The sequence below is a fragment of the Melospiza melodia genome, chromosome 2, assembly GCF_035770615.1.
Source record: "Melospiza melodia melodia isolate bMelMel2 chromosome 2, bMelMel2.pri, whole genome shotgun sequence".
In the NCBI taxonomy this organism is placed as follows: domain Eukaryota; kingdom Metazoa; phylum Chordata; class Aves; order Passeriformes; family Passerellidae; genus Melospiza; species Melospiza melodia.
The window spans coordinates 27,635,583-27,779,761 of NC_086195.1; the positions used below are offsets into that span (position 1 = coordinate 27,635,583).

The following is a 144,179-nucleotide window of genomic DNA, read 5'->3' on the forward strand; positions in this document are numbered from 1 at the left end:
TACAGTGAGAATCAAAGCTTATCAGCAAATAAAAAGAATAGAGATCACACTGTTGTGACAAATATCGTCAAATATAAACCTATTAAACAGTATAAAATTTTATTGAACAATGAACTCTGGAAAATTTTAACATTGACATTGCATAGCAGACTCAAGTCATAGTATATAGCAATGATTTTTGGGTCTGTACTTATGCATTCAAAAAGAATGGATAGGCAGCCATTTAGGTTATGCCTTATTGTTAATACAGTGAGAATCAAAGCTTATCAGCAATTAAAAAGAATAGAGGTCACACTGTTGTGACAAATATTGTCAAATATAAACCTACTAAACAGTATAAAATTTTACTGAACAATCAACTCTGGAAAATTTTAACATTGACATTGCATAGCAGACTCAAGTCCTAGTATATAGCAATGATTTTTGGGTCTGTACTTATGCATTCAAAAAGAATGGATAGGCAGCCATTTAGGTTATGCCTTTTTGTTAATACAGTGAGAATCAAAGCTTATCAGCAAATAAAAAGAATAGAGATCACACTGTTGTGACAAATATCGTCAAATATAAACCTATTAAACAGTATAAAATTTTACTGAACAATGAACTCTGGAAAATTTTAACATTGACATTGCATAGCAGACTCAAGTCCTAGTATATAGCAATGACTTTTGGGTCTGTACTTATGCATTCAAAAAGAATGGATAGGCAGCCATTTAGGTTATGCCTTATTGTTAATACAGTGAGAATCAAAGCTTATCAGCAATTAAAAAGAATAGAGATCACACTGTTGTGACAAATATCGTCAAATATAAACCTATTAAACAGTATAAAATTTTATTGAACAATGAACTCTGGAAAATTTTAACATTGACATTGCATAGCAGACTCAAGTCCTAGTATATAGCAATGATTTTTGGGTCTGTACTTATGCATTCAAAAAGAATGGATAGGCAGCCATTTAGGTTATGCCTTATTGTTAATACAGTGAGAATCAAAGCTTATCAGCAATTAAAAAGAATAGAGGTCACACTGTTGTGACAAATATCGTCAAATATAAAACTATTAAACAGTATAAAATTTTACTGAACAATGAACTCTGGAAAATTTTAACATTGACATTGCATAGCAGACTCAAGTCCTAGTATATAGCAATGATTTTTGGGTCTGTACTTATGCATTCAAAAAGAATGGATAGGCAGCCATTTAGGTTATGCCTTATTGTTAATACAGTGAGAATCAAAGCTTATCAGCAAATAAAAAGAATAGAGATCACACTGTTGTGACAAATATCGTCAAATATAAACCTATTAAACAGTATAAAATTTTATTGAACAATGAACTCTGGAAAATTTTAACATTGACATTGCATAGCAGACTCAAGTCCTAGTATATAGCAATGATTTTTGGGTCTGTACTTATGCATTCAAAAAGAATGGATAGGCAGCCATTTAGGTTATGCCTTATTGTTAATACAGTGAGAATCAAAGCTTATCAGCAATTAAAAAGAATAGAGGTCACACTGTTGTGACAAATATCGTCAAATATAAACCTATTAAACAGTATAAAATTTTACTGAACAATGAACTCTGGAAAATTTTAACATTGACATTGCATAGCAGACTCAAGTCCTAGTATATAGCAATGATTTTTGGGTCTGTACTTATGCATTCAAAAAGAATGGATAGGCAGCCATTTAGGTTATGCCTTTTTGTTAATACAGTGAGAATCAAAGCTTATCAGCAAATAAAAAGAATAGAGATCACACTGTTGTGACAAATATCGTCAAATATAAACCTATTAAACAGTATAAAATTTTATTGAACAATGAACTCTGGAAAATTTTAACACTGACATTGCATAGCCGACTCAAGTCCTAGTATATAGCAATGATTTTTGGGTCTGTACTTATGCATTCAAAAAGAATGGATAGGCAGCCATTTAGGTTATGCCTTATTGTTAATACAGTGAGAATCAAAGCTTATCAGCAAATAAAAAGAATACAAACCACACTGTTATTACAAATACCGTCAAATATAAAAATCCAACTTAGCCATCAATTGAGTACGAAGTGCCCTGTTAAAAGGGACGAACCTTTTCCCAAAGATTTGAACTACAATGAAGTATAAATCAGAACTATTTGTGTATTGCTTACATATAATTATACATCCTTGATTCTTGGAAGAAACAACATTGAATAAAACCCAACCTATATAAAACTTTTTTAACTGTAACAGTGCATTAATGCTTCTTGGTGAGCTTTAACCAGAGAGTCATCCAAGGCATTCCTACAACTGGTCTTTCCCATCAGTGTAGCTTAGTTTTCTGTATACTCTAAGGAAAAAAAACCCAAAACCTTTGTTTAGATGACAGAGTAAATTACACAAAAATACTGTATATTTGCTGAAACTCCAGTGAACAGGATGAAATTGAAACAAATTGTCAAAGCAAGGTATCTGAACATCTTGACTGTCAAGAGCAGCAGGGCTCCTTGTCTGCTTTCCTATGTGCTTTCACGTGGAGAGAAAGCTTTTCATGCTATGTCATTTTAATCCCTCAGTAGTGCTACTAGATCAATCTAAGTTACGTATATCTATTAAACTTTGAGATGTAATCTTGCAATGTATTCAGAACTAGATAAAAGGTAAAGATATAAGTGAGAACACCTTGCATATTACTTAAGAAATTGCATAGATTTTCTCTCCTATTTTGAACTAATTTTGTTTATATCTGACAATTAAGTATAGCAGTAAAGCTGTAGGACAGCGTTCACACAGAGCTGTTATGAACATTTATGTTATGTTATTAGTTATGAACATTTCCTTTTCAGAAATCTCTTTCATAATCATCTTCTAGATAAAGGCAATCTGGGTCCAGATAGAAAAACATTATTCTTTTTCTTTTCACAACCATTCATTAGAAAATAGAGCATTTTTCCACATGGCTTAGGCATTGAATGTCTGAGGGATCTGAAGCCATTAAAAAGCTTCACTGCTGGGAACCATAGCAAGCTAAAAATATCACACTACAGGCCTCAGGAAGCTTTCCAGCTCACAGTCTGTTTTGGCTACAAATCAGCAAACATGTCTTTGTGTAATTAAAGAAGAAAGAAATAGATTTTATTCCAGATGACTTGGAAAAAAACTCTGAAATCTTGATTCCTCTACTTACAGGCATTAAATAAAGAAAACCCATTTCATTTAAAACAGTAACTAATCTAACAGGAATGGCTGTTTTGTATGGGGAGACAGGATAATGTAGTGAGGAAAAACAAAAGGGAATCAAAGAACTGAGAAGATCTTTGCTCAGTTAAGTGGGCATACTTAACATCACAGAAACATCCTTGCATACTCATCAGCTTGTCTCCAATCTTTCATTATATACTAAATAATCAAAATATAATCTTTATCAATATTGTATGTATTTGTAAGCCTCTAAATTTCAATTCCATCTTTGCTTAAACTGAAACTTGATTTCTTTACATCACTGAACTTCTTTTCTGGGTAAATTCTCCATACAAGTAGTTTAAAAAATGCTTTCAGCCTTCCTTTGACCTTCCAATTCAAACATGGTCAGTTAATGCTGATACCAGCCATATGATGATCTCAAGCATAGTGAAAATATTTCTTGACTGAGCTTGGGAAGCCAGCATAATGTTTGGTGAAAAATTACACTTATGGCAAAAAAGCATGTTAAAAATGTTTTGGTAAATAAAATCAGGAATTTTTTAGAAAGCTTTTAATGATTTAAAAATTTTTGGAATATAAAATGTTTGTAATTAAAAATTGAAGAGATCTGAAGCTTGATACTCCTTTAAAAGTTACTTATTTTCTATGAAAACCAGACATTTTAGGCCACTATTCAGGGAACTGGAAAGAGGGTCCTGCTTCCAGAGATCTAAGTACACTGCCAGTAGCGATAATAGCAGGAGGAGAGGATCTCTGATATGTTCCAAACAGAGCCACCGCTTGTTCACACAGAGCCAAAACGCAGCTAATGATGCCCATCTGCACAGAGGCCAGCTTTGGCAAGTTATTTTAAATAATAATATGCTGGACTTCTCTCTGAGAGGACTTGTCAGCTTAAACACAGAGCCACAATCAAAACAATTCTGCAGCATATCTAAAACAATAAATGCCTCTATAATGAACACCAGATAGGAATTACAGTAGGTATTCAGTCAGGTCATCTTACTGTCTTGTGCTCAGCAGCTCTCCTTGCTGGAGTCTGGCTAGTTTTGACCACAGACACTTGCCTCTCAGTGTTCAAGTCTGCAGCTGTGATTAGCTTGGGCTCTCCCACACTCATTTTCATTCTACAAAATTATGCATGTCACCTCCATATCTTTAATGCAGGCGTAGAGGAGTAAGAATTCATTTTGAAATCTCTTTTAAAAAGAGGCTATTATTACCTTGAGTGACGCTCGCTCCCACTTCTGAGAGAGCTGCGATTCTCCATTGCCCCAGGCCAACCAGAGTGTGCACCTGCAGTCCCAGATTCTGGTATGAAAAGGGTGGGAACAATGCTGAGTAGCATGAACATTACAGAATGTTGTTTAAGTATTAGCCTATTTAAACGTTGGAAGTACTTCAATGGGCAAATTTCCTTAAGAAAATACTCTTGCATGAATTAATAAAGGGTCTGAAACTAACCTTGCAGGGAAGTGCCAGAGATACCAAGAGAACTTTGTTGTGAAGAATCATGAGATCCAAAGCCCTGAAAATAAAGCAGCAACATATAACATTCATTAAAAGATATACTGTTTCACAGCTTGCCTCAGAAGAAATTACTGTGAATTGAAAAGAAGTGTCTGATTTAAATCAAAAAGTTTAATGATTCCTGTGAAACCCTATAAAGATTGTTTTACCTTGTCCATCTATAAAATTAATGTCATTATTTCAAAAGGATAACTCCATAACTAAGTCAATATTTGGGACTATTTTTTCCAGTGACATTGTCTATTAAAATGGAGTAAAAACTTTCATTTATACCATTTCAAATTTATTAAATATGGAGAGCTTCATCACATGGATCCAGAAGATCTGACATCCCCAAGCCCCCAGAGCTGTAAACGATCCCTACTGACCAAAAAGCACCGTAAGTATGCTACCCGTAGTTAAAACAGCTTGCAGCTCTCATCCATTCTTAAGCCCTTCTCCAAGTACCTAAAGGTGCAGTTTTTTTTCCCCCAAGCTCCTTAAATACCTGACAATGAAAGTTGCGATCAGCAAAAACGCTGGGCTGGCTACAGTTGTATGTGCTCAAAAAATCCATGCCACTTGTCTGAAGATTACCCTCTTTACTGTGGGAAATCTCCTGACATTTGCTTGAAGAAGAACAATATTCCGGTTTAAATTTCAGTCGCTTTACTGGTGAACAAAGAGGATGGTTTTGAAAATTTCCTGCTCTTTTAGCACTGGAAATTGCAGAATAAGTTCTAACAGGAGAATTAACAAGAGCATTTACAGTTTCAGGCATCTGTATTTCTTCATATTTCCTGAAATTTGAAGCTCTCTGAAGCCCAGGAAATTTTGGAACAGACTTCCCACACAGTTTCTCCAATTCCGTATCACGCTGTTTAAGGGACCTCTCAGAATCACTTAGATTACTCCTCACTAATGTTCCTTTCTCTTCATGGCTCTGTGAGTTTAAAAGAGGTCTTGTCGATGTCGAAGGCTTAAAGTATTCCCCAGAAATCACTCTGTAGCAGAGTTTGTCAAATGCAGCATCTATTTCTTCGTCCCTCTTTGAAGAATTCTGCTTCCAGGAGGAAAATGACTCTTTGTGCTGGGAAGAAGTTATTTTTTGAGGCCATATGAACGAAGTATTTGTTGATCTTGCAGGAGAAAAATTTATGGTAGATACAGAATTGTCTCTATTGCCATGGGAACTGCAAGCACATGAACACAACTCCGAGGTACCAACACAAAAGTCTGCTTTCTGAGTCTTACTCTCTTTTACAAGATGAAACGCTCTTGAATCTGAACTGGCAGCAGATGTTCTAAAACTGGGTTCTGAGAAAAGTTTGTAAGTAAATTTTTCACCTTCTATGTATTCTGAATTCTTTGGTGAGGCAATAGTCTGTAATTTATCTTCAACTAGAAATGTCTCTTCCATTCTATCCATAACATCAGGAAAAGCAGTATGTTTGCAGACTTCTTGACTTTTTCCAGATGCCAAATGTTGTTCTAAACTTGAGTCAGAGTAGTGCATTTTGGTTTCATTTGTATCAGCACAAGCATAAGACCCCAGAGCAGATGAATTACTAATGGGACAACTGTCAGAAGAGAATTCTCTTCTCTCATTTCCGAAAGTTGGATTTTGGTTGTCTTCACTTCTACGGCTACACATGCTGTGGGATGCCTTCTTTGGTTTCCGTTTACAAGACCCGGACTCTCTCATTTTGTCTACAGTAACATTGAGCTTTGGTCTTCTAGAATGCCGTCTCTTGGACCTTAAGTGTCCAAACATGTACTTCAACACTTTTCTCTGAGAATGCTTTGTCATAAGCTCTGCAAGTATCGCTACCATTGCTGGATATAAGGCTGAAAGATCTGTACTGCTGAAGGAGCATCCCTCATCTGCAGACTGGTATCCTCCAAGGATACTATCACATGAAGTCATGTTCACTTCCGGACAAGGTCGATGCCTGGGTGAGGCTACTGTTTTTGATGGAAGGGGAACAGCAGAATGTTGTAACTGTGGATATTTGGATGAAGAACATTCATTTGAAAACTCTAGCTTCTTTCTGCAAACACCAGCTCGATTGCCTATTTCATAAAAACCAAAAGCCAAACAAAAAAACTACAGTGAGTCAAAAAAAAACAAAACCAAAAAATCCAAACCTATTAAAGCACTTACAATAATATATTGTATAACTTCAAATAAACTGCATATGATTCAGATAAAGTTACTGATTATTAAAAAAAAAACCTAATACACTTCTAATTATATGGACTTCACATACTAAAGAGGAAAGAAGTTAAATGTTGGAAAACAGCATTATTCAAATAGCATAATATGCAGATATTCACTGCAGAAGAAAACTTCTTTGCAATTTTGTGAAACCTGGTCAGAAGTAAAAGTCTTATCCCAAAGGTTTTGTTACTTATTTGCTGTGCTCCTTGAAAGCTTTGTACTTGGCTGGTAAAAGGGCAGCTTTTGTTTTCTTAAATCATGATGAAAATATTGCTTTCAGTAGTTGTTAAGCCAAAATATTTATACCAAAACTCATAGGATTGCAATGAGACTGAGAAGCTTCTGACCAAAGTTCGCTGACAAAGTACCACTTTGACTACCAGCTGTCAGCAGACTCCAAGCACCAGTATTACATTCCTTGAGTTTAAAATAATCACAAGTAAAAACCACTGCCTACAGTGAGCTAAATGTACCTGAATTTTAAACTATGCATATTAGTTCCTGAGGCTGCATGGGAAAAGTTGGATTTATACAGAAAATTTATTTGCTTTCTGTTTTCAAAAAAGATTTTGCCATAAGAAAAATCATGACTGACTTTCCTTTAAAATCCAGCCTATTAAAATTTCAAACTGGATAATTAATGACTTTGTTTACAAGAAATTAAATATTTCTCTTAATGAATTTCAATAAAACCAATTTTAAACAAATACATTTGAACAACAGACAAAAGACTTAATTATACCGCGCAGTTCTTGCTCTGGCAAAGTTGAATGGTGACTGTTTGACGAACTTGGAGTTGGTATCTGAAAAACATAAAAAGAAAAAAACAATCTAACATTCTGAGCTTTTTGCATGCTAAACATATCATCAAAACCTTACTTGTGACTTCCTTGCCTCTTGCTGTTCTGGGTCATGTACAGTTATGGCCTTTTAAGGGCTCAGCCAAGTTCAGACAAAATGGAAAACATCTAGTCTAAGGCTTCAGTAGGAAGTTTTAGGAGTTACTAGTTTATTCTTGGAAAGCTATTCATCATTTTTTCAACTTTTAAATTGCATGTCATGTACTAATCCCTACCCCAAATATAAGAATTTATCCATGGATATATATCTACACACACACACACACACACACACACTTGAGTAATCTACACATCTCTGGCAGCTCCAGCAGAAAAGAGAAGTTGTATCCTGACACTTCACCTCTGACCTTCCTTGCTCCCCAAATCAAAACAAAGCTAATTCTTTTTCTTTGAGCCTCTACAAAGCTCAGATTTACACTTTTAAGAAAACTGACAGCTCAAAGATCAACCTGCACATCAGGGCTCCAAGAATAACATATAAAAGTAAAAAAAAAAAACGGAAAATACATTTCAAAAACATTTGCTCTGTTTCTTACATTTCATAGCTCTCAAAACCCCCAGATCCTACAAAATCTACACAGACATCAAGCAGAAGAACAATGGGAGAAGCACAGAGAAGTTGTGTCAGAATGCATTTAACTGCTGCCCAGGTCAAGAGCTTTGATTTTATTCTAACTAGCTAATGACTTAGAAGAGGAGAAATATCTTACCGTTATCCATTTGGGAATATTTCTCTCATCACCTTGTAATATCACATCCACTGGAACTCTTTTTTTCTTCAGGTTTTGTCCATCATCTACATTCAGATTCTTAGAGGAAAACAAAATTATTAAAACACATAAAACTTATTGGCACAGGCAACTCCAAACTGACTATTCTGATTTACTGCAAACTAGTGTTCTTCAGATCAGAATATATGCAACCTGCATAAAGTTATTTTTAATGTACACATTTTAAGCAAAAATCTGCCTCCACACGTGCCCCCCAGCAAAAAAAAAAACCCCTATAATTCCATAGAAGGAACAATCTGTGAAGATATATAAAAAGGGATAATAAACAAGAATATTCAGGGAACAGCAAACACTGCCTTAAAGATCCTCTGATAAAAACCAACAAAAATCCCAAACAAATAAAGAAAGGAGAAAGAAAGAAAAATGGCTACAAAACTCTGACAATGACACCTGCAAATCTCTACTTGTATTCCCAACATCCTGTGGGAAGCCATATACAAATTAAGGCCTATTCTGCAACGACCCTCAATGTAGAACCTCAGAGAATTTTGTAATAAAAGGCAATTCATTAGTCAAACTGTCACTTTCTGAAGCAGATTCAATTAGCTGTTGTCAGAGAGTGGACACCAGCACAGTGCTAGACAAGTGAGGAAAGCAAATCCCATTTTTGGCAACGCTATTGAAGCTAGCAAACACCAGGTTTAAAATGGCTTCACAAACACAAAGTGCATGTTGTATTTTTCCTCAACACTGTAAATAGTCTGGCTAGTCCTGACCATGGTCTAGTTTGGGAAGCAACAGCAGAAGATTCCAGCCTGCTTTTGTTATGGCAGCCATTACTGCTCATTTACCATTTCCTTCAAACCATGTAACCCACTTACGCTAGACCCCCAGGTGAACAACCATTCTTTTTGTAAGCGTTTTCACCTTAAGATCCATCTGGTTTCTCTTTTTCCTTAGCTAGAAAAGCCTTTCTCAGGGCTGCCTGCTGATGCAGTACACTGTAGGCCTTTCTCTGGCCCACTGCTATTAGCAAGACAATAACATCACTTGTCATTGGTCTCTGTGACACTAATTATTGAACCCCTCACTTGCCAAAAATGTGCATTAAAATGCAGACAATATCAAGTCCTCCGCTGACTGCATCAGCTCATCAGGAAGGTATAAACAACTCAAATAGTTAACAGCTTCTATTGAATCACTACATTCTATTGGACACCCAAAAGTTTTACCTTGAGATGAATTCCTTCAAATTTTCTTCCTACGGAGGCTACATCACCACCTTCTTCACCTGCAATTTGAAGGTAAATATTAAATCAAATATAGCTGAACTCAAAACAGAAATATTTTTAAGCACACACTCAGGGTTAAGAAACTTTGTTTGCCATCAGTTCTTTACGATTTATATTAAATACTTCAGGGAGTGAAACATTTTTAAAGCTCTTTCTTTTGAGGCTCTCCAAGATTCATTAATCATTAATGAACCATCCCCACTACATTCCTAAATATGCCAACAGGATTTTCTCTCACGCTTCCCCTTAGTAGCTTCCTGTTGCCAAGACCACCTCAGGACTCACAAAGTGAGAAATAAGACTTGAGAATATGAAAAAGCAAGACAGACTCTGGTCACTCAGTTTTAGGTATTCTATTCTGTGGGTGGTTTGGTGAATGGAATGCAACAAAATATTGTTTTCCTCGATGTAGGCAGACCTTCCAATTCATCATTAGCTAAAATCAGTCGTCCATGAGCATCAAATATATGACTGCATTTTCAGCCCTGCTTTCTGAACTGCCCTGCACTCACCAGAGGGAAGGAAAAAGGAGAGGGGAATAACCCTGGGAACCGTGAGTGAAAGAAATCTTGGTTACGGTACTACCACATCACTGCCTCGTCATACTACTCTTAAATTGCTATTTCTCTTTCTGCCATACAATCTTCTTCCTCCAGCACTACTGGGCACAAACCTGTCAGATTGCTTCCTAAATGTTCATCCACGTGAACAGACTGGACTGCTACAGAAATGGGCGCTTCTTGAGATAAAGGGAACAACTCCTGTCTCACAGAATGGCTGACCCCATCACATCAATTTTAAATTATTAACAAATAGCTTGCATCAGAGCATGAGTTGATTTGTATACAAGTGGAAAATTCTCCTACGCGTGAGTCCTCCAAAATCTAGTTTTAGCATATCCTCAATGTGCTGGCAATCATACTTTCAAGTCACAGGATCTTCAGTAATTAGCAGTGGGCCATGGCACAGAATGGAAAACTAAAAGTATTCTCTCCAGGGAATCCAAAAGTGGTCTTCAAGGCCAAAAGGGAAATTCACTAACACCTTTGCACCTCAAAGGGAAAACAGAGAGGAAGAAAGACAACTTCCACCTTCCTCTCGCAAAACTATGACCTTTACTACAGAAAGCTATTTCACAGGAGGTGCATCCAAAACACTATCATTCTCTATCCCTTTCTCCAAATTAATTCAGTCCTCTGTGATAGCATCCTGCTGGATACAAGACATTGTTAGATTTACTCTGCCATGCTACTTCCTGAGAAAGCAAGAAATGGTAATCCTAATAACTTTCCCTATTAAGGACAGACTTGCTGGCCCAGGTGAGAGCTGCTCCACTTGACTTTTACCTGCTGTAGACAAGCTTTGCACACTTTCAACACAAAAATAGTGTTTAGTACCTGGAAGAATCTCTGCCTTCCCTGACTAGTGTGAAGTATTCTATATGAATACTAAAAATGGAGAACACCTGCCAAAACTAAAACTTTCGTTAAAACAGCTAAGGACTGATTTCTTCCCTTAAGTTAGTGAGCCCTATTGGTAAGCTTTTATGTATCAAAAAGCCACCAAAACCCAACCAAGAAAAAAGCGCCCTGAAAACACCCAACCAACTACCAACAGCCAGAACACCACAGTGCACTCAGTTTTTCATGGGAAGAATCTAGAGTCTACATCTTACAGGATTTGGAGACAGCTGGAACTCACAGAGGTTTCTACAAATCCTCACCAGACGCTTCGCAGACCATTCGTAAGAGGAGGAGAAGCTCATAATCATTTTATTGGATGCTGCTATGAAAATACCAGAGTCTGAAGCACTTCACTCATTTATCCCACGAGTGCAAAAGTCAAAGGAACTTACAGAAGCCAAGCTACAGGTGTCTCTGAAGTCTTTTTCCCACTTTTCATTGAGGAGGCCGAAAAAATGGCCTGCTTTCTAAATTGGCAGAAATTACTTCATCATTCAAATGCTTATTTGAAGCTATCCTCACAAATGACAGTAGGAAACATTTCCCTCAACAGGGAAGAAATGGCCAGCCTTAGAGGCAGCTATGTGGATGAGCAAGCTAACTGAATAGCAGCATAGGGAAACCCCAAGCTAACCATACTCTAGTACAACTTCCCTTTCAGCCATTAACTGCTGGCTACTGCCCAGCCATAGCTGAATCTATGAAAAACACTGCAAGTTTTCATTTGCTCTAGAATCAAACTGTTGAATAATACCAGGTATAAATACTTTTAAAAAGTCAAAGGCAGCTCCCACTAAGTAATGCAATCCAATAATTATTTGGGAATACAAGGTCAAAACCTCACTATCTTCCATTTTCTCAACAAAGTTCAAGAAAGGGTAGACAAACAGTACATGAAAGAACCCACCTGTATCAGATGTATCTGCACCAGAGTTCTCAGAAGATTCCTTAAAAGCACACAAAAGGAATTTTAATACCTGGTAGCTTAAACTATATTCATTAGCCCATAGCATTTTCTGCTTTCACTACTTGCTCAGTTCTTGGGGGATGGTGGGAGTAAAACAAATGCAGGTGTATTCCACAAATTGTGACCAAATCACACCATCTTTATTAACAAGTCTATACACAAACTTACTTTGAGTCCAAAGAAGCTATTCTAGACCACCCAGATTGTACAAATAGTCATTTAAAAAGTTAGACCCACATATTGCCTAACTAAAAAGGCGCTTGATGGTGAAGAGCCCAGATCCAACTGCTCTCTCTCCTCCTTCAAAAAAACCCTAATAAAACAGCTGAAAACCAGTACAGATATCGTGGCACAGGACCACCTGCTCATAAATGATTTCTTAGCTTTTGACTCCACAAATACATTTTCCCAAAGAGGCCAACACAGGACAGTTGGGGTTGGAAGGGACCTTAAAAATCATCTAGAACCAACCCCCTCTGTGATGGCCACATTGCTCAAAGGCTCACCCAGCCTGGCCTGCAACACTCCATCAAAACAGATGCAATGCAGCACCCATACCTGGCGTGCCGGTGAGTTCCCATCTCCAAGATCATGGCTCTGCTTCTCTGATATTTTGTAGCATGAATGGGAGAGGAAAATAAAAACTGCATTACTTTCATAATACTCACCCTCTCTTCCTATTTCTGTTTTCAATTTCTTTTATTTTTCCCTCTATTTACATCCTATCACCAGTGGCTCTAGTAATTGGTTTCTTTTTCTCATTCCCTCTGGCCAATCACACTACAATGAAACACAAACCAAAGTACTCCAGCACACTTTTGGTCACTATTGAACAGTGCAGGAAACCTGTTTTGTGTGCTTCATGTTCAAGGCACTTGTGCATATCTTCTAGCATGGTGTGTGCTACTTTTACAGCAGAGTGCAATATCCTTGGTTGGCTCAAGCAGCTTTCAAAATTGTCTCTTCAGCATTTGATTATTGCAAAGGAAGTCTATTACTCTGAACTTCTTTGCATGAAATTGAAGAAATTTCACTTCTAGCCCTAATTTGTCAGACACTTTTCTCAGTGGTCAACCCTACCTGCTATCATCTGAGAGTTAATTAATTCCTTCTTCTGTTAATTAATTAAATAAAGTATACAGCCAATAAAGTGCACAGGACAAGTCCTGTATACAAACTGCCATCTTTCTCCCAAGTCTGGATGCAGACCACTGATAATTATTCAAAGCACAATTTTCCAACCAGTGGCTATAAAACCACTCTCTCAGCAAATCCAACAAGCACGTAACTAGAAGGCTCTGGCTTAAGCTTGTAACCTTCTCTGGAAATTAATCTTCATGATTTTTGCAAAACACTACTGTAACACCTCCTTAACAACATATTCTTTTAGAAGCCAGAGTGCCTCTTCCAAACATATCTGGATTGGGAACAGATGGCATTAGAAGAATAAAGTGGTGTCCAGTTGAAATCCCTTACTGAGCAAGGTCTAAGAAGCACCACAAAGCCCATTTTGTTCCCAAAAAACTCTCAAGGAAAAAAAGGCAATTTATGTAGCTGATATATGACCAAAATATCACTTCTCTGGGAGGCTGAAATTTATTCTACCTGCTCTTCCTTCACTGAGAGCTGCCATAGATGAAAAAACAAAAAAGTCCACCTCTCAAAGGACTGTCACATTTGAATCAGTAAAGCTTGATGAAGGTGTTGGACATGCCACCCAAACAGGAAAACTTAAACCTAGCAAAATGCAGAATTGTGAGTTGGAAAAAAACAACACGAGGTATATTCTAAGGGGAGGCGTCCATTGATCGGTATTTGCTTAATGTTCAGACTTCCTAGCACAAACCTTTATGTATCCTAATTTAAAACACTTAGGTCCACTTAAGAGTAAGTGAGTAAATCAAATCTGTACATTAGCATTACATCCATAGTCAGACATATATCTGTTTTGGGCTGAGGGTTTAAGGTCTATGGGCTGCTTTGATTTTTGGGTTTTTTTAAGGCTAACAGCAACCCAAACCAGACAGTTCATATGTTGTCATGTGTCTTTGTGTTTCAATTCAACAAAGCCAGAGCAATGTATGGTTTTCTTAAGCTGGAAAAAATCTGCAATATTCTATTTTTATGGAATATATAAATATACAACGGAAAATACAAATCTACTCAAGCTTACGTTGTTCATAAGAAAGTTGTTCATCCAACTTTATTATTTAGTCAGAAATTTCTTTCCTAGGATGACTTGAAAAACACATATTACCCATTTTTCTGCCTTTCTAGGGCATCTGAAATGGAGTACACTACATTTAAAATTACAAAGATCAAGACTTTCTAGCATTTAAGACAACCATGCAAACTCCTTTCTGTAAGAGCTTCCAGGACATTCAGACCATGAAGTAGATTTGCAAAGATTAGCAAAATATTTATTCGAAGTAACTTTAAATACAGTATCTTTGAAAAAAAATCTAACTTTCTTTCCATGTTTTATCAGAGACTATAGCCACATTTTTGAATGACTTTGCCTCATTAGCCAAATGGAACAAGAAGTAAAGGTCAGGACCATCTGAAACTTTTTGTACCAGACCCTTATTTTACATCTCTACTTTGGGATTTCTTAGGCTGATTCAAAGCCTGTATCTGACCACTGTATGGACAAGGTTTTTGGCAGTGCTGTGGAGGAAGACTGGTGCTAGGCAGTGCTTTGTCCTCTTGTGCTCCAAATAAAAGTTTTTTTCATGAATGACATAAAATATTTAGACATTTTGCAATTGATTTTTTTAAAAGAAACACTACCTCTTCTCCTTTGCTGTCGTCTAGTACGCTGCAAGAGAAAAAAAGTCAGAATAATCAAAGAATAGCAAAATAATTTTATCCATTGTATTCATTTACTTTGCTATAGCCCACAACTACAAATCCCTTCCATTTTCTCAGGTTTCCCTGGCCTAACCAGAAAAGCCACAAGTATCTTGTAAAACTTACCTGATCATTCACTTTTTCCCTTCCTGTTGCCGCTAAAGTCACTGCAAGAACATACCTGCGCCCACAGAAGAGGCTGAGACACAGAATTTCCCTCACAGTCTTTTATGGATTTGGTTGGGAAACCTGGGCGCCAAGGCTTAGTGGACTGTGCACAAGGCATTACCAGGAGTGGAAAGGGAACCCTAAATACAGCCTCTTCTTGGTCTCCATTAATCCACTCATGCTGCCTCAGACTGAACTGCATTCCTCATCATGCCCTCACTGTGTGGGGCTCAGAACAGCTCCTGTGTTACTGCCAAGGCACGCCATACAGGCCATGGGTTTACCTGACACACTGACCGGTGAGACTGCAAAGATTCTTTAAATATTTGGCATTATTTCACAGGGGAAAAAATACAGAAACCAAAGATGAAACCAGAAACCCCTGCTGAATCAAAGAACAAAGATAAATTGATTCAATGCATTAACTGCACGGAATGCATTCTGAGGAGTTCCAAAAACACACATTCCCAACAGATAGCAATTGAAAGAAAAAATTTCTCCAGGTTTACAAGTGGTGCTAACCACTGATAAATAGTCATCTCTTTAGCCAGATGCATCGGAAACACCTAAACTATCCTAAAACTCTATTGTAAAGCAGGTGATGACCTTCTCAATACCTCTGAAAATATTCTATAGCATGGCAAGATTAGAATATAATCCTATCTATCTATCTATCCATCCACAAAGAAATACTGCTGCATTTTGGCTGCATGGTAGGACTGTACTATTAAATACCGTAAATCCTTTCTTGCAGGTTTTAGCATCTTTCCTTGACGTACGGTCCTGTCGTTTAGGTCCTAGAAAAAAACAAAAAGTAAAAATATTACCTCTTATCATAATACCATCTATACTGAATATCACTCTAACAAACATTTAGGAACAACATATTACAGAATAACAAAACATTAGCAAATCTGAACTGTCTGCCACCACATTTGCTGAAATAAAAATTTAAAGGAAAACAAACCAGGAGAATACGGCAATTCAAGCTGAGAAGTCACGCAAGAGAAAAAAGAGCATCACATGCTGAGTCCAGCAAGACTGAGCTAAAATCCCAAGAGCATTACAGCCCCTTATTCAAGCAAGAGGAGAAAAGAGGCAAAAGATTTTAGGTTCTAGATTTTAGTCAATGAATGCAGACTCCATGGTATCTGAGGTTAGTTAAAGCCATAACTAAGGCTCTACGGGACCGAGATCCATACTCCTTCCATTTTGAACAGAGATCACTAACCAAAAGAACAACCAATCCTTTACCAATGCAAAGCTGTCTATTACAGTACTCTTGAATGCTTCCTTCCTCTCCCATTGGATAATGTGTATGAAATGCAAGCCTGCCAGTCTGTAAAAACCTTTGTTGCACAAGTGGTAGTTCTCCGATCTCTCCAGGAAGTTATAAAAACTGAGACGGCAATTCATGAACGTGGTAGTTCTTATAGGGCTCCATTTTAGGTGAAGAGGAAGAAGGCCACTCATGGAAGTGATTTTCTGGGAAGAGCTGCTGCAAGCTTCTCCTGGGCCTGGCAAAACTAATTGCCGGCTGGCTCTGAGAAGAGGCATGCCGCTAAGCCAGTTAGAGAAGCTGGTAACGCCTCTATGCCAACGTATTTAAGCAGCAGAAACACCGCGAGAAGCTCTCGATCTCTGTGCTCTCCGAGGAGTGGCGCCGCTCCCTTTCCTTTCCTGGTGGAGCCTGCAGGGCCGCGCTGCGGGCCCGTCCGGCACGGCGAGGAACCACGCGGCCGACACCAGTGCCGGGAGCGGCCGCGTGGCCGGGAACGCGCGGCTGGAATTGGCGACCAGGGCGCTGCTGTCTTGGCAGGGCTCGCAAGGAACTCGGTTCCCTTGGCCGCTCCTGGGCAGCCGTGCTGCAGACAGACGGGCCAGGGCGGCGGCGGCTTTTCCTTCGCGCCGCCCACGTGAAGAGAAGGCGCAAAATGGAGCCGGCGGGGACCTCGCCCTCACAGCGGGCAATTCTCTCGCGCAGAGCCCGGACGGGATCCGCCTTTCAACACTGCAGAACTCTGCAAAATCTTCTCGACTGATAGCACGTGAGAACAGACGAACCTACAAACACCAACTCTCTCCCAGATCCAAAAACAAGGAAGGGTGAAGACATCTGGGGAACACAAGAGTGACACTAAAGCCGGTGCAAAGAAGGGATGGGGACAAGAAGAGCCCCAGGCCTCAGAGCTGAAATTCTTCTACAAGCTGTGGTGAAGATTAGAATACTACAAATTATTTCCCTGTAATTAATGAAGTAGCTAGAAGGATGGAGAATGCTCCCGAATCCCATGACAAAGAAGCGCTCAGGCTAGAATGTGGACATGCTGAGAAGCTGTGATCTGTGAGAGGCCTGAGCAGAGAGAGAGAGAGGTAGAACAACCCTTGCTTTCAGAGACAGAGGAAGAGGACACTTGCTTTTATACTACAACAGCTCATCCTTAAAAATTGCAGCCCATGAACTAATGGCCCAGGGGCACAAGGCAGTTGTGAGAAGACCACTCTGCCCGTTGACACACGTCAAAGCAGGTTTCAGGTGTGACTGCAACCTGTAAAAATTCAAACCACAATAAAAAGATCACAGAAAATTCCCTCCCATCTCCCATAGAAAGGACCCCATGGCATAGCAAGAGACTCCTCTCCCTAAGTGAACTGAAACAGAAGTTTTACAAGCCACACACTCACCAAAACCCCCATACTTTTCCTATGCTCTCAGTGAGAAATAAAAAAAGGCAGGGGATGGTTGGGGGGGGGGGCGGTAGGTAAAAGTACTCTAAAGGTTTTAATTCTCATTATCATCTTTTTGATTGTGTAAATAAAATTTCCTTCATACCTTTTAAAGTGTTTTTCTCCAATTCCTTATCTCACCCCACAAGCTTTTTAATTCTTCTCTCCTCCTCCTATGCTCAACCACAGCAGAGCAGAAAGAATGGTTTTCTTTGGTAGATGCACTGGCTTTTAGCCAGCACCAAGCCCTGACGTATCATAATCTTCATTTCAGTGATAATAAAATCTGCCAGAAACATTTAATTTCCCAGAAAAGCCACCAAGATACTAAGTCACAAGTCCCACTCAAACCCATATTTATATAGAATCTATTTTAAAACAATAGCATGCTTCCCCTCAATAAGCTTTCCATAAGCATTATTGCCCTATAACGCATCAACCATCACAATGAAAAACTGGATAAATATTGTCATGGGTCCACATGGTTTGGATTCATGTTAGCCACATGGGAACATGCAATGACAAGTTAAGTAAACTGTCTACCTACTACGCCCTGGTGCTTGTAATTAATCAGAGCAGTATTCAGAATACTAAGTGGACACGAAAAGACACAATCCATTCAAGCCCACCAATCCCTTTGCTTCCTCTCAGTCTTCTCCATTTTGATTCTACCTACAAGTCACCCATACATTATCCATTTGTTTACCCTGAACCTTGCTAATAACCATTGTCTTGTCTAAAACTGGGCATGCAATAAACTAAAAGTGCACAAGGAGTAAACAATTGGTATTATACTGTACATATGAAACAACACACCTTTGTGAAGCTTAGTAAAATACAGTATCCGTGGCACTTAAATATTCTGCAGCTGCCAACACTTGCATGGCTTAGTAAGTCTGCACATACAGTATGCAAACATTGTAGCTTTAAGGAGTTCTTACTGTCAGGTCTATGGTAGGAGGAGGAGGAGGAGGAGAAGAAGCTCATAATCGTTTTATTGGATGCTGCTATGAAAATACCAGAGTCTGAAGCACTTCACTCATTTATCCCACGAGTGCAAAAGGCAAAGGAACTTACAGAAGCCAAGCTACAGGTGCGTCTGAAATATTTTTCTAGCTATCATTGAGCAGGCCGAGAAAAATGGCATGCTTTTTAAATTGGCAGACATTATTTCATCATTCAAATGCTTATTTGCAGCCATCCTCACAAATCAAAGTAGGAAACATTTCCATCGACAGGGAAGAAATTGCCAGCCTTAGAGGCAGCTAAGTAGATGAGCAAGCTAATTGAATACCACAATATATAAACCCAAAGCTAATCATATACTTTACTGCAACTCCTCTTTCAGCCATTAATGCTGGGTACTTCCAAGCTATAGCTTAGACCAAGAAAAACACTGGAAGTTTTCATTTGCTCAAGAATCAAAAATGTTGAATGTTGAATACCAGCAGAAAATATTACAAAAAGCCAGTCAAAATCTTTGGCCAGTAATTAAAGCAACCAAGTAATTCTATGGAAATACAAAGGCAAAACCTCCCCAGAAATGAAACACTTTTCCTAAACAATATTGATGAATCCAAATTTTTTAAAGAAATACATTTGAACAACAGACAAAAGACTTAATTGTACCAAGTAGTTCTTGCCCCGGCAAAGTTGAACGACGACTTTTTGACGAACTTGTTGGTATCTGAAAAACATAAAAAGAAAAAAACAATCTAACATTCTGAGCTTTTTGCATGCTAAACATATCATCAAAACCTTACTTGTGACTTCCTTGCCTCTTGCTGTTCTGGGTCATGTACAGTTATGGCCTTTTAAGGGCTCAGCCAAGTTCAGACAAAATGGAAAACACATAGTCTAAGGCTTCAGTAGGAAGTTTTAGGAGTTACTAGTTTATTCTTGGAAAGCTATTCATCATTTTTTCAACTTATACATTACATGTCATGTACTAATCCCTACCCCAAATATAAGAATTTATCCATGGATATATATCTACACACACACACACACACACACACACTTGAGTAATCTACACATCTCTGGCAGCTCCAGCAGAAAAGAGAAGCTGTATCCTGACACTTCACCTCTGACCTTCCTTGCTCCCCAAATCAAAACAAAGCTAATTCTTTTTCTTTGAGCCTCTACAAAGCTCAGATTTACACTTTTAAGAAAACTGACAGCTCAAAGATCAACCTGCACATCAGGGCTCCAAGAATAACATATAAAAGTAAAAAAAAAAAAAAAAACGGAAAATACATTTCAAAAACATTTGCTCTGTTTCTTACATTTCATAGCTCTCAAAACCCCCAGATCCTACAATATCTACACAGACATCAAGCAGAAGAACAATGGGAGAAGCACAGAGAAGTTGTGTCAGAATGCATTTAACTGCTGCCCAGGTCAAGAGCTTTGATTTTATTCTAACTAGCTAATGACTTAGAAGAGGAGAAATATCTTAACGTTATCCATTTGGGAATATTTCTCTCATCACTTTGTAATATCACATCCACTGGAACTCTTTTTTTCTTCAGGTTTTGTCCATCATCTACATTCAGATTCTTAGAGGAAAACAAAATTATTAAAACACATAAAACTTATTGGCACAGGCAACTCCAAACTGACTATTCTGATTTACTGCAAACTAGTGTTCTTCAGATCAGAATATATGCAACCTGCATAAAGTTATTTTTAATGTACACATTTTAAGCAAAAATCTGCCTCCACACATGCCCCCCAGCAAAAAAAAAACCCCTATAATTCCATAGAAGGAACAATCTGTGAAGATATATAAAAAGGGATAATAAACAAGAATATTCAGGGAACAGCAAACACTGCCTTAAAGATCCTCTGATAAAAACCAACAAAAATCCCAAACAAATAAAGAAAGGAGAAAGAAAGAAAAATGGCTACAAAACTCTGACAATGACACCTGCAAATCTCTACTTGTATTCCCAACATCCTGTGGGAAGCCATATACAAATTAAGGCCTATTCTGCAACGACCCTCAATGTAGAACCTCAGAGAATTTTGTAATAAAAGGCAATTCATTAGTCAAACTGTCACTTTCTGAAGCAGATTCAATTAGCTGTTGTCAGAGAGTGGACACCAGCACAGTGCTAGACAAGTGAGGAAAGCAAATCCCATTTTTGGCAACGCTACTGAAGCTAGCAAACACCAGGTTTAAAATGGCTTCACAAACACAAAGTGCATGTTGTATTTTTCCTCAACACTGTAAATAGTCTGGCTAGTCCTGACCATGGTCTAGTTTGGGAAGCAACAGCAGAAGATTCCAGCCTGCTTTTGTTATGGCAGCCATTATTGCTCATTTACCATTTCCTTCAAACCATGTAACCCACTTACGCTAGACCCCCAGGTGAACAACCATTCTTTTTGTAAGCGTTTTCACCTTAAGATCCATCTGGTTTCTCTTTTTCCTTAGCTAGAAAAGCCTTTCTCAGGGCTGCCTGCTGATGCAGTACACTGTAGGCCTTTCTCTGGCCCACTGCTATTAGCAAGACAATAACATCACTTGTCATTGGTCTCTGTGACACTAATTATTGAACCCCTCACTTGCCAAAAATGTGCATTAAAATGCAGACAATATCAAGTCCTCCGCTGACTGCATCAGCTCATCAGGCAGGTGTAAACAACTCAAATAGTTAACAGCTTCTATTGAATCACTACATTCTATTGGACACCCAAAAGTTTTACCTTGAGATGAATTCCTTCAAATTTTCTTCCTACGGAGGCTACATCACCACCTTCTTCACCTGCAATTTGAAGGTAAATATTAAATCAAATATAGCTGAATTCAAAACAGAAATGTTTTTAGGCACACACTCTGCAAGTTATTGACTACACTGTTTTCATTCTAGAAAACAGTTTTCTGCCCTATAACTTTAAACTGCATTGCATTTCCATTCCAATTCCAACTGGAAAGCATGGTTTGTGGCTCCATAAATGACTGCAGCAGAGCAAAGAGGGGTTAAGAAAACTTTGTTTGCCATCAGTTCTTTACGATTTATATTAAATACTTCAGGGAGTGAAACATTTTTAAAGCTCTTTCTTTTGAGGCTCTCCAAGATTCATTAATCATTAATGAACCATCCCCACTACATTCCTAAATATGCCAACAGGATTTTCTCTCACGCTTCCCCTTAGTAGCTTCCTGTTGCCAAGACCACCTCAGGACTCACAAAGTGAGAAATAAGACTTGAGAATATGAAAAAGCAAGACAGACTCTGGTCACTCAGTTTTAGGTATTCTATTCTGTGGGTGGTTTGGTGAATGGAATGCAACAAAATATTGTTTTCCTCGATGTAGGCAGACCTTCCAATTCATCATTAGCTAAAATCAGTCGTCCATGAGCATCAAATATATGACTGCATTTTCAGCCCTGCTTTCTGAACTGCCCTGCACTCACCAGAGGGAAGGAAAAAGGAGAGGGGAATAACCCTGGGAACCGTGAGTGAAAGAAATCTTGGTTACGGTACTACCACATCACTGCCTCGTCATACTACTCTTAAATTGCTATTTCTCTTTCTGCCATACAATCTTCTTCCTCCAGCACTACTGGGCACAAACCTGTCAGATTGCTTCCTAAATGTTCATCCGCATGAACAGACTGGACTGCTACAGAAATGGGCGCTTCTTGAGATAAAGGGAACAACTCCTGTCTCACAGAATGGCTGACCCCATCACATCAATTTTAAATTATTAACAAATAGCTTGCATCAGAGCATGAGTTGATTTGTATACAAGTGGAAAATTCTCCTACGCGTGAGTCCTCCAAAATCTAGTTTTAGCATATCCTCAATGTGCTGGCAATCATACTTTCAAGTCACAGGATCTTCAGTAATTAGCAGTGGGCCATGGCACAGAATGGAAAACTAAAAGTATTCTCTCCAGGGAATCCAAAAGTGGTCTTCAAGGCCAAAAGGGAAATTCACTAACACCTTTGCACCTCAAAGGGAAAACAGAGAGGAAGAAAGACAACTTCCACCTTCCTCTCGCAAAACTATGACCTTTACTACAGAAAGCTATTTCACAGGAGGTGCATCCAAAACACTATCATTCTCTATCCCTTTCTCCAAATTAATTCAGTCCTCTGTGATAGCATCCTGCTGGATACAAGACATTGTTAGATTTACTCTGCCATGCTACTTCCTGAGAAAGCAAGAAATGGTAATCCTAATAACTTTCCCTATTAAGGACAGACTTGCTGGCCCAGGTGAGAGCTGCTCCACTTGACTTTTACCTGCTGTAGACAAGCTTTGCACACTTTCAACACAAAAATAGTGTTTAGTACCTGGAAGAATCTCTGCCTTCCCTGACTAGTGTGAAGTATTCTATATGAATACTAAAAATGGAGAACACCTGCCAAAACTAAAACTTTCGTTAAAACAGCTAAGGACTGATTTCTTCCCTTAAGTTAGTGAGCCCTATTGGTAAGCTTTTATGTATCAAAAAGCCACCAAAACCCAACCAAGAAAAAAGCGCCCTGAAAACACCCAACCAACTACCAACAGCCAGAACACCACAGTGCACTCAGTTTTTCATGGGAAGAATCTAGAGTCTACATCTTACAGGATTTGGAGACAGCTGGAACTTACAGAGGTTTCTACAAATCCTCACCAGACGCTTCGCAGACCATTCGTAAGAGGAGGAGAAGCTCATAATCATTTTATTGGATGCTGCTATGAAAATACCAGAGTCTGAAGCACTTCACTCATTTATCCCACGAGTGCAAAAGTCAAAGGAACTTACAGAAGCCAAGCTACAGGTGTCTCTGAAGTCTTTTTCCCACTTTTCATTGAGGAGGCCGAAAAAATGGCCTGCTTTCTAAATTGGCAGAAATTACTTCATCATTCAAATGCTTATTTGAAGCTATCCTCACAAATGACAGTAGGAAACATTTCCCTTAACAGGGAAGAAATGGCCAGCCTTAGAGGCAGCTATGTGGATGAGCAAGCTAACTGAACAGCAGCATAGGGAAACCCCAAGCTAACCATACTCTAGTACAACTTCCCTTTCAGCCATTAACTGCTGGCTACTGCCCAGCCATAGCTGAATCTATGAAAAACACTGCAAGTTTTCATTTGCTCTAGAATCAAACTGTTGAATAATACCAGGTATAAATACTTTTAAAAAGTCAAAGGCAGCTCCCACTAAGTAATGCAATCCAATAATTATTTGGGAATACAAGGTCAAAACCTCACTATCTTCCATTTTCTCAACAAAGTTCAAGAAAGGGTAGACAAACAGTACATGAAAGAACCCACCTGTATCAGATGTATCTGCACCAGAGTTCTCAGAAGATTCCTTAAAAGCACACAAAAGGAATTTTAATACCTGGTGTAGCTTAAACTATATTCATTAGCCCATAGCATTTTCTGCTTTCACTACTTGCTCAGTTCTTGGGGGATGGTGGGAGTAAAACAAATGCAGGTGTATTCCACAAATTGTGACCAAATCACACCATCTTTATTAACAAGTCTATACACAAACTTACTTTGAGTCCAAAGAAGCTATTCTAGACCACCCAGATTGTACAAATAGTCATTTAAAAAGTTAGACCCACATATTGCCTAACTAAAAAGGCGCTTGATGGTGAAGAGCCCAGATCCAACTGCTCTCTCTCCTCCTTCAAAAAAACCCTAATAAAACAGCTGAAAACCAGTACAGATATCGTGGCACAGGACCACCTGCTCATAAATGATTTCTTAGCTTTTGACTCCACAAATACATTTTCCCAAAGAGGCCAACATAGGACAGTTGGGGTTGGAAGGGACCTTAAAAATCATCTAGAACCAACCCCCTCTGTGATGGCCACATTGCTCAAAGGCTCACCCAGCCTGGCCTGCAACACTCCATCAAAACAGATGCAATGCAGCACCCATACCTGGCGTGCCGGTGAGTTCTCATCTCCAAGATCATGGCTCTGCTTCTCTGATATTTTGTAGCATGAATGGGAGAGGAAAATAAAAACTGCATTACTTTCATAATACTCACCCTCTCTTCCTATTTCTGTTTTCAATTTCTTTTATTTTTCCCTCTATTTACATCCTATCACCAGTGGCTCTAGTAATTGGTTTCTTTTTCTCATTCCCTCTCCCTCTGGCCAATCACACTACAATGAAACACAAACCAAAGTACTCCAGCACACTTTTGGTCACTATTGAACAGTGCAGGAAACCTGTTTTGTGTGCTTCATGTTCAAGGCACTTGTGCATATCTTCTAGCATGGTGTGTGCTACTTTTACAGCAGAGTGCAATATCCTTGGTTGGCTCAAGCAGCTTTCAAAATTGTCTCTTCAGCATTTGATTATTGCAAAGGAAGTCTATTACTCTGAACTTCTTTGCATGAAATTGAAGAAATTTCACTTCTAGCCCTAATTTGTCAGACACTTTTCTCAGTGGTCAACCCTACCTGCTATCATCTGAGAGTTAATTAATTCCTTCTTCTGTTAATTAATTAAATAAAGTATACAGCCAATAAAGTGCACAGGACAAGTCCTGTATACAAACCGCCATCTTTCTCCCAAGTCTGGATGCAGACCACTGATAATTATTCAAAGCACAATTTTCCAACCAGTGGCTATAAAACCACTCTCTCAGCAAATCCAACAAGCACGTAACTAGAAGGCTCTGGCTTAAGCTTGTAACCTTCTCTGGAAATTAATCTTCATGATTTTTGCAAAACACTACTGTAACACCTCCTTAACAACATATTCTTTTAGAAGCCAGAGTGCCTCTTCCAAACATATCTGGATTGGGAACAGATGGCATTAGAAGAATAAAGTGGTGTCCAGTTGAAATCCCTTACTGAGCAAGGTCTAAGAAGCACCACAAAGCCCATTTTGTTCCCAAAAAACTCTCAAGGAAAAAAAGGCAATTTATGTAGCTGATATATGACCAAAATATCACTTCTTTGGGAGGCTGAAATTCATTCTACCTGCTCTTCCTTCACTGAGAGCTGCCATAGATGAAAAAACAAAAAAGTCCACCACTCAAAGGACTGTCACATTTGAATCAGTAAAGCTTGATGAAGGTGCTGGACATGCCACCCAAATAGGAAAACTTAAACCTAGCAAAATGCAGAATTGTGAGTTGGAAAAAAACAACACGAGGTATATTCTAAGGGGAGGCGTCCATTGATCGGTATTTGCTTAATGTTCAGACTTCCTAGCACAAACCTTTATGTATCCTAATTTAAAACACTTAGGTCCACTTAAGAGTAAGTGAGTAAATCAAATCTGTACATTAGCATTACATCCATAGTCAGACATATATCTGTTTTGGGCTGAGGGTTTAAGGTCTATGGGCTGCTTTGATTTTTGGGTTTTTTTAAGGCTAACAGCAACCCAAACCAGACAGTTCATATGTTGTCATGTGTCTTTGTGTTTCAATTCAACAAAGCCAGAGCAATGTATGGTTTTCTTAAGCTGGAAAAAATCTGCAGTATTCTATTTTTTATGGAATATATAAATATACAACGGAAAATACAAATCTACTCAAGCTTACGTTGTTCATAAGAAAGTTGTTCATCCAACTTTATTATTTAGTCAGAAATTTCTTTCCTAGGATGACTTGAAAAACACATATTACCCATTTTTCTGCCTTTCTAGGGCATCTGAAATGGAGTACACTACATTTAAAATTACAAAGATCAAGACTTTCTAGCATTTAAGACAACCATGCAAACTCCTTTCTGTAAGAGCTTCCAGGACATTCAGACCATGAAGTAGATTTGCAAAGATTAGCAAAATATTTATTCGAAGTAACTTTAAATACAGTATCTTTGAAAAAAAATCTAACTTTCTTTCCATGTTTTATCAGAGACTATAGCCACATTTTTGAATGACTTTGCCTCATTAGCCAAATGGAACAAGAAGTAAAGGTCAGGACCATCTGAAACTTTTTGTACCAGACCCTTATTTTACATCTCTACTTTGGGATTTCTTAGGCTGATTCAAAGCCTGTATCTGACCACTGTATGGACAAGGTTTTTGGCAGTGCTGTGGAGGAAGACTGGTGCTAGGCAGTGCTTTGTCCTCTTGTGCTCCAAATAAAAGTTTTTTTCATGAATGACATAAAATATTTAGACATTTTGCAATTGATTTTTTTAAAAGAAACACTACCTCTTCTCCTTTGCTGTTGTCTAGTACGCTGCAAGAGAAAAAAAGTCAGAATAATCAAAGAATAGCAAAATAATTTTATCCATTGTATTCATTTACTTTGCTATAGCCCACAACTACAAATCCCTTCCATTTTCTCAGGTTTCCCTGGCCTAACCAGAAAAGCCACAAGTATCTTGTAAAACTTACCTGATCATTCACTTTTTCCCTTCCTGTTGCCGCTAAAGTCACTGCAAGAACATACCTGCGCCCACAGAAGAGGCTGAGACACAGAATTTCCCTCACAGTCTTTTATGGATTTGGTTGGGAAACCTGGGCGCCAAGGCTTAGTGGACTGTGCACAAGGCATTACCAGGAGTGGAAAGGGAACCCTAAATACAGCCTCTTCTTGGTCTCCATTAATCCACTCATGCTGCCTCAGACTGAACTGCATTCCTCATCATGCCCTCACTGTGTGGGGCTCAGAACAGCTCCTGTGTTACTGCCAAGGCACGCCATACAGGCCATGGGTTTACCTGACACACTGACCGGTGAGACTGCAAAGATTCTTTAAATATTTGGCATTATTTCACAGGGGAAAAAATACAGAAACCAAAGATGAAACCAGAAACCCCTGCTGAATCAAAGAACAAAGATAAATTGATTCAATGCATTAACTGCACGGAATGCATTCTGAGGAGTTCCAAAAACACACATTCCCAACAGATAGCAATTGAAAGAAAAAATTTCTCCAGGTTTACAAGTGGTGCTAACCACTGATAAATAGTCATCTCTTTAGCCAGATGCATCGGAAACACCTAAACTATCCTAAAACTCTATTGTAAAGCAGGTGATGACCTTCTCAATACCTCTGAAAATATTCTATAGCATGGCAAGATTAGAATATAATCCTATCTATCTATCTATCCATCCACAAAGAAATACTGCTGCATTTTGGCTGCATGGTAGGACTGTACTATTAAATACCGTAAATCCTTTCTTGCAGGTTTTAGCATCTTTCCTTGACGTACGGTTCTGTCGTTTAGGTCCTAGAAAAAAACAAAAAGTAAAAATATTACCACTTATCATAATACCATCTATACTGAATATCACTCTAACAAACATTTAGGAACAACATATTACAGAATAACAAAACATTAGCAAATCTGAACTGTCTGCCACCACATTTGCTGAAATAAAAATTTAAAGGAAAACAAACCAGGAGAATACGGCAATTCAAGCTGAGAAGTCACGCAAGAGAAAAAAGAGCATCACATGCTGAGTCCAGCAAGACTGAGCTAAAATCCCAAGAGCATTACAGCCCCTTATTCAAGCAAGAGGAGAAAAGAGGCAAAAGATTTTAGGTTCTAGATTTTAGTCAATGAATGCAGACTCCATGGTATCTGGGGTTAGTTAAAGCCATAACTAAGGCTCTACGGGACCGAGATCCATACTCCTTCCATTTTGAACAGAGATCACTAACCAAAAGAACAACCAATCCTTTACCAATGCAAAGCTGTCTATTACAGTACTCTTGAATGCTTCCTTCCTCTCCCATTGGATAATGTGTATGAAATGCAAGCCTGCCAGTCTGTAAAAACCTTTGGTGCACAAGTGGTAGTTCTCCGATCTCTCCAGGAAGTTATAAAAACTGAGACGGCAATTCATGAACGTGGTAGTTCTTATAGGGCTTCATTTTAGGTGAAGAGGAAGAAGGCCACTCATGGAAGTGATTTTCTGGGAAGAGCTGCTGAAAGCTTCTCCTGGGCCTGGCAAAACTAATTGCCGGCTGGCTCTGAGAAGAGGCATGCCGCTAAGCCAGTTAGAGAAGCTGGTAACGCCTCTATGCCAACGTATTTAAGCAGCAGAAACACCGCGAGAAGCTCTCGATCTCTGCGCTCTCCGAGGAGTGGCGCCGCTCCCTTTCCTTTCCTGGTGGAGCCTGCAGGGCCGCGCTCCGGGCCCGTCCGGCACGGCGAGGAACCACGCGGCCGACACCAGTGCCGGGAGCGGCCGCGTGGCCGGGAACGCGCGGCTGGAATTGGCGACCAGGGCGCTGCTGTCTTGGCAGGGCTCGCAAGGAACTCGGTTCCCTTGGCCGCTCCTGGGCAGCCGTGCTGCAGACAGACGGGCCAGGGCGGCGGCGGCTTTTCCTTTGCGCCGCCCACGTGAAGAGAAGGCGCGAAATGGAGCCGGCGGGGACCTCGCCCTCACAGCGGGCAATTCTCTCGCGCAGAGCCCGGACGGGATCCGCCTTTCAACACTGCAGAACTCTGCAAAATCTTCTCGACTGATAGCACGTGAGAACAGACGAACCTACAAACACCAACTCTCTCCCAGATCCAAAAACAAGGAAGGGTGAAGACATCTGGGGAACACAAGAGTGACACTAAAGCCGGTGCAAAGAAGGGATGGGGACAAGAAGAGCCCCAGGCCTCAGAGCTGAAATTCTTCTACAAGCTGTGGTGAAGATTAGAATACTACAAATTATTTCCCTGTAATTAATGAAGTAGCTAGAAGGATGGAGAATGCTCCCGAATCCCATGACAAAGAAGCGCTCAGGCTAGAATTTGGACATGCTGAGAAGCTGTGATCTGTGAGAGGCCTGAGCAGAGAGAGAGAGAGGTAGAATAACCCTTGCTTTCAGAGACAGAGGAAGAGGACACTTGCTTTTATACTACAACAGCTCATCCTTAAAAATTGCAGCCCATGAACTAATGGCCCAGGGGCACAAGGCAGTTGTGAGAAGACCACTCTGCCCATTGACACTCGTCAAAGCAGGTTTCAGGTGTGACTGCAACCTGTAAAAATTCAAACCACAATAAAAAGATCACAGAAAATTCCCTCCCATCTCCCACAGAAAGGACCCCATGGCATAGCAAGAGACTCCTCTCCCTAAGTGAACTGAAACAGAAGTTTTACAAGCCACACACTCACCAAAACCCCCATACTTTTCTCTTCCTATGCTCTCAGTGAGAAATAAAAAAAGGCAGGGGATGGTTGGGGGGGGGGGGCGGTAGGTAAAAGTACTCTAAAGGTTTTAATTCTCATTATCATCTTTTTGATTGTGTAAATAAAATTTCCTTCATACCTTTTAAAGTGTTTTTCTCCAATTCCTTATCTCACCCCACAAGCTTTTTAATTCTTCTCTCCTCCTCCTATGCTCAACCACAGCAGAGCAGAAAGAATGGTTTTCTTTGGTAGATGCACTGGCTTTTAGCCAGCACCAAGCCCTGACGTATCATAATCTTCATTTCAGTGATAATAAAATCTGCCAGAAACATTTAATTTCCCAGAAAAGCCACCAAGATACTAAGTCACAAGTCCCACTCAAACCCATATTTATATAGAATCTATTTTAAAACAATAGCATGCTTCCCCTCAATAAGCTTTCCATAAGCATTATTGCCCTATAACGCATCAACCATCACAATGAAAAACTGGATAAATATTGTCATGGGCCCACATGGTTTGGATTCATGTTAGCCACATGGGAACATGCAATGACAAGTTAAGTAAACTGTCTACCTACTACGCCCTGGTGCTTGTAATTAATCAGAGCAGTATTCAGAATACTAAGTGGACACGAAAAGACACAATCCATTCAAGCCCACCAATCCCTTTGCTTCCTCTCAGTCTTCTCCATTTTGATTCTACCTACAAGTCACCCATACATTATCCATTTGTTTACCCTGAACCTTGCTAATAACCATTGTCTTGTCTAAAACTGGGCATGCAATAAACTAAAAGTGCACAAGGAGTAAACAATTGGTATTATACTGTACATATGAAACAACACACCTTTGTGAAGCTTAGTAAAATACAGTATCCGTGGCACTTAAATATTCTGCAGCTGCCAACACTTGCATGGCTTAGTAAGTCTGCACATACAGTATGCAAACATTGTAGCTTTAAGGAGTTCTTACTGTCAGGTCTATGGTAGGAGGAGGAGGAGGAGGAGAAGAAGCTCATAATCGTTTTATTGGATGCTGCTATGAAAATACCAGAGTCTGAAGCACTTCACTCATTTATCCCACGAGTGCAAAAGGCAAAGGAACTTACAGAAGCCAAGCTACAGGTGCGTCTGAAATATTTTTCTAGCTATCATTGAGCAGGCCGAGAAAAATGGCATGCTTTTTAAATTGGCAGACATTATTTCATCATTCAAATGCTTATTTGCAGCCATCCTCACAAATCAAAGTAGGAAACATTTCCATCGACAGGGAAGAAATTGCCAGCCTTAGAGGCAGCTAAGTAGATGAGCAAGCTAATTGAATACCACAATATATAAACCCAAAGCTAATCATATACTTTACTGCAACTCCTCTTTCAGCCATTAATGCTGGGTACTTCCAAGCTATAGCTTAGACCAAGAAAAACACTGGAAGTTTTCATTTGCTCAAGAATCAAAAATGTTGAATGTTGAATACCAGCAGAAAATATTACAAAAAGCCAGTCAAAATCTTTGGCCAGTAATTAAAGCAACCAAGTAATTCTATGGAAATACAAAGGCAAAACCTCCCCAGAAATGAAACACTTTTCCTAAACAATATTGATGAATCCAAATTTTTTAAAGAAATACATTTGAACAACAGACAAAAGACTTAATTGTACCAAGTAGTTCTTGCCCCGGCAAAGTTGAACGACGACTTTTTGACGAACTTGTTGGTATCTGAAAAACATAAAAAGAAAAAAACAATCTAACATTCTGAGCTTTTTGCATGCTAAACATATCATCAAAACCTTACTTGTGACTTCCTTGCCTCTTGCTGTTCTGGGTCATGTACAGTTATGGCCTTTTAAGGGCTCAGCCAAGTTCAGACAAAATGGAAAACACATAGTCTAAGGCTTCAGTAGGAAGTTTTAGGAGTTACTAGTTTATTCTTGGAAAGCTATTCATCATTTTTTCAACTTATACATTACATGTCATGTACTAATCCCTACCCCAAATATAAGAATTTATCCATGGATATATATCTACACACACACACACACACACACACACTTGAGTAATCTACACATCTCTGGCAGCTCCAGCAGAAAAGAGAAGCTGTATCCTGACACTTCACCTCTGACCTTCCTTGCTCCCCAAATCAAAACAAAGCTAATTCTTTTGCTTTGAGCCTCTACAAAGCTCAGATTTACACTTTTAAGAAAACTGACAGCTCAAAGATCAACCTGCACATCAGGGCTCCAAGAATAACATATAAAAGTAAAAAAAAAAAAACGGAAAATACATTTCAAAAACATTTGCTCTGTTTCTTACATTTCATAGCTCTCAAAACCCCCAGATCCTACAAAATCTACACAGACATCAAGCAGAAGAACAATGGGAGAAGCACAGAGAAGTTGTGTCAGAATGCATTTAACTGCTGCCCAGGTCAAGAGCTTTGATTTTATTCTAACTAGCTAATGACTTAGAAGAGGAGAAATATCTTACCGTTATCCATTTGGGAATATTTCTCTCATCACCTTGTAATATCACATCCACTGGAACTCTTTTTTTCTTCAGGTTTTGTCCATCATCTACATTCAGATTCTTAGAGGAAAACAAAATTATTAAAACACATAAAACTTATTGGCACAGGCAACTCCAAACTGACTATTCTGATTTACTGCAAACTAGTGTTCTTCAGATCAGAATATATGCAACCTGCATAAAGTTATTTTTAATGTACACATTTTAAGCAAAAATCTGCCTCCACACGTGCCCCCCAGCAAAAAAAAAAAAAACCCTATAATTCCATAGAAGGAACAATCTGTGAAGATATATAAAAAGGGATAATAAACAAGAATATTCAGGGAACAGCAAACACTGCCTTAAAGATCCTCTGATAAAAACCAACAAAAATCCCAAACAAATAAAGAAAGGAGAAAGAAAGAAAAATGGCTACAAAACTCTGACAATGACACCTGCAAATCTCTACTTGTATTCCCAACATCCTGTGGGAAGCCATATACAAATTAAGGCCTATTCTGCAACGACCCTCAATGTAGAACCTCAGAGAATTTTGTGATACAAGGCAATTCATTAGTTAAACTGTCACTTTCTGAAGCAGATTCAATTAGCTGTTGTCAGAGAGTGGACACCAGCACAGTGCTAGACAAGTGAGGAAAGCAAATCCCATTTTTGGCAACGCTATTGAAGCTAGCAAACACCAGGTTTAAAATGGCTTCACAAACACAAAGTGCATGTTGTATATTTCCTCAACACTGTAAATAGTCTGGCTAGTCCTGACCATGGTCTAGTTTGGGAAGCAACAGCAGAAGATTCCAGCCTGCTTTTGTTATGGCAGCCATTACTGCTCATTTACCATTTCCTTCAAACCATGTAACCCACTTACGCTAGACCCCCAGGTGAACAACCATTCTTTTTGTAAGCGTTTTCACCTTAAGATCCATCTGGTTTCTCTTTTTCCTTAGCTAGAAAAGCCTTTCTCAGGGATGCCTGCTGATGCAGTACACTGTAGGCCTTTCTCTGGCCCACTGCTATTAGCAAGACAATAACATCACTTGTCATTGGTCTCTGTGACACTAATTATTGAACCCCTCACTTGCCAAAAATGTGCATTAAAATGCAGACAATATCAAGTCCTCCGCTGACTGCATCAGCTCATCAGGCAGGTGTAAACAACTCAAATAGTTAACAGCTTCTATTGAATCACTACATTCTATTGGACACCCAAAAGTTTTACCTTGAGATGAATTCCTTCAAATTTTCTTCCTACGGAGGCTACATCACCACCTTCTTCACCTGCAATTTGAAGGTAAATATTAAATCAAATATAGCTGAACTCAAAACAGAAATATTTTTAAGCACACACTCAGGGTTAAGAAACTTTGTTTGCCATCAGTTCTTTACGATTTATATTAAATACTTCAGGGAGTGAAACATTTTTAAAGCTCTTTCTTTTGAGGCTCTCCAAGATTCATTAATCATTAATGAACCATCCCCACTACATTCCTAAATATGCCAACAGGATTTTCTCTCACGCTTCCCCTTAGTAGCTTCCTGTTGCCAAGACCACCTCAGGACTCACAAAGTGAGAAATAAGACTTGAGAATATGAAAAAGCAAGACAGACTCTGGTCACTCAGTTTTAGGTATTCTATTCTGTGGGTGGTTTGGTGAATGGAATGCAACAAAATATTGTTTTCCTCGATGTAGGCAGACCTTCCAATTCATCATTAGCTAAAATCAGTCGTCCATGAGCATCAAATATATGACTGCATTTTCAGCCCTGCTTTCTGAACTGCCCTGCACTCACCAGAGGGAAGGAAAAAGGAGAGGGGAATAACCCTGGGAACCGTGAGTGAAAGAAATCTTGGTTACGGTACTACCACATCACTGCCTCGTCATACTACTCTTAAATTGCTATTTCTCTTTCTGCCATACAATCTTCTTCCTCCAGCACTACTGGGCACAAACCTGTCAGATTGCTTCCTAAATGTTCATCCGCATGAACAGACTGGACTGCTACAGAAATGGGCGCTTCTTGAGATAAAGGGAACAACTCCTGTCTCACAGAATGGCTGACCCCATCACATCAATTTTAAATTATTAACAAATAGCTTGCATCAGAGCATGAGTTGATTTGTATACAAGTGGAAAATTCTCCTACGCGTGAGTCCTCCAAAATCTAGTTTTAGCATATCCTCAATGTGCTGGCAATCATACTTTCAAGTCACAGGATCTTCAGTAATTAGCAGTGGGCCATGGCACAGAATGGAAAACTAAAAGTATTCTCTCCAGGGAATCCAAAAGTGGTCTTCAAGGCCAAAAGGGAAATTCACTAACACCTTTGCACCTCAAAGGGAAAACAGAGAGGAAGAAAGACAACTTCCACCTTCCTCTCGCAAAACTATGACCTTTACTACAGAAAGCTATTTCACAGGAGGTGCATCCAAAACACTATCATTCTCTATCCCTTTCTCCAAATTAATTCAGTCCTCTGTGATAGCATCCTGCTGGATACAAGACATTGTTAGATTTACTCTGCCATGCTACTTCCTGAGAAAGCAAGAAATGGTAATCCTAATAACTTTCCCTATTAAGGACAGACTTGCTGGCCCAGGTGAGAGCTGCTCCACTTGACTTTTACCTGCTGTAGACAAGCTTTGCACACTTTCAACACAAAAATAGTGTTTAGTACCTGGAAGAATCTCTGCCTTCCCTGACTAGTGTGAAGTATTCTATATGAATACTAAAAATGGAGAACACCTGCCAAAACTAAAACTTTCGTTAAAACAGCTAAGGACTGATTTCTTCCCTTAAGTTAGTGAGCCCTATTGGTAAGCTTTTATGTATCAAAAAGCCACCAAAACCCAACCAAGAAAAAAGCGCCCTGAAAACACCCAACCAACTACCAACAGCCAGAACACCACAGTGCACTCAGTTTTTCATGGGAAGAATCTAGAGTCTACATCTTACAGGATTTGGAGACAGCTGGAACTTACAGAGGTTTCTACAAATCCTCACCAGACGCTTCGCAGACCATTCGTAAGAGGAGGAGAAGCTCATAATCATTTTATTGGATGCTGCTATGAAAATACCAGAGTCTGAAGCACTTCACTCATTTATCCCACGAGTGCAAAAGTCAAAGGAACTTACAGAAGCCAAGCTACAGGTGTCTCTGAAGTCTTTTTCCCACTTTTCATTGAGGAGGCCGAAAAAATGGCCTGCTTTCTAAATTGGCAGAAATTACTTCATCATTCAAATGCTTATTTGAAGCTATCCTCACAAATGACAGTAGGAAACATTTCCCTTAACAGGGAAGAAATGGCCAGCCTTAGAGGCAGCTATGTGGATGAGCAAGCTAACTGAACAGCAGCATAGGGAAACCCCAAGCTAACCATACTCTAGTACAACTTCCCTTTCAGCCATTAACTGCTGGCTACTGCCCAGCCATAGCTGAATCTATGAAAAACACTGCAAGTTTTCATTTGCTCTAGAATCAAACTGTTGAATAATACCAGGTATAAATACTTTTAAAAAGTCAAAGGCAGCTCCCACTAAGTAATGCAATCCAATAATTATTTGGGAATACAAGGTCAAAACCTCACTATCTTCCATTTTCTCAACAAAGTTCAAGAAAGGGTAGACAAACAGTACATGAAAGAACCCACCTGTATCAGATGTATCTGCACCAGAGTTCTCAGAAGATTCCTTAAAAGCACACGAAAGGAATTTTAATACCTGGTGTAGCTTAAACTATATTCATTAGCCCATAGCATTTTCTGCTTTCACTACTTGCTCAGTTCTTGGGGGATGGTGGGAGTAAAACAAATGCAGGTGTATTCCACAAATTGTGACCAAATCACACCATCTTTATTAACAAGTCTATACACAAACTTACTTTGAGTCCAAAGAAGCTATTCTAGACCACCCAGATTGTACAAATAGTCATTTAAAAAGTTAGACCCACATATTGCCTAACTAAAAAGGCGCTTGATGGTGAAGAGCCCAGATCCAACTGCTCTCTCTCCTCCTTCAAAAAAACCCTAATAAAACAGCTGAAAACCAGTACAGATATCGTGGCACAGGACCACCTGCTCATAAATGATTTCTTAGCTTTTGACTCCACAAATACATTTTCCCAAAGAGGCCAACATAGGACAGTTGGGGTTGGAAGGGACCTTAAAAATCATCTAGAACCAACCCCCTCTGTGATGGCCACATTGCTCAAAGGCTCACCCAGCCTGGCCTGCAACACTCCATCAAAACAGATGCAATGCAGCACCCATACCTGGCGTGCCGGTGAGTTCTCATCTCCAAGATCATGGCTCTGCTTCTCTGATATTTTGTAGCATGAATGGGAGAGGAAAATAAAAACTGCATTACTTTCATAATACTCACCCTCTCTTCCTATTTCTGTTTTCAATTTCTTTTATTTTTCCCTCTATTTACATCCTATCACCAGTGGCTCTAGTAATTGGTTTCTTTTTCTCATTCCCTCTCCCTCTGGCCAATCACACTACAATGAAACACAAACCAAAGTACTCCAGCACACTTTTGGTCACTATTGAACAGTGCAGGAAACCTGTTTTGTGTGCTTCATGTTCAAGGCACTTGTGCATATCTTCTAGCATGGTGTGTGCTACTTTTACAGCAGAGTGCAATATCCTTGGTTGGCTCAAGCAGCTTTCAAAATTGTCTCTTCAGCATTTGATTATTGCAAAGGAAGTCTATTACTCTGAACTTCTTTGCATGAAATTGAAGAAATTTCACTTCTAGCCCTAATTTGTCAGACACTTTTCTCAGTGGTCAACCCTACCTGCTATCATCTGAGAGTTAATTAATTCCTTCTTCTGTTAATTAATTAAATAAAGTATACAGCCAATAAAGTGCACAGGACAAGTCCTGTATACAAACCGCCATCTTTCTCCCAAGTCTGGATGCAGACCACTGATAATTATTCAAAGCACAATTTTCCAACCAGTGGCTATAAAACCACTCTCTCAGCAAATCCAACAAGCACGTAACTAGAAGGCTCTGGCTTAAGCTTGTAACCTTCTCTGGAAATTAATCTTCATGATTTTTGCAAAACACTACTGTAACACCTCCTTAACAACATATTCTTTTAGAAGCCAGAGTGCCTCTTCCAAACATATCTGGATTGGGAACAGATGGCATTAGAAGAATAAAGTGGTGTCCAGTTGAAATCCCTTACTGAGCAAGGTCTAAGAAGCACCACAAAGCCCATTTTGTTCCCAAAAAACTCTCAAGGAAAAAAAGGCAATTTATGTAGCTGATATATGACCAAAATATCACTTCTTTGGGAGGCTGAAATTCATTCTACCTGCTCTTCCTTCACTGAGAGCTGCCATAGATGAAAAAACAAAAAAGTCCACCACTCAAAGGACTGTCACATTTGAATCAGTAAAGCTTGATGAAGGTGCTGGACATGCCACCCAAATAGGAAAACTTAAACCTAGCAAAATGCAGAATTGTGAGTTGGAAAAAAACAACACGAGGTATATTCTAAGGGGAGGCGTCCATTGATCGGTATTTGCTTAATGTTCAGACTTCCTAGCACAAACCTTTATGTATCCTAATTTAAAACACTTAGGTCCACTTAAGAGTAAGTGAGTAAATCAAATCTGTACATTAGCATTACATCCATAGTCAGACATATATCTGTTTTGGGCTGAGGGTTTAAGGTCTATGGGCTGCTTTGATTTTTGGGTTTTTTTAAGGCTAACAGCAACCCAAACCAGACAGTTCATATGTTGTCATGTGTCTTTGTGTTTCAATTCAACAAAGCCAGAGCAATGTATGGTTTTCTTAAGCTGGAAAAAATCTGCAGTATTCTATTTTTTATGGAATATATAAATATACAACGGAAAATACAAATCTACTCAAGCTTACGTTGTTCATAAGAAAGTTGTTCATCCAACTTTATTATTTAGTCAGAAATTTCTTTCCTAGGATGACTTGAAAAACACATATTACCCATTTTTCTGCCTTTCTAGGGCATCTGAAATGGAGTACACTACATTTAAAATTACAAAGATCAAGACTTTCTAGCATTTAAGACAACCATGCAAACTCCTTTCTGTAAGAGCTTCCAGGACATTCAGACCATGAAGTAGATTTGCAAAGATTAGCAAAATATTTATTCGAAGTAACTTTAAATACAGTATCTTTGAAAAAAAATCTAACTTTCTTTCCATGTTTTATCAGAGACTATAGCCACATTTTTGAATGACTTTGCCTCATTAGCCAAATGGAACAAGAAGTAAAGGTCAGGACCATCTGAAACTTTTTGTACCAGACCCTTATTTTACATCTCTACTTTGGGATTTCTTAGGCTGATTCAAAGCCTGTATCTGACCACTGTATGGACAAGGTTTTTGGCAGTGCTGTGGAGGAAGACTGGTGCTAGGCAGTGCTTTGTCCTCTTGTGCTCCAAATAAAAGTTTTTTTCATGAATGACATAAAATATTTAGACATTTTGCAATTGATTTTTTTAAAAGAAACACTACCTCTTCTCCTTTGCTGTTGTCTAGTACGCTGCAAGAGAAAAAAAGTCAGAATAATCAAAGAATAGCAAAATAATTTTATCCATTGTATTCATTTACTTTGCTATAGCCCACAACTACAAATCCCTTCCATTTTCTCAGGTTTCCCTGGCCTAACCAGAAAAGCCACAAGTATCTTGTAAAACTTACCTGATCATTCACTTTTTCCCTTCCTGTTGCCGCTAAAGTCACTGCAAGAACATACCTGCGCCCACAGAAGAGGCTGAGACACAGAATTTCCCTCACAGTCTTTTATGGATTTGGTTGGGAAACCTGGGCGCCAAGGCTTAGTGGACTGTGCACAAGGCATTACCAGGAGTGGAAAGGGAACCCTAAATACAGCCTCTTCTTGGTCTCCATTAATCCACTCATGCTGCCTCAGACTGAACTGCATTCCTCATCATGCCCTCACTGTGTGGGGCTCAGAACAGCTCCTGTGTTACTGCCAAGGCACGCCATACAGGCCATGGGTTTACCTGACACACTGACCGGTGAGACTGCAAAGATTCTTTAAATATTTGGCATTATTTCACAGGGGAAAAAATACAGAAACCAAAGATGAAACCAGAAACCCCTGCTGAATCAAAGAACAAAGATAAATTGATTCAATGCATTAACTGCACGGAATGCATTCTGAGGAGTTCCAAAAACACACATTCCCAACAGATAGCAATTGAAAGAAAAAATTTCTCCAGGTTTACAAGTGGTGCTAACCACTGATAAATAGTCATCTATTTAGCCAGATGCATCGGAAACACCTAAACTATCCTAAAACTCTATTGTAAAGCAGGTGATGACCTTCTCAATACCTCTGAAAATATTCTATAGCATGGCAAGATTAGAATATAATCCTATCTATCTATCTATCCATCCACAAAGAAATACTGCTGCATTTTGGCTGCATGGTAGGACTGTACTATTAAATACCGTAAATCCTTTCTTGCAGGTTTTAGCATCTTTCCTTGACGTACGGTCCTGTCGTTTAGGTCCTAGAAAAAAACAAAAAGTAAAAATATTACCACTTATCATAATACCATCTATACTGAATATCACTCTAACAAACATTTAGGAACAACATATTACAGAATAACAAAACATTAGCAAATCTGAACTGTCTGCCACCACATTTGCTGAAATAAAAATTTAAAGGAAAACAAACCAGGAGAATACGGCAATTCAAGCTGAGAAGTCACGCAAGAGAAAAAAGAGCATCACATGCTGAGTCCAGCAAGACTGAGCTAAAATCCCAAGAGCATTACAGCCCCTTATTCAAGCAAGAGGAGAAAAGAGGCAAAAGATTTTAGGTTCTAGATTTTAGTCAATGAATGCAGACTCCATGGTATCTGGGGTTAGTTAAAGCCATAACTAAGGCTCTACGGGACCGAGATCCATACTCCTTCCATTTTGAACAGAGATCACTAACCAAAAGAACAACCAATCCTTTACCAATGCAAAGCTGTCTATTACAGTACTCTTGAATGCTTCCTTCCTCTCCCATTGGATAATGTGTATGAAATGCAAGCCTGCCAGTCTGTAAAAACCTTTGGTGCACAAGTGGTAGTTCTCCGATCTCTCCAGGAAGTTATAAAAACTGAGACGGCAATTCATGAACGTGGTAGTTCTTATAGGGCTTCATTTTAGGTGAAGAGGAAGAAGGCCACTCATGGAAGTGATTTTCTGGGAAGAGCTGCTGAAAGCTTCTCCTGGGCCTGGCAAAACTAATTGCCGGCTGGCTCTGAGAAGAGGCATGCCGCTAAGCCAGTTAGAGAAGCTGGTAACGCCTCTATGCCAACGTATTTAAGCAGCAGAAACACTGCGAGAAGCTCTCGATCTCTGCGCTCTCCGAGGAGTGGCGCCGCTCCCTTTCCTTTCCTGGTGGAGCCTGCAGGGCCGCGCTCCGGGCCCGTCTGGCGCGGCGAGGAACCACGCGGCCGACACCAGTGCCGGGAGCGGCCGCGTGGCCGGGAACGCGCGGCTGGAATTGGCGACCAGGGCGCTGCTGTCTTGGCAGGGCTCGCAAGGAACTCGGTTCCCTTGGCCGCTCCTGGGCAGCCGTGCTGCAGACAGACGGGCCAGGGCGGCGGCGGCTTTTCCTTCGCGCCGCCCACGTGAAGAGAAGGCGCAAAATGGAGCCGGCGGGGACCTCGCCCTCACAGCGGGCAATTCTCTCGCGCAGAGCCCGGACGGGATCCGCCTTTCAACACTGCAGAACTCTGCAAAATCTTCTCGACTGATAGCACGTGAGAACAGACGAACCTACAAACACCAACTCTCTCCCAGATCCAAAAAAAAGGAAGGGTGAAGACATCTGGGGAACACAAGAGTGACACTAAAGCCGGTGCAAAGAAGGGATGGGGACAAGAAGAGCCCCAGGCCTCAGAGCTGAAATTCTTCTACAAGCTGTGGTGAAGATTAGAATACTACAAATTATTTCCCTGTAATTAATGAAGTAGCTAGAAGGATGGAGAATGCTCCCGAATCCCATGACAAAGAAGCGCTCAGGCTAGAATTTGGACATGCTGAGAAGCTGTGATCTGTGAGAGGCCTGAGCAGAGAGAGAGAGAGGTAGAATAACCCTTGCTTTCAGAGACAGAGGAAGAGGACACTTGCTTTTATACTACAACAGCTCATCCTTAAAAATTGCAGCCCATGAACTAATGGCCCAGGGGCACAAGGCAGTTGTGAGAAGACCACTCTGCCCATTGACACTCGTCAAAGCAGGTTTCAGGTGTGACTGCAACCTGTAAAAATTCAAACCACAATAAAAAGATCACAGAAAATTCCCTCCCATCTCCCACAGAAAGGACCCCATGGCATAGCAAGAGACTCCTCTCCCTAAGTGAACTGAAACAGAAGTTTTACAAGCCACACACTCACCAAAACCCCCATACTTTTCTCTTCCTATGCTCTCAGTGAGAAATAAAAAAAGGCAGGGGATGGTTGGGGGGGGGGGGCGGTAGGTAAAAGTACTCTAAAGGTTTTAATTCTCATTATCATCTTTTTGATTGTGTAAATAAAATTTCCTTCATACCTTTTAAAGTGTTTTTCTCCAATTCCTTATCTCACCCCACAAGCTTTTTAATTCTTCTCTCCTCCTCCTATGCTCAACCACAGCAGAGCAGAAAGAATGGTTTTCTTTGGTAGATGCACTGGCTTTTAGCCAGCACCAAGCCCTGACGTATCATAATCTTCATTTCAGTGATAATAAAATCTGCCAGAAACATTTAATTTCCCAGAAAAGCCACCAAGATACTAAGTCACAAGTCCCACTCAAACCCATATTTATATAGAATCTATTTTAAAACAATAGCATGCTTCCCCTCAATAAGCTTTCCATAAGCATTATTGCCCTATAACGCATCAACCATCACAATGAAAAACTGGATAAATATTGTCATGGGCCCACATGGTTTGGATTCATGTTAGCCACATGGGAACATGCAATGACAAGTTAAGTAAACTGTCTACCTACTACGCCCTGGTGCTTGTAATTAATCAGAGCAGTATTCAGAATACTAAGTGGACACGAAAAGACACAATCCATTCAAGCCCACCAATCCCTTTGCTTCCTCTCAGTCTTCTCCATTTTGATTCTACCTACAAGTCACCCATACATTATCCATTTGTTTACCCTGAACCTTGCTAATAACCATTGTCTTGTCTAAAACTGGGCATGCAATAAACTAAAAGTGCACAAGGAGTAAACAATTGGTATTATACTGTACATATGAAACAACACACCTTTGTGAAGCTTAGTAAAATACAGTATCCGTGGCACTTAAATATTCTGCAGCTGCCAACACTTGCATGGCTTAGTAAGTCTGCACATACAGTATGCAAACATTGTAGCTTTAAGGAGTTCTTACTGTCAGGTCTATGGTAGGAGGAGGAGGAGGAGGAGAAGAAGCTCATAATCGTTTTATTGGATGCTGCTATGAAAATACCAGAGTCTGAAGCACTTCACTCATTTATCCCACGAGTGCAAAAGGCAAAGGAACTTACAGAAGCCAAGCTACAGGTGCGTCTGAAATATTTTTCTAGCTATCATTGAGCAGGCCGAGAAAAATGGCATGCTTTTTAAATTGGCAGACATTATTTCATCATTCAAATGCTTATTTGCAGCCATCCTCACAAATCAAAGTAGGAAACATTTCCATCGACAGGGAAGAAATTGCCAGCCTTAGAGGCAGCTAAGTAGATGAGCAAGCTAATTGAATACCACAATATATAAACCCAAAGCTAATCATATACTTTACTGCAACTCCTCTTTCAGCCATTAATGCTGGGTACTTCCAAGCTATAGCTTAGACCAAGAAAAACACTGGAAGTTTTCATTTGCTCAAGAATCAAAAATGTTGAATGTTGAATACCAGCAGAAAATATTACAAAAAGCCAGTCAAAATCTTTGGCCAGTAATTAAAGCAACCAAGTAATTCTATGGAAATACAAAGGCAAAACCTCCCCAGAAATGAAACACTTTTCCTAAACAATATTGATGAATCCAAATTTTTTAAAGAAATACATTTGAACAACAGACAAAAGACTTAATTGTACCAAGTAGTTCTTGCCCCGGCAAAGTTGAACGACGACTTTTTGACGAACTTGTTGGTATCTGAAAAACATAAAAAGAAAAAAACAATCTAACATTCTGAGCTTTTTGCATGCTAAACATATCATCAAAACCTTACTTGTGACTTCCTTGCCTCTTGCTGTTCTGGGTCATGTACAGTTATGGCCTTTTAAGGGCTCAGCCAAGTTCAGACAAAATGGAAAACACATAGTCTAAGGCTTCAGTAGGAAGTTTTAGGAGTTACTAGTTTATTCTTGGAAAGCTATTCATCATTTTTTCAACTTATACATTACATGTCATGTACTAATCCCTACCCCAAATATAAGAATTTATCCATGGATATATATCTACACACACACACACACACACACACACTTGAGTAATCTACACATCTCTGGCAGCTCCAGCAGAAAAGAGAAGCTGTATCCTGACACTTCACCTCTGACCTTCCTTGCTCCCCAAATCAAAACAAAGCTAATTCTTTTGCTTTGAGCCTCTACAAAGCTCAGATTTACACTTTTAAGAAAACTGACAGCTCAAAGATCAACCTGCACATCAGGGCTCCAAGAATAACATATAAAAGTAAAAAAAAAAAAAACGGAAAATACATTTCAAAAACATTTGCTCTGTTTCTTACATTTCATAGCTCTCAAAACCCCCAGATCCTACAAAATCTACACAGACATCAAGCAGAAGAACAATGGGAGAAGCACAGAGAAGTTGTGTCAGAATGCATTTAACTGCTGCCCAGGTCAAGAGCTTTGATTTTATTCTAACTAGCTAATGACTTAGAAGAGGAGAAATATCTTACCGTTATCCATTTGGGAATATTTCTCTCATCACCTTGTAATATCACATCCACTGGAACTCTTTTTTTCTTCAGGTTTTGTCCATCATCTACATTCAGATTCTTAGAGGAAAACAAAATTATTAAAACACATAAAACTTATTGGCACAGGCAACTCCAAACTGACTATTCTGATTTACTGCAAACTAGTGTTCTTCAGATCAGAATATATGCAACCTGCATAAAGTTATTTTTAATGTACACATTTTAAGCAAAAATCTGCCTCCACACGTGCCCCCCAGCAAAAAAAAAAAAACCCTATAATTCCATAGAAGGAACAATCTGTGAAGATATATAAAAAGGGATAATAAACAAGAATATTCAGGGAACAGCAAACACTGCCTTAAAGATCCTCTGATAAAAACCAACAAAAATCCCAAACAAATAAAGAAAGGAGAAAGAAAGAAAAATGGCTACAAAACTCTGACAATGACACCTGCAAATCTCTACTTGTATTCCCAACATCCTGTGGGAAGCCATATACAAATTAAGGCCTATTCTGCAACGACCCTCAATGTAGAACCTCAGAGAATTTTGTGATACAAGGCAATTCATTAGTTAAACTGTCACTTTCTGAAGCAGATTCAATTAGCTGTTGTCAGAGAGTGGACACCAGCACAGTGCTAGACAAGTGAGGAAAGCAAATCCCATTTTTGGCAACGCTATTGAAGCTAGCAAACCACAGGATTAAAATGGCTTCACAAACACAAAGTGCATGTTGTATATTTCCTCAACACTGTAAATAGTCTGGCTAGTCCTGACCATGGTCTAGTTTGGGAAGCAACAGCAGAAGATTCCAGCCTGCTTTTGTTATGGCAGCCATTACTGCTCATTTACCATTTCCTTCAAACCATGTAACCCACTTACGCTAGACCCCCAGGTGAACAACCATTCTTTTTGTAAGCGTTTTCACCTTAAGATCCATCTGGTTTCTCTTTTTCCTTAGCTAGAAAAGCCTTTCTCAGGGATGCCTGCTGATGCAGTACACTGTAGGCCTTTCTCTGGCCCACTGCTATTAGCAAGACAATAACATCACTTGTCATTGGTCTCTGTGACACTAATTATTGAACCCCTCACTTGCCAAAAATGTGCATTAAAATGCAGACAATATCAAGTCCTCCGCTGACTGCATCAGCTCATCAGGCAGGTGTAAACAACTCAAATAGTTAACAGCTTCTATTGAATCACTACATTCTATTGGACACCCAAAAGTTTTACCTTGAGATGAATTCCTTCAAATTTTCTTCCTACGGAGGCTACATCACCACCTTCTTCACCTGCAATTTGAAGGTAAATATTAAATCAAATATAGCTGAACTCAAAACAGAAATATTTTTAAGCACACACTCAGGGTTAAGAAACTTTGTTTGCCATCAGTTCTTTACGATTTATATTAAATACTTCAGGGAGTGAAACATTTTTAAAGCTCTTTCTTTTGAGGCTCTCCAAGATTCATTAATCATTAATGAACCATCCCCACTACATTCCTAAATATGCCAACAGGATTTTCTCTCACGCTTCCCCTTAGTAGCTTCCTGTTGCCAAGACCACCTCAGGACTCACAAAGTGAGAAATAAGACTTGAGAATATGAAAAAGCAAGACAGACTCTGGTCACTCAGTTTTAGGTATTCTATTCTGTGGGTGGTTTGGTGAATGGAATGCAACAAAATATTGTTTTCCTCGATGTAGGCAGACCTTCCAATTCATCATTAGCTAAAATCAGTCGTCCATGAGCATCAAATATATGACTGCATTTTCAGCCCTGCTTTCTGAACTGCCCTGCACTCACCAGAGGGAAGGAAAAAGGAGAGGGGAATAACCCTGGGAACCGTGAGTGAAAGAAATCTTGGTTACGGTACTACCACATCACTGCCTCGTCATACTACTCTTAAATTGCTATTTCTCTTTCTGCCATACAATCTTCTTCCTCCAGCACTACTGGGCACAAACCTGTCAGATTGCTTCCTAAATGTTCATCCGCATGAACAGACTGGACTGCTACAGAAATGGGCGCTTCTTGAGATAAAGGGAACAACTCCTGTCTCACAGAATGGCTGACCCCATCACATCAATTTTAAATTATTAACAAATAGCTTGCATCAGAGCATGAGTTGATTTGTATACAAGTGGAAAATTCTCCTACGCGTGAGTCCTCCAAAATCTAGTTTTAGCATATCCTCAATGTGCTGGCAATCATACTTTCAAGTCACAGGATCTTCAGTAATTAGCAGTGGGCCATGGCACAGAATGGAAAACTAAAAGTATTCTCTCCAGGGAATCCAAAAGTGGTCTTCAAGGCCAAAAGGGAAATTCACTAACACCTTTGCACCTCAAAGGGAAAACAGAGAGGAAGAAAGACAACTTCCACCTTCCTCTCGCAAAACTATGACCTTTACTACAGAAAGCTATTTCACAGGAGGTGCATCCAAAACACTATCATTCTCTATCCCTTTCTCCAAATTAATTCAGTCCTCTGTGATAGCATCCTGCTGGATACAAGACATTGTTAGATTTACTCTGCCATGCTACTTCCTGAGAAAGCAAGAAATGGTAATCCTAATAACTTTCCCTATTAAGGACAGACTTGCTGGCCCAGGTGAGAGCTGCTCCACTTGACTTTTACCTGCTGTAGACAAGCTTTGCACACTTTCAACACAAAAATAGTGTTTAGTATCTGGAAGAATCTCTGCCTTCCCTGACTAGTGTGAAGTATTCTATATGAATACTAAAAATGGAGAACACCTGCCAAAACTAAAACTTTCGTTAAAACAGCTAAGGACTGATTTCTTCCCTTAAGTTAGTGAGCCCTATTGGTAAGCTTTTATGTATCAAAAAGCCACCAAAACCCAACCAAGAAAAAAGCGCCCTGAAAACACCCAACCAACTACCAACAGCCAGAACACCACAGTGCACTCAGTTTTTCATGGGAAGAATCTAGAGTCTACATCTTACAGGATTTGGAGACAGCTGGAACTCACAGAGGTTTCTACAAATCCTCACCAGACGCTTCGCAGACCATTCGTAAGAGGAGGAGAAGCTCATAATCATTTTATTGGATGCTGCTATGAAAATACCAGAGTCTGAAGCACTTCACTCATTTATCCCACGAGTGCAAAAGTCAAAGGAACTTACAGAAGCCAAGCTACAGGTGTCTCTGAAGTCTTTTTCCCACTTTTCATTGAGGAGGCCGAAAAAATGGCCTGCTTTCTAAATTGGCAGAAATTACTTCATCATTCAAATGCTTATTTGAAGCTATCCTCACAAATGACAGTAGGAAACATTTCCCTCAACAGGGAAGAAATGGCCAGCCTTAGAGGCAGCTATGTGGATGAGCAAGCTAACTGAACAGCAGCATAGGGAAACCCCAAGCTAACCATACTCTAGTACAACTTCCCTTTCAGCCATTAACTGCTGGCTACTGCCCAGCCATAGCTGAATCTATGAAAAACACTGCAAGTTTTCATTTGCTCTAGAATCAAACTGTTGAATAATACCAGGTATAAATACTTTTAAAAAGTCAAAGGCAGCTCCCACTAAGTAATGCAATCCAATAATTATTTGGGAATACAAGGTCAAAACCTCACTATCTTCCATTTTCTCAACAAAGTTCAAGAAAGGGTAGACAAACAGTACATGAAAGAACCCACCTGTATCAGATGTATCTGCACCAGAGTTCTCAGAAGATTCCTTAAAAGCACACAAAAGGAATTTTAATACCTGGTGTAGCTTAAACTATATTCATTAGCCCATAGCATTTTCTGCTTTCACTACTTGCTCAGTTCTTGGGGGATGGTGGGAGTAAAACAAATGCAGGTGTATTCCACAAATTGTGACCAAATCACACCATCTTTATTAACAAGTCTATACACAAACTTACTTTGAGTCCAAAGAAGCTATTCTAGACCACCCAGATTGTACAAATAGTCATTTAAAAAGTTAGACCCACATATTGCCTAACTAAAAAGGCGCTTGATGGTGAAGAGCCCAGATCCAACTGCTCTCTCTCCTCCTTCAAAAAAACCCTAATAAAACAGCTGAAAACCAGTACAGATATCGTGGCACAGGACCACCTGCTCATAAATGATTTCTTAGCTTTTGACTCCACAAATACATTTTCCCAAAGAGGCCAACATAGGACAGTTGGGGTTGGAAGGGACCTTAAAAATCATCTAGAACCAACCCCCTCTGTGATGGCCACATTGCTCAAAGGCTCACCCAGCCTGGCCTGCAACACTCCATCAAAACAGATGCAATGCAGCACCCATACCTGGCGTGCCGGTGAGTTCTCATCTCCAAGATCATGGCTCTGCTTCTCTGATATTTTGTAGCATGAATGGGAGAGGAAAATAAAAACTGCATTACTTTCATAATACTCACCCTCTCTTCCTATTTCTGTTTTCAATTTCTTTTATTTTTCCCTCTATTTACATCCTATCACCAGTGGCTCTAGTAATTGGTTTCTTTTTCTCATTCCCTCTCCCTCTGGCCAATCACACTACAATGAAACACAAACCAAAGTACTCCAGCACACTTTTGGTCACTATTGAACAGTGCAGGAAACCTGTTTTGTGTGCTTCATGTTCAAGGCACTTGTGCATATCTTCTAGCATGGTGTGTGCTACTTTTACAGCAGAGTGCAATATCCTTGGTTGGCTCAAGCAGCTTTCAAAATTGTCTCTTCAGCATTTGATTATTGCAAAGGAAGTCTATTACTCTGAACTTCTTTGCATGAAATTGAAGAAATTTCACTTCTAGCCCTAATTTGTCAGACACTTTTCTCAGTGGTCAACCCTACCTGCTATCATCTGAGAATTAATTAATTCCTTCTTCTGTTAATTAATTAAATAAAGTATTCAACCAATAAAGTGCACAGGACAAGTCCTGTATACAAACTGCCATCTTTCTCCCAAGTCTGGATGCAGACCACTGATAATTATTCAAAGCACAATTTTCCAACCAGTGGCTATAAAACCACTCTCTCAGCAAATCCAACAAGCACGTAACTAGAAGGCTCTGGCTTAAGCTTGTAACCTTCTCTGGAAATTAATCTTCATGATTTTTGCAAAACACTACTGTAACACCTCCTTAACAACATATTCTTTTAGAAGCCAGAGTGCCTCTTCCAAACATATCTGGATTGGGAACAGATGGCATTAGAAGAATAAAGTGGTGTCCAGTTGAAATCCCTTACTGAGCAAGGTCTAAGAAGCATCACAAAGCCCATTTTGTTCCCAAAAAACTCTCAAGGAAAAAAAGGCAATTTATGTAGCTGATATATGACCAAAATATCACTTCCCTGGGAGGCTGAAATTTATTCTACCTGCTCTTCCTTCACTGAGAGCTGCCATAGATGAAAAAACAAAAAAGTCCACCTCTCAAAGGACTGTCACATTTGAATCAGTAAAGCTTGATGAAGGTGCTGGACATGCCACCCAAACAGGAAAACTTAAACCTAGCAAAATGCAGAATTGTGAGTTGGAAAAAAAACAACACGAGGTATATTCTAAGGGGAGGCGTCCATTGATCGGTATTTGCTTAATGTTCAGACTTCCTAGCACAAACCTTTATGTATCCTAATTTAAAACACTTAGGTCCACTTAAGAGTAAGTGAGTAAATCAAATCTGTACATTAGCATTACATCCATAGTCAGACATATATCTGTTTTGGGCTGAGGGTTTAAGGTCTATGGGCTGCTTTGATTTTTGGGTTTTTTTAAGGCTAACAGCAACCCAAACCAGACAGTTCATATGTTGTCATGTGTCTTTGTGTTTCAATTCAACAAAGCCAGAGCAATGTATGGTTTTCTTAAGCTGGAAAAAATCTGCAATATTCTATTTTTTATGGAATATATAAATATACAACGGAAAATACAAATCTACTCAAGCTTACGTTGTTCATAAGAAAGTTGTTCATCCAACTTTATTATTTAGTCAGAAATTTCTTTCCTAGGATGACTTGAAAAACACATATTACCCATTTTTCTGCCTTTCTAGGGCATCTGAAATGGAGTACACTACATTTAAAATTACAAAGATCAAGACTTTCTAGCATTTAAGACAACCATGCAAACTCCTTTCTGTAAGAGCTTCCAGGACATTCAGACCATGAAGTAGATTTGCAAAGATTAGCAGAATATTTATTCGAAGTAACTTTAAATACAGTATCTTTGAAAAAAAATCTAACTTTCTTTCCATGTTTTATCAGAGACTATAGCCACATTTTTGAATGACTTTGCCTCATTAGCCAAATGGAACAAGAAGTAAAGGTCAGGACCATCTGAAACTTTTTGTACCAGACCCTTATTTTACATCTCTACTTTGGGATTTCTTAGGCTGATTCAAAGCCTGTATCTGACCACTGTATGGACAAGGTTTTTGGCAGTGCTGTGGAGGAAGACTGGTGCTAGGCAGTGCTTTGTCCTCTTGTGCTCCAAATAAAAGTTTTTTTCATGAATGACATAAAATATTTAGACATTTTGCAATTGATTTTTTTAAAAGAAACACTACCTCTTCTCCTTTGCTGTTGTCTAGTACGCTGCAAGAGAAAAAAAGTCAGAATAATCAAAGAATAGCAAAATAATTTTATCCATTGTATTCATTTACTTTGCTATAGCCCACAACTACAAATCCCTTCCATTTTCTCAGGTTTCCCTGGCCTAACCAGAAAAGCCACAAGTATCTCGTAAAACTTACCTGATCATTCACTTTTTCCCTTCCTGTTGCCGCTAAAGTCACTGCAAGAACATACCTGCGCCCACAGAAGAGGCTGAGACACAGAATTTCCCTCACAGTCTTTTATGGATTTGGTTGGGAAACCTGGGCGCCAAGGCTTAGTGGACTGTGCACAAGGCATTACCAGGAGTGGAAAGGGAACCCTAAATACAGCCTCTTCTTGGTCTCCATTAATCCACTCATGCTGCCTCAGACTGAACTGCATTCCTCATCATGCCCTCACTGTGTGGGGCTCAGAACAGCTCCTGTGTTACTGCCAAGGCACGCCATACAGGCCATGGGTTTACCTGACACACTGACCGGTGAGACTGCAAAGATTCTTTAAATATTTGGCATTATTTCACAGGGGAAAAAATACAGAAACCAAAGATGAAACCAGAAACCCCTGCTGAATCAAAGAACAAAGATAAATTGATTCAATGCATTAACTGCACGGAATGCATTCTGAGGAATTCCAAAAACACACATTCCCAACAGATAGCAATTGAAAGAAAAAATTTCTCCAGGTTTACAAGTGGTGCTAACCACTGATAAATAGTCATCTATTTAGCCAGATGCATCGGAAACACCTAAACTATCCTAAAACTCTATTGTAAAGCAGGTGATGACCTTCTCAATACCTCTGAAAATATTCTATAGCATGGCAAGATTAGAATATAGTCCTATCTATCTATCCATCCACAAAGAAATACTGCTGCATTTTGGCTGCATGGTAGGACTGTACTATTAAATACCGTAAATCCTTTCTTGCAGGTTTTAGCATCTTTCCTTGACGTACGGTCCTGTCGTTTAGGTCCTAGAAAAAAACAAAAAGTAAAAATATTACCACTTATCATAATACCATCTATACTGAATATCACTCTAACAAACATTTAGGAACAACATATTACAGAATAACAAAACATTAGCAAATCTGAACTGTCTGCCACCACATTTGCTGAAATAAAAATTTAAAGGAAAACAAACCAGGAGAATACGGCAATTCAAGCTGAGAAGTCACGCAAGAGAAAAAAGAGCATCACATGCTGAGTCCAGCAAGACTGAGCTAAAATCCCAAGAGCATTACAGCCCCTTATTCAAGCAAGAGGAGGAAAGAGGCAAAAGATTTTAGGTTCTAGATTTTAGTCAATGAATGCAGACTCCATGGTATCTGAGGTTAGTTAAAGCCATAACTAAGGCTCTACGGGACTGAGATCCATACTCCTTCCATTTTGAACAGAGATCACTAACCAAAAGAACAACCAATCCTTTACCAATGCAAAGCTGTCTATTACAGTACTCTTGAATGCTTCCTTCCTCTCCCACTGGATAATGTGTATGAAATGCAAGCCTGCCAGTCTGTAAAAACCTTTGGTGCACAAGTGGTAGTTCTCCGATCTCTCCAGGAAGTTATAAAAACTGAGACGGCAATTCATGAACGTGGTAGTTCTTATAGGGCTTCATTTTAGGTGAAGAGGAAGAAGGCCACTCATGGAAGTGATTTTCTGGGAAGAGCTGCTGAAAGCTTCTCCTGGGCCTGGCAAAACTAATTGCCGGCTGGCTCTGAGAAGAGGCATGCCGCTAAGCCAGTTAGAGAAGCTGGTAACGCCTCTATGCCAACGTATTTAAGCAGCAGAAACACCGCGAGAAGCTCTCGATCTCTGTGCTCTCCGAGGAGTGGCGCCGCTCCCTTTCCTTTCCTGGTGGAGCCTGCAGGGCCGCGCTCCGGGCCCGTCTGGCGCGGCGAGGAACCACGCGGCCGACACCAGTGCCGGGAGCGGCCGCGTGGCCGGGAACGCGCGGCTGGAATTGGCGACCAGGGCGCTGCTGTCTTGGCAGGGCTCGCAAGGAACTCGGTTCCCTTGGCCGCTCCTGGGCAGCCGTGCTGCAGACAGACGGGCCAGGGCGGCAGCGGCTTTTCCTTCGCGCCGCCCACGTGAAGAGAAGGCGCAAAATGGAGCCGGCGGGGACCTCGCCCTCACAGCGGGCAATTCTCTCGCGCAGAGCCCGGACGGGATCCGCCTTTCAACACTGCAGAACTCTGCAAAATCTTCTCGACTGATAGCACGTGAGAACAGACGAACCTACAAACACCAACTCTCTCCCAGATCCAAAAACAAGGAAGGGTGAAGACATCTGGGGAACACAAGAGTGACACTAAAGCCGGTGCAAAGAAGGGATGGGGACAAGAAGAGCCCCAGGCCTCAGAGCTGAAATTCTTCTACAAGCTGTGGTGAAGATTAGAATACTACAAATTATTTCCCTGTAATTAATGAAGTAGCTAGAAGGATGGAGAATGCTCCCGAATCCCATGACAAAGAAGCGCTCAGGCTAGAATTTGGACATGCTGAGAAGCTGTGATCTGTGAGAGGCCTGAGCAGAGAGAGAGAGAGGTAGAACAACCCTTGCTTTCAGAGACAGAGGAAGAGGACACTTGCTTTTATACTACAACAGCTCATCCTTAAAAATTGCAGCCCATGAACTAATGGCCCAGGGGCACAAGGCAGTTGTGAGAAGACCACTCTGCCCGTTGACACTCGTCAAAGCAGGTTTCAGGTGTGACTGCAACCTGTAAAAATTCAAACCACAATAAAAAGATCACAGAAAATTCCCTCCCATCTCCCATAGAAAGGACCCCATGGCATAGCAAGAGACTCCTCTCCCTAAGTGAACTGAAACAGAAGTTTTACAAGCCACACACTCACCAAAACCCCCATACTTTTCTCTTCCTATGCTCTCAGTGAGAAATAAAAAAAGGCAGGGGATGGTTGGGGGGGGGGGCGGTAGGTAAAAGTACTCTAAAGGTTTTAATTCTCATTATCATCTTTTTGATTGTGTAAATAAAATTTCCTTCATACCTTTTAAAGTGTTTTTCTCCAATTCCTTATCTCACCCCATAAGCTTTTTAATTCTTCTCTCCTCCTCCTATGCTCAACCACAGCAGAGCAGAAAGAATGGTTTTCTTTGGTAGATGCACTGGCTTTTAGCCAGCACCAAGCCCTGACGTATCATAATCTTCATTTCAGTGATAATAAAATCTGCCAGAAACATTTAATTTCCCAGAAAAGCCACCAAGATACTAAGTCACAAGTCCCACTCAAACCCATATTTATATAGAATCTATTTTAAAACAATAGCATGCTTCCCCTCAATAAGCTTTCCATAAGCATTATTGCCCTATAACGCATCAACCATCACAATGAAAAACTGGATAAATATTGTCATGGGCCCACATGGTTTGGATTCATGTTAGCCACATGGGAACATGCAATGACAAGTTAAGTAAACTGTCTACCTACTACGCCCTGGTGCTTGGCAGAGCAGTAATTAATCAGAGCAGTATTCAGAATACTAAGTGGACACGAAAAGACACAATCCATTCAAGCCCACCAATCCCTTTGCTTCCTCTCAGTCTTCTCCATTTTGATTCTACCTACAAGTCACCCATACATTATCCATTTGTTTACCCTGAACCTTGCTAATAACCATTGTCTTGTCTAAAACTGGGCATGCAATAAACTAAAAGTGCACAAGGAGTAAACAATTGGTATTATACTGTACATATGAAACAACACACCTTTGTGAAGCTTAGTAAAATACAGTATCCGTGGCACTTAAATATTCTGCAGCTGCCAACACTTGCATGGCTTAGTAAGTCTGCACATACAGTATGCAAACATTGTAGCTTTAAGGAGTTCTTACTGTCAGGTCTATGGTAGGAGGAGGAGGAGGAGGAGAAGAAGCTCATAATCGTTTTATTGGATGCTGCTATGAAAATACCAGAGTCTGAAGCACTTCACTCATTTATCCCACGAGTGCAAAAGGCAAAGGAACTTACAGAAGCCAAGCTACAGGTGCGTCTGAAATATTTTTCTAGCTATCATTGAGCAGGCCGAGAAAAATGGCATGCTTTTTAAATTGGCAGACATTATTTCATCATTCAAATGCTTATTTGCAGCCATCCTCACAAATCAAAGTAGGAAACATTTCCATCGACAGGGAAGAAATTGCCAGCCTTAGAGGCAGCTAAGTAGATGAGCAAGCTAATTGAATACCACAATATATAAACCCAAAGCTAATCATATACTTTACTGCAACTCCTCTTTCAGCCATTAATGCTGGGTACTTCCAAGCTATAGCTTAGACCAAGAAAAACACTGGAAGTTTTCATTTGCTCAAGAATCAAAAATGTTGAATGTTGAATACCAGCAGAAAATATTACAAAAAGCCAGTCAAAATCTTTGGCCAGTAATTAAAGCAACCAAGTAATTCTATGGAAATACAAAGGCAAAACCTCCCCAGAAATGAAACACTTTTCCTAAACAATATTGATGAATCCAAATTTTTTAAAGAAATACATTTGAACAACAGACAAAAGACTTAATTGTACCAAGTAGTTCTTGCCCTGGCAAAGTTGAACGACGACTTTTTGACGAACTTGTTGGTATCTGAAAAACATAAAAAGAAAAAAACAATCTAACATTCTGAGCTTTTTGCATGCTAAACATATCATCAAAACCTTACGTGTGACTTCCTTGCCTCTTGCTGTTCTGGGTCATGTACAGTTATGGCCTTTTAAGGGCTCAGCCAAGTTCAGACAAAATGGAAAACACATAGTCTAAGGCTTCAGTAGGAAGTTTTAGGAGTTACTAGTTTATTCTTGGAAAGCTATTCATCATTTTTTCAACTTATACATTACATGTCATGTACTAATCCCTACCCCAAATAAAAGAATTTATCCATGGATAGATATCTACACACACACACACACACACACACACTTGAGTAATCTACACATCTCTGGCAGCTCCAGCAGAAAAGAGAAGCTGTATCCTGACACTTCACCTCTGACCTTCCTTGCTCCCCAAATCAAAACAAAGCTAATTCTTTTGCTTTGAGCCTCTACAAAGCTCAGATTTACACTTTTAAGAAAACTGACAGCTCAAAGATCAACCTGCACATCAGGGCTCCAAGAATAACATATAAAAGTAAAAAAAAAAAAAACGGAAAATACATTTCAAAAACATTTGCTCTGTTTCTTACATTTCATAGCTCTCAAAACCCCCAGATCCTACAAAATCTACACAGACATCAAGCAGAAGAACAATGGGAGAAGCACAGAGAAGTTGTGTCAGAATGCATTTAACTGCTGCCCAGGTCAAGAGCTTTGATTTTATTCTAACTAGCTAATGACTTAGAAGAGGAGAAATATCTTACCGTTATCCATTTGGGAATATTTCTCTCATCACCTTGTAATATCACATCCACTGGAACTCTTTTTTTCTTCAGGTTTTGTCCATCATCTACATTCAGATTCTTAGAGGAAAACAAAATTATTAAAACACATAAAACTTATTGGCACAGGCAACTCCAAACTGACTATTCTGATTTACTGCAAACTAGTGTTCTTCAGATCAGAATATATGCAACCTGCATAAAGTTATTTTTAATGTACACATTTTAAGCAAAAATCTGCCTCCACACGTGCCCCCCAGCAAAAAAAAAAACCCTATAATTCCATAGAAGGAACAATCTGTGAAGATATATAAAAAGGGATAATAAACAAGAATATTCAGGGAACAGCAAACACTGCCTTAAAGATCCTCTGATAAAAACCAACAAAAATCCCAAACAAATAAAGAAAGGAGAAAGAAAGAAAAATGGCTACAAAACTCTGACAATGACACCTGCAAATCTCTACTTGTATTCCCAACATCCTGTGGGAAGCCATATACAAATTAAGGCCTATTCTGCAACGACCCTCAATGTAGAACCTCAGAGAATTTTGTGATACAAGGCAATTCATTAGTCAAACTGTCACTTTCTGAAGCAGATTCAATTAGCTGTTGTCAGAGAGTGGACACCAGCACAGTGCTAGACAAGTGAGGAAAGCAAATCCCATTTTTGGCAACGCTATTGAAGCTAGCAAACCACAGGATTAAAATGGCTTCACAAACACAAAGTGCATGTTGTATATTTCCTCAACACTGTAAATAGTCTGGCTAGTCCTGACCATGGTCTAGTTTGGGAAGCAACAGCAGAAGATTCCAGCCTGCTTTTGTTATGGCAGCCATTATTGCTCATTTACCATTTCCTTCAAACCATGTAACCCACTTACGCTAGACCCCCAGGTGAACAACCATTCTTTCTGTAAGCGTTTTCACCTTAAGATCCATCTGGTTTCTCTTTTTCCTTAGCTAGAAAAGCCTTTCTCAGGGATGCCTGCTGATGCAGTACACTGTAGGCCTTTCTCTGGCCCACTGCTATTAGCAAGACAATAACATCACTTGTCATTGGTCTCTGTGACACTAATTATTGAACCCCTCACTTGCCAAAAATGTGCATTAAAATGCAGACAATATCAAGTCCTCCGCTGACTGCATCAGCTCATCAGGCAGGTGTAAACAACTCAAATAGATAACAGCTTCTATTGAATCACTACATTCTATTGGACACCCAAAAGTTTTACCTTGAGATGAATTCCTTCAAATTTTCTTCCTACGGAGGCTACATCACCACCTTCTTCACCTGCAATTTGAAGGTAAATATTAAATCAAATATAGCTGAACTCAAAACAGAAATATTTTTAAGCACACACTCAGGGTTAAGAAACTTTGTTTGCCATCAGTTCTTTACGATTTATATTAAATACTTCAGGGAGTGAAACATTTTTAAAGCTCTTTCTTTTGAGGCTCTCCAAGATTCATTAATCATTAATGAACCATCCCCACTACATTCCTAAATATGCCAACAGGATTTTCTCTCACGCTTCCCCTTAGTAGCTTCCTGTTGCCAAGACCACCTCAGGACTCACAAAGTGAGAAATAAGACTTGAGAATATGAAAAAGCAAGACAGACTCTGGTCACTCAGTTTTAGGTATTCTATTCTGTGGGTGGTTTGGTGAATGGAATGCAACAAAATATTGTTTTCCTCGATGTAGGCAGACCTTCCAATTCATCATTAGCTAAAATCAGTCGTCCATGAGCATCAAATATATGACTGCATTTTCAGCCCTGCTTTCTGAACTGCCCTGCACTCACCAGAGGGAAGGAAAAAGGAGAGGGGAATAACCCTGGGAACCGTGAGTGAAAGAAATCTTGGTTACGGTACTACCACATCACTGCCTCGTCATACTACTCTTAAATTGCTATTTCTCTTTCTGCCATACAATCTTCTTCCTCCAGCACTACTGGGCACAAACCTGTCAGATTGCTTCCTAAATGTTCATCCACGTGAACAGACTGGACTGCTACAGAAATGGGCGCTTCTTGAGATAAAGGGAACAACTCCTGTCTCACAGAATGGCTGACCCCATCACATCAATTTTAAATTATTAACAAATAGCTTGCATCAGAGCATGAGTTGATTTGTATACAAGTGGAAAATTCTCCTACGCGTGAGTCCTCCAAAATCTAGTTTTAGCATATCCTCAATGTGCTGGCAATCATACTTTCAAGTCACAGGATCTTCAGTAATTAGCAGTGGGCCATGGCACAGAATGGAAAACTAAAAGTATTCTCTCCAGGGAATCCAAAAGTGGTCTTCAAGGCCAAAAGGGAAATTCACTAACACCTTTGCACCTCAAAGGGAAAACAGAGAGGAAGAAAGACAACTTCCACCTTCCTCTCTCAAAACTATGACCTTTATTACAGAAAGCTATTTCACAGGAGGTGCATCCAAAACACTATCATTCTCTATCCCTTTCTCCAAATTAATTCAGTCCTCTGTGATAGCATCCTGCTGGATACAAGACATTGTTAGATTTACTCTGCCATGCTACTTCCTGAGAAAGCAAGAAATGGTAATCCTAATAACTTTCCCTATTAAGGACAGACTTGCTGGCCCAGGTGAGAGCTGCTCCACTTGACTTTTACCTGCTGTAGACAAGCTTTGCACACTTTCAACACAAAAATAGTGTTTAGTACCTGGAAGAATCTCTGCCTTCCCTGACTAGTGTGAAGTATTCTATATGAATACTAAAAATGGAGAACACCTGCCAAAACTAAAACTTTCGTTAAAACAGCTAAGGACTGATTTCTTCCCTTAAGTTAGTGAGCCCTATTGGTAAGCTTTTATGTATCAAAAAGCCACCAAAACCCAACCAAGAAAAAAGCGCCCTGAAAACACCCAACCAACTACCAACAGCCAGAACACCACAGTGCACTCAGTTTTTCATGGGAAGAATCTAGAGTCTACATCTTACAGGATTTGGAGACAGCTGGAACTCACAGAGGTTTCTACAAATCCTCACCAGACGCTTCGCAGACATTTCGTACGAGAAGGAGAAGCTCATAATCATTTTATTGGATGCTGCTATGAAAATACCAGAGTCTGAAGCACTTCACTCATTTATCCCACGAGTGCAAAAGTCAAAGGAACTTACAGAAGCCAAGCTACAGGTGCGTCTGAAATATTTTTCTAGCTATCATTGAGCAGGCCGAGAAAAATGGCATGCTTTTTAAATTGGCAGACATTATTTCATCATTCAAATGCTTATTTGCAGCCATCCTCACAAATCAAAGTAGGAAACATTTCCATCGACAGGGAAGAAATTGCCAGCCTTAGAGGCAGCTAAGTAGATGAGCAAGCTAATTGAATACCACAATATATAAACCCAAAGCTAATCATATACTTTACTGCAACTCCTCTTTCAGCCATTAATGCTGGGTACTTCCAAGCTATAGCTTAGACCAAGAAAAACACTGGAAGTTTTCATTTGCTCAAGAATCAAAAATGTTGAATGTTGAATACCAGCAGAAAATATTACAAAAAGCCAGTCAAAATCTTTGGCCAGTAATTAAAGCAACCAAGTAATTCTATGGAAATACAAAGGCAAAACCTCCCCAGAAATGAAACACTTTTCCTAAACAATATTGATGAATCCAAATTTTTTAAAGAAATACATTTGAACAACAGACAAAAGACTTAATTGTACCAAGTAGTTCTTGCCCTGGCAAAGTTGAACGACGACTTTTTGACGAACTTGGAGTTGGTACCTGAAAAACATAAAAAGAAAAAAACAATCTAACATTCTGAGCTTTTTGCATGCTAAACATATCATCAAAACCTTACTTGTGACTTCCTTGCCTCTTGCTGTTCTGGGTCATGTACAGTTATGGCCTTTTAAGGGCTCAGCCAAGTTCAGACAAAATGGAAAACACATAGTCTAAGGCTTCAGTAGGAAGTTTTAGGAGTTACTAGTTTATTCTTGGAAAGCTATTCATCATTTTTTCAACTTTTAAATTGCATGTCATGTACTAATCCCTACCCCAAATATAAGAATTTATCCATGGATATATATCTACACACACACACACACACAAACACACTTGAGTAATCTACACATCTCTGGCAGCTCCAGCAGAAAAGAGAAGCTGTATCCTGACACTTCACCTCTGACCTTCCTTGCTCCCCAAATCAAAACAAAGCTAATTCTTTTGCTTTGAGCCTCTACAAAGCTCAGATTTACACTTTTAAGAAAATTGACAGCTCAAAGATCAACCTGCACATCAGGGCTCCAAGAATAACATATAAAAGTAAAAAAAAAAAAAACGGAAAATACATTTCAGAAACATTTGCTCTGTTTCTTACATTTCATAGCTCTCAAAACCCCCAGATCCTACAAAATCTACACAGACATCAAGCAGAAGAACAATGGGAGAAGCACAGAGAAGTTGTGTCAGAATGCATTTAACTGCTGCCCAGGTCAAGAGCTTTGATTTTATTCTAACTAGCTAATGACTTAGAAGAGGAGAAATATCTTAACGTTATCCATTTGGGAATATTTCTCTCATCACTTTGTAATATCACATCCACTGGAACTCTTTTTTTCTTCAGGTTTTGTCCATCATCTACATTCAGATTCTTAGAGGAAAACAAAATTATTAAAACACATAAAACTTATTGGCACAGGCAACTCCAAACTGACTATTCTGATTTACTGCAAACTAGTGTTCTTCAGATCAGAATATATGCAACCTGCATAAAGTTATTTTTAATGTACACATTTTAAGCAAAAATCTGCCTCCACACGTGCCCCCCAGCAAAAAAAAAAAACCCTATAATTCCATAGAAGGAACAATCTGTGAAGATATATAAAAAGGGATAATAAACAAGAATATTCAGGGAACAGCAAACACTGCCTTAAAGATCCTCTGATAAAAACCAACAAAAATCCCAAACAAATAAAGAAAGGAGAAAGAAAGAAAAATGGCTACAAAACTCTGACAATGACACCTGCAAATCTCTACTTGTATTCCCAACATCCTGTGGGAAGCCATATACAAATTAAGGCCTATTCTGCAACGACCCTCAATGTAGAACCTCAGAGAATTTTGTGATACAAGGCAATTCATTAGTCAAACTGTCACTTTCTGAAGCAGATTCAATTAGCTGTTGTCAGAGAGTGGACACCAGCACAGTGCTAGACAAGTGAGGAAAGCAAATCCCATTTTTGGCAACACTATTGAAGCTAGCAAACCACAGGATTAAAATGGCTTCACAAACACAAAGTGCATGTTGTATATTTCCTCAACACTGTAAATAGTCTGGCTAGTCCTGACCATGGTCTAGTTTGGGAAGCAACAGCAGAAGATTCCAGCCTGCTTTTGTTATGGCAGCCATTATTGCTCATTTACCATTTCCTTCAAACCATGTAACCCACTTACGCTAGACCCCCAGGTGAACAACCATTCTTTTTGTAAGCGTTTTCACCTTAAGATCCATCTGGTTTCTCTTTTTCCTTAGCTAGAAAAGCCTTTCTCAGGGCTGCCTGCTGATGCAGTACACTGTAGGCCTTTCTCTGGCCCACTGCTATTAGCAAGACAATAACATCACTTGTCATTGGTCTCTGTGACACTAATTATTGAACCCCTCACTTGCCAAAAATGTGCATTAAAATGCAGACAATATCAAGTCCTCCAGCTCCTCAGGCAGGTGTAAACAACTCAAATAGTTAACAGCTTCTATTGAATCACTACATTCTATTGGACACCCAAAAGTTTTACCTTGAGATGAATTCCTTCAAATTTTCTTCCTACGGAGGCTACATCACCACCTTCTTCACCTGCAATTTGAAGGTAAATATTAAATCAAATATAGCTGAACTCAAAACAGAAATGTTTTTAAGCACACACTCTGCAAGTTATTGACTACACTGTTTTCATTCTAGAAAACAGTTTTCTGCCCTATAACTTTAAACTGCATTGCATTTCCATTCCCATTCCAACTGGAAAGCATGGTTTGTGGCTCCATAAATGACTGCAGCGGAGCAAAGAAGGGTTAAGAAAACTTTGTTTGCCATCAGTTCTTTACGATTTATATTAAATACCTCAGGGAGTGAAACATTTTTAAAGCTCTTTCTTTTGAGGCTCTCCAAGATTCATTAATCATTAATGAACCATCCCCACTACATTCCTAAATATGCCAACAGGATTTTCTCTCACGCTTCCCCTTAGTAGCTTCCTGTTGCCAAGACCACCTCAGGACTCACAAAGTGAGAAATAAGACTTGAGAATATGAAAAAGCAAGACAGACTCTGGTCACTCAGTTTTAGGTATTCTATTCTGTGGGTGGTTTGGTGAATGGAATGCAACAAAATATTGTTTTCCTCGATGTAGGCAGACCTTCCAATTCATCATTAGCTAAAATCAGTCGTCCATGAGCATCAAATATATGACTGCATTTTCAGCCCTGCTTTCTGAACTGCCCTGCACTCACCAGAGGGAAGGAAAAAGGAGAGGGGAATAACCCTGGGAACCGTGAGTGAAAGAAATCTTGGTTACGGTACTACCACATCACTGCCTCGTCATACTACTCTTAAATTGCTATTTCTCTTTCTGCCATACAATCTTCTTCCTCCAGCACTACTGGGCACAAACCTGTCAGATTGCTTCCTAAATGTTCATCCACGTGAACAGACTGGACTGCTACAGAAATGGGCGCTTCTTGAGATAAAGGGAACAACTCCTGTCTCACAGAATGGCTGACCCCATCACATCAATTTTAAATTATTAACAAATAGCTTGCATCAGAGCATGAGTTGATTTGTATACAAGTGGAAAATTCTCCTACGCGTGAGTCCTCCAAAATCTAGTTTTAGCATATCCTCAATGTGCTGGCAATCATACTTTCAAGTCACAGGATCTTCAGTAATTAGCAGTGGGCCATGGCACAGAATGGAAAACTAAAAGTATTCTCTCCAGGGAATCCAAAAGTGGTCTTCAAGGCCAAAAGGGAAATTCACTAACACCTTTGCACCTCAAAGGGAAAACAGAGAGGAAGAAAGACAACTTCCACCTTCCTCTCTCAAAACTATGACCTTTATTACAGAAAGCTATTTCACAGGAGGTGCATCCAAAACACTATCATTCTCTATCCCTTTCTCCAAATTAATTCAGTCCTCTGTGATAGCATCCTGCTGGATACAAGACATTGTTAGATTTACTCTGCCATGCTACTTCCTGAGAAAGCAAGAAATGGTAATCCTAATAACTTTCCCTATTAAGGACAGACTTGCTGGCCCAGGTGAGAGCTGCTCCACTTGACTTTTACCTGCTGTAGACAAGCTTTGCACACTTTCAACACAAAAATAGTGTTTAGTACCTGGAAGAATCTCTGCCTTCCCTGACTAGTGTGAAGTATTCTATATGAATACTAAAAATGGAGAACACCTGCCAAAACTAAAACTTTCGTTAAAACAGCTAAGGACTGATTTCTTCCCTTAAGTTAGTGAGCCCTATTGGTAAGCTTTTATGTATCAAAAAGCCACCAAAACCCAACCAAGAAAAAAGCGCCCTGAAAACACCCAACCAACTACCAACAGCCAGAACACCACAGTGCACTCAGTTTTTCATGGGAAGAATCTAGAGTCTACATCTTACAGGATTTGGAGACAGCTGGAACTCACAGAGGTTTCTACAAATCCTCACCAGACGCTTCGCAGACATTTCGTACGAGAAGGAGAAGCTCATAATCATTTTATTGGATGCTGCTATGAAAATACCAGAGTCTGAAGCACTTCACTCATTTATCCCACGAGTGCAAAAGTCAAAGGAACTTACAGAAGCCAAGCTACAGGTGCGTCTGAAATATTTTTCTAGCTATCATTGAGCAGGCCGAGAAAAATGGCATGCTTTTTAAATTGGCAGACATTATTTCATCATTCAAATGCTTATTTGCAGCCATCCTCACAAATCAAAGTAGGAAACATTTCCATCGACAGGGAAGAAATTGCCAGCCTTAGAGGCAGCTAAGTAGATGAGCAAGCTAATTGAATACCACAATATATAAACCCAAAGCTAATCATATACTTTACTTCAACTCCTCTTTCAGCCATTAATGCTGGGTACTTCCAAGCTATAGCTTAGACCAAGAAAAACACTGGAAGTTTTCATTTGCTCAAGAATCAAAAATGTTGAATGTTGAATACCAGCAGAAAATATTACAAAAAGCCAGTCAAAATCTTTGGCCAGTAATTAAAGCAACCAAGTAATTCTATGGAAATACAAAGGCAAAACCTCCCCAAAAATGAAACACTTTTCCTAAACAATATTGATGAATCCAAATTTTTTAAAGAAATACATTTGAACAACAGACAAAAGACTTAATTGTACCAAGTAGTTCTTGCCCTGGCAAAGTTGAACGACGACTTTTTGACGAACTTGGAGTTGGTACCTGAAAAACATAAAAAGAAAAAAACAATCTAACATTCTGAGCTTTTTGCATGCTAAACATATCATCAAAACCTTACTTGTGACTTCCTTGCCTCTTGCTGTTCTGGGTCATGTACAGTTATGGCCTTTTAAGGGCTCAGCCAAGTTCAGACAAAATGGAAAACATCTAGTCTAAGGCTTCAGTAGGAAGTTTTAGGAGTTACTAGTTTATTCTTGGAAAGCTATTCATCATTTTTTCAACTTTTAAATTGCATGTCATGTACTAATCCCTACCCCAAATATAAGAATTTATCCATGGATATATATCTACACACACACACACACACACAAACACACTTGAGTAATCTACACATCTCTGGCAGCTCCAGCAGAAAAGAGAAGTTGTATCCTGACACTTCACCTCTGACCTTCCTTGCTCCCCAAATCAAAACAAAGCTAATTCTTTTGCTTTGAGCCTCTACAAAGCTCAGATTTACACTTTTAAGAAAACTGACAGCTCAAAGATCAACCTGCACATCAGGGCTCCAAGAATAACATATAAAAGTAAAAAAAAAAACGGAAAATACATTTCAAAAACATTTGCTCTGTTTCTTACATTTCATAGCTCTCAAAACCCCCAGATCCTACAATATCTACACAGACATCAAGCAGAAGAACAATGGGAGAAGCACAGAGAAGTTGTGTCAGAATGCATTTAACTGCTGCCCAGGTCAAGAGCTTTGATTGTATTCTAACTAGCTAATGACTTAGAAGAGGAGAAATATCTTAACGTTATCCATTTGGGAATATTTCTCACATCACTTTGTAATATCACATCCACTGGAACTCTTTTTTTCTTCAGGTTTTGTCCATCATCTACATTCAGATTCTTAGAGGAAAACAAAATTATTAAAACACATAAAACTTATTGGCACAGGCAACTCCAAACTGACTATTCTGATTTACTGCAAACTAGTGTTCTTCAGATCAGAATATATGCAACCTGCATAAAGTTATTTTTAATGTACACATTTTAAGCAAAAATCTGCCTCCACACGTGCCCCCCAGCAAAAAAAAAAAACCCTATAATTCCATAGAAGGAACAATCTGTGAAGATATATAAAAAGGGATAATAAACAAGAATATTCAGGGAACAGCAAACACTGCCTTAAAGATCCTCTGATAAAAACCAACAAAAATCCCAAACAAATAAAGAAAGGAGAAAGAAAGAAAAATGGCTACAAAACTCTGACAATGACACCTGCAAATCTCTACTTGTATTCCCAACATCCTGTGGGAAGCCATATACAAATTAAGGCCTATTCTGCAACGACCCTCAATGTAGAACCTCAGAGAATTTTGTGATACAAGGCAATTCATTAGTCAAACTGTCACTTTCTGAAGCAGATTCAATTAGCTGTTGTCAGAGAGTGGACACCAGCACAGTGCTAGACAAGTGAGGAAAGCAAATCCCATTTTTGGCAACACTATTGAAGCTAGCAAACACCAGGTTTAAAATGGCTTCACAAACACAAAGTGCATGTTGTATTTTTCCTCAACACTGTAAATAGTCTGGCTAGTCCTGACCATGGTCTAGTTTGGGAAGCAACAGCAGAAGATTCCAGCCTGCTTTTGTTATGGCAGCCATTATTGCTCATTTACCATTTCCTTCAAACCATGTAACCCACTTACGCTAGACCCCCAGGTGAACAACCATTCTTTTTATAAGCGTTTTCACCTTAAGATCCATCTGGTTTCTCTTTTTCCTTAGCTAGAAAAGCCTTTCTCAGGGCTGCCTGCTGATGCAGTACACTGTAGGCCTTTCTCTGGCCCACTGCTATTAGCAAGACAATAACATCACTTGTCATTGGTCTCTGTGACACTAATTATTGAACCCCCACTTGCCAAAAATGTGCATTAAAATGCAGACAATATCAAGTCCTCCAGCTCATCAGGCAGGTGTAAACAACTCAAATAGTTAACAGCTTCTATTGAATCACTACATTCTATTGGACACCCAAAAGTTTTACCTTGAGATTAATTCCTTCAAAGTTTCTTCCTACGGAGGCTACATCAGCACCTCTTTCACCTGCAATTTGAAGGTAAATATTAAATCAAATATAGCTGAACTCAAAACAGAAATGTTTTTAAGCACACACTCTGCAAGTTATTGACTACACTGTTTTCATTCTAGAAAATAGTTTTCTGCCCTATAACTTTAAACTGCATTGCATTTCCATTCCAATTCCAACTGGAAAGCATGGTTTGTGGCTCCATAAATGACTGCAGCGGAGCAAAGAAGGGTTAAGAAAACTTTGTTTGCCATCAGTTCTTTACGATTTATATTAAATACCTCAGGGAGTGAAACATTTTTAAAGCTCTTTCTTTTGAGGCTCTCCAAGATTCATTAATCATTAATGAACCATCCCCACTACATTCCTAAATATGCCAACAGGATTTTCTCTCACGCTTCCCCTTAGTAGCTTCCTGTTGCCAAGACCACCTCAGGACTCACAAAGTGAGAAATAAGACTTGAGAATATGAAAAAGCAAGACAGACTCTGGTCACTCAGTTTTAGGTATTCTATTCTGTGGGTGGTTTGGTGAATGGAATGCAACAAAATATTGTTTTCCTCGATGTAGGCAGACCTTCCAATTCATCATTAGCTAAAATCAGTCGTCCATGAGCATCAAATATATGACTGCATTTTCAGCCCTGCTTTCTGAACTGCCCTGCACTCACCAGAGGGAAGGAAAAAGGAGAGGGGAATAACCCTGGGAACCGTGAGTGAAAGAAATCTTGGTTACGGTACTACCACATCACTGCCTCGTCATACTACTCTTAAATTGCTATTTCTCTTTCTGCCATACAATCTTCTTCCTCCAGCACTACTGGGCACAAACCTGTCAGATTGCTTCCTAAATGTTCATCCACGTGAACAGACTGGACTGCTACAGAAATGGGCGCTTCTTGAGATAAAGGGAACAACTCCTGTCTCACAGAATGGCTGACCCCATCACATCAATTTTAAATTATTAACAAATAGCTTGCATCAGAGCATGAGTTGATTTGTATACAAGTGGAAAATTCTCCTACGCGTGAGTCCTCCAAAATCTAGTTTTAGCATATCCTCAATGTGCTGGCAATCATACTTTCAAGTCACAGGATCTTCAGTAATTAGCAGTGGGCCATGGCACAGAATGGAAAACTAAAAGTATTCTCTCCAGGGAATCCAAAAGTGGTCTTCAAGGCCAAAAGGGAAATTCACTAACACCTTTGCACCTCAAAGGGAAAACAGAGAGGAAGAAAGACAACTTCCACCTTCCTCTCTCAAAACTATGACCTTTATTACAGAAAGCTATTTCACAGGAGGTGCATCCAAAACACTATCATTCTCTATCCCTTTCTCCAAATTAATTCAGTCCTCTGTGATAGCATCCTGCTGGATACAAGACATTGTTAGATTTACTCTGCCATGCTACTTCCTGAGAAAGCAAGAAATGGTAATCCTAATAACTTTCCCTATTAAGGACAGACTTGCTGGCCCAGGTGAGAGCTGCTCCACTTGACTTTTACCTGCTGTAGACAAGCTTTGCACACTTTCAACACAAAAATAGTGTTTAGTACCTGGAAGAATCTCTGCCTTCCCTGACTAGTGTGAAGTATTCTATATGAATACTAAAAATGGAGAACACCTGCCAAAACTAAAACTTTCGTTAAAACAGCTAAGGACTGATTTCTTCCCTTAAGTTAGTGAGCCCTATTGGTAAGCTTTTATGTATCAAAAAGCCACCAAAACCCAACCAAGAAAAAAGCGCCCTGAAAACACCCAACCAACTACCAACAGCCAGAACACCACAGTGCACTCAGTTTTTCATGGGAAGAATCTAGAGTCTACATCTTACAGGATTTGGAGACAGCTGGAACTCACAGAGGTTTCTACAAATCCTCACCAGACGCTTCGCAGACATTTCGTACGAGAAGGAGAAGCTCATAATCATTTTATTGGATGCTGCTATGAAAATACCAGAGTCTGAAGCACTTCACTCATTTATCCCACGAGTGCAAAAGTCAAAGGAACTTACAGAAGCCAAGCTACAGGTGCGTCTGAAATATTTTTCTAGCTATCATTGAGCAGGCCGAGAAAAATGGCATGCTTTTTAAATTGGCAGACATTATTTCATCATTCAAATGCTTATTTGCAGCCATCCTCACAAATCAAAGTAGGAAACATTTCCATCGACAGGGAAGAAATTGCCAGCCTTAGAGGCAGCTAAGTAGATGAGCAAGCTAATTGAATACCACAATATATAAACCCAAAGCTAATCATATACTTTACTTCAACTCCTCTTTCAGCCATTAATGCTGGGTACTTCCAAGCTATAGCTTAGACCAAGAAAAACACTGGAAGTTTTCATTTGCTCAAGAATCAAAAATGTTGAATGTTGAATACCAGCAGAAAATATTACAAAAAGCCAGTCAAAATCTTTGGCCAGTAATTAAAGCAACCAAGTAATTCTATGGAAATACAAAGGCAAAACCTCCCCAAAAATGAAACACTTTTCCTAAACAATATTGATGAATCCAAATTTTTTAAAGAAATACATTTGAACAACAGACAAAAGACTTAATTGTACCAAGTAGTTCTTGCCCTGGCAAAGTTGAACGACGACTTTTTGACGAACTTGGAGTTGGTACCTGAAAAACATAAAAAGAAAAAAACAATCTAACATTCTGAGCTTTTTGCATGCTAAACATATCATCAAAACCTTACTTGTGACTTCCTTGCCTCTTGCTGTTCTGGGTCATGTACAGTTATGGCCTTTTAAGGGCTCAGCCAAGTTCAGACAAAATGGAAAACATCTAGTCTAAGGCTTCAGTAGGAAGTTTTAGGAGTTACTAGTTTATTCTTGGAAAGCTATTCATCATTTTTTCAACTTTTAAATTGCATGTCATGTACTAATCCCTACCCCAAATATAAGAATTTATCCATGGATATATATCTACACACACACACACACACACAAACACACTTGAGTAATCTACACATCTCTGGCAGCTCCAGCAGAAAAGAGAAGCTGTATCCTGACACTTCACCTCTGACCTTCCTTGCTCCCCAAATCAAAACAAAGCTAATTCTTTTGCTTTGAGCCTCTACAAAGCTCAGATTTACACTTTTAAGAAAACTGACAGCTCAAAGATCAACCTGCACATCAGGGCTCCAAGAATAACATATAAAAGTAAAAAAAAAAACGGAAAATACATTTCAAAAACATTTGCTCTGTTTCTTACATTTCATAGCTCTCAAAACCCCCAGATCCTACAATATCTACACAGACATCAAGCAGAAGAACAATGGGAGAAGCACAGAGAAGTTGTGTCAGAATGCATTTAACTGCTGCCCAGGTCAAGAGCTTTGATTGTATTCTAACTAGCTAATGACTTAGAAGAGGAGAAATATCTTAACGTTATCCATTTGGGAATATTTCTCACATCACTTTGTAATATCACATCCACTGGAACTCTTTTTTTCTTCAGGTTTTGTCCATCATCTACATTCAGATTCTTAGAGGAAAACAAAATTATTAAAACACATAAAACTTATTGGCACAGGCAACTCCAAACTGACTATTCTGATTTACTGCAAACTAGTGTTCTTCAGATCAGAATATATGCAACCTGCATAAAGTTATTTTTAATGTACACATTTTAAGCAAAAATCTGCCTCCACACGTGCCCCCCAGCAAAAAAAAAAAACCCTATAATTCCATAGAAGGAACAATCTGTGAAGATATATAAAAAGGGATAATAAACAAGAATATTCAGGGAACAGCAAACACTGCCTTAAAGATCCTCTGATAAAAACCAACAAAAATCCCAAACAAATAAAGAAAGGAGAAAGAAAGAAAAATGGCTACAAAACTCTGACAATGACACCTGCAAATCTCTACTTGTATTCCCAACATCCTGTGGGAAGCCATATACAAATTAAGGCCTATTCTGCAACGACCCTCAATGTAGAACCTCAGAGAATTTTGTGATACAAGGCAATTCATTAGTCAAACTGTCACTTTCTGAAGCAGATTCAATTAGCTGTTGTCAGAGAGTGGACACCAGCACAGTGCTAGACAAGTGAGGAAAGCAAATCCCATTTTTGGCAACACTATTGAAGCTAGCAAACACCAGGTTTAAAATGGCTTCACAAACACAAAGTGCATGTTGTATTTTTCCTCAACACTGTAAATAGTCTGGCTAGTCCTGACCATGGTCTAGTTTGGGAAGCAACAGCAGAAGATTCCAGCCTGCTTTTGTTATGGCAGCCATTATTGCTCATTTACCATTTCCTTCAAACCATGTAACCCACTTACGCTAGACCCCCAGGTGAACAACCATTCTTTTTATAAGCGTTTTCACCTTAAGATCCATCTGGTTTCTCTTTTTCCTTAGCTAGAAAAGCCTTTCTCAGGGCTGCCTGCTGATGCAGTACACTGTAGGCCTTTCTCTGGCCCACTGCTATTAGCAAGACAATAACATCACTTGTCATTGGTCTCTGTGACACTAATTATTGAACCCCCACTTGCCAAAAATGTGCATTAAAATGCAGACAATATCAAGTCCTCCAGCTCATCAGGCAGGTGTAAACAACTCAAATAGTTAACAGCTTCTATTGAATCACTACATTCTATTGGACACCCAAAAGTTTTACCTTGAGATTAATTCCTTCAAAGTTTCTTCCTACGGAGGCTACATCAGCACCTCTTTCACCTGCAATTTGAAGGTAAATATTAAATCAAATATAGCTGAACTCAAAACAGAAATGTTTTTAAGCACACACTCTGCAAGTTATTGACTACACTGTTTTCATTCTAGAAAATAGTTTTCTGCCCTATAACTTTAAACTGCATTGCATTTCCATTCCAATTCCAACTGGAAAGCATGGTTTGTGGCTCCATAAATGACTGCAGCGGAGCAAAGAAGGGTTAAGAAAACTTTGTTTGCCATCAGTTCTTTACGATTTATATTAAATACCTCAGGGAGTGAAACATTTTTAAAGCTCTTTCTTTTGAGGCTCTCCAAGATTCATTAATCATTAATGAACCATCCCCACTACATTCCTAAATATGCCAACAGGATTTTCTCTCACGCTTCCCCTTAGTAGCTTCCTGTTGCCAAGACCACCTCAGGACTCACAAAGTGAGAAATAAGACTTGAGAATATGAAAAAGCAAGACAGACTCTGGTCACTCAGTTTTAGGTATTCTATTCTGTGGGTGGTTTGGTGAATGGAATGCAACAAAATATTGTTTTCCTCGATGTAGGCAGACCTTCCAATTCATCATTAGCTAAAATCAGTCGTCCATGAGCATCAAATATATGACTGCATTTTCAGCCCTGCTTTCTGAACTGCCCTGCACTCACCAGAGGGAAGGAAAAAGGAGAGGGGAATAACCCTGGGAACCGTGAGTGAAAGAAATCTTGGTTACGGTACTACCACATCACTGCCTCGTCATACTACTCTTAAATTGCTATTTCTCTTTCTGCCATACAATCTTCTTCCTCCAGCACTACTGGGCACAAACCTGTCAGATTGCTTCCTAAATGTTCATCCACGTGAACAGACTGGACTGCTACAGAAATGGGCGCTTCTTGAGATAAAGGGAACAACTCCTGTCTCACAGAATGGCTGACCCCATCACATCAATTTTAAATTATTAACAAATAGCTTGCATCAGAGCATGAGTTGATTTGTATACAAGTGGAAAATTCTCCTACGCGTGAGTCCTCCAAAATCTAGTTTTAGCATATCCTCAATGTGCTGGCAATCATACTTTCAAGTCACAGGATCTTCAGTAATTAGCAGTGGGCCATGGCACAGAATGGAAAACTAAAAGTATTCTCTCCAGGGAATCCAAAAGTGGTCTTCAAGGCCAAAAGGGAAATTCACTAACACCTTTGCACCTCAAAGGGAAAACAGAGAGGAAGAAAGACAACTTCCACCTTCCTCTCTCAAAACTATGACCTTTATTACAGAAAGCTATTTCACAGGAGGTGCATCCAAAACACTATCATTCTCTATCCCTTTCTCCAAATTAATTCAGTCCTCTGTGATAGCATCCTGCTGGATACAAGACATTGTTAGATTTACTCTGCCATGCTACTTCCTGAGAAAGCAAGAAATGGTAATCCTAATAACTTTCCCTATTAAGGACAGACTTGCTGGCCCAGGTGAGAGCTGCTCCACTTGACTTTTACCTGCTGTAGACAAGCTTTGCACACTTTCAACACAAAAATAGTGTTTAGTACCTGGAAGAATCTCTGCCTTCCCTGACTAGTGTGAAGTATTCTATATGAATACTAAAAATGGAGAACACCTGCCAAAACTAAAACTTTCGTTAAAACAGCTAAGGACTGATTTCTTCCCTTAAGTTAGTGAGCCCTATTGGTAAGCTTTTATGTATCAAAAAGCCACCAAAACCCAACCAAGAAAAAAGCGCCCTGAAAACACCCAACCAACTACCAACAGCCAGAACACCACAGTGCACTCAGTTTTTCATGGGAAGAATCTAGAGTCTACATCTTACAGGATTTGGAGACAGCTGGAACTCACAGAGGTTTCTACAAATCCTCACCAGACGCTTCGCAGACCACTCGTAAGAGGAGGAGAAGCTCATAATCATTTTATTGGATGCTGCTATGAAAATACCAGAGTCTGAAGCACTTCACTCATTTATCCCACGAGTGCAAAAGGCAAAGGAACTTACAGAAGCCAAGCTACAGGTATCTCTGAAGTCTTTTTCCCACTTTTCATTGAGGAGGCCGAAAAAATGGCCTGCTTTCTAAATTGGCAGAAATTACTTCATCATTCAAATGCTTATTTGAAGCTATCCTCACAAATGACAGTAGGAAACATTTCCCTCAACAGGGAAGAAATGGCCAGCCTTAGAGGCAGCTATGTGGATGAGCAAGCTAACTGAACAGCAGCATAGGGAAACCCCAAGCTAACCATACTCTAGTACAACTTCCCTTTCAGCCATTAACTGCTGGCTACTGCCCAGCCATAGCTGAATCTATGAAAAACACTGCAAGTTTTCATTTGCTCTAGAATCAAACTGTTGAATAATACCAGGTATAAATACTTTTAAAAAGTCAAAGGCAGCTCCCACTACGTAATGCAATCCAATAATTATTTGGGAATACAAGGTCAAAACCTCACTATCTTCCATTTTCTCAACAAAGTTCAAGAAAGGGTAGACAAACAGTACATGAAAGAACCCACCTGTATCAGATGTTACTGCACCAGTGTTCTCAGAAGATTCCTTAAAAGCACATGAAAGGAATTTTAATACCTGGTGTAGCTTAAACTATATTCATTAGCCCATAGCATTTTCTGCTTTCACTACTTGCTCAGTTCTTGGGGGGTGGTGGGAGTAAAACAAATGCAGGTGTATTGCACAAATTGTGACCAAATCACACCATCTTTATTAACAAGTCTATACACAAACTTACTTTGAGTCCAAAGAAGCTATTCTAGACCACACAGATTGTACAAATAGTCATTTAAAAAGTTAGACCAACATATTGCCTAACTAAAAAGGCACTTGATGGTGAAGAGCCCAGATCCAACTGCTCTCTCTCCTCCTTCAAAAAAACCCTAATAAAACAGCTGAAAACCAGTACAGATATCGTGGCACAGGACCACCTGCTCATAAATGATTTCCTAGCTTTTGACTCCACAAATACATTTTCCCAAAGAGGCCAACATAGGACAGTTGGGGTTGGAAGGGACCTTAAAAATCATCTAGAACCAACCCCCTCTGTGATGGCCACATTGCTCAAAGGCTCACCCAGCCTGGCCTGCAACACTCCATCAAAACAGATGCAATGCAGCACCCATACCTGGCGTGCCGGTGAGTTCTCATCTCCAAGATCATGGCTCTGCCTCTCTGATATTTTGTAGCATGAATGGGAGAGGAAAATAAAAACTGCATTACTTTCATAATACTCACCCTCTCTTCCTATTTCTGTTTTCAATTTCTTTTATTTTTCCCTCTATTTACATCCTATCACCAGTGGCTCTAGTAATTGGTTTCTTTTTCTCACTCCCTCAGGCCAATCACACTACAATGAAACACAAACCAAAGTACTCCAGCACACTTTTGGTCACTATTGAACAGTGCAGAAACCCTGTTTTGTGTGCTTCATGTTCAAGGCACTTGTGCATATCTTCTAGCATGGTGTGTGCTACTTTTACAGCAGAGTGCAATATCCTTGGTTGGCTCAAGCAGCTTTCAAAATTGTCTCTTCAGCATTTGATTATTGCAAAGGAAGTCTATTACTCTGAACTTCTTTGCATGAAATTGAAGAAATTTCACTTCTAGCCCTAATTTGTCAGACACTTTTCTCAGTGGTCAACCCTACCTGCTATCATCTGAGAGTTAATTAATTCCTTCTTCTGTTAATTAATTAAATGAAGTATACAGCCAATAAAGTGCACAGGACAAGTCCTGTATACAAACTGCCATCTTTCTCCCAAGTCTGGATGCAGACCACTGATAATTATTCAAAGCACAATTTTCCAACCAGTGGCTATAAAACCACTCTCTCAGCAAATCCAACAAGCACGTAACTAGAAGGCTCTGGCTTAAGCTTGTAACCTTCTCTGGAAATTAATCTTCATGATTTTTGCAAAACACTACTGTAACACCTCCTTAACAACATATTCTTTTAGAAGCCAGAGTGCCTCTTCCAAACATATCTGGATTGGGAACAGATGGCATTAGAAGAATAAAGTGGTGTCCAGTTGAAATCCCTTACTGAGCAAGGTCTAAGAAGCACCACAAAGCCCATTTTGTTCCCAAAAAACTCTCAAGGAAAAAAAGGCAATTTATGTAGCTGATATATGACCAAAATATCACTTCTCTGGGAGGCTGAAATTTATTCTACCTGCTCTTCCTTCACTGAGAGCTGCCATAGATGAAAAAACAAAAAAGTCCACCTCTCAAAGGACTGTCACATTTGAATCAGTAAAGCTTGATGAAGGTGCTGGACATGCCACCCAAACAGGAAAACTTAAACCTAGCAAAATGCAGAATTGTGAGTTGGAAAAAAACAACACGAGGTATATTCTAAGGGGAGGCGTCCATTGATCGGTATTTGCTTAATGTTCAGACTTCCTAGCACAAACCTTTATGTATCCTAATTTAAAACACTTAGGTCCACTTAAGAGTAAGTGAGTAAATCAAATCTGTACATTAGCATTACATCCATAGTCAGACATATATCTGTTTTGGGCTGAGGGTTTAAGGTCTATGGGCTGCTTTGATTTTTGGGTTTTTTTAAGGCTAACAGCAACCCAAACCAGACAGTTCATATGTTGTCATGTGTCTTTGTGTTTCAATTCAACAACGCCAGAGCAATGTATGGTTTTCTTAAGCTGGAAAAAATCTGCAATATTCTATTTTTTATGGAATATATAAATATACAACGGAAAATACAAATCTACTCAAGCTTACGTTGTTCATAAGAAAGTTGTTCATCCAACTTTATTATTTAGTCAGAAATTTCTTTCCTAGGATGACTTGAAAAACACATATTACCCATTTTTCTGCCTTTCTAGGGCATCTGAAATGGAGTACACTACATTTAAAATTACAAAGATCAAGACTTTCTAGCATTTAAGACAACCATGCAAACTCCTTTCTGTAAGAGCTTCCAGGACATTCAGACCATGAAGTAGATTTGCAAAGATTAGCAAAATATTTATTCGAAGTAACTTTAAATACAGTATCTTTGAAAAAAAATCTAACTTTCTTTCCATGTTTTATCAGAGACTATAGCCACATTTTTGAATGACTTTGCCTCATTAGCCAAATGGAACAAGAAGTAAAGGTCAGGACCATCTGAAACTTTTTGTACCAGACCCTTATTTTACATCTCTACTTTGGGATTTCTTAGGCTGATTCAAAGCCTGTATCTGACCACTGTATGGACAAGGTTTTTGGCAGTGCTGTGGAGGAAGACTGGTGCTAGGCAGTGCTTTGTCCTCTTGTGCTCCAAATAAAAGTTTTTTTCATGAATGACATAAAATATTTAGATATTTTGCAATTGATTTTTTTTAAAAGAAACACTACCTCTTCTCCTTTGCTGTTGTCTAGTACGCTGCAAGAGAAAAAAAGTCAGAATAATCAAAGAACAGCAAAATAATTTTATCCATTGTATTCATTTACTTTGCTATAGCCCACAACTACAAATCCCTTCCATTTTCTCAGGTTTCCCTGGCCTAACCAGAAAAGCCACAAGTATCTCGTAAAACTTACCTGATCATTCACTTTTTCCCTTCCTGTTGCCGCTAAAGTCACTGCAAGAACATACCTGCGCCCACAGAAGAGGCTGAGACACAGAATTTCCCTCACAGTCTTTTATGGATTTGGTTGGGAAACCTGGGTGCCAAGGCTTAGTGGACTGTGCACAAGGCATTACCAGGAGTGGAAAGGGAACCCTAAATACAGCCTCTTCTTGGTCTCCATTAATCCACTCATGCTGCCTCAGACTGAACTGCATTCCTCATCATGCCCTCACTGTGTGGGGCTCAGAACAGCTCCTGTGTTACTGCCAAGGCACGCCATACAGGCCATGGGTTTACCTGACACACTGACCGGTGAGACTGCAAAGATTCTTTAAATATTTGGCATTATTTCACAGGGGAAAAAATACAGAAACCAAAGATGAAACCAGAAACCCCTGCTGAATCAAAGAACAAAGATAAATTGATTCAATGCATTAACTGCACAGAATGCATTCTGAGGAGTTCCAAAAACACACATTCCCAACAGATAGCAATTGAAAGAAAAAATTTCTCCAGGTTTACAAGTGGTGCTAACCACTGATAAATAGTCATCTATTTAGCCAGATGCATTGGAAACACCTAAACTATCCTAAAACTCTATTGTAAAGCAGGTGATGACCTTCTCAATACCTCTGAAAATATTCTATAGCATGGCAAGATTAGAATATAATCCTATCTATCTATCCATCCACAAAGAAATACTGCTGCATTTTGGCTGCATGGTAGGACTGTACTATTAAATACCATAAATGCTTCCTTCCAGATCATAGCTCCTCTTCTTGTCATATCCTCCCAACTTCTAGGTCCTAGAAAAAAACAAAAAGTAAAAATATTACCGCTTATCATAATACCATCTATACTGAATATCACTAACAAACATTTAGGAACAACATATTACAGAATAACAAAACATTAGCAAATCTGAACTGTCTGCCACCACATTTGCTGAAATAAAAATTTAAAGGAAAACAAACCAGGAGAATACGGCAATTCAAGCTGAGAAGTCACGCAAGAGAAAAAAGAGCATCACATGCTGAGGCCAGCAAGACTGAGCTAAAATCCCAAGGGCATTACAGCCCCTTATTCAAGCAAGAGGAGAAAAGAGGCAAAAGATTTTAGGTTCTAGATTTTAGTCAATGAATGCAGACTCCATGGTATCTGAGGTTAGTTAAAGCCATAACTAAGGCTCTACGGGACCGAGATCCATACTCCTTCCATTTTGAACAGAGATCACTAACCAAAAGAACAACCAATCCTTTACCAATGCAAAGCTGTCTATTACAGTACTCTTGAATGCTTCCTTCCTCTCCCATTGGATAATGTGTATGAAATGCAAGCCTGCCAGTCTGTAAAAACCTTTGTTGCACAAGTGGTAGTTCTCCGATCTCTCCAGGAAGTTATAAAAACTGAGACGGCAATTCATGAACGTGGTAGTTCTTATAGGGCTTCATTTTAGGTGAAGAGGAAGAAGGCCACTCATGGAAGTGATTTTCTGGGAAGAGCTGCTGAAAGCTTCTCCTGGGCCTGGCAAAACTAATTGCCGGCTGGCTCTGAGTAGAGGCATGCCGCTAAGCCAGTTAGAGAAGCTGGTAACGCCTCTATGCCAACGTATTTAAGCAGCAGAAACACCGCGAGAAGCTCTCGATCTCTGTGCTCTCCGAGGAGTGGCGCCGCTCCCTTTCCTTTCCTGGTGGAGCCTGCAGGGCCGCGCTGCGGGCCCGTCCGGCACGGCGAGGAACCACGCGGCCGACACCAGTGCCGGGAGCGGCCGCGTGGCCGGGAACGCGCGGCTGGAATTGGCGACCAGGGCGCTGCTGTCTTGGCAGGGCTCGCAAGGAACTCGGTTCCCTTGGCCGCTCCTGGGCAGCCGTGCTGCAGACAGACGGGCCAGGGCGGCGGCGGCTTTTCCTTCGCGCCGCCCACGTGAAGAGAAGGCGCGAAATCGCGAAATGGCGCCGGCGAGGACCTCGCCCTCACAGCGAGCAATTCTCTCGCGCAGAGCCCGGACGGGATCCGCCTTTCAACACTGCAGAATATGGATCAACCATTACAATGAAAAACTGGATAAATACTGTCATGGGTCCACACAGTTTAGGTTTATGCTGGGAGGAATAGTGGATGTGTCTTTACGAACAAGCCTGGGTCTGTTGGTAGATAAAGTTTAAAAACAGTGTCTACCTACTCCACCCTGATGTTTGGCACAGCAGTAATTTATCAGAGCATTATTCCGAATACTAAGTTGAGATGAAAGTACATTATCCATTCATGCATATCATCTCCTGCTAATGTCTGCATTCCTTTTCTTCCTTCAAGTCATGCAAAGATTACCCATTTATACCATCAACTCTGCTAATAACCATTGTCTTATCTAGAATGGAGCAGAGGATAGACTAATAATGCAAATAGGAGTAACGTCTTGGTACTATACCAAAGTCTACATACGATTTATCGTATCTTAGTGAAAAAAAGTCAGTATCCGTCACACTGTAATATTCTGCAGCTGCCAACACTTACATGCTTTACTCAGTCTACACATACAGTATGTAAACATTGTAGTTTTAAGGAGTTCTTACCCCGTGGTGTATCGTACGTCAAAGAGCTCAAGGGAATCTCTACGTCATCCCTGAAGGGATCAGTATACTAAAGAAAAAGAACGATTAAATATTAGAACAAACTTTCAAAGTAATATCTTTAATGTATGTTTTATATATTGTTATGAGAACAATTTTTTGTTTTACCCAAACATGAAGTTATCATTACGGTGTTTTATTGACTAAAGCTGTAAGTCAGCAATCTGGAAATATTAACTCCTATAGGAAACTGATGTACTTTAAGCATATGTGCAAGCCATTCGACCTAAGGCATAAGCCCTGCCAAAACAGGGCTCCACAGAGTTTTAAAATGCAGTTAAGTCGCTCTCTGACAGTTTCACCGAAATTTGTGTTGGAGAAACTAAAAGCAGCCCGCAGCTAAGACCAACAGCTCATGATACGTAGAAATATCCGATGTGGCATTAGCCGAGAAAATCCATCTAGAGGCAGATTTAGCCCGGCGGCGGCACAAAACATCTCCCGAACGGGAAAGGGCGCATCCCGGGATAAACTGGGATGCACGGAGGAGGACCATGCCCACACCTTAAGCACAGAACGGCTCCCAAGGGAGAGGGAGTCACTGAGTTCCCCACTTTCTGTAGTTTCATTGGAAATCCCCCGTCTAACGCAAGCTAGCCGGGGTTACGGACACTGTGAAGTCAGCTCGCACTTGTGACTAAGTCGCGTATCCAGCACGGGCAGTCCCAGCACGGGCAGTCCCAGGTGTCCGTTTTGTGGCTTTATCCCGGGACCTGGCTCTTGCCAGCTCTCTCCTGCCAAGGCACAGGAGTGCTCGACCCAGCACAGAAGGCACGGCTGCTCTCAGTCCCCGCTTCCCCGCCCACGTCAGGACGGCGCCCGGAACCCGCGGCCACCCCGGTCCCATAGCTCACCTCTTCCAAGATGCGGTTCAGGCATGCATTGAAACGTTTGCTGCTGCGCCGCATCCTCTTCTGTATCTTGGGATCAAACTCCATAAAGAAAAGCCGTTTGCACCGCCAGCCACCTTCCACTCTGTACACCGCGGCCGACCCCTCCCGCCGCAATTCAAACCGCCACCCTTTCGCAGCGTCCGATTGGTTGTTGCTAAAATCAGTTCTGGCGCTGTAGCCAATAAGAATCCGCGATGGGCGGGCTTTATAGTCTGATTGGTTACTGGCGCTGCTGAGTGCCCCATCACCCCGCCTCCAAGCCCTGGCTTTGGGCGCCAAGTCCGGCGCGACGCGGGGTGTCGTTCTGCCTCTCAATGTCGCTGGCCGCGGGCTGCCATTGGCTGCGGCGCACGGCCCGCCTCCCGCCGGCAAGACGCGGCGCCGCAGGGCAAGGCGGCGCCTCTCGGTGTTCTCCGGCCTGGGCAGCACCAGACAGAAATGTACACAATGTTGTGTCTCTGTCGGATTCGGCACAGACGGACAGAGGAGTCGGGGCTCGGGAATTCGGCGTTCAGTGGCCGGCGGTCACGCCCTCCCCAGTCCCCAGAGGCTGCAGGCCTTTGGGAGAAGGCCAAAGCGTTACCTGCCTATTGGCACTTGTATTTTGGATACCATTCTGTTCCTTCCCAATATTCTTCAAGTAACCATTGGTTTTCTATAAATAAAGATTTTTTTTTTTAAAGTAAAATACCCTCAAGCACATCAATTTTCCTGCACCTTCCCATTAAAAAAAACATTTTCCATTTTGGTAAACACGTGCCTTTTTCATAATCCCTTACTGTTTAAAGCTGATCTGTATTTACTTTCTTCTTACAAAGTTGTGTTAAGTTTTATTTTTTTAAACGGTAGGACTTCATAAAAATACATCTTTGATCCACATTTAAGCATTCTTACTAGTATGATTGTGAAGTTTTCACAGCTGACAAGATCTGTACTAAGGCCTTACTTACCCTCTTTCTGGCCAGTCTTACCCTTTTTCTGGTTCTTCATTAAGGCCTTATAATTTTTCAGGGTATGATTTTCTGCCAGCACTGCATTGAAATACTGCTCTCAGTGGATAAATCACATGTGTGTGTTGAGCAGGCCTGCCAGGAGAGTACTGAAGTGTTGATTTCAGCATGCAGGAAAAGATGAGTGTGGTAATTCCAAGGTGACACAACAGGTCCCACTCCTACATTTTTCACTGTGTTTCCACCAGGATGACTGCAGGACAAATCATCTTTAAAAACCCAGAATCTCACTGAGGAGCACCTAATTCTATGTTCTTTATTTTCTTGATACATACCCAGGAGTAGATTTGCAGAAGCTCTCAATACTTTGTCTTTACATTCGCTTTGATGGAAGCTGTGCTTTGAATATATCAAAGCTTATATAAACTTCCTAAGATTTAAAAATAGGGGGGAGAAATTGTAACTACCCTAAATAAATCAGAATCTCTGTATTGCAGATTGACAAAATTGATGAGCACTCAGTAGTTTGAAGCAAGTGCCTATAATCTTTCCTTTCCCATTGGTAAAATATAGTACTAATTTCACTCCCTTGAATAGATGAAATGTAACTTCTGTGATACTTCCAACATGATAAAATATCAGGTTAGTTTGGAATAGTAGTAGAAATTTTATTAGTAGACAAGTAAATCTATACATATTCAGGGCCAGCTTTACATGATATGCAGAGAATGAGATCTGGAGCCCCACATTTAGAGAAGGATAAAAGGAAATAACAGGTAACTAACTATTCAATACTTCCAGCTTTCAAAGTGCTAATCATATGGAAAAAAAATGCATCATGAAGTCACTTGTGGGGAAAAAGAAGCATCACACTATCTCTGTCTTTTCACCAGCAGATTTAGGGTTGCCATGGCCTTCATGGTGGTGTTCTGTGGTTACCTTGTAGTGCTTTGATGACTTAAAGTTGAAGTGCACTGCACACAGAGGTTGAGATTAATTACTTTCCTCTGACATTTCCTAGCTTAGGGAATGACTGACATTCACTGACTTCACAGCCTAAATAATAGATGTAGCCCCTGACTAATTTAATATTTGAGGTAATCGTCAACCTAGAAAAACAAGGGTGTGATCCAGTTATTTCAATTTTATCCAGAAGTTACTTTTGTCTACTTTGAATTCATGGTACACTTCAGTACAGTGACAGGAGCACTCAAGTGCAAAAAATTCCTTCTATCACCCATATGAGAAAATGAGATTGACATTCAGCAGCTGTGCATGGAAACTGTCCTAAGCCAGCAGCAACTGGTATATTTGATAAGGTGTAACCAAAAATTTTTAAACTGCATGACCTTAAGAACCACAAAGTCAACAAAGATAAGCTAATGCTTGGGTGAATTTATGTTGACTGCAAAGCAAGACTGAGGATCAAACTGTTGACAAACTAAAGAAAGTGGCACAATGTTCACTGTTTACATAGTAATAAATAAACAGTGAACATTGTGCCATTTTTTGCTAGAAAAGAGAATGTATTAATATGATACAGAAACAGACATTTCAACAAGAAAACTTCTTTGGTGCCTTTGTAACATCAGAACCTCATCCTCTATTCTGTTCAAGCTCTACATGTTGTGCCTTTCTGTTGAGTAGATCTGTTCAGAAATATATGACAGAAGATTTAACTTCAACTATCCTTTGATTAGTTTGACTTGTAGAAGAATAATTTGTGGTTCTGAGTTGAGTGTGTCATTGTTTACCATATGGTTTACCATATGCTGTGTGTTACTGTTTTATTCATGATGTTTATTCATATTTGGAGAGGCCTGTGTCCTCCCCAGCTCATCATTTAGTCCAGCCTCAAGCTGTATTTTATCCTTTTAATCCATTTATCACTTTTTTTTTAAAAATAAGTCAAAACATCTGCATTGAGTGATCATTTTTACTATTCTGCTCTGAACTCTTTCCAGTCAGTCAGTATCCTTACTACTTAAGCATCTAGAATAACAAATAATTTCCTGAAAGCAACTTCTGAAGAACTATATAAAAGGCAATTTATGCATCTATTTTCTGTAAATGTCGATCTTCAGATACAGCCAAAACATCACATTGACTATTGAAAGGACAAACTCCTCTCTCTTCAGTATATTTCTTTGGGATTGCATGCTGCTCTCTCTCTTTGTCCAAGGGAATAAGAAAGCATAAAATAACTGCTCTTTTCCAGAAAACCTTGCACAGCTCAGCTTGTGTCAAGTCAGTGAATATAATTACAAATTCAGAGACTGTGAAAAAAAAACCACTGTGGAGAGTGGAGGGGGGAGTAGTTGTAGGTGTGCAGGAGAGCTGTGGAGAAGGGAAGTGAGCATCCCAGGAAAACTCCACAGTAAAAGAGTCAGCACAGGCCAGGTTCTGCAGCAGGCACTTTGAATCATTCCCTTCGCAAAGGAGCCTTGCCTTCCCAGCTCTCTGAGAGGTGGGAGGGAAAGCGCTATTTTGTGCCTCCTCACTTACAACTCCACCCAAAGTCATAAATTAGTTTCTTCACATAAGGCAGTGCCTGCATGAGTGTCTGTTACACAGAGAGATGTTTCCAAACCGTATCATAATTAAACACACTCAAGCACTCCATAACTCTGCTTATATAAAGCATGAAAGAAAAGAAAAGAAAAGAAAAGAAAAGAAAAGAAAAGAAAAGAAAAGAAAAGAAAAGAAAAGAAAAGAAAAGAAAAACAACAACAAAAAAAAAAAAAAAAAAAAAAAAAAAAAAAAAAAAAAAAAAAAAAAACAGCCACACTTGGCTGTCAGGAAGGCATCAAAAGATCTTGCTTGCCAAGTCAAAAATGTAACTGAGCTTCCAAACATAGTCCTGGGATTAATAACATTATTTCTATAATTTCCCTATTTCTGAAAATTGTGTGCAATCCTGCTGGAAGCACATTTGGAGCAGGCTCTAAGGCTGTGCTTACTGGACCCCTTGTTTTCTGTACTGCCCCCAGTGGTCAAGAGCATGTGTAATTTTGTTTGGGAGTAATTTTATTAGTTCCAGTCTAATCATTCCTCTGCCAGAATGGGACTTCACTATTTTCATTTTTTGGTTCTGATCTACTGGATCTGGCTGGGATGAAGCTAGCTCTTCATAGCAGCCCTTTGGTGCTAAGTCTTGGGTTTGTGGCTAAAGAAGGTGATGCTGGTAAGACAGCTATTGCTGAGCAGTGATTGCAAACACAGGGCTTTTGCTTTTTTCCCCACTGTGCTGCTCCTCCCCCACTCCAGCGAGTATGAGTAGGTTGGACTTATGCAAGAAGTCAGAAGGAGACCAAATAAGACATCTAAACCTGAATTGAGCAGAGGGATGTTCCATGTTGTACAACCTTATGCTCAGCAATAAAACCTGAGGGTAGAGGAAGAAGAAGATGAGAGGTTTTTGTTTGTTTTTTTTATTTTATTTTTCAGGTTGGCCATTACTTGGAGACTCCTCTTATGGGAAATAATGAGTCATTGGTTTTGCATCACTTAGTTCTCATAGGACTCTTTTGCATCACTAAGTTCTCACTTAGTTCTCAAAGAGGGATGCTTTCCCCCTTCTGTCACTTACTCAGGTGTCTTTACTTGATTTCTCTGTTTTCTTACATTTTCTCTTCCTGTTTTCTCCTCTGTCCTGGGATGCATGTGGATGCTTGGCTTCTGCAGGATTCAACCTACAACAGGTTATTTTTACTGTGTAATCTGGTTATTTCTGAAGCCTTCTGATCACTGAAATATGTTTGACTGCCAGCTCATTTATAAAGACAGGTCCCAAGTTCAACCACTCTGTCTGTGGATAGAGGAATAAGCAATTATTAGGACAACAATCACCAAGAAATGGTCAATCCTTTTTCCATCACATGTGGGAATGCAGAAGAGAGAACAAAAGTAATAATTTAATCATCTAGGACTCAGGGTACAAAGCACAGAAATCTAATCTAATAGAATTGTATTACCATTTGTTATAAATTATCAAATCATGAGCCAAAATTATCAAAAATTTAGCAAAGGTTTATTAATTTGTCTGCGAGACCGAAGTTCGGTATTTGAAACCACCACAGCCAAAGAGACAGCGTCGAGCCCGGGATCGGCGCCGGGTGAACACGGATGTGACCTCCGAGTGTCAGAGTCTCCCCGTTCACGCTCGCGGCTCCGCGCAGCGAGGTTTTATGCAGTTTATTCTGCCCGAGGCAAAGATGACCGAATTTTCTTTGTGTCTCTTCACATGCATCGCTGTTGCTTTCCATGTGCAGAGGTGGACAAAAGCCTCGTCCAGGTGTGCCATTGGTGTCAATCAACTCTGGAGAAGCCGTGTGTTCAGATGTATCAGGGTGGCACCGTTGGTTATCTCGACAGATGCAATTGGCAGGGCGATAATGGCTTTTGGGTCCCCGATAACTCGGGAAACTAGGGATCATTGCCCAGGAAGCTTCTATTCTTGCGTCTGGGAACTAGTTGTATCTGAATAAGACAGCTGCTCCTGGCCACGGTAGTCAAAAAGACATGGTTTGGATTTTACAATACTTTAAACCATACATTAATAGCATGAATTATCACTACCATATACTACACATTGAATCAAAGGATGAAAATTTCCTTGAAAAGGAATGAGTGATTCTTGTCCCTTTTTCTACTCACCACTGTTCTCAGTTTTCAGCATCTGTTGAAACTGTCTGGATTGACTTTTGCTCCAAACTCTTCACTCTCTCAGGCATTTTGTAGAAGTAGCTCTCTAGCTCCTGCTTGGGTTGGCAAAGAACTGAGTGTCACCAATGTGCTGAACAAATGCCACAACTCAACAGTCACATCATGCTTTTCTTGCATAGGTATCAAACTAGTTCACAAAACATGGCAAGAGTTATTAACCTTGCCTTGCTAGAAAGAAAACCCAAGGCACAGAGTGAGGTGATTTGCCCAGGGTTGTGCACATGCTGTTGGCACATCGGTGAACAGGCTGTAAGTGCAGCCTAAATTCTGGTCTAGCATCCCTCTTTTTGACAGTATTAACATTTAACTAATCATAGCCAATTCCCCTAGGTGCTCCCACACACTTCAGTTTGGAAGGGTCAGGATCTCCGCCCTGGATGCTGGTCCTCCCGAGGCATGCACAGCTACTTGTGGTGTCCCTTTCAATCTGCCTTTGAAGGAAAGGAAGCAACTGCTGCGTGTGACCCCATTCATTCCTGCCAGCTTGCACAAGTGGATGATTGCAGTTGGGTACATTGAAGGTAATATAAAAGCACATTCATGTTGGGATTTTAGCTGACTAGAGATTGGAAAAGTACAAGGCTGTGGCTAATTCTAAGTCTTGCACTTGCAAGATAGCGTGTCCTTGGGCTTAGCTGTAGTATGATAACAAATAGGGAGACATGAGAAAAGAGAGATGCAACTCCTAGGAAATGGAGAAGAGCTGATGTTGTGGTGTGGCCAATGGACGGTGCCAATTACAGAATAATCATGAGCTTATTACTTGCTGTATAAGTGTCTGATGCTCTCTTCAATAAACGGAACTTGCTGATGTCTCATATTGAGCCCCGAGTTTTCCCTGCACCCGACAAATGGCTCATCCCTGACAAACGGCTCATTCTGCAACACATTCATCTGTAACAGAGACCACTAAAAGATGTGTTGTAATCATCACTGCTACCTAACCTCTGTCCTGCATGAGCCGATTAAATTGTTTTAAAATATTTGAACACAGTACTCATTGTGATCAATGTCATTCTGTTGCTCAGATCAATGGGAATGAATAATAAAACCCCGTTTACTGAACAACAAATATTGGCTGTGTTTCCAGAACAGGCTAAGGGCTTATTGAAAAGAATATTGATTGTGCCAAGAAAACATTGAACAGTTATAAAAGTTTAATCATATTCTTGTTGAAGCATGCATTCAGTGCCAGGAACTAAAATTCTCCCATCTCCTGAGGATGGAGGATACATTTCCATAATGTTCTGTAAGCTTCCAATGCTTAGCATCTGTACTGAATGGTGGAATTACTCGTTGCAAGTGATTTAGCTGAGATTTATACACTGCTTTCTGCACCAAGTGTACAAGCTGTGAATGTTTCTCATTTGCAATTGTCTAACAATGGCTGGGAAAGCCAGTGTTAGCCCACAAGATACTTTTGAAGTGATCAGAATAAATATTTGGTCTTCATGATTGAACAACATATGCCTGGTTGTTTTGTGGAGAAAAGAAAAAGTACTCCACAACTTTGTGAAAGTTGTAAAGCCGGTACGCTTATTACAGCGCTGGACGCATGCGGAGATTGCTGTCCTCAAAAAAGGCATGCGTCCCTCTGGGAACTCCTGGTCCCTTTTTATCTCCCTCTCAAATACATATGCATATAGTTTCACCATAGGTTCATGCATATTCATTTTTACGAATTTCCCATGACATTTGCCCCTAGTTCTTCTTTATCAGAAAGAATTCCTAGGTCAAGCTGACTTGCTTTTAACAGCAGTTTCTGTCTCTCTTTATCTCTCTCTGTCTCCCCTGTCTCTCCCCGCCCTTATCTTTGTCCTCCATTGACGCAATTTTCCCTTTAGCCTCGGCCTTGCGGCTTAAAGATGTACCTTTCTCCTAAATGAAAATGGATTTCTACTCTGGGGGATTTTTACTCTGTCTCATTGTCCCTCAAATCATATGTAACTCCAATGATTCCTCAGCTAGAAAAGATTGGTTTCATGATGAGGATGTGTCTATGTCTTAATTAGAAAGCTGCTCATAAACATTTACAGTTGGCTGAGCGAACTACTGTGTTCAGGGAGTGAACAGTCATGTTCAGAATGGCACAAGTGCTGTGGTAGTGTCTGATTATAGAGGCTCTATGGGGTTAAATAGCAGAAGTATTTGCCAGGTGAAGACAGGAAATTGCCTTTCTGGGCTCTGGTTGTGAAGACTTTGACTTTTCTAAGCTAAGCTCACTGCTGTGGAGAACAAAAACAAAATAAGAGCTATGTCTGAGCTACTATTTCCCTTCCCCTTTCAAGAAGCAATCCTCAGCTTCTCTTACATCTGTGGCAGTCTTTATGGAATTCAGTTGTTGCTGGATCTGTCCTGCAAAGGGAGATGTGAATGTAGCCAGGGCAGAGGTATCTCAGTGGTTTCCAAATAACCGAGACTGAAGCATTAACAACGATAGTAGGGTTACACAGGGCATGGGCACCTTCTCTACACACCAGGAAGTCCTCAAACATGCTGCACTGTTCTCAGGTATTTTTATATAGCAGGATAAGTCAGAGTTACGTGGTCTGTACACCTATGGGTTGTAAAATTGACTTATATCCTACTGAAAAAAGGGTGTGCTGTGAAGCCTTCCCCCCTTTGCCAAGCTTGTAGGAATTTATGGCTAAAGGGTCGGTGGGCATCAAGACGTGTCCTGATTGTCTTGGTTCTCTGACTCCTGATGACTGTGAACTGCAAAATGAGGAGTTAAACATGTCATAGACTTCAGATTTCTTTGTCTGGCCTGTCACTTCTGAGATGCAAAGGACAGTTGCATTGGTGCCTGGAGTTCTGAATTTCTCTCCTTTCTCTTTCTGCCCCCACCCTTCAGTTGCCTTCTGTGAGATCTCTTCAAGGAAGTGGAAGGAAATGTCATACAGGAAGAATACTTTAAAATTAAGATAGTGTCTATGTGAAGGTGGCTGAAAAATTGGAGTGTAAAAAAAACCATAAGGGATAAAAGACCTGGAAGCAAGTGCTAGGTAGCAAATAAAAACGTGTGATGCATTGTTTGGGGTAGCTTGGGTGCAGGTAGATAGAATTAGGAGCAAGGTCAAGAGGAACAGGGAAAGCCTTGAAAATCTTGAACCATCAACAGATGCACACAGTGTGGATGAATGTAGGCTCTTTTCTCAAGGCAAGAAGAAGGAACAGCATCTTCCTACTTGAGAAAAAAAAAAAAAACAAACAATGAGCAACACAAAACCAACAACAAGATGTAAACTAATTCTTATGGTTTATTTGGGAAGGAAACAGTCAAAGTAGCAAGTCCAGAGCACAGGGTTCTGCAGAGCTGTGATGTCCTGAGGCACCTTGCCTACATTCACTTATCTAATCTTGCATCTCACACTTATGGATTCATAGTACAGCTCCCCTAGCTCCAGCTGTACACCCTCTACACAAGCCAGTACAGGTTCCTAATAGAACCTGTGCTTGGAAATGCTCATTTGAGGACATGTTTCCAGTCTACACTGTTACACCGTGGTCCTTCCTATCATGCAGCCCCGCTAGTGCCTACTGTGTAACTCTGAGCTGCGTTTCTGTTTATCCTGCTGCTTTAACAAGATGCTAGTGAAGGCCTTGTACCCTTTGCTTGTGTGTTTTAAAGGATTACATGGATTACCACTGTGTGGAGAAACAGCAGCCAATCAGGAATAATTTACAGATATATAGTGGGATTATTTATAGAGGGGAAGTTAGAACTGGATTTATACAGTTCACTGTATCTGGTCCCCAGATTATTGTGGAGGTTGTAGTGCTACTGAGTCTCAACAAAATCTCCTTTAAGAAAAATTTTGCTTATTTGGGCTGTTCCATCTCTGCGCTCTGTTCAGTATCACAGATATGATATGTGAAGACAGACTTGTAGCCAAATACTAATCCCACAAACTTCACAAAAATTAACTAACACCGTCTGTGGCAGTTTTTATTGCAAATTACCACAACATGTGAAATGTTTCTCAGTGATTAGTAGAGCCTTGTCACGGGAGTAGTGTCACAAGGCCTCCTTGCACCATGGCTCTCATTTCCAGATGTCTCTGTTTGAGATATATAGGAAAGGATGCCTGATTATATCTCTTCAGTAAAAAGGAAGATTCTTCTTCTCAGTCTGCCTTGAATGTTAATGCAAAGCAGAAATGAAAGAGATTAAACCAAGCAGCATGAGTAGCACATATGTAAGTAAAAAGTTTTCTCTATCACAAAGCTACTCCCCAGATGCCAAAAAGCCATTTTTATCTGTCCTCTCTTGCTTGTTCTCAGGGTTTGTTTCCCTCTCCCTTGATCTTGCAGTAGTACTTTGGACAAGTAGAAGAAAGCAGAAAGGATTTGCAGCAGGAAAAACCCTACCTCAGCAACAAGCAGACCAAAACAGAGAACAGGAAAAAAGATACAATCAGTGAGTCTAGAGGAGTCACCAAGATCATTAAAGGGATGGATCCTGTCTTCCAGGGGAAAGGCTGAGGGAATGGGGATTGTTCAACCTAGAGAAGAGAAGGCTTTGAGATTACTTAATTGCAGCCTTCTGCTACCCGAAGGGTGCCTACGAGAAAGATCAAGGGAGATTTTTCACAAGGGCAGGTAGTGACAGCACAAGGGGGAACAGCTTCACACTGAAAGAGGGCAGGTTTAGATTGGATATTAGGAAGAAATTCTTTTCTGTGAGGGTGGTGAGACTCTGGAATGTCCAGAGAAGCTGTGAACACCCTGTCCCTGGAAGTTTTCAAGGCCAGGTTGGGTGGGGCTATGTACAACCTGGTCTGGTGGGAGGCATCCCTGCACATGGTGAGGGGCTGTAAGCAGATGATCTTTGAGGTCCCTTCCAATACAAGCCATTCCATGATTGTGTGATTCTGTGATTTGTTGGAATGTTGCCGCCCTAAGTTTTATACCTGCGGGAAGGTAATTTCTTGCAGCTCCATCCTCCTTTTGTCTGTTTTAAGACCATTGATTAGCACTTCCCTTTAGTCCTGGCAACTGGTTCTTGCCTATTGTGCACATCTGGCTTCTCTCCAAGGGTGTGGCAGCATTTGGCGCTTGTCTAAAGAGGAGGCTGTGAAGGGGACAGCAGAACACATCGTGAATCTGACTGGGAACAAATGTGCTTTCTACAACAATCAAAACCACCAGAAAATAGCAAATTAAGATTTATAATTGTGTTCTCCAGAGGCCTTTACTAACCCTGGCAGACAGAACACGTTTCTGGGAGCTACCCTTTTTGGGGAGCAAGACTGCATTTATTTTGCTTGTCTTTTCTTTATAATTAAGCTTCTTAAGATGGTGGGTCTCATGTGCTGACCTACCACTACAAGAACTTCCTCTTTCCACTGATGATCTAAGAAAAAGCGGTTCCTAATTTGTGTACTTGGCAATCTCACCATCTTAAATAATGAAAAAAAAATGGACTGATTGTTAAAAATCATGTTGGATTTTTTTGTGTATTTTTCTGTATTTTTCCATGACTTAGAAAATGACTAAATTATTATATTTTTTCCTAGAATCTGATTGCTAACTGACATGGCCATTAGAGGCTGAGCTGGTGAACAGCATATGCAAGGGAAGACTGACCTAATTAGAAAATAAATGAGGACAAGGGAAAAAAAATTCTCTTTTGATATGAGCACCCTTAGTATAATAAGAACAATAAAAACATATTTAATTGCAATGTTCAACTATTCCTTTTGTTAGCAGCTTTTTAATAGTAATCTGTATTTTAAATTGGAGGGGTTTGAAATCTTCCATGATAGAAGCAATTTGTCAAATATTTGTAATTTAAATAAAAAATAGAAGAAAAGGTGCAAACTCTTCCAATATTGTCCAGAACCCGTAAAGCTAAGTGCTGGGGGTGTGCTGCAAGTGTAAAAGAAAAGAAGAAAATAACCCATATACTTTTTATTGCTTTGGGAACAAAGATGGAAGGGGCATGTAAATGGATGGTAAGATGAAAAGCTGTCCCTGAAGCCTGATGGGAGTTTAGTCTCTTTTGATACCCTCAAAACTGTGTCATCCCTTTTCATGAATATGTCATTGGCCTTTAAAAGGAAAATTACCATGATTTTAATACATCATCTGTTTTAAAAAATGTTTTCAAAATACTTCTTTCATTCCTTCCCTATATCCTTCACCAGTAACCCACTGAAATACATAAAAGGTTAATAAAAGTTTAATGAGTGCTACACAAAAGGTTAATAAGAGTCTGAATAAATCAAGGATTTGATATATTTAGATGTTAGTGAAAAAATTCTGTTCTGGTTTGCAATCAATGGCATCATTGACTTATATGGGACCACAAATGGACTACAATTTCATATTCATTTATCATTCTGAGTGTACTTTTGAGTTTTCCAGGAAAGGTGAAATTTAAGACATCTGTAATATCTATGTATATGCAAGTGACTAGATGGTTCATGGGATAGATCTAAAATACTACCATTTTTCTTTATGTCAGTTGCTTACACTCAGCTACCAAATGGCATTCAGAAGGAACTTGTGAGGAAGAATTTACTGTGTTTCCTAAATAAACAGCACTTTTCCACACCATGGAAAACTCTCCATGCCAACACATCAGTTGCTACCTTACTAACTTGCACAGTAATCTAGAGTGAAACATTGAAAGTGCCTTTATTTTATTGAGCTGTTGAACATTCTCAGTGAATAAACAGAAGACATCTTGAGTGGTCAGTTCCCTTGGTACTGGAGAAATCAGGTGCAGTACCAGTGCAGAAGAAACTGCTGGGCAGATTATCACTATTTCAGATTCTCTATTTGTAACAGTGCTAATCTGATTTTTTTCTGAATGCTAGAAAATTTCAGAAGACTATTTATGTTTGTACCTTTGCACAGGCTAACATGTCTCATCTCTTTTGAGCTTTACCTTCAGTGCATTGTTGGAAAAGATTTTGGTTCTATTAGGGCAGCAAGGAAAGCCAAATTTCAGACAGACCCCTCAGATTAAGTACCATATATTTCTCTTTTTGTTGTGCACTTGTTGTCAGGTGTTGTCTGAGGTACAGAACATGAATGTGCCCCTCCATAGACTCAGTCTCTTCTTCCTTTTCCTCTTTTCCCTACTCTGACATTTAGACTTACCTTTAGAATATGTCCTTAGGGACAGAGGTTGTCACATCATGATATTCCTTTGGTGAGGCCTGATCTTTGATACCTCCTTTCCCTTTTAAGGTTTCTTCCCCTTTCTTTTCCTTTATGATTTTTGGTTGTTCTATGACTCCACCCAGTCCTCTCTCCCAGCATCTCTGGTATTCTGCACAGGACATGAGTTTCTGTAAACAGTGCAGCTTGAAATGTGACAAAAAATTCAGGCCTTAATTTCAAACTGGAGCCAGATGGTTCTTTGGAACTCAAAAGTTATTGTTTCAATACAGTGCTGCTTTTAAGCACAGTAAAAACTGCCTGGCAAGGTGTCTTGAATTGTCTTGCAGGTTGTGGACTACCTGTCCTTGTAAGGGTCCAAGATCAGGCTGGATGAGGCTCTGAGTAAACTGGTCCAGTGGAAGGTTCTCTGCCTATGGCAGGGGATTTGGAACTAGGTGATCTTTAATGTTCCTTTCAACCCAAACACTTCTATGATTCTACTGCAGAGGAGGTGGAAATAAAAATTAAGCAGCAACACTTTAGAGTAACTAAGTTACCTTTATGGCAGACTGTTCTGTCACATGGCTGCTGTAAGGCAAAAATCAGTGCGGGCCTAAGCAGGAGATGTCACTTTTCAGGTCCATCCAAGTATGAAGTCCAGCTCCTGACCCTGCACAGCACCACCCCCAGGAGTCACACCCTGTGCCTGAGAGCATTGTCCAAATGCTTCTTGAGCCCTGGCAGCCTTGGGGCTGTGACCACTGCCCTGGGGAGCCTGTTCCAGTGACCAATCACCCTCTGGGTGAAGAACCTTTTCTCTCATGCAGGGCTTCTAAGCAAAAGCCCTTGTGGGCTCAAGCACGGTCACAGATATCCTTTGTGAAAAATCCTTTCTTTAGGATTTTTCCCTGTTCTGGCAAGCTGAGGCCCCAGAAGGGGAATGTAAACAATGGTTATCTGCTGCTGTGGAATGCAACAGGTGCAGCTGTGATTGGCCCATGTTCCAAGTTTACAATTAAGGGCCAATCAAAGACAAGCTCTCTCTGGGACAGAATCAGAGAGAGCTCCTTTGTTTATTCATTCTTTTTCTATTCTTAGCTTAGCAGCTTCTGAGACTTTTCTTTCTATTCCTTTTAGTATAGTCTTCATGTAACTTATATATCCTAAAATAATAAATCAAGCCTTCTGATCATGGAGTCAACATTCTCGTCTCTCTGTTCACCCTGAAAGACCAATGCAAGCCTGGCAACACAAGCACCCTCAGGATCATCAGGGCAGCAATGCCCTGACCCACAGAAGTGTTTGCTAAGGTGTGTATATAACATGCACTAACACTGGGCTTTCTTTTTCCTTTTCTGCTGTCCATTCAACCAGCAATTCAATCAGGCATTCTGATGGTCAGGTCAATTTACAGTATACCTTTGTGACTACAAATTGCCTCCAAAATGATGAGTTGCAGCTTCATGTTGTTTCAGGACAATATTTTGGGAGGAGGGGTCACACTTGACAGGTTTTCCATGTGTTACCTGATTTTACTGATACACTTGATGGGCAGCTGACAAGTTTAGATAGAAGTTATGGCCATAATGCATTTATCTCAAACAGCTGCTTGAGATCGAATTGTATTTAACTTGTCCAAAGAAATGTATGTTAATCAACTTAGAAAAAAAATTTGTGTAGAATCTTATGTATAGTTGCCAACATGTGGAGTTAATGTAGACAAATAATTTTTGAAATGATGCGACACAGTGTTTACATTAAAATACACCTATACTTGCATCTTAATTACACAGGTTTCTGCTAAATGATTTCAAATTAGTGTAGGAAATGAGCATTTCAGCTACACCTTCCTAATTTAATCTAGAAAAATATGACCAAGAATTTCCTTACATACATTGTTTTATAATGCAAACAGAACTCTCCCAGAATTGGTAATTCACTTCATATAATTACAGTTATGCAGAAAAATTAGGCAAATTTAACTGGAAATACTCTTTAAAAAATTCACTTATAAAAAAAGAGTCAGTGTATATAGATTATGTGAAAAATGCATATTTTATGATTGGCTTTTTGCAAATATTAAAATGAATATGTGTTGTGTAAGAAAGTAATGCTGTATTAATTCTCTTAAGTAGTGTAAGTAGGTAAATATAGTTTTAGGTTATAACAAAATGTTAAAATAGAAATTATACTATATAGGATACTTTTTTTGTAAAGAAAGGACTCACACTGAGACAGCAGTCACAGGACACCTAAATCTTTCAGAGAAAGAGAATTTGTTGCTCCATTATCAGGAGAAAATAACTTTGCCCAGCCTCGCACAGTCAGGATGACGCCATTAGGATTCAGAGGAAGAAGCTGATGATGACCAGACAGAATCCTGTATTTTAATGGAATTTATGCATCATCTATGAGATGTATGGATACGCAACAGGCTATTGTTTTTAAGGGTTAATCCTTTGTTAACGGGTGTCCTTTGTTGGGCTTGTGCTGCCCAGAAAAAGGTACCCTGAGTCCATAACTCTTTGTTTTTATTGTCTCGTATTGTCCTAATTCAAATTGCCCAAATTATTATTACTCTAATTGTATTACTATTTTGATAACCATTTTATTACTATTAAAGTTTTAAAATTTTAAAACTAAGTGATTAGCGTTTTTCACAGTAGCTATTTTGGCAAGTCTATCACTTCATTAGTTCAAAACAAAAACATCTCAAATACAGCTGTTTCCATACGCCCAAGCTGCTTAGATCGTACCATTTTATTTTAAATATTGTAAAGCCAATTCTGAAAGACCCTCATAGGTTTTAAATACAAAAGCGTCAGACTAAAAACCGTGATTTTCTGAAGTCTGGATATGAGAAAGCTGACAGTGACACATGTATGTGTCAAAGACGAATAAATACAAAAACATAAAATTCAAAACACCAGCAATCTCATACATTTTTTTTTTAATTAAGGATGTAAAAGATTCAAATGTCAGATATATAATGTCGGAATTGTTTGTAATGTCAAGTGTTTCATGTTGCATATTCTTTCTATATTCCATTGATCAACCAGAACCTGGGATAATAACTGTAGATGATGAGTAGTACATTTCATGTGCAACTGGACATGGATTTGAAGTGAATTTTGAAGAAAAACGCTTTCATATTGAAGTCTTAATAACTGTTTTGTTCAACTTGCACCAATCCTTCCACAAATTATTTTGCTTAATTCTGATGTTTTTAACAGTAATTAATATTAGTGTAATTCCTGCAGGGCATTGTCACTCAAGGAGAACTTAGTCCTATGATATAATATAGTAATTTGATAAAACTTGTTACAGACTTGAGAACCAGATAGAACCAGAAAGAGCTATAGTTTTCCCTTTGCACACATTTCATGCCATTCCATTACAGTTCATAGAATTAGTCTTGTTATTTACAAAGTAAGGTTGTGCTTTGAGCCTGCTTTCCGAAAAAAATGAAGAATATGTGATCATGCCACCTGCAGATGCCTTCCCTGCAATCCTGGCTACCACCTTCAGAGACAATTGCAAGCCAGTTTGACAGGAGGTAGAAATCTCAGAAAGACTCCATTGCTAAAAGCTTTCACCGAGGTATTTGGAAGGCCAATGATATCTAAATTAGTCAGGGAAAGGCTGTCTGTTTTGCAGAAGTACGAGTGACCCTATATCTCTTACCTTTTGTTTCATACAGCCCTGGCAAAGAGCCCAGTAAAAACAATTTTTTTGCAAAGGGAGGACATAAAATCAAAGGACACAAATCTCTGGGAGTGCTTACAAAATGATTTGAGTTTTGCTACTCTTTGAACTTCTAATTTTGCTTTACAAAGACAAAATTTAATTCCAACATTTTTATAAAAGGTTAATTTAAAAGAACAGTGGCTGAGCCCTGGAAAAGACATCAAAATACCACATTATTTTAATTAACAAATGTAATAAAATCAAGAGTAGTAGAGAGCATGTTAAGGAGGATACACATCTTGGGAATATTAAGCTAGCTGAAGTGTTTACCAGAGAACTTAATCCAATTGTGAGTACTGATTAGAGCAAATGTTAGGTTAATACAAAGCAGGCTTTGTTCTTAATTAATCTGGATAGAACACAGTCCTACCTAAAAGTTTGTGCCGACACTTTAGATAGTAGGTTAAAGAACACATTATTAAAAGAAAAAAATTATTAACTTTGTCTTTTAGAAAAGATGCAGTTTACATAATTTCCATTATTTTATCTATTAGTCTGAACAGAAGAGATCGTGCTGTTTTCAGTTCAGATAGTGGTAATTTTCTTCATAGTTCCTGGTAGGAGACCGTGTTTTGGATTTGTGACCAAAACTATATTGATAACACAAAGATGTTTTCATTACTGCTGAGAAGCACTTGCACAGTGACAAGTCCTTTTCTGCCTCTCACCCCACCCAGCGCTGAGTGGGCTGGGGGTGCCAAGGAGCTGCGAGGGGACACAGCCAGGACCCAAACGGCCACAGGGATGTCCCACACTGTGTGGAGTCATGTTCTGCCTGTAAAGCTGGGTGAGAAAAAGGAAGGGAGAGGATGTTAAAAGTGACAGCATTTGTCTTCTCAAGTCACCCTCATGCTTGATGGATCTGTGCTTTCCATGGAGATGTTTGAACATCTTCCTGCCTGTGGGAAATGCTGAATGAATTCCTTGCTTTGCTTTGCCTGCTCGCATTTTATTTGCATTTTAAACTGTCTTTATCTCAGCCCACAAGTTATCTCACTTTTGCTCTTCCAATTCTCTTTCCCATCCCACTGGAGTGGAGTGAGTGAGCAGCTAGCCAGCCAGGTTTTGACCACAACATGTTCATAGAGATCTAGATCATAGAGACTTTTACTGCATTAAGTGTCTTTTCTATTATATGCAGGCAAAAATTGTTGGGGTTCTTTCAGTTTTTTTTTCCTGTGGCTGCCACAGTCATTAGCAAGGGAAAGAATAAAGAAAATAAAATGAGATATAGAAAGATTGAAAATTGTTACTCCTGGAGAAGGCTGCTCAGTATTGCCTGGGCAGGCTTTGACAACATCAGCCTCTCTGAATATAGCAAATATCATCTTCCTTGAAATTATGAGACAGAGACCACCTCCATGACTGGATCCTTCAGACGCTGTTTCTCCTGCCGTTCTGTATGACTTTGAGTACGTTGGAAAGGTCAAAACTTTTCGTAATTAATTCCATTAGGTCCTCGTCTTTTTCCACACCATTGATAAACTCTTCTAAAGTCAGTTCCCCTGAAAGAAAGTCAGATAGTCTTTAGAAGCTGAGAAACCCAGCAATCTCTCTAGTGAACAGAAGACCATTCACGCCCGATTGAATCCCTTATGAAAGTTGCTGATAGGCAAATGCAGGTAAGAGTATTTGCTAATGATTTCTCACTTTGCATCAGTCAGATCCTCACTGACTTGTTTTTCTGTTAAAACAGGTCAAACATAGCTTTCACTGAAGTCTGAAATAATTGTAAGTGCACATAAATGTGTGTAAAGGAGCTCTAATGAAGCTCCTTTACACATGTAAATGTGACCAGCTTATAATGTATCAGGGCTGAATTTGGATGTACTGGCCACTTCTCACTGAGCTAACTGGAATTTATATTAGAGCTGATTTTAAAAGAGATTAGGGTGTGATTTCCTAAGGATTAGTGGTCATAGTCCCCGTGTTGACTACTAGGATTATTTAGAACCATTATCACATGTAGGGAAAAAAATCAGCAAAGTGGCTTGATATATAAATTCTTTCAAGGAACTGAAATGGCCATTTAGAGTGTGATTTTTTTGGGGTCATGTCAAAATCAGCTAATAACTTCGAAGTTTCAAGACAACAATAAAATCTCTCTTATTGAAGAGTAGGGATATTGTTTAATATTCCTCCTCTTTTCCTGCTCTTTTCCCTGTCAACAACAGTTCTAGGCATGTGTCTATTTGCATAGTACACAGACATGTCCATAGTTCTCTGTCTAGGGGTTATTCCAGGGATACTGTTTTACCTTAAGAGGAGAAATAAATCTTGGTTTAACCAAGAAGAGCCAGATTGTTTCCTGTGAGAATGGTTTAAAGTTTCTTGTTAAATTCACAACAATGAATGATTTCTCTGTAAAATTAGAAATGACAAGGGCCAGGTGAAGAGGAAAATAGCTGGATGAGTTGAGGCCCCAGGGAGCAGCAGTTTCAGTCATGTGTATGTCTGGTGAATGCTTAGTGTGCTGACTTTTGGCTGTTTTCAGGTTTAAGAAGTCCCTGTAGGTTTGGGGTTGGTTTTTTTTGTTTGTTTGTTCGTTTGTTTGGTTTGGTTTTTTGTTTGTTTTGCTTTGTTTTTTGTGGGTTTGGGTTTTGCTTGTTTGTTTGGTTGGTTTTTTTTGGTTTTTTATGTCTTTTTTTTTGTCCATGGCAGCCTTGGAAACATCATCTGACATGAGAAAGGAAAACTATCAGCATTTAAAAAATGTGAAAAACACTTTTGAGCAATAGTCAGTAAAGTTTGCTTTCTGTTTAGTCACATATGTCCTTGCTACACTGGTGAAAGGCTCATATAAAGAGGAAAGTCCTCATTTGACAGAAGTCCTGGTTGTTAGGTTTCAATGAAAGTACTAAGACCCTATCCAAGAGCTGGCATGCAGAGCCCTGAGGAAGTTTGTTCTTCTTTTTTCAACAACAGCCTATATAATCATTCCACAAGCAGACTCAAAACAAGCCATCTCTGTGCACTTGCATGAATCATCCTGCTTTGTTGCTAATCCACTCGCTTCCTCTGAACTCTCCTCCTATCCCAGATAGGATAGCTCCTCCTAGTTCCCCTCTCTTCACTCTGTATTGCCTTTGACTCAGGTCTTTGGGTGCATGGGGTTCCTGGACTCATCATGGGGACATGCTGCCCCATTTTTCTGCTTATTCAGGTCAGTTTGTCTTGGATTCCCTCCTCCTGATCCCAAGCTGTGCATTTTGATGTGCCAATAGCAGGCATACGGACTGCACTGCACTTGCCAGATGAGGTTACACTGGCAGGCCCAGACTCACTTCTGCTGTGATGGGCCTCAGATTTCTGTGAGATAATGAAAATAAATTGCAAAACCAACAGGAGATGGGTTTTAAGATTTGTTCCTTACAACCCATGGGATTATTTATTGTATATTAATGTAAGGAAGGACTTTGCAATTTATTTGTCTATTTGCACATTTTTTTAATAAGCTACAGGAAGTAGCATAGTTGAAGCTAAATTTGGTAAAACTTGGCCTATTCCTGAGGTGGATCTAGTCCTGTTGCTTTCCAGCAATTTAAAAACTAAGAAACTATGGAAAACTGTTTGAAATGGAACCACTATGAAGATAATCCTCAGTATGTTATGTTTTGGATTTTCCTTGCTAAAATGTATGACACTAATGATGGTCTAGCTCAGATACAACTACTACTTGCCAGTAAACTTATGGTCAAAGCAGTGAATAATCATAGAATTTGGGTTAGATTTTGACTGTGTTATTTTCACTCCTTTCATAATTTGTCTTCACCAAAGAGTGGGCCAAGGAGGTGAGTCAAAAAAATCCTCCACTAAGGCATCCTCCACATGCATCACAAGACCACTGTTTATACTCTGATTATATATTTCAAACAACTCTTTAAAAATGAGTAACTTCAATACACTAAATAAGACCATAAAAATGCCCCTCTCTGCCAAACTGCCCAAAATTCCTGTCTGTGACTTGACTTTGCTCTTTTTAGCTTTCCTAATGTTCCAAATTTACCAATGATTGCAGCAATTGCTGTAAAACATAGTTGCCAGTGGAAGGATTATCTTCATGATTAGAAGTATGAGGGAGGACATTCATCTGTAATAAATTTTCAATTAGAAACAACTCTGAAGAAGTGAAATGAAATCATAGTTTCCAAATGCAAGACCAATTGGCTTAATTTAGTATCTTGAGGAAAAACCAGGAGCATGCATTGACAGTCAGCCTTCAAGGAACATCCAATATGCTCACCAGTCTTTAGAACATGCTAGAACATGTAAAACCATTCATCCTATTTGTTTTTTTTTTTTAAGAATTTAAAATAGATTATGCCAACACAAATATATTACTCCCCCACTGCCAATCACATTTTCATTTTGCTATGCAACCTGAGAACCGGCATTTTGGATGAACAGTGCAGGAGCTGTTTTTACTGCATGTAATTACTGCATGTAATTCCTTTGTCAGTTGACTTCACTGTGAAACTGAAGTAAAATAAGGGCAAAGAAGAGCAGATTTAGGCTTTCAGTTATCTAAACCCGTCATCCTTCAGCTGCATGTTCAAATCCCTTCTTGCAGAAGAGTCCCTGCCAATGCCAACAAAACCTAGATTCTTACCGTCATTGTTCACATCTATCTTCTGAAATATCATGTTTGTGAACTCTTCAGCACTCATGTTGGTGTAGCCATTAATAGCCTGGATTGCCTGAGGGCAGAAACACAGAAAGTTCTTTCAGAGTTTTTCCCATCAAGTTGTGAAACAATACACTGTCAGAAGCAGTACTTGAAGTGCAACTCTTTAGTTCACAAACCCTTTCAAAAATCACTAAATAAATAGTTACTTCAAGTGAATCGTCAGTAATAAGGACTGGAAATTTAATTAACATAACACAGCCTAGAGATTACACACTGATTTGCATATTTCTGAAGGTCTGAAGAACCCTGTGGCCCCTCTGCTCTGTAATTCACTTTCAATTCTACATCAGCATTTTTATCTGGCCCTAGAGAGTTCCATGCCTTCAGAGAGTGCCCTTTGGTCTGTGTGATTTAAATGCAGTATTGTTTTTCCCATCTGAAAGCACATGCAGAGAAAGCCTAAGTAATTTTTCTATTAAGACGTGTTTAATTTAGTAATCACAAATAAAGTCAGACCGGCCATCCTGAAGTTGGCAGTTAACTTGTCCTCCAGAGAAATTAAGAAAACCAAAAGAAAGCTCTCTACTTTTTTTACTTTTGTTTGTTTGTTTGTTTGTTTGGTGGTTTTTTTGTTTTGGTTTGGTTTGGTTTTTTTGGGTTTTTTCTTGTGGCAAAAGGACTCAATATTTGGAGTAAAGGTATAAATGTATGTTTTTGCAAAATTGTGTCCCATTGACTGGGAAAATATGTGCATATATATAAACATGCATATACATTATATAATGGGCACACTATAGAATTTTTTTTCTGCACTTGAATTATCTTGAGGTGAACTGTGTTGTGCAAGATAAGTCACTGTATATGCCACTTGCTTCTTTTGGTGTCTCTTTCCAAATATATTAGACCTCATATTTTAAAACAATCTATTAATCTATTCACTGATCTAGAATTCTTGACCAAATAAAATCATTAAAATGCCCCCTCCAAATGCCCCAACTTCCTGTTTGTTTCAAAAAGCAGCAATAATTTTACAAAAATAGTTACATAAACTTGTTTCTATTACTAATTCATACTTTAGGTACTTTTGGTGTTTTGTATGTCGGACCGCAATCTTAAGTAGAAAGTTATATCCCTTTCACTGTTAAGTTTATTGCAGTGCCAAGAGTAAAGCAGTGGTTCCTGAAGTGTTTTTGTCACTGACTACCACAGAAGCCCCTTAAATAGTAAATACTGGGCATTGAAGGGGTGCATGGTTATCTGGAAGGAGTTTGGTAGTGGTATGTTGGTCCATAGTTTGCATAGCTGTAGAGAGAGATTTCATTTTAATAGCACTTCTGTATTTCTAAATTAATGTCTCAGATATTACACATCTTTTTGGACAAGCCCTTGTTTACTGATGCTTATTATAAGCTGGTCACCCCTTAATGGCTGTGAGCCTGTTTGTTCTTTTTTTCTTTTTGGGCCCACCATTTTTAATCTAGTCTAGGTCAATGATTTAAGCAGGTTTAAGTTAAAGTTCTTATACTGCAAAAGAGATGGAAACACACAAAAGTATAAACTGGTTTTAAAATCAGGTAAGTTAAAAAAATATATTCTTTACATTGGAAGGATTTTAATTTTAATTCTCACTTTGGATAAAGCCCCAGACAAAACACTGTTGACACACTGGCTGTGGGTGAAAATTATTGGATAATATTTGTGAAAGAAAGATTTCATTAGTCTCAAAGGAGAAATCTGGAAGATTCAGCCTCTACTTCTATCTTTAGAAAGCTGCTCTTTAGGTGATCAGCTTTATTTGTTTGACCTGGTAGCTCCATCTGGCTCCAGCTCCTTTCAGTTTTGGCACCAGCTATTTAAAGTCTCTAACAGCGACTGGCTTGGCACCAGCAGTAATGCAGAATCCAGGAAAAGTACATTCCTTGTTTGTTATGGCATTAAAACTCTATTTAGCTTCGATGCTCCCTGCAGCAAAACTTTGATCTGTAGTGAGTCCTGTACATTTAGGGCACAGTATTGAGCCATATATATTTGTAAGGAGCCTTAACATACCTTTTGAATGACAGCAGCTAATGAAGAGGATAATGTTATTTCATTAGAGCAAGTTGAAAATTATGAAGATAATTTTAAAGAAAGAATTGTACTTCTTTGGTTTTATGGGTTTGAAGTGGAGCCATTTTCTGGAAAATTTTGGAAGTATTTTTATCCAAATATCACTGCGCGATTTAATAGTAAAATTATATTTCCATGATTTAGTTTTGAAATGGAGGTAATGGTGTTTGTAGTAAACAAATCTAAAAGCCTTTCAAAAAATGAAAATATTGTAATATTTTATTGACATATTTTTTTTTCTTTTCTTGCTGCAAGATCAGTTTGAGAAGTCAGTTTTCCACAATAGACTGGCACATATACTTGTAACCATCTGTTTTCTTCATTATGCTGCTACTGTCTTGCCCTGCCTTATAGTACACTTTATCACAGTAATGTCTCTACTGTTTCTACAACATTTCACTTTCAGTAAAGTACTTTATCTGTAGAACTATGGTTTAAAGTAAAAAGCTACTTAGATGTGTTCAATAAGGAAGAAACTAATGTTAGGAGTGTCACTAGTAGCCACTGTTAATTCTGGTTTTACAACCATAAAACATTAGATAAAGTACTGACAATCCATTTACAGCACATGATGAACCACTGTTTCAGGGCAACACACTGTATCAAATGCTCTTGCTATTGGTCACAACTTACTTACCCTGAATATGCTTAATAGCTCTTTTTTGTCAATGCATCCGTTTCCATCAGCATCATATAGCTTGAAATACCATTTCAATTTTTGGTCAATTTTCCCTCGTATAACCAAATTTATTGCAGCTATGAACTCCAAGAAGTCTATAAATCCGTCCTAAGAGAGAGAGGGAAAGAATAAAACACATCTATTTAATAACACTTGTTTGCTGTTCTTTCTGGCAATTTTACAGGAACAGATCATCAAAGTCCCTACATATTGATTTATGAAGCATCTTAATATAGAAATTTTCTGTGGTATCAAAAAAGGATAAAAGGATGCACTCAACTGGAAGAGCTATAGGAAGAGGTATTATAGGAAGGACAGTTTTGTTCTCCCCTGAAATCCGGGGGTTGTGGAGGTGAGGGGCAAATCTGTTCTGAGCAATTGTTATTGACAGTTTGAGCAATTGTTATTGACAGTTTTTAAAAGGAAAAGAAACAGTTTTGTGACAATCTGACATGTGGAAAAGAGGAGTTTGGGATATCTGGTTTGGTACTAATGAGATATCTGGAGTGGAGTTGTTTACATCTATACTGCAGAACTATGGATGATTTCCAGTGCTGTTCCAGGTGCTGTTCATCTCAGGGATCACGTAATAAGTGTTTTAAAATTGTAATCAATACTCTGGCATGAACCCTAAGTACTGTGGTTTATCCAAATAAAAATCAAGTCGCTCTGATAAACATTTTACAAAGCCTTCAAGGCATAAACCAAACTCTAAATATTGAGGATTGGGGATATTCATAGGGAGACAGCATTTCAGATTGACTTCAGAATAATTTTCTAACTGCTTTGCTCAAGCTTCTGATAGAAGCCTGTCAAGGACAGGCCTCCATAGTCAGGTTCTTCTGTTTCTGTAGACACAGAATGTGTCTAGATGTGGTTAGGATGGAAGAAGCAGTCGCTGAATTTGGATCCTCCTTGCTCCAACTGTTTCTCATGTGCATACAAAAAGAATTAACAACTGGTAAATTTAGTCTTGTGATCAAAATCCAATTGGTCAGAATCCAATTGCTCAGAAAACCTTGGAAAGACTTGTCAGTTTCAGATGGCCTTTGACTGAAAAGAGAAGGTTGGATGAGTATTCAGTAGGTTTAGGATGTTACTTAGTTTTATTGCTATATATCAACAGACATCTTGCCAGTTGAGGTTTACAGGCATTAATCAGGCAGGCATTAATCAGTCCCTCAATATTGTACTGCAGGAAAAGAAGATTGGTAAGGATGCACTGCAACTCATTGCCAAAATCAGAACCCTAAAGTAATTTAGTTTGGAGAAGACCCTCAAGGTCACTAGGTCCAACAGTTAATGCACAGCTACCAAGTACATCACATACTGTGTCCCTAAGTGCCACACCTTACATGTCTTTTGAAGACCTCCTATCAGTATATTTTTGTGACAAGGAACCGAACATGTGAGCGTGCAAAGAATGACAACAAACAGGAATTTATAAGGGCTAGAATATACTAAAATTGAGAGCTCTTCTGATCAACCTTCCATTGAAAACAAACCAAAATGCCTAAACCACTGAGAGGAATGGCAGATTTGTCTTTACAAACAAGCTGTGGGTCTGCTGGTAGGTAAAAGTAGCACTGGGAGATAAAAGAAACAGTGGGAAGGATTCCACTGATTGAAGAATGGAAAAAGATATTTTCTTTTACAAACAAACTTTAGGGTTGCTGATAAATTAAACTGGACATTGAAAGATGAAAGAAACAATGGGAAAGAAAAACCCCTAAATTCCTTAAGAATTAAAAATTAAAAGGGAGGGTTATACGTTAGAGAGAAATCTTGGGTATCAGGTGTTTTGGGAAGTCTGAGCCTCTCAAGTACCTCAGCCAATGAGAAAGAGAAAAGGGAAATGTGGCTGGATATTAGGATAAAAAGTGAGGCTGCATCCTTCAAAAATTTGAGAGACCCCAGGGGAATGCCCCATGGCCTCTCCCTTTATTTGAATAAAGTAAAGGGATTCCTCTGTCTCCTTTTTGGATATAAACCTCTTATGTTTGTGGATTAATTTTCTTAACAGCATCCCCACACATCTACACAATTGATTGTGGAAGTGAATGTAAGTTCTCAAAGATTGGATACATTTTTTGAAATAGGAGTCCATCCTCTTTTTTTTTCTTTTCTTCATTCTCCTCTTAGATTCCTCACATTTGTGCTCTCATGATACTGATCAGGGTCAGAGCTCCTGGGAGACCCTTGTAGTGTTTGTTTCGATTTCTGTGCAAGGCTGATCAGCAAAGTGGCACCTAAGAGATAAATTCAATGTATTCAAACGCACTGGATTCAGCCTTCATGCAGAAATGGTGTGTGCATAAGCCGTGCAGACTGACCATTGCCTCACAGACCCTCTGCAGGATCTCTAGTAGTTGCTTGTTTTACTGTAATTCCAATCACAAGCAAATGCAGCAAAGACACCATTCAACCACTGTTTAAGATGAAATAAAATTTGACAGTAACTACATATAAATTTCAAACAAAATTAGGCCCATTGTTAAAAGCAGATGCTTAACCAAGAATGTCACATCACGCACTACAAACTTAATCTTCTTTTTGGCACACTGGCTTTAATTTCTATTTTGCAAGTATTATTTCAAGAAGGATCTCATAAAGTATTTTACTGGAGGTCAAAATGTATTTTGCTGATTGCATTTCCATCATCTGATTTGATATATCTAAAAGAATGTGGTTAAATGCATTTTACATTGCTGCTTTTTTATTGCATTTCATACTGCTTATTGCAACTACAGATTCATTTAAGGATTGCTGGATATCCATGAGCAGATTAATTTTCTTCTTACTGCCTTACATTTCACTTGGGATTTTGGAAAATATAATTTTGTTTGCTTTCTTTCTGCATCTTGGTGTCACTATTGTTGCTCTGACAAAACATCAGGAATCTGGACAGTGTAATAACCAGTCTAATGTGTTTGGGTATGTAATTCTGATCTGGTAGATTATATGGCCTGTCCCAAATAGGAAGGGACTGGAGGCCAGGATGAAAAAACTCCCACCTCTGAAAAACCTGGGAGAAACTGTAGTTGTCAGGAAAGCCCTTGCCACTTTCTGCAGTCATGGGAACACTACTGGTGACATGGTAGCGAGCAGCCCTTTTCTATTTCTCAGGAATAAAAATACTGAGAAGACTTAGACATGTTTGTCTACTTGATGTGGAACCGGAAGCATTTCATAAAAGCATTGATGAGAAATGTAATGTTTTCCTTTCTACACTAAAAAACATACATTGTAGGTAAAAAAAAAGACATTTATGGGATAAAGAAGGCTACAGTGATCTTGTTGCACATATACAGATCTTTCTGAGATAAAGAGAAATATTGCACTTTTTACAGTAGCATCTCAAAATACTACATTAAACAGTGAAAAACATCATAACAGTAAGATAAGAAGATAATCCTGTGGTTCTGTGAGTACAACAAATAATGCAATAAATGCGTTATGATGTTATTAAAAGAATACTGCTGCGCTGATTTACCCATCTGCTGTTCTATAATCAATCTCAATACAAGTATCTAGGTAGGTCCTTATGTGTCTCTGGGCTCTGTAAAATACCTCTCTGCAGCATGCACAGCAATGTATCTGTTTCCTGTTAGGAAGTCATTAATTTACAAACAAACAGCTGCTGTAAGAATAATAAAATAAATTTTTAAATAATGCCCAACATCATAATAAGCAGAGCTGACTACCAGTGGTGGAAGTTACAAATTATTTACTTTTGGTCTTTAACTCTGTAATTGTCAAATATTTGTAATATTTTTATTAAATTGAATTAATGCTGGTGAAACCTGCTTATTCATCAGGTTAGGATACAAGACAAATTTGGGTGTGTGAAGGTTTCTTTTCCATGTCTGCATGGTGCTGGCTCTGCCTTCCTTGCCTGCAGCGCATTGCCAGGGGCACCTGTAGGGATGGTGCAGTCCTGCACCCTCCCCTGCCCAGATGAACAAATGAACAGGAAGGGGCACGTGGAGTCATTTTACCCTTTTTACCCATTTTTTACCCATTTTACCCTTCTGTGTGTGGTGTAAAATAGAGGAACAGAACTCTCCTCATGTGGTTCTGAGGAGTGGGCTGGAGACATACTAAAAGAATGGGTTCAGAACTTCTTTTACATGCCTCAAAGTCTCCAGTATTTCTATACATAGTAGGCTTAATAAATATGTAGAGCTATTTTTAGTCTTTTAACAGTTTGACTGGCTGAACTAAAAGTTTAAGGACACTTTCGGGTCATGCATGTGTTCGTGCCCTTTGATACTGTGCTTTTGTAACTTGTTTTGCTTTTGCTGATGAGTGATTTTTTAAGCCTCTTGCAACAGATTGATTCACACAACAAAGAGAGAAAGAGGCTCCAAAAAAGCAAGTAGAATGTATGAAATTGGTCCTCAGGGCACTATAATTTGTGAGTGCCTAAGGCCCAGAGCCCATTTCAGTTTTTCATTAGCTACTGGATCTCCTGAGGAAAAAGGAACTTAATTTCGTCCTTTTATGAGAGATTTTTGCTTCAGGCTGTCAGTTGAACCTTTACTGGAGGCTGCTCACCATTGTTTGGTGAGGACACAGATGTGTGTCCCCGGGGGCAAAGCTGGGCAGGGCGGGACTGCCACATTATACAAGGGCCATTAATACTCCAGCCCTGGAGCTGTAGGAGGGCATTATTGGCTTCCAGAACAGCACTGCTAATCTTCACAGATCCCTAAGAAACTCTTAGGACTCCAAACTGTAGTAGAGATTAAAAATAATTGACTTGTCAGCTATGAATACACAGCTGACCTGAAACAGCACGGTTATCCAAGGCTGGGCCAGAGTGATCTGGACGTGGTGTTTTGGCTGCCTGGCTCTTCCCTGAGAGTGATTTTCTAGCAGTGACAGGGATCCCCTACAGGGATAGTCAGCCATCTCATACCTCATGCTGTGGCCAGGCTTGTGGAAAGGCACGATTTCTGTCCCTGAAAACCCTATGGTGAGTGAGCTTATCATTTTACTTGAACCACTATGGGCTCCACCAAGAGTTCATACACAATAAGCAGTGACTTGTTTCCAAAATTTGTTCCTTAAAAATCTCTAAACTCAATCTGACAGCAGGAGAATAGCTCAAATTGTTTATCAGGATTAATGAGTGTGCAAACATAAATGGTGCAGGTACTTCAAACATAGGGCTTAGGTCATTAAGCCACCTTCTTTCCCAACCGCCTGTCTTTTAGAATAGTCCTTAAACCTCTTAAGGGAGAGGGAGGAGGCATGGGTCAAACAGCTCAGAATAACTGTGAAATTTATAGCTAATCCTATGCGCTTCTTTCTTTCTTTCTGGGTCCAATTACAAATGTAGCACTGCTTTCTCTGACCTCAGAAACCTAAAGGAGGATTCATTTCACTCCATTTCTTCTTCCCTGTTTCATGGAATCACAGAATTACAGAACCGTGTTGGTTGGAAAAGACCACAAAGACCATTGAGTCCAACCATCCTCAGTTTGTTTTTGCTTCTGAGTACTTTCATCAGTTCCTCAGAGGTTGCAGCTGCAATTATTGAAGAAATAAAAAGCTACTTGTAACTCTGTTACTTTGATACTTCCCTAGGATCTGATATTGCAGTTTGGGCTTGGCGAGAATCACAAGTTTTGTAAGTAAACAGAGCTGGCATTTGTCATGGGATGGGGGAGACCTCAGCAAGCAAACATTATTAAATAAGGATGAAGAACAAAGCAGGGAATTAGGAGCTGCAGATTGTTAAGCGGTTTTGTAATCAGTGCATTCTCATGATTATGTAAAGGGATGAGGCTGTATTGACCAGGCCATTACACAATGTTCTGCTTTGCCCAGATGAAGAGGACCTCCAAGGTTTGAGGACTTAAAAATTACCAGGACATTTGCATTGGAGGAGTTGGAAATACAGAGCCAGCCATATGTCCTGGCTCTCAGAATTGCAGGCTACCCTGGTAAAGCCTCGTGAAATCCAAAATGTTAAGATGACAAACAATTGCATTTCTTTAAAATTAACAACCACCCCCTAACTCCTTGCCATCACAAACAATTTTATTTTAAGATTACTGGAGAAGACAAGGAAGTCACCAGGCTGGGGCCTCTGCCCAGGAAGGCTATACTGTAAAGACCTAGCCCTCTGCCATTCTCTCCTCGATGCTGGGGTTTAGCTCTCTGCACTCCTAATTTTGAGCCTTTGCCTGTGCTTTTAGGAACATCTTTTCCAAATTAAAGCAGTAGGCAAGACAGGCAAAAAACTGAAAAATGCAGCTGTGACATCTTAATACATTTTCCAGGAAATTCCTTGCTGATAATCCTAGCAGATCTTTCTTGTTTGTCAAATTCAAAAACCTCCAGAAAAAGTTGTCTTGGTTTGAAAGAAAGATGTCTCCCAAGGAAAGTGGGAGGAAATATGACGCCCTTCCCTCCTAATTATTATAACTTTGAAATTAAGGAGCTTTCAGGCAGAGGTGTGGGAAAAGGAATAACAGTTCTTTACTAGTGTGTATAACAAGGCAAACAACAACAAACAGAGCCAGAATCGCAGGCGCAGCCATCTCTCGGCCCCAGGCACTTTCCCCTTCGGTGTAATGATGCCCACAGCCGGCAGGGGCGCTGCTGGCTCCCAGCAGGCAGGGCAGGTGCAATGATTCCCCCACAGCTGCAGGGGGCGCTGTGGCACCAGCACAGTCACATCTTCCTCACGTGGTCTAAAATTAGACCATAACTCAAAACTCATAATGTTAAATCCTACAGTCAAGAATTCAACTGTACTTGCATTAAGCAAGTGATGATTTTATGATAATTAAGGCTTTTAGTTGGTAATGACAAATTATTACAGCAGAAGTTTGTATTATCACAGCAGTGCTGGCTTCAGACCTTCTGTACCTTCGACTCCAAAATCCCAGTGGGCTGAATCTCCCCACGCACCTTCTGCCAAAGGCTCCAGGACAAGCCACTGTTCCCAGCTGCAGAGCAGAGCATGTTCTTCACCTCTGGTCTCATCTTGACTGGGCCAAGGGCTACCGCATGAGCGATCTCCTGCTTGATCTGGGCAAAAGCCTGTTGCTGCTTGGGGCCCCAGTGGAAAGTGTTCTTCTTGCGGGTGACCAGGTAGAGAGGGCTCATGATCTGACTGTACTCAGGAATGTGCATTCTTCAAAAGCCTATGGCGCCCTAGGCAAGCTTGCATTTCCGTTATGGTTGTCCGCAGAGACATTGGGGTGATCTTATTGACGATATCGGTGAGAATCTGATGCCATCCAGTTTGCCACTTCACTCCCAGAAACTGGATCTCTTGAGCAGGTCACTTAACTTTACTCTTTTTGGTGGCAAAGCTGGCTTCTAGCAGAATCTGGATGATCCTTTTTCCTTTCTCAAGTACCTCCACTGCCGTGTTCCCCCACACAATGATGTCATTGATGTATTGCAGATGTACCAGAGCCTAAGCCTTTTCCAGTGTGCTCTGGATCAGTCCATGGCAGAAGGTAGGACTGTGTTTCTGCCCCTAGGGCAGTCGGTTCCAGGTGTACTGCACTCCCCTCCAGGTGAAAGCCAACTGAGGCCTGCATTCTGCTGCCAGAGGAATGGAGAAAAACGTGTCAGCAATGTCTATAGTGGCATACCACATCGCTGCCTTGGACTCCAGCTTGTACTGGAGTTCCAGCATGCACAGCAGCACTCAGCGGTGGAGGCACTTCATTAAAGCCACGATAGTCCACAGTCAATCTCCATTCTCTGTCAGACTTGTGCACAGGCCAAGTGGGGCTGTTGAAGGGTGAGTGGGTTTTGCTGACCACCCTTTGGCTCTCCAGCTCACGGATCATTTTGTGGATGGGGAATCACAGCATCTCAATTCATCTGGTACTGACAGCAGTGCACTACCAAGGTGGCAGTTGGTACTAGTTCTTCCTCCACTTTCAGAAGTCCAGCTGTAGAAGGATTCTCTGATAGTCCAGGCAAGGTGTTCAACTGCTTAATGTTCTCTGCCTCTACAGCAGCTATGCCAGAAGCCCATCTGAGTCCCTTTGGATCTCTGTAATAGCCATTCTGGAGGAAGTCTATGCCCAGAATACACAGGGCCTCTGGGCCAGTCACAATAGGATGTTTCTTCCACTCTTTCCCAGTCAGGTTCACCTTGGCTTCCAACAGGATCAATTGCTGTGATCCCCCCATCACCCCGGCAATGGAAACAAGTTCTGCCCCCACATGTCCTGATGGTATCAGGGTACACTGCACATCAGTATCAACTAAGGCATTGTATTTTTGTGGTTCTGATGTGCCAGACCATCAGATCCACACCATCCAGAAGATCCAGTTTTCCCATGCTGCTCCCTGGATAGAGGCAGGGCCCCTCTAACCCTGGTTATTATTTTCTTCCTGGGCATACATGACAGAGGTACCTTCAAGGGGATCCAACAGATCATCCTCCCTTCTCCTATACCTGGAAGCTTGGTCATGGGAGACTGAGGCTACCTTCACTTTAGTAGAACTCTGTCAGTAAGTGTTTTTTCCTCTTCGAATTCACGCACCCCTGCTGCCAGGACAGAAGGGGGTTTCCCATCCCACCTTCCCATGTCTTCCCTGTGGTCACACAGGAAGAACCTCAGCTCGTGGGGAGTACTCCCTCTCCCTAGCTGGGGCACATCAGGCTCTGATATTGGGGACTGTGACTCGCACTGGTACCACACTGTTCTTCCTCACCTCCCTAATGTCTTTAAGGCCCTAAATCAAAGCAGAGACATGAGCCTGCATTGGGCCATTGACCATACTCTCTGACACCTGAGCCTGTTGGCAGTAGAACCCGCTGTATCTTGGTTGTCCATGGCATTAATTGTTGCAATGAAGATGTTGTGTTGGGATGGCCCTAGCTCTTCCAGGGCCCACAACATTTGTCCTGTGCACCTGACCTTGCCATGCTGTCCATCCCTTCCATGAGTTCCTCCACCTTGGCCATTTCTCATCTCTCTGTTAACAGCAGACTTTTCATTAGGGGTAGAAATGAGCCAAGACACAGACTCTCATTTAACAGTGTGAAAAGGGTCCAGTTTATTTTTCTTTACAGCTTAGCCATCCTGACTCTGACTACAGCAAATTCCTGCTGTTAGCTTTTCTGGCTGACTGCTGGCTATATCCTGCTGGAACATGACTGCAAGTGTTTCCTTGCTGCCTCTGACTTCAGGCTTTTACCTAGCTCAGTTATGACTGCAGGCTCCAGCTCTATGAGACCCAGACTAAACTCATAGCAAATCTTTTACAGTAGCAATTCTCTTCCTTATTTCATTCTTCATTGTGTCTCTCTGGATCAGTACTACTCCTTCAGAGCACCTCTACCTTCTTAAGGTCTTCTTTCTCTATACTTCCCCCTAATCAGAGGGGCCCACCCCTTTTATCACACTTTATTAGTCACAGCTGTGACCCATTAAGGGCAAGACTGTTCTTTTGGTAATTAGTATAACTGTGAGTTATCAGGGGCAAGGTCACTTGTAATTCCTTCTTCTACACCTACAAGGTACCAGTCATTATTCTGTCTCTTACCAACAGATGGGACAAAATTCCATAAGAGAAAGAAACAGAAGGAAATATCCTAACCCCCAACAAAAGTACATTGAAGACATACGTGTTTTCTAGTGGCAAAGATGTTCTATTGGGCAGATTTGGGTGATTCTATATAATGTTCTGTGAATCTCAAGGGACGTATGAAAGCTCCTAAAAGTTACATGCATATACTATCATTGTCTAAACTACTTGTATTATAATATTAGACTGTTACTATAATAACTGGTTTATTCTTAATTAATGTATAAATAAATAGAAAAAAAAGACAATTATGCCTTAAAAGAAATCCTAAAATTTCTCTGAATAATAGAAGCACTTTCCTGAACAGTTTCCCATTAAAATTAATTTCCACTTTATCTGCATAATAATTTTTAAAGTAATGCTTAAAAGTAATTATGATTAATTGTCCAAAGTCAATCTCCATTGCCTATTCACATAACATGACAAAATTACAGTGTTACCTGGTAATGGCATGCTCCAAATGCTTCTTAAACTCAGTGACAGCTGCAGAATACATGCTAATTTGTTTTCACTTAAATGAGTATTTCAAAGAAACCCTAACCTAATCCAAACCAGTTACAAATCAAGGCTGTATGATGCAAGGAAAAGTCAATGGACTATTAATCTGTAACACTTACCTACTTGAATATTTTAAAATTTAGATTTTAAAGAGAAACATTTATTGCAAACTCACATTACTCTTTTGGAAATGGAAAAAAACCCTAATAAACCAAGAACAGAACAAAGGCCACTGAATTCTGCAGTGCTGTAGAGAGATCGGAGACAGGCATTTCTTTAATGTCCCATGTAAAGAATTGGTCTCCCATGCTTGATGGGGCTGTGTCACTACTGGGGAGTTACCTCTGGTCTAAAACTTTTAGCTCATAACTTAAAACTCATGATGTTAAATCCTTCAGTCAAGAACTCAACTGTACTTGCATTAAGCAAATGATGATTTAATGATGTAGACTTTTAGCTGGTAATGACACATTATTCTAGCATAAGTTTGTACTATCACAGCAGTGTGCCCCGTGACAAACCAATAGAAAACAAACTTAAGATTATGAAATTGCACCAATAACTGTGTGAAGTATTTACAATATTAGAGAATGCTGGTTTTTTTTTGGAACCAATATATAAAATTGAATGTAAAAATTTTAGGAGAGAGTTTAGAAGGAGAATACGGGCATTCTTTAGTATAGTCTGTAAATAAATAAAGTAGTATTTGGAAATCGGTGAAATATTCACTGCACCTTTTTATCAGGGCACTGCACCTTTCAAAGGCACTTAAGCATACTGAGAAAAATTAGGTAAATATACTGCCTTGAACACAGCAAAGCATAATTTAACTTCCTAATTTACAGTAATCAAGCTAGTTACTTTACATTTGAGATAATTTTATGCAACATTACTCCAAATTAAGGAAAAGCAAATGATTTGGCTTAGTTGCTTTTGTTGGATTGTGTCTGAAACTAATGGGAAGAGGATTTTTACATGTCACCTTCAAGAAGTCCAAATATATGAGGAAGTAAAAGCTGTAGATTTTTGTTACTTCTGACAGAAGAATTCTTTCTGTCTAAGACATACCTAGAGTCTTATTTTCTTCTAGCCCTTGGTTTAGAAGCTGATTAAGTTTTTCACATACAGGCTTTTATTGCTGACTACAACGTGATAGCAATGACTGTCATAAAAGAAAAATATGCTTTCTAGGGTTTTCTTGTTGTGGAAACATTTATGAGAGTGACATGATCTTCAAAATCAGATAAAGCAAGAGTTAGACTTCTCTGGGCAAAGTGGAAGTGCTGGGCCAATACAAGAACCATGGAAAAGGAATAACATAAAGCATCCTGCCTCAATATAATATCAGTTTATATGGTTATTGGCCCCATAGTGTCATGCAGGTGTTGCTGCTGTAGCTTTGTTGATTTACCTAAGCTGGTTGGTTAGAGTAGGATAAGAAAAGGGTCCAAGGAGTAATTTCAGGCTGAAAACGTCCCTAAAGTTATGTGTGTTGCTGAACTTATGTTTGCTCAATTATTCAAAGACTCATGACACAAAAGAGGAAAGTAGTTCAGGAAAGTTTAGGAAAATGTTTCTTTGATTATCATCCTTACTTTCTATTAACTATTGCGGCCAATTTTGTTGTGTCAGTTCTGGTAATGCCTGCGAACATGTAAGGATGTAGCAAAGGGGCTAAGATATGACAGTTCATATCACAGCTGCCATTCCACAACAGCCACTGCTGTTCTGAGCACACAGCAGAGCAAGACAGTCCGGGAAGGGAAGCCCAACAGAAAATTGTATTTTCCAGGAAAGGACAGTTAGCAAAGTTATCCTGAGCCATTGTAGTTAATCCCACAAGAAGTGGAAATGCTTAATATTTAGGTTCCTGGTAGTTTTTGAAGCATTGCTCCCTAGCACCCATATTTTTAATCCTTTAAGAGCTCTTCATACGTTCTGTGATCATGTGGAAAGCAGCTGACACATCATGCTTGGTAACAATTGCTCAGTTTGGCCCTGCAGTCTTTAACACAATAATATCTTCACTAGAATCTCTAGACTAGCTGCTTCATAGAGAGGAAAATAACATTCTTCTCTCTCTCACAATTCTCAAGGTGGAAAAAGTGGAAGGAAAAAAACAGCTGGAAGTCAAATGAAGACTAAATTACAATAAGCAGCAAAAGACCCCTGAAAATTATGACACCTTTCTGTGGACATTTGTATGCTTTTCATGGAATATGAGGTGCAACCACTGCTTTAATAGAGAATTTCATGGCCAAATGACTCTCATTTCCTTCTATTGCAATACTAAAGATGTTGTACTTCGCTAACCACATTCATGTCCCTATAACCAAAGGAAGATAACATCTATTTATATCCAGAACACAAAATCAGATGCTGAAAAGTCTACATGATAATTTGAATTGTAAAGACACAGCAGGACAGTGGGGAAGGAGCTAGGATGAGAAAAAAAGGAAAAGTGGTGTGCCTCCCAACACTTCTTAGCTTCGTTCAAAGTATAAGAAGTGAAGGGAAACAGGTATGATTCAGAAAAAAAAAAGGAGAAAAGGAAAAAAAGGATTAACTTGAGATTTAGTTTACATTGCTATGTAGTCATCCCTACACACAACCAAGTTCTATTGAAGTAACATATTTTTGCATTTCTTATTATATGTTCTACATCAAACATCCTTCTTCTCTATATTTTAAATGGATTCACTTTAAAATCTTTTTTTATAATTCTAATCTGCATAATGATGTCAGATGAACTCTATCAGAGAATTACTTTACATTTTAAATGAAAAACACAAAGTAGAAAAATGATTAAGGATTGACATCAGCTGGTGGTTCCTTATCTAAAGATTTCTAAAACTGCTGTGGAGTGTCCGTTTTTGTGCATATACCAACTTTATCTCTGCATAAGAAGTAGCAGAAAATAGTGTTCTCTGACGTGGTCTGTCAAATGCTTTATAAAGTTTAACAGAAAGTCCTTGAACTTGTATAATTTTACCTTAGTGCCACATACCTATTAATCTTCTTTACTCATCACAGTAATTCTACCTTTTAAAATCCAATTTTCTTACAAAGCAACATACACTTATTCCTGTAGCTAGTTTCAATAATGCCAAAAGAAGCAGTAAGAGAACTACAACAGCAGCATCCCATTTTCAGTCCATTGCTTCACTTGTTAAATGGCTATGCAAATTTTGTCCTTCAGAGGTCATAAGAACTCAATCAATCAATCAATCAATCAATCACAGTGTTCAATTTTTATTTTTAGCAGTGGCAAAACCTATCTGCAAGCTAATGGGAAATGAATGGCAGTGATCTGGGTTTCTGATTTAAAGAAAGAAGATATTTCAGAATAAGTGTTGCATAGTAGCAGTGCTGACTGTAGAATTTGTCCTTATTTCTGCCTAAGAGCAAATAACACTTGCAATGTATTATGGATACACCACACATTATTTTTCTATATGTTTTCTCCTTTAACATCGGTGAAACATCATTTTGAATGGATATAATAGCACTGAAATATATTCTCACTGAAAACCAAATATACATCAGTATACTTGGCAACTACTGAGATATTTTAGGTGAACATTACTGTTTCCTCTCTAAAATTCATCATTAGGATTCATGAACTAGGACTGCCAGTTATGAGTGGACAGACACACAAGGGAAGGAAAAAAGGTAGGAAGAATTAAATGTGTTTGTATGTGCTTGCAGATTTATCCTTTTTGTATTACAAATAGGTTAAGGGCAAAGAAGACTGAGATAATTTTTCTCTAAGAAGGGACTCTTCACATCTAAGAAAGGAAATACTTAAAAAAATTAATTTGGTTGTACTTGTATTTTAATAAACAAATTATTTTTGAAAGTTTTCATTGGAAAGCGGTGGCAAAAGATAAACCTAACACTTATTATCCTGCCAATGTCATTATATAAATAATGCTTACAAGTATTAATGTATGAGTCATCAAACAAAATGTTTGCTGAAATGCTACCATCTGCACTCCTTGTGAGAATCTCAAGGAAAGTGAATTTTGCAATTACAGTTCTGGATGTTCAGCACCTTTATTTTTCAATGCTGTTAAGAACGATGAAGAACAGCTTTCAAACTTCATTAGCATATTTATTTGTTTGCTTGTTTGTATATGTAATTATAAGCAAAGCATTCCACAAAGGGTGATGAAGGCCAGAAGAAACTGTCACATGATATTCCCCCCCTAAAAATCTATAGATATATTTTTTAAAAAATTAAAAAGATACGTGTGTTCCTGGTGCATAGGGTCTTTTAGGTTCTGAAATGTTCTAATTAGTTCTGAAACCACTGGTGGTCTGCACAAGAGACACACTAGTGCTTATTTAATATGTTCTTGAGAAGAAAGGTTTTCAGACACAGCCTTTGCCACTAACCTCGCACAGGAAGAGGCCCCGCCTGGAAATGGCCTTTATGCATTGAGCAGGGGCACTCTGGTCAGCCAGAGTCACAAAGACCTGTGCAGTGCTGATAGCTGTACCTGCACCTCACACATGTACCTGCATCTCACAGGTGTACCTGCATCTCATGGGTGTGCCTGTACCTCACAGATTTACCTGTACCTCACGGGTGTGCCTGTACCTCACAGGTGTGCCTGTACCTCACAGATTTACCTGTACCTCACGGGTGTGCCTGTACCTCACAGGTGTGCCTGTACCTCACAGGTGTACCTGCATCTCATGGGTGTGCCTGTACCTCACAGGTGTGCCTGTACCTCACAGATTTACCTGTACCTCACGGGTGTGCCTGTACCTCATGGGTGTGCCTGTACCTCACAGGTGTACCTGAATCTCACAGGTGTGCCTGTAGCTCACAGGTGTACCTGTACCTCATGGATGTACTTGCATCTCACAGGTGTGCCTGTACCTCACAAATGTACCTGTACCTCACGAATGTACCTGTACCTCTCAGATGCACCTGTACACAAATTAGCAGGGGATATAACTGAGCCCAAGGAGCCAAACAGCCACAGCACCATTGCCTCATTGGCATGAAATGATTTGCCTGCTGCTGGGACCAGAGGAGACCACAATCTTCCCTGTGGCATTAAATTACTCTGTGAAGATGTCCCCTTCCCTGTCATTTGTCCACTGGCCATTAATTTTTGTGAGTGAGGAGCTGAGCTACTTTTTTATCTCTAACCTAGAGAAAAGCAGGGAATTATAAGATTTGGCTTGCAACTATTCCTGTTGGTATTTGTATAGATGACTTGAATGTAATGAGTTTTGAATGGGCTTTCAATCTATCATAAATTGTCAAAAAAATCTTAACATGCTGCTGTTATTCCTTTTAAACTATTTTGAGTTTACTGTAAATTTAGGGTTTTTGCTGGAAATCCTAAGAGAGTGAAGTGTGTCTGTAACAGGCTTCAGCTGGAAGCAGCAAAGCTGATGAGAAGGTGAAATTCACTACTGTAGTTACATCCTACAGTATGCCACACCTTACATGCTAGCGGTTTTAAACTGGCACACATGAAACACAGAGGAGAAAATTTATGCACCTTTCAAGAGTGTTTTTTACCACCTTGATCTATGTTTTTTACTATCTTGATCTATGTTAAATACCTTCAGACATGGATATCCTCAGATTAACTCGAGGCATTAGGCTGCTATAATTGGAATTGTAGATTAATCACAGGACTAACTCTTTAGCAGAGCTTTCTGAGCAGATTCCTATTTTGAGAAAACGGAAGCCTACATGTGAAAAATGCATCTTATGCTGAGAAGACTGCAGTAAATTACTCAAGTTTTCCATATTGGGTTTCTCTATATTTAGATCAACTGTAAACTAGTCCCTAAACTATATGATTTTTATAATCTTCAGCAATAGAAGTCATAACAATTTTAAACTGTAAAAGTCCACTATTAAACCATGGTTAGAGCAGGAAAAAAATCAGGTCATATATCTATAAAAAGTCTATAAAAGCTGGGGGAAGCATGGGAGGAAGTTCAAATTTGCCAACCACCTATTTATAACAGCACTTTTGTATGAAGAATACTTTTAAGACAAAGGAAATAATTTCTATCAAGAAGTTTTGTATACTCCGCCAGTCACTGGGAAAGTGACCCCTTGATTAGGAAGCAAAAACCAGAAAAGAATGTTATTGGGACGTTAGGAGACACAAGACAGATTATGGATTTTGGACCTGGTTAACACAAGAGATTTGATAACAGAGTGCTTTGGCAAAAGCAAAAAGAACTTTGAAAATTAGACCTAGATCGCAAGAAGATTCAATCTGACAGGTTTACTGGGGAAAGAAAATCTCATTAAACTCTGCAAGCAAGAGATGTTGTTATATGCATACGTTTGTGTATGTGATTTTAACCTAATCACTGTAGTACACATTTCTAGTCTCCCTGAAATGGCACATAAGCTTTTGTATCCCACAATAAAATCAAACTCTGATCACCGTCAGAATTCTGGTCACCGAGTCAGTCTCCCCGTCTCTCTCCATCGCTGACAGAATGTGGCAGAAAAGGAAGGAAAATTTTGATCTTAACACCACAGAAGCCGTTAAAGTACCGAAGGAACTGAATGCAGGCAAAAATGACCAAATTATTTCTGAATTTGTGCATCATGCACTTACATCCAATAACTTCTGTGTCTTGAAGATGAATGATTCTCATCTGTTTAATATAGCACAGTGCCTAAATGTTCTGACATAATGTCACAGACCCCTTATTTTTGTACAATAACAGCTGCCATTTCAGAGCCCACATTGTGATACCCCCAGTCAGCCACCCGTTGACCGCTCTTCATGCATCTATACTTAACTAAAACCTTTCCAGGATGAAATCCTACATTTTTGCCAAAAATCCTGGGGCAGAGAAAAATCTGTAGAAAACTTATAGGACAAAAAGCAAGTATATAGAATAAAGAGATCCTCTTATTTTACCTCATCAACAACATACAACATTCCGTTCTTCCTGCCCTAAGAAGCTGGCTGTTGCCACATATTTCTCAGCTTAATCACATAAAAAACATCACAGCTGTGTATTTGAAAAGCATTTGATCAATGCTTCTTGTTTCTAAAAGTATTCCTTAAACCTAGTGGCGATTCATCATGGTAATAAATAACAAATTTATGAAAACAGAGTGCTTTTAACAATGCTAGAAAAAGAAAAGTAATACAATCATTATACTGAATAGAAATTAAAATACAGCAAATCTGTAAAGCTCTGTAAAAAATTGCCATGGGCACAGGATATAAATCTTGCATCTTAAATTGCTCCTTTTCATTTTTTTCTGAATAAAAATATATATTGGTCTCAAATATGCCAGTTTTAGTTTCGTTTGCCTGACATCCTTCCCTAGCAAGGTGGATCCTCTCAATATCTAACATACCTTTACAAATACTCACAGGCTATAGATCAGCATAGATTTCTGAGCTTTGTTGCACTTTAGCTTGATTCTCAGCTGCTTTACTGTTTAATACCTATTTCTCTACTCTGTTTTCTGGGGGTTTATTTCCTCATTTTTCTTTTTGCTTGGAGACTGATCTACAGGTTGGGATGTCCTTGCTCTACAACTCCACATTATGTGGAAAGCTGAAATTTTTAGAAAAACTAGTTATGAAACACCTGAAAAGAAAGAATATCTGTAGGCACTGGTAGAGGTGCTACACTAAGACACCATCTGGACACACATGACCTTCTCTGGTGAAGGGACTGCATTCCAACCTACCCAATTTGTGTAATCAAACAGGACACCCCTCAGTGGTCTGGTATATGTGACCCCTAGAATTACAAAATACAGACAGGGGAGAAGACAGCAGGGGGGAATGCTTTCTCCTGTGGTGACTATGCAGCCATACCCCACAGTCCCCCAGGGATGTGCTCCTGAAGGGTGTGATGGTCAGCAAAAGGACAGGTGATGAACTAGTTTTCCTGAAAGACTGAATTCCTGGTCATTACTCTGGTCATTACCCCATTCTTTAGCCCATATTGATCATGGCACATCTGAGGAAGACAAGGATGAAGACAAAAGTTCAGAAAGCTGTAGCAAGAAAGTTGGCAGTAAAAGAGGGAGTTCAGTGACACAGATGAGGCAGCTGAGATCTTTCAGGACAGTGATCCTGCCGTGCTCAAAATGCAGTGTGTTCTCCAGCTGTCAGTCCTGGTGCAGTTTTCATGCCTCTGTTTTTGACACCATACACACCTCCTGTCTACATTTAAAATGCGTGTTATGTCCCCCCAAGCATCTGTCCTCCCTCTACTTCTCATAAAAGCAGTTGTTTTAGTGTCTGGCAGTTTATTTAACAACTTTGTGTACAAGGGATGACAGCCTGTGCAAGTGACACAACTCTGCAACACCAAACAGAGTAGCAGCAATTAGCAGATTATTCCTATTTTAGGTGTCTTTGGCCACTGCGACAGCAAAGGGTGAGCAAGTGCTCTTTCTCTAACCTGCTTTGATTCCATTCTCCTCACTTTTACATTAATCTAGACATCTCAACAAATATGAAGGTTTCACAGTACTGCAGAGCATGCGCCCCAGGCCACTCAGCATCACAATGAGTGGAGGGCTCAAGGTGGCCAGCTCCAGGACCTTACAAACATGAGGCAATGCTCAAGACAGACCCAGAAAGGGGTGCTACACAGAAGTACCAGATGACCGTGTCTTCAGCCTTGTCTGTACTACTAAGGAAACTTTACCTTGTCTGTCTGGGAGCCAGCTACATTGCAGAGAGCTGACTGCAATCATAAGCAGTTATTGCAGCAGAAAAGAGGGTAAATTAGCAGTACAGCCTGGAGAAACTTCTGAACCACTTCAGAACCTCTTGTAGTCACAAGACCAAACATTGAGTGTGAACTCCTCATCTGAGTTGTTTTCACCTCTGCCACACATTCAATATAGTACTCTGAGAAAATCCATTTAAATCTATTTATATACACTGCACTTCAGTTATGTGCAGACCATATTTCCCCCTTGTCTAACATTGTTGTAAGAACTTATTAACTTTGAGCACATCAATGTTTTCATATGCTTATATACAAGCACAGGATAAGCAATAAATACAAAAATAATTTGTATTTGTAATTTCCAGTGATCTGGAAATTACCTCTCTTTTTAAGAATGGTTTCCTGAAATTTTTTAAGTGTCCCCAGAAAGTACTAACGAAGTCCTAATCCAAATCCTCAAAGCACAGTCTCACTTTTTCTCTTCTAGTGCACCTTAATGGCAACCCTGTCCACAAGAGCAGTTTTGGGAGGATAGCACAAAAAAGAGCCTGCAGACTACAACTCACAAACAAAGCAATAGTATGAGATTAAAAAAAAAACAAACAAACAAAAAGAAAAGAAGGTTTACCTGGTTCAGATCAAAGATATCAAACACTCGTTTAATGTATAGGTCTCCCTGTGGATCCAGCCCTTGAAGATCCAAAAGTTTCTTGAATTCATGCAGACTAAGCAGCCCAGATGGACATTCTCTCATAAATTTGCTGTAATAATGGTGCATCTGTGCAGGGGGATCTGGTACAGATTCTTGGGCACCCATGTTGTTACACAGGGAGTATCCCTTTTTGTCTGTTCACATTTGTATCTCCCAGGTTCAAAGTCTTGCTCATGACCACAGCTCAGGTTAATATGGCTTTTAAATGGCTACGTTAAACATCTTACAGCATAAGTTTCTATTTTTATGTAGTGCCTATCTCCACTCATGAGATTACCTTTAATGCCCAAGTCTAAAATAGATGGGATTTCAAATTGTGGCAAAGAGCACCATGGTCAAATTATAGTTCACCATGCTTCCACTGACTACAAACATGCCTGTTATTAAAAAAATAAAGAGGATATTATAAAAGTGATTTTGAATTATGTGCAAACCATTAACAACACACAAGAGTCTAATTCTGGAATAGTTGTAAGGAATATCTGTAATTTTAGCTGCAAATAAGGATGGAAAAGTTGAGAGTGCAAACAGCAATACCTGTAATTACATCCTCTTTGCTGTAAGTGGATTAAGCCTTTCTAAAAATTGAGCCCTTTGGATTCCTCCTTGATGTACCTTTTATCATAAATATGCTGTGTGGGATCTTGTATCTGTGTGCAAACCATATCCTATTTCTTCCCTCTCAGCGTGGGTTTCCAGACGTGGTTTTGGTCAGCAGCCTTGTAACAGAATTTGAGTGGAAGAGGAATGTTTTATAGTATCTTCCTTAACAGGAATCAACTTAGTCTGGTAAGAAAATTAACAATATGTTTGCTCTTGTTCAGTGCTGTAGTCCTGCTTTTTATTTTACAGCTTTAAGGAGCTGAATTCCTTCTTCCTCCATAGGCTCAGGGAAGCGGTTAGGTATCAGTAATACTTCTGTACTGATTAGCTTTTACACAAGGAGATGAGCAGCTCAAGGGTGTTATTATAGGACAAAGAAATGAGGAGTATAAATAACGATGTAAATATATAGGATGTTAGTGATACAGAAACAAGACACTGCCACTCATCCTTTTCATTTATAATCAGGGGAGTTTAAGAGCACAGTCCACAGTGAGGTGGTGAATGCCCATGAAAAAGGGCAACCATCCTCCAGTCGGAATTCAGTCAGAGAACAATCAATATTACAGGATCAGGTCAGTTTTTGAGAAGGACTCCCATACTCCTAACGGTCTGTGCTTCAGCTCTCTCCACAAGGACATCAACAAGTTTATTATCATATACTTCAAAATATGGTATTTGAGTGAGAAACCTTGGACACTTCTCAGGTGCCAATGAACCTCTGAAGACCAAACAGAAAGATACAGACATTGCTATCACTTTAGCCCAAACTGGTTCAATAGGCAAAGAACATAGAGCAAAGTGGATAGTCAGTGTGTTGCCTTTCCTGCAGAGACCACATCCCAGCCCCGGACCTGCTGTGTGATCCCAGTGAGTAAGAGAGAATGGGAATACACATCCTGTGTAGGCATTTCATCTGCAGGTGTGTGCTGGATACAACACTGAGAGTGAATGAAGGGGATGCAAGGACAAGGGAGGTGAAAGGAAAGCAGACCAACCTCTTGGGGATGGACCATCTGATGACAATTCTGAACTTTCTTCTTCAGCCATCCTGCCCTGCTCTTAAAGAAAGGACCAGTGATTGTGTCAAACAGCAAAGACAGGTATTGTGTGTTAACCTCAAGTGGCAACTGAGTACTGTAGGAAGCTGTGCTCTCACTCTCACCCCACCCTGCCCCTGGTGGGATGGAGAGAAGAGTAGGAAAAAACCTGGTAGAACTAGTGAGTTTAGATAGGAATAGTTTATTAATTGAAATAAAATAATATAGTAACTAATAATAATAATAATGCAGGAGAGGAATAAGACCCAAGACAAACCAGTGGTGTACACTACATTACTCACCAACCTCTAAGAGATGCCCAGTCCATCCCTGAGCAGCAATTGGCCCTTCCCAGCTCCCCTTGGTTTATATATTTAGCATGACATTCCATGGTATGGAGTATCACCCAAACTTTGGCCAGCTTGGGTCAGCTGTCTTGGCTGTGATCCCTCCCAGCTTCTTATGCACCTCCTCAATGGCAGAGCATGAGACACTGAAAAGTCCTTGACTTAGGATAAACACTACACAACAACAACCAAAGCATCAGTGTGTTATCAATATTACTCCTACTAAATCAAAAATACAGTATTGTACCAGATACTAGAAAGGAAATTAACTCTATCCCAGATGAAACCAAGACAACAGAGTGTCAGGAACAAGACAAGCAGGCTGAAAATAAGAAGTATCCATCAATAAGTCACCCAGTGCTAGTCATCCTTCCTCTTTTTTCTCTTTCTCCTGGGCAATAACAGTTCCCTTCCATATCTTCACATGATCTTGTACAGACACTGGTCACTGGATTTCATTCTAGGCACAGGAAACTTGGGAGTTGCTCACACATACTGATCCCTCTACCCTTCCTCCTCTCTTCTCCTCCTGAAAAAATCATACATTACTTCTGTTTGTTGCTTCCAAATAGCAAGTCTTGGGCAAGTGTGCCCACAGTGATTGAGGCACATGAGAAACTACTGCACTGCCTTAAAGAAAGGCCTTAGAAGTCCAACTTTGTGTTAGTCTGGCAAAAGACTTACAAGAGAATGCTAAGTCAAGGTTGGAATGCTTTTAAAATAATACCTTTTTACAGAATCCCTTTAGCTTAATAGGAATAACTAAAACACCTGTAAAGACAGCAAAAATGCCTGGGTAAAAAATAATCTGATTTACAGTTCAGTCTCACAGCATCCCTCACCTCTAGCAGGGGACTAGAACGGTATCATTTGGTAAATATAACATTTGACATAAAAAGAAAGGTGAGTTTTATGGGGCACAAAAAGACAAAAATTTATAACCGTCTGCATAGTCTGACGGCACTTAATGAGCTACAGACAAAGCATGTGCTGAGACAGTAGAAATTCTATAGAAATCATCTGTTCCAGAAGCCAAGGGCATTGGAGCATTTCTATTTATAAATAAAAATAGAAAATTGATAACAATGTGGAGCCAAACAGAATAAATTAATATAGCAAAGACATATCAAGGAATGCTGAAACAATGGGTGTAGAGACTACTTTGTGTATAGAAAACACAGTGAAACAATTCCTGATGAGCTGTCTGTACCAAACAAAGCTGATTCTTAAAGGTGAAGATCAAATTACAGAATCTATTGAGATGCCAAGAACCTTTCTGAAACCTGTACAATATCCTGGGAATAAAAAAAACATATAAACAGACAAAAGTGGGACTACACACTTACACTGAAAATGCTAGTTCCACAATAAAGATTTTTGGTTCAAGGACAATCAATGCAGCAACATGGGCACACAGAAAATGCACAATGGAGGTAAAGCAAAACTGTCTCTGTAGGGAACCATGAGAAAAAAAGATCAGATTCCTTAGTTCTGCTCTGAAAATGGTTTACAAGTTCTTAGTTTTAGAAGGGACCATGTAATTTAGATTTCTTTACAAGTGAAAAAAGGTAGTTTTTTGACAGAGGTTGAAAATAAGAGGTTGAGCCTTTAAAAATAAAAACCCACATCACAAAGAGAGAAATGGCAGATTTGTCTTTACAAACAAGCTGTGGGTCTGCTGGTAGGTAAAACTAGCAATGGGAGACAAAAGAAACAGTGGGAAGGATTCCACTGATTGATGAATGGAAAAAGATACTTGCTTTTACAAATAAACTTTAGGGTTGCTGATAAATTAAATTGGACATTGAAAGATGAAAGAAACAATAGGGAAACCCCCTAAATTCTGTAAGAATTAAAAATTAAAAGGGAGGGTTATACGTTAGAGAGAAATCTTGGGTATCAGGTGTTTTGGGAAGTCTGAGCCTCTCAAGTAACTCAGCCAATGGGAAAGAGGAAAGGGAAACGTGGCTGGGAAATCAGCATAAAAAGTGAGGCTGCATCCTTCAAAAATTTGAGAGACCCCAGGGGAATGCCCCATGACTTCTGTCTTTATTTGAATAAAGTAAAAGGACTCCTCTGTCTCCTTTTTGGACACAAGCCTCTGATGTTTGTGGATTAATTTTTCCTAACAACAACAAAACAAGACTTCCCAGCAGGGTGATCAAGAACTAACTTGAAATATAAAAAAAAGCAGAAAACTAAAATAATAAAGATGACCTTCTCTTTCTCTTGGGTATTGTGAAAACAGTGATACCTTGGCAGTAGGCAGATTTTCTTCCCCCTATCCTGCCATGTCCCTCTAGTACCTTCCAGCTCCCCATAGGCATGTGTCCACTCATCATCTGTAGCCAGCTTCAGAGTCCCTTTATGTCTCTTAAGGTAGATGCAACCAACCTGCCAGCTCAAGCAGATCTGGTTGAGGTGTTTTCAGAGACTACCTAGACAGCCCAAATGGACAAGACATAAAATTTTGGAAGAGAAGGCTATTCTCCCAGAAGAGCTGAAATGACCTATCCTAGTCAGAAAATTTACCTCTGAAGGCTTTCACTGTCAAGGGTTTTTTCTTTTTTTGTTGTTTGCTTTTTTTGATTTTTAAGATCCAAACTACTAGGACCCAGCCATCACCATCTTCTCCCTATGGAGAAGAAACTCTACAGTTTTCTTACAATTTGAATCAGCATTTAGCTTCTAAAAGCTTCTTCCGCATTTCTTCTATGCATGATACAAGGAGGATGACCAAGCTGACCTTTTCTCTTTTATCTTCATCAGAATGTAGCTTGCTTTTAAGGGCTGTACTTCTCTCCTTTATAAACCAGAAAGATTTTGCCCCAATGAGACAAATTTCTAGTAGAACACAACCCCCTAGCCTGAGGTAAGAGGACTCACAAATCCTTACAAACTTGAGAGTGGGGATGGGGAAAAGACAGGTCATTGCTGCTTTCTGTGGCGTTTAAACCCTGGCACCATTGTGGGACACACAATTGCTGAATTATTCTCTCATTGAGAACACTGGTCATGCACTGGCCCAACTTCGCTAGTTCACAGCCACATTACTTGTATGCTTCCTACCATAGCTGCACAAACAATTAACTCCTTGAGTTTTTGTATAGCTTTAAAACTGATAAAGAAGGCAGTGACCATTAAAGCAATACATCTGTAAGAGCCTATTAGATCTGATTTCTTTTTGTAGTACTGCTTCATTATTGCTGACATGGAGATTAGGATTATAGCTCAGTGAAACATATCTTGGTGATGAGAAAGTCAACTGTGCTTATCTTAGTTGTGCAGAGCCCAGTCTAAGAGGGGTTTTTTGGTCATTAAACCAGATACAGATGTAATTTTGTGGGTGTTGTTAGCCACACATGCTACAGTGTGCCTGTACCTATAAATAACCAGCCAACCGAGCATAATGAAATAACAAGTCTTACCCTTTCCACAGAAGCATTTGTAGTGCCGTTCCTTTAGTTTCAATGATTATGGGAAGTGCTCTGAGATCCCAATTTTACATTTTCCATTTTTTAGTTCATAAGTTACAATGAAGACCCACTGCTGAAGCTGTTATTTTCATCAAAGTTTCTAGCAGCCGAAGAGGTGCATCATCCTTTGTCAGGAGAATAAGTCAGGAATACTTTCTTTTAATAGCTATTGTGAATTCATTGGTTTTCCTAAACTCACTTGTAAAGAATTATTTCCAGGGATCTGCAAGTGGGTCTAACAATGCCTGCTATTGCTAACCTGCTGCTTTTCAGTGGTCTTATTAGAAATTAAGCAAAAGAGTCCTCACATCCAGGGAAAATCTGAGAGGCCAATGAAATGTCCTGGCTCCAACTGGGACAACTAAGAAGAAAAAAATCATGGAACTTTTCCATGCTGATGAAACAGATGGGAGATCTCCAGAAATCTTCATGTTAATGGTAATAGATCCAAACACACTCTCACCCTCAACAATGTTTTGATGCCACAGGCTGTTTTTGTGAAGGCTTTCAACTTAGACAAATTGTATTCTTCCAGTTAATAATGCTACATATAGATCCTTAAACAACTCTAAATCCTGGTTTCCTGTTTTCCTCTGCCTACACAGCACGGCTATATGCAAGAAATTTGAATTTTATATTTAAATTTTTTTCTTTATAGCAATAGAATCCCCTGAGTTAAGCATTTTGGAAAAAGGAAAGCCAAGCCAATAGAGTCATCAGCAAACATCTAATTCAGAGACGAGGCTGTATTCCCTAATTAGGGGCCGTTGTTTTGACTGGGGACGTTTTCCTTCCGGCTGTCTGAAGCTTTTTCCCGCAATGAGCAGATGCTGAGCCACTGGCACCTCCTAGTGGCCCGGGCTCGCAAGACAAGCGCTCGTGTTCTTGCTGAAGAGCGCCCTGGCATTTCTGGGCTCAGTAATCCCTGTTCCAGCGCTTTTCTGGGACACTGGAGAGGCTTTGTGGAGAGACAACTCCAGGGGCTGGATCCTGAGGCTGCCACTGCCAGCCCTCTCTCACTGCAGTAAGCTAACAACCACATTTATTCCTGCGTGTTGTTTCTCTCCAACTATCAGCCTCTTTCTGATGGAGAATGAATCTCTGGTTAAGATTTTAACAATCTTTTCAACACTTTTTCTCCCTAGCTGGCATTTCAGTTCTGCAAGGGTTTCAATTAATGTACAAAGAAGGGGTGAGGCACTATTTCCTCCTTCCACTCCTTGAACATTTATTCCCAATCTCTTTATACTTGCGCCTTGATTTTGTAAATTTTACTTTTTTTTACATTTCACTTGTTTCTTCCCTCCCCTCAAAAGCTGTTATCTACTTATTCCTGTTTATTCCTGGGGTTTTTTTGACTGCACTTATAAATTCTTTCCATTTATCTTCTTGAAGTAAAAAAATCTTTCTGATCTATGCAAAAATTGGAGTCTGCCTTCCTTCCACCACCTAGCTTTAAAAGCTGTTTTTTATAAGAGGTGAATAGGGAAGTAAAACAGCTGCATAAGTCTTTTACAAGCTTTCTAAATAAGAATAAAAATGTAATGATAAAATAAAGAAGAAAACCAGAAAAGGTTCATTGTAACTGTCTGAAAATGCAGCTCTGAACAGAATTTACTTTAGAAATAGTAGGAAAAATAATTTTGAAAAAGGAGCATGAAAACAAAAATATTCACACAACCTACCAGTAGTGAAAGGGGAAAACCTGAGAGTTTTAAGGCTCTCATCCATCCCCACCCACAAGGAAACAAACTCGTTTAGGAGATTTTTTAAGAGCTTGTCAATAGGTGGGTCCTTATCTTTGTCTGGAGTGACCTTGGCATGTTCTCAGGGGCTTCTGCAGGGACTCTCTTGAAGACAAAACATTTATGCTTATGTTGTATAAGAGCTTGTGTCAGGTTTGCAGCCTTGGTACTCTTGCTAGATTTGAAATAGACAATACACCATCATTAGCATCGGGAAAAAATGTTCAGATCTCACAGAAATGTCTCGCAGAAAACATCAGGTTATTTAAATACAAACATAGGTGAAGCTCACATGACAGTACCTGAAGGGTATAAATCAAAGCTAGTGAAATTTGGGAAGGGAACTTATTACAGAAAACAGATTCTTCATGGCTGTCCAATTAAAAGTACATACTTTGATTTAACATCCCATCTAAACCAAGCATGGTATAAGTAGTTTTCCTAATATAATCCTAAGGTTAAAAACAACTAGCAACATGTCTTTATGTATATAATTCTGAAACAGCAAGGGCATGGAGAGACACTAAAAAGTAATCATATTACTTCATTTGTATAATCCACTTAACACACATGTTCTGTTCACAGGCTTAGTGATGGGTTTTCAGTTAATTAAGTGATAGAAATTTTAACATTTAAAGCATAGCACTTTTGTTATCATAGAAACTGGAAGCTGACAGAGTCATCTTCAGCAATTTCAGGTTCAGGGAGAAGCTTGCCTGCACATAAGTTTGTTGTTTGCTTGGAATCTCACTTCCTCAAATCTAAATGCATGCATGCTGCAAGAAATTTCATCTAAAATTCTTTTCCTCATCCACTAATGTCATAGATCTGACAGTGATTTTTACCACCATGGCAGCAGAGAAAATTTGATCCTCGATGAGAGAAAATTAATATGCAGAATTCAGGGCAGAGTGTGTTTGTTTGGAGGGGACAGGGTGAAGAAAGCAAAAGAAAACTAATGGTGCAATTTTCAATGTCAAAATAAAATGGCATTATGGCTTTTTACATCTGTATGTGTTATGCCACTTCGGAACCTTGATTTACATGTAGGATTTTTTTATAAAGTGATTAAAAAAATAATCTGTTAAGCAAGACTTAGTTCCCACTGACTCAGGTAAGTTGTTTTTCCCTTGATGTATGAGGCAGGGCAGAGAGACTTGGTTCATCTAACTTGGAAAGAGCTGAGTCATCTTGAAGATTCTTTGTCTGTGCTAAGCATGGAAAGGAGTCTTGAGCTGGACTTCTGCATTAAGACCAGAATCCAGAAGACAAATTCTTTTCCATTGTACTCTGCCTGAGCCATGCTCTCTTTAGAAATGTTGATGCAGTCGGAATGACCAAAAATACTGAGGATACTGTTACTGAGAAAGCCATGCCAACCCATGGAACTCACACATGCATTTCTCTGGGCAAGCTGGTATGAGCAGAGCTCATTCTGCTTGTTATGTGAAGCAGTCCCCTAAGCCAGCCTGAAGCCCCACAGAATGACTTCACAGAAAACATAAATTCCAGCAGATAAATATACACATCGTGTCTAACTAAACAGATGCAGTGTAAATGCCGAAGAAGAAACTTATGAAATCCTGGCACGTTGTTTGAGAGATCCTGGTTCTCGTTTGCCACACGGTTTTCAATGAGGCATTCACAAGACTGTATTCAAGGCAAGAGAAGAATAAAACTGAGCTACAGCTTTTCTAGATACTATGTGTTGTATCTGAATAATGTAGGTATACTCTTGCCATTTAATAAAAAATAGACCTTTTAATTAGTATTTAAAGGAAGAACATAAAACATTATAATAAAATATTCTGGTTCACTTGATTCATTTTCGTAAGTGTTTAAGCCTTTCCAACTACTAAATTATACAAATAGATTGGGCAGGGATTAAAACTTGCCAGACGTTTTTCTGGGAATGGAAGCCCCATTCTTCATCTTATTTCCATCTCCAAATGGATACAGACTATACAATCTTATTTAACTGACAATTCTAAATGTGCCATTCCTGTTCTGTCTTCTAAATAACTTTGTCTGGTCCTATTGCTGCAGCTGAGCAACAGCTCAATTAAGAAAGCACACAATAAAATCTATTCCTCAGATTAGTAGTAGCTAGTAGAGGACTGTTACAGCATCTTGCAGAACAGGAAATGAACATCAGATATTTAGTGGGAGCACATTATTAAATAATGAGGTTTTAAGCCTAGCAAAAGGAGTTTTACAGCAGATTTTATGAAGCCCTAAAGGCCAAATCATTGTTAAATTTCATTAAAATGGGGAGAAGAGTTCCAAACTGATAAAAAATGGAAGCATCTTTTTCTGTCTAACATGGTATATTAATTAAAAAAAAACAAACCCTTCTGGGAATAGCAAAACAAAAGGCTTGACCCATACAAACTATGTTTTTTGTCTCCTAAAACACCAAACGCTGGTACCCCAGCTCCATCCTGTATTTTCTCTAGGCAAAAGAAAACGAGTGCCTGATCATTTTGTCAGCCAACTGTTGCCTTAAACAATGAATAAAAGCTTAATTCTGCACAAATGAGGCATTCATTCTGGGTGTGTCCCTGCTACCCAGCTGCCAAATTTTATGAAAACATTGGGAAATGATTAACTGAAATGCCTACTCTTTGAAATTTGCTGGAAATATACCAATTGATTAAAAAATTCTGGGGATATCAGAGAAAGGGATGAGAGATTGATTGGTAGCAGGAGTCTAACTGATCTCTATATAACTTGAGAAGTTTAAGGCATACATCTCAATATTCCTCAGATGACTTGAGCAAACTGCTCCATGGGTAATAAGCTAGTTGTAGTGGGAGAAAGGCATGTAGGAACTTCTAAAATATCAACACCACCAAAAAGATGTTCCCCCATAAAATAAAACGCCAAAATCCCCAACACCCAAAGTTCCCCACACTTTTCAAGATCACTGAAGTGTCAAGGGGTTTTTGCAGTGCAAAAATGCTTAAACATTAATGCTTAAACAAACTGGAAATGCTCAAACAACCTAAACTGGAAAAGCTCTTAGGTGAGCTCAGACACCGTCCATGTGTGCTGTCCAGAAACGTTAGCATTCATAAAGCTTTTCTGGAAAACTTAAGGCATCAAAATTTTAATTTTTTTAATTCAAAAGGGCACAGCAAATTAACAATTTCTGCCAGTCAGGAAAACTGGAAGTTTGCTCATTATCTGTAATTAGCACATTTATTGAGGTAGGTGATACTACTTAATCAAATTTCAGTATGTTTAACCATCTGGTAATTGGCAGTGGGAAGACCCTTCATTTTATAGGAAGAGTCCTTGAGGATTATGGAAGAAAGAATTACATAATTCCAAAAAAGCAAGCTGAATTGCAAGTGGAGATGTGTATGGACACACAAGAAAACCGTGTAATAGAGGCACTGTTGCATGTAAAAACACACAAGGTACCTTATGCTCTCAGCATTTTCTGAAACAAGTATAATTAATTACGTAATTCTGTATCTCTGAACTCATTGAGATAAAAAATGTGGGTAGAGAACATTAATGCTTTATTTTTTTTAAATATTTTTTATACCAAGATGGGGTGGTATGTTCTATTAGCTGAAAGCTTAGTTTGTATTATTGACAATTCAGCCTAAACCTAATTTCTGTGACTCCTTCAGGGATTACAGATTACTCTTCACTCCTTTTGTCACATTTGGTAGAAAGTGTTACTATGGCTTAAGGGTTAAATAACTCTGGGTGAGTCTCGTGGCCAGGAGGAACCTGTATGAAGGCTGCCATGGAATAACATAAGACAGCAATGCATCTAACAGCTGCTGGACAGATCCTTAGCAGGACCTAGGATGTCAAGCATTAAAACTGGGATGATGGATCAAAACTAAACAGATGTGTCTTTGGAAAAGGGGGATTGACTGAAACCGAATTAGGCCACAGAAGGTGTTCAGAATGAATCCCGTGACAGAAGGAATCTTGTTGTGTCTGTGTTGCATAAACTGAAAACATTAATACCTATGGATCCAGCTGAACACTCACTGCCTTAGAAAGATTTTTCAAGCAGCTATATAAATAAAAAATTCAATTATTAATGCACACTGAAAATAATGACAAAAATCTAGTTTTCAAAGACGAGAAACCATTAGCATGTATTAGAATGACTGTATGAAACTTTCAAATTGGCTAAATGTACTGGGAACAAAGCATTCAACATTGTCTGCCAGCCATTCTTGGTTATCTGCTTGGAGTTTTCTATTGAATTGCTTCCATTACCTCTGAGTAGGGAGTGTGCAGCTCCCTGAGACACGTCTCTGAGTGCATCAAATGATACAGCCACAATAAAGCCCAGAAGTCAAAAATGAATTCTTACCTTATTCATGTCAAATGTGTGAAATACTTGTTCAACATAGTTGTTAGCTTCAGGAGTAAGTCCATGTAGATCTAGGACATGTTTAAATTCATGCAGGCAAAGCTGTCCAGATGGGCATTCCTTCATAAACTTTGTGTACCAGTGATGAATTTCCATAGCATTAATGTCATCTGCTGATCCAGCAGCACCCATTGCATCAAACATACCAGGTAATCTTTTTCAGTATTAATTCATCCAAATGTTGATTCTTCCTTCCCAACAATGATAATTCAAACACCAACTCTGCCTTTGAGAGCTACTTTAAACCTCTTACAGATCACTACCAAGATAGACTAAGTAAATATAGCACCCTAGAAAGATTACTGGCACCCGGTTTTAGTACCCTGTGGTTTTAGCAGCTAATTAGAGTCTTTGTGCACAGTCAGTCTGCAGAGCCTCAGATGAACTGATTATACCAGTTCTCATCTTGTACTGGCATCTGTGGTGCTAAAGGTGTTTAAACTGGATGAATATTGAAAAAGCAACATGCAGGAACTTTGAGGGTAGTTTCTAAACCTTCATTTTTACAATTTATAAAGTTTTAACAAAAACTTAGAACCATTTTAATACTTGTATGCATTTTGTGCAGCTGCCTTGGAGCTTGTATACATTTGTGCAGCTGACTTTTCACTTTTATTATTTCTGTATATATGGTGATCCAAATCTTACCTTACCTTACAGGTCAAAACTGCAACACAATTTGACTTGGATAACCTGAAAAAACTAAAAGTAGCTGTACACTAAGCACAAGAAGCTTGTTGTCTTTAGACAGCAGTTTTACTAGAAGCTGAGTCTCCTGTGAGCCAATGTTGTCTTGAAAATTGCTTCCCCACTGCCATTGCTCTTTCAGTCCCATCCTTTCCCTTCCCTTAGGCCAGCACAAGAGTTTGTGGTTGCACTTGGGGACAAGTCTTAGAACAGATCCATGGAAAAGCTTGCAATAAGATTGAATACCAATAAATATAGTTAGCTTTAGAAAACATTCCCTACATTTTTGCATTGCCTGGTGTCACAATAGTGGGTTTTACAAGAGAACAGAAAAAGTGAAGGTGGAAAAGGGTGGCCAGCAGTATGGGGGGTGCAGGACTGCTGCTTCTGCTGCTTCAAAGTTGTTTGTGGAAACCTGTAGTGTCATAACGGCTGTGCTGTATTGCAGTACATAGCAATGTACAGGTTTACAGCATTTAAGCCCTACAGCAGATACTATGGCATACAGTAGTTTTAAACTAAACCGGTGGAACGTAAAAATACAGCTGTTACACCTAAGGCTGCTGCCCAGGTGGTGGTCTCACCAGCGGCCCTGCAGTGATGTCTCACCTGAGTACTGAGCACACTCGAGCAGCTTTGCTCTGGAGAGCAGGGCACAGTCCCATGGCCCTCAAGCGCTGTGCAGCTGCATGAGATCAATCTTCCTCTGGCCAAGGCCCCTGCCTGCTCAGCTGCAAAAGCAGCGTCACCAGTCAGGAGAGACAAATTTGGTCTCAAGACAGCGAAGGAGCTGAATGCTACTGTTGGACATATCCTGAGTGCTGGTTTTCAGGTGCCAGGAGTGATGAGCATTGTGGGGGTGCCTCCATGGGGTGTGCACTGGTGGCAGAGCCAGCTGGGCAGGCTGCCTCTGATACATAAGGAATAGGGCCACGGCATGCAGGTTCGTGTGGTCCTCCAGTATTTTTAGGCAAATAAAGAGCTGTGATGTTCTACTCATATAAGATCAGAACTGCAAAATATTTTTCAGAAACAGGTACCAGCCTTCAGTGTAAAAGGGCAACAAGCTGGGCTGTTGCTGGAACAAACTTTCAGCACGAATTTGCTCCTACGTTGCATAAGCCAGAGTCTGCAGCTAGTCAGGGCAATGCTGCTGAGGAGGGAGAAAAAAGTGCACATGGATGCCTGGAAGACTTCAACAGAGACATATACTGTAGTTATTATTAAAATGTGATTTTTTTCCTAATCTCTGCTCATTCCTTGCATCACTTTTAATAGTCTCCCCAGAGCAAAAATAGCTGCCCACTAACATCCTGTCAGTTATAAGATCAAGACCTTCAATACTGAGAAGCAGCAGGGATTTTCTTTATGAAATACTGAATAAAACCGGAATCTGAAACACGTGAAGTGGTATTTAGAAATATGTCACTTCAAAATATCCCTAGCAGGCAAAGAATGCCATATTATAACAATAATCTAAATTAATAATCTAAATATTAATACTTTATAATCTAAATAACAAAGAACAGCAAGTAAAACAAAGGTAGCTTAAAACAGCAATCTTCAGTCTTTTATTGTTTTTCATAAAATTTAAATTTTCAATAGTTAGGAATTGGAAATGCCAAAACAGAATTTCCCAAGTATATTTCTACCAAATTTCTTGTTCAATGAAAAAGGAAGTTTTAAACCACTCAAATGTTACTTGATATTCTTTTGCCCTGCTCCCCTGCCCTCCTGAAATAACAGCAGTGTTCAAAGGAAAAAAAAAAATCAAAGCTTTGAACCACAGGTTTCAGAAGCCATAGACAATTATTTTGTACATATTCATTTTCAAACTTTCTTCTGAAAAAAGCAACAGCATAAATGGGAATATTAAAAAATAAGCTATCTCAGTCCTTGAAAATGTGCAAAAAATATTTCCTTCAGATGGCATGGAAGACTCTCTGAACTCTGTTGTTACTGACCTTCTGGATGACAAGGTAAAAATGTCAGAAAAATCTACATTTTATTTAAAAAACTCTTTATGATAATCATCAAGATATATTAAATTATCTATTTGATGAATCTGAAAAAACCCATCAAATTTTAATGTGGAATGTTTGAAAAAATAAGCATATGAACAAGTGTTACATGCTTATCAGCAAAGCTCATTATTTAAAATAATTAAAAGAAAACATGAGAAGACTTCAAGAAGCAGTGCAATGAACCAGACTAAAATGGAAACATGGAAGCCAGAATTAGGTGCAAGTAGGAGAAGAAGCTGCTTTTCAAGGAGTTCTTGGCCATGTTCCTGCTAGAATAGCTTTACTGAGGGATTATAGTGATGAAGTGTACACAGATTAGAAGGGCTATGCTGGCAACACTGTTCTTTTTAGCCATTTAATATCCTCACTTTCACTCTGAGGAAAAGTTACTTCTCTATTTAAAGCCCAATTTTCTCAGACCTATTGCGTGTCCACATCCATGTTAGCTGGGGAGTACCATGTGTACTACCCTCCAACAAAAGCCCAGAAGTGGAACAAGGGAGAATGTAGAGGTAGGGAATCTCTTTGTAGATCTGCAAGCAATGCAATACAAAAGGGAGGAAAGGCAGATGGAAAAGAAAAGCAACACCTATCAAAGGGCTGAATGCAAGGCACTTCAAGAAAGAATGAAAAAAAAAATATATTAAATTCTGACAGAAATGTGAGGCCTGAAAAGAAAAAACTGAACTTATGATTACAGTAAAAAACAAAATTTAGTTCAAATTACTTAAATCCAGTATCACTGGTTACACACATGGAAAACCATTGCCTATTGAGCAGCGTCTCTTTCAAATAGGCATGTGCTCATTTGCCTCTGAATATGATTGTCAAGAACCACCTGGAAATGTCACCTGGAACCTCCTAGCCCTGTTCCAGACGGCACTTAGACCTTCATATGTGATGATGGGGACTCAAGGCTACTAACATAGGTTGTGAAGTAAAAAGCTGTAAGGGTGTGATAGGCTGTATCTAGGAAATTTCAAGTTTCTATGAACGATGCTATAAAATATAGGGGAAAGTTAAATGAAGCATTTGACACTTCAGAATTGCAGATGATGAGAACAACAGTATCAGTACACAGAAATCCAGGTCTATTATAGGGAGAAGCTTCAAGAGACTAAACTCTGACCCCAGCTTTTCCCCAAAGCAAAATTCACACTAAGTCTCTCTCATTGCTATATATTAGCACCATCAGTCTCTGCAAGCCACAGGAATAAAACATTTGGACTTAAAGATATATAGGAAGGATACATATGTAGGAAGACAGCACCATTTAAAAGTTTTATCTGATCCCCTTACTACAATGACAGGCAATGATCTCATCTGTAGACATAAAACCCACAGGTCCCTGAAATGAAAATCTTATTTTCCTTTAACCTCAAGGCAGACTTTCTGGAATTCTTTCAAACATTCCTGCAAAACAATTTGAGAAAGAATTCGATTTCTTAAAAAAAAAAAAAAAAAAGAAAAAAAAAAAAAAGAAAGAAGAATGTTAGTGCAATTATAATTTAGAACTGATTAGCACAAGGTGGTATGGGGGCTAAAAGTAAATACAAGTTTAAAAAACCCAGCTAATTTCAGGCAGGAAAAGCCCATTTAACTCATTTGTTGAATCTCTTCATTGAATGAGTGGCCATAGGCTGCTGGAAGCAGAGAGGGTGACTGAGGGGTGCCTTTCCCCTTGGCATGTCTCCGGGCTTTTGCCAGAGACAGGAGAGCAGACACAGGAGAGCTGACCTGAGTATCTTAGACCTGTCTAGGGAAGTGTGGCTATTTTTGTACCAGACATGACCCAGAGAGTGTTTAATTGGCTTACCTTTATCCAGCTGGTGGTCAGACTGACTGACTGACTAAAGATCAATCATTTTGGAAAAATTACGGTGTTCTGAAATATGTCTTAGATGGGTATCTGGGTACAATCCAGGCAAACCTGCATTGTACCCAGGTTTATTTGTAAATAAACAGGTTTATTTGCAAATTGCATATTTACCATAAAAGCATTAATGTAAATTATATTTTCTCTGCAGCTTCTCTTTGCATCTTCCTATAATTTTTTCACACAGGTTTAATGCTTCTTTATTAGGACATTTTCTGATTTAATTTGCTTGTAAGCTTCATAGTGTGCTTGTATGTGAAAATACACAAGTCTGAATACACAATAATAAAGCTGTATGCCTTGTTATTGTTTCAGGTCCTGTATGTATTTTCTTACATGACAAAACTACTTATGCAGAAAACTGTCTGCTATCAAAGTCATGAAGCATAAAGGGACAGCAAGGTTCCACGGATATCAACTAGTAAGTGAACAAATTGTTGTGATAGCCTACTCTGAGATGACTAGATGGCAATTAAACTTTAATTCTTCCTCTTCTCTTTTTATAATTAATAATAATTTCTTGTGGTTCTCAAACTTCATCAGATGCCTTTTAAAACTGGTTTTGTAAGTTGGTTCTGAATTGTTGTTAAGGTTACTTAAGTAATATTCTAATGCTACTAAAACCCTTTACAAAGTATTAAGGTGACAGCATAATCTTTCTGGGACTCTTACACAACACACACCACTCTGTATTAAAAAAAAAAAAAGAAAAGAAAAAAAAAAGGCAACCATCCCCTTTCCTCTACCTAAGTAGAAAAAAAGAGATAGGATACCAAAACTTTTCTTCTTCAGAAGGAAATAAATATCTTAAAATTCACCAAAAGGAATTAATGAAACAATTTAACAAATAATATTTGGTAAGTGATTATATAAACTCAATTTGAAGAACACATATAACATGCCTGCACCACCTTTAAATGAATTCTGACATTTAATACATTACAATTTGACTTAATAGCAATTTGCATATAATCTGTCAGTCCCTCCCTGGGATAGAGTCTGGGATTATCTAAGTGGCAAATTAGTGCAAGGTGAAGAGGCAGAGGAATTCATGGCACACAAAGCACCAGATTCTCTCATAAACCTCATGGACTCAGTGAGAAACACGAGCATGTTCAAATCCAGCGCAGTGGGAGATGCCTCCCTATGAAAAACCCAGAGATGTATATCTGTGTGCATCTGTGCTTATAATCAAACATGCTACTAACTCTGGAAGCCCAGAATCAGCCACATTTTGCTTCTTTTGTTAAATAACAAGAAATATTTGAAAATTAAACATAATTTAATGTAATTTACCCTGTGAAGAGACTTCAGTAATTCTGCCATCTTTCCCCTCAGACTATTAAGTTTTCCTTGAAAAGCTATGTTGGCAGTTCACAGCTTTGCTGCAGTTTGCAAGCAGAGTCTGCTTTGTGGATGTGGTGATGGATAGAATTTTTCTCTTTCATTTTTAAACAGCATGAGATCTTTTAAATCTAAACAGAGCATTTTGTTTTATATCTGGAATATAGGCAACCCAAAAGTCCCTTTAAAATATATGTCTAGTGAGAGCTACTGAGAACTCCTATAAATATTCTTCAGCATGTAGAGAATGACAAGCAGGTAACTCAGCATGGTTAACAATCCCCAACAGAGCACATGCAAGGAGTGGCCTGTAAGGTCCTTCCGTGGTTCATGCATGCTCAGCAGCAACTGATGTAGAATGGACTTGTGTGATTCCAGTAACTTATTTTGCACCATACCCAAAACATTTTGCCAGCCAGGATGCCAATTTTTTACATTAGTGAGTTCAGATTGAAAGAACCTGGTAACTTTTGTTAGTCCTGTATTTTTCTGTCAGAAGGATCCTGAAGAGTTGAGAGCGAAGTATAATAATGGGATAGGACAAAGAAAACAAAAAGGAAAATAATATATTTTTATCTTACTATTAGCATTTGATATTACATCCTGAGAGGAAATGCACAAAAAATAAAATCAGCATGGCATTTAATTTAAAAAAAGAGATGCATGAAGGTCTGTCAATCTTTTATAGCTTATGTTCCTCAAGAGGAATTTCATCACTACTGTGCTATGCAGCTCTGACTGTGCTCTGAAGTTGTCTCATGCTGCCACAGCAATCTCAAGGTAGTTCCTGGCTGCTGGAATTCTTGACAAGCTTTAAGATATGAAAAAATACCAGCAGGCACAACATTTATTCGAGTGTTCTTTTAACTGAGTATTGACAAAGAGTATTGCTTTGTGTTTTAGTCTGAGAAACTGATAAAAACACACATTAGAGAATTTTCACTGAGAAGCTGGGCTCCATGAGTAAGAAGGCACAACTCCAGTGTATTCAGAGGAGGACTGCATGTGCCTAATGTGCTTAATCAGCACGTGCAATTAAAATAAAGGCAAGGAAATCTATTAGTGTTTAGAATGCAAAGATCATTGTTTCCAGACATTTTTGCTGATCTATTACAGACTTATTTTTTTCATTTTAAAAGTGTTTTTATCATCATGGATGATAATATCAGCATTCACTATTAAGAGCAAATCACTTGAACTCTAAGCTGTGAAAAATTTGGCTCAAACTTGCAATCACAATTTGAAAAGAAACTAAGGGGCGGGGAGAAAACCAGATTGGGGTTCTGAAGCTGTCTGAAAGTTTAATTTCATGGAAAGAAATGTACTTTTTAACTTAAGAAGTGGGCATTTCATATTCTGTTTATGAAACTAGGTAGGTTCCCCTCAACTGTTAAACTAAGACCCTTTAACAGACCCTTTAATAGACCCTTTAGTTTTTCTTCTATCACAGTTCTTAAAAACCACCATGTTGATATGATTTGTCTAAAACAGAAGATACACCTCTTAGAGCAATTCCTCTCAGTGTGAAGAGTTACTGAAAATTAGTCCTTGCTTTGCATTAATGAGTTTGAAACCGATTTTCCAGGCTGTTAGCAAAGAAATTAATGTATTCACCCTCCTCCCAAATAAGAAAAAAAAATCACAAAAACCAGTTAAGTGAAATAAATTCTGTCTTCATTACTCTTTTGCTAGTTTTGACTGCCAAAGTATTTTGCAACAATAACTGAAAGCTAAAGCCATGCTCAGGTTTTCTGAATTAGGCTTGACCTGTTTGTCTACTTCACATAATTTAAGAAACCTCCCTGAAGTATTAAACATAGTTTTGTTAATAAATTCAAGACTACAAATAAAATCATACTCTTTTTCTTGGAAAGAGCATCCACAAAGCATTGTAACATCCATTCAGTAGCATGTCTCTAAAGAATTTTTTTTTACCCGGACATAGCATGATTTTAATTGTTTGGGAGGAACCTTATTTAGAAAGAAAAATAATTAGCATTTACATTCACAAGGTATTATGTGTGTATAAAAGGAATAAAAAAAATTTGTAAAGAAGAAACAACTGAACTAATAGAGGGAGAACAGTAATTAGATTCAGGAGGGTTTAGAAACCCTAGCTGAGCAAATTAACTCTTTATCATCAGCAGGTGAATGACGATAGTTGATTTGTCCTCTTATGCCTTAAAGATGACCCTGGAGTAGTCAAAAACAGTGAGTCTGCAGTACTGGAATAAAGGTCTCTGAAAAAAAATTCCTGGGTCCTTGATGGGGAAGCAGTTCAAACTTTGCATGCAAATATCTGATCTTTACTTTTCACCTTAAAGGTATTTGAAAGCTTTTAATTCTAAATTGAATTAGCAGTTTGCAGAAGTTGCAGGAAAGCGATTTATTAATGGAAACAGAGTGAGCTGCAGCTTCTCTGAATGGTGTTGCAGTG

The 144,179-nt window shown here is 39.4% G+C and overlaps 2 protein-coding genes across 2 annotated transcripts; both read right to left on the reverse strand.

The window, feature by feature from the left end:
• Window positions 1–363: 363 nt before the first annotated feature.
• Window positions 364–81,374, reverse strand: LOC134414970 (uncharacterized). Its single transcript, XM_063150297.1, has 43 exons — window positions 81,343–81,374; window positions 80,721–81,177; window positions 79,810–79,876; window positions 77,981–78,042; window positions 77,022–77,049; window positions 74,788–74,834; window positions 74,168–74,207; window positions 71,598–71,656; window positions 69,529–69,589; window positions 66,922–66,980; window positions 64,853–64,913; window positions 62,246–62,304; window positions 60,175–60,235; window positions 57,708–57,766; window positions 56,456–56,554; window positions 55,629–55,686; window positions 51,994–52,055; window positions 51,035–51,062; window positions 48,795–48,841; window positions 48,175–48,214; window positions 45,745–45,803; window positions 44,491–44,589; window positions 43,664–43,721; window positions 40,037–40,098; window positions 39,074–39,101; window positions 36,835–36,881; window positions 36,215–36,254; window positions 33,785–33,843; window positions 32,530–32,628; window positions 31,704–31,761; window positions 28,077–28,138; window positions 27,114–27,141; window positions 24,875–24,921; window positions 24,255–24,294; window positions 21,685–21,743; window positions 19,603–19,660; window positions 9,739–9,797; window positions 8,486–8,584; window positions 7,658–7,718; window positions 5,203–6,767; window positions 4,650–4,713; window positions 4,409–4,496; window positions 364–2,331 (listed from the first exon to the last, which is right to left on the reverse strand). The coding sequence occupies exons 1-43, from the start codon at window positions 81,372–81,374 to the stop codon at window positions 2,286–2,288; spliced, it is 4,371 nt and encodes a 1,456-aa protein (XP_063006367.1). The 3' UTR covers window positions 364–2,285.
• Window positions 81,375–98,668: 17,294 nt separating this feature from the next.
• On the reverse strand, window positions 98,669–135,955 carry GUCA1C (guanylate cyclase activator 1C). Its single transcript, XM_063150402.1, has 4 exons — window positions 135,752–135,955; window positions 104,668–104,817; window positions 101,904–101,991; window positions 98,669–98,799 (listed from the first exon to the last, which is right to left on the reverse strand). Exons 1-4 carry the CDS (start codon window positions 135,953–135,955, stop codon window positions 98,669–98,671), a joined length of 573 nt encoding a protein of 190 aa, XP_063006472.1.
• Between the last annotated feature and the right edge of the window lie 8,224 nt (window positions 135,956–144,179).

Excerpts from the sequence above, each read along its gene's own strand:
- LOC134414970 (XM_063150297.1), bottom strand. The coding sequence starts at position 81,374 with ATGGTATCCAAAATACAAGTGCCAATAGGCAG. Across the intron at positions 40,099-43,663 it reads GCCGGGGCAAGAACTACTTG|GACCTAAACGACAGGACCGT; the intron begins GTACAATTAAGT and ends GTTTTTTTCTAG. Across the intron at positions 31,762-32,529 it reads ATATTCCCAAATGGATAACG|ATACCAACAAGTTCGTCAAA; the intron begins GTAAGATATTTC and ends TATGTTTTTCAG.
- GUCA1C (XM_063150402.1), bottom strand. The coding sequence starts at position 135,955 with ATGTTTGATGCAATGGGTGCTGCTGGATCAGCAGATGACATTAATGCT. Across the intron at positions 104,818-135,751 it reads ACACATTTGACATGAATAAG|GACGGATTTATAGACTTCTT; the intron begins GTAAGAATTCAT and ends TCTCTCTCTTAG. Across the intron at positions 98,800-101,903 it reads GATAGATGTGAACAATGACG|GGGAACTGACTTTAGAAGAG; the intron begins GTAAGAATCTAG and ends ACTTTCTTTCAG.